This window comes from Balaenoptera acutorostrata, chromosome 9, assembly GCF_949987535.1.
Source record: "Balaenoptera acutorostrata chromosome 9, mBalAcu1.1, whole genome shotgun sequence".
NCBI classification, from domain to species: domain Eukaryota; kingdom Metazoa; phylum Chordata; class Mammalia; order Artiodactyla; family Balaenopteridae; genus Balaenoptera; species Balaenoptera acutorostrata.
Genome location: NC_080072.1, coordinates 86,926,482 through 87,070,660, shown reverse-complemented (window position 1 = coordinate 87,070,660; position 144,179 = coordinate 86,926,482). Strand labels below are relative to the sequence as shown.

General features: G+C 38.1%; 1 protein-coding gene, 1 non-coding gene and 1 pseudogene across 6 annotated transcripts; 2 read left to right on the top strand and 1 right to left on the bottom strand.

The window, feature by feature from the left end:
* Nucleotides 1–4,865: 4,865 nt before the first annotated feature.
* LOC114238209 (U6 spliceosomal RNA) lies at nt 4,866–4,971 on the top strand. Its single transcript, XR_003623616.2, has one exon. It is a non-coding gene; the product is annotated as a U6 spliceosomal RNA (small nuclear RNA).
* A 24,984-nt stretch (nt 4,972–29,955) lies between these two features.
* ELMOD1 (ELMO domain containing 1) lies at nt 29,956–134,953 on the bottom strand. Of its 5 annotated transcripts, XM_057552065.1 has the most exons (13): nt 134,557–134,953; nt 107,683–107,729; nt 94,258–94,359; nt 85,847–86,114; nt 77,152–77,297; nt 76,986–77,014; nt 76,044–76,141; nt 72,495–72,624; nt 50,821–50,954; nt 46,770–46,838; nt 43,279–43,329; nt 42,046–42,179; nt 29,956–32,370 (listed from the first exon to the last, which is right to left on the bottom strand). In XM_057552065.1, exons 5-13 carry the CDS (start codon nt 77,294–77,296, stop codon nt 32,198–32,200), a joined length of 963 nt encoding a protein of 320 aa, XP_057408048.1. In that variant the 5' UTR covers nt 77,297; nt 85,847–86,114; nt 94,258–94,359; nt 107,683–107,729; nt 134,557–134,953; the 3' UTR covers nt 29,956–32,197. The 5 variants fall into 5 exon arrangements, with proteins under 5 accessions (XP_057408048.1, XP_057408047.1, XP_057408045.1 ...); XM_057552064.1 differs by lacking the exon at nt 85,847–86,114 and having other exon boundaries at nt 77,152–77,335; XM_057552062.1 differs by lacking the exon at nt 85,847–86,114 and having other exon boundaries at nt 134,557–134,951.
* Nucleotides 125,258–125,765, top strand: LOC114238208 (rRNA N6-adenosine-methyltransferase METTL5-like; annotated as a pseudogene).
* Nucleotides 134,954–144,179: the final 9,226 nt, after the last annotated feature.

The window sequence follows — 144,179 nt, the reverse complement described above, 5'->3', positions numbered from 1 at the left end:
TTTCAGCCATGAATTTGGTACATTTCTCCAAATTTCCTAGTATATTTTTTAAAAATGTCCTTCAGTAAAATTTATACAGTTAACCCTTGAGCAACATGGTGGGGTGTAGGATTTCCTCCTTGCAAGGATTTCCTCCTTGCAGTCAGAAATCTTCGCATTCATTGCTCCTCTGTATCCACAGTTCCACATCCAAGGACTTAACCAACACTTGCATTGTGTAGTACTGTAATATTTACTATTGAAAAAAATTCATGTATAAGTGGACTCATACAGTTAAAAAAGTTAACTGTAGTTTTATTTAAAAGATCTTATATATTTCTCTTTTTAAAAGTTTCATAATTACTTTATTTTTTAAATTGAAGTATGATCAAAATAAAACATTATATTAATTTCAGATGTACAACATAATGATTCGATATTTTTAGATATTATGAATGGTCACTACAATAAGTCAACATCCTTCACCATACATACTTACAAATTTTTATCTTGCGATGAGAACTTTTAAGGTTTACTTTCTTAGCAACTTTCAAATATACAATAAAGTATTATTAACTATAGTCACCATGCTGTACATTACACCCCTATAACTCTTATTTTATAACTGGGAGTTTGTACTTTTTGACCTTCTTCACCCATTTTGCCTATCCAGTCTCTGGCAACCATTAAGCTGTTTTCTGTATCTTTTTTTTTTCTTTAGATTTCACATGTAAGTGAGATTGTACAGTATTTATTTGTCATTTTCTGTCTGACATTTCATTTACCATAATGCCCTCAAGGTCCATTCATGTTGTTATAAATGTCAAGAATAAATTCTTTTTTATGAATGAATAACATTGATATATATATATATATATATGTATATATGTATATAACATTTTCTTTTTTCATTTGTCCATTGATGTACACACCACTTAGGTTGTTTCCATATTTTAGCTATTGTAAATAATGCTGTAATGAACATAGGAGTGCATACATCTTTTCAAGTTAGTGTTTTTATTTTCTTTGAATAAATATCCAGAAGTGGAATTGCTGGATCATATGGTAGTTCTATTTTTAATGTTTTGAGGAATCTCCATACTGTTTTCCATAGTAGCTGCACTAATTTACCTCCCCACTAACAGTACACAAGCATTCCCCCAAAGGTTTTATATATCTGCTATTAGATTTATTCCTACATATTTCATAGCTTTTTGCAATTATGAATGGAATATTTTTCTATTAATTAAAAAATTAATATTGCCATGAATAGTATGTTTATTTTATTTTTAAAATAAATTTATTTATTTATTTTTATTTTTGGCTGCATTGGGTTTTTGCTGTGCACGCGGGCTTTTCTCTAGTTGCAGTGAGTGGGGCTACTCTTCACTGAGGCATGCGGGCTTCTCATTGGGTGGCTTCTCTTGTTGCAGAGCATGGGCTCTAGAGTGCAGGCTCAGTAGTTGTGGCACACGGGCTTAGTTGCTCTGCGGCATGTGGGATCTTCCCGGACCAGGGCTTCCCATGTCCCCTGCATTGGCAGATGGATTCTTAACCACTGTGCCACCATGGAAACCCAGTATGTTTATTTTATATCCAGCCACATTACTAAACTCTTGTTAGTTCCAGGAGTTTGGCAGTTGTTGCTTTGGAATTTCTAGGTGGACAATCACACATCAGGCTAGTAGTGATGTTTCATTTCTTCCACTCAAATTTGTATAGCTATGTCCTTTTTATTCATGTTGCATTGGTTAGGTTCTCCAATAATATGTTGATTAACAGTGATAATAGAGGACATCCTTTAGTTGTTTTTATACCTTAATGTGAATGCTTCTACAGGTTCCCCATTAGGTATGATATTTGATGTAAGCTTTTAGCAGATGACTTTTATCTGGTAAAGAAAGTTTCTTTTATATTCTGAATTTGTTAATTAAAAAATTCAGGGTATAGTTTTACTTTATCAAATGCTTTTCCAGCATCTATTGAGATGATCATATAGTTTTTTTCTCATTTGATCTGGTAAATAATTAAGCTACTTTTATTCCTGGGATATATCCTACTAGATCACAATATATTACACTTTCACTATACTATCAGAGTTAGCTTACTGTCTTATTTAGAATTTTTGCCTCTGTTCATAAGGGGGATTGGTTTTTCTTTTCTTTTCTTGTGTTGTCCTTGTCCACTCCAGATTTGGTAATAGTCTTATAAGACACTAGTCTTATAAAAGTTGGATAGCTTTCAATTTTCCCTTTATAACTTGTAACATTTAATGTAACATTGGAATTACCCTTTATTGAGAATTTCATTGGTAAAATTGTCTTGGTAGAATACAATTATTAGGAATAGATCTTAGACTATACAATTTCTTATATGATTACTAAGTTATCTAGATATTCTATTTCATGGGTCAATTTGTATAAATTATATTTTCTCTTAAATTTTTTATTCTTCTTGGGTTTTAAATATATAGGAAGTAAGGAACTCAGACCAATACTTGTGAAAAAATAACTAGGAAAGCTGAAAGAAAATTTTTAAAAATATGTTTGTAGATTTTAGGTAGCTAAGAACGGAGTGAAGAATTACAAGGTCAAGATCATGGAGGAAAGGGAAGCCCAAGAAGTGAACTCAATATTTGGGCGTTTCCTTTCCCTATTAGTTTCTAGATTATGAAGTGACTGAGAGGGTGAGTAGTGTTTTAAGCAGCCTCTAGGAACTAAAGGAATAAACATTTGAATTCAGAGTCCTTCAAGAAGAGGAGTAAGCTCCTAGTCTTTGGGTAAACCCTCAAAATATTACCCTAGAAGTAAGATAAACCAGAAGTAAACTGGCCTTCATAGTAACTGAAACCCAGATTTTTATTCAATCTGACAATCTCTGTTTCTTAATTTGTATGTTTGGACCATTTACATTTAATGTAATTATTGATATGGTTGGATTTAATACTATCATTTTATTATCTGTTTTCTATTGGCCCCCCTTTTTTGTTTTTCTGTTTCCATTTTCCTGTGAATGCTGTGCATTCCATTTAGATTTATCTATTGGCTTTTTGATTATATATCTTTGAATAATTATTTTAGTAGTTTCTCTGGGGATTGCAACATACAAAATTTCACGGTGTACTTAGAGTTAATATTTTACCACTTCAAATGAAATGTAAAAATCTTATAATCATATAGGTCCTTTTATCCTCCTTTATTTATATTGTAGTTCATATGTATTGCATACACTGAAAACCTCACAATGTTATCATTTTGCTTTTAATAACCATACATGTTTTAAAGAACTTAAAGAAAAAATAGCTTATTTATCTAGATATTTACCATTTCTGTTGCTCTTTCTTCATTCCACGTATCATTCTGATATCATTTCCCTTCCCCCTCAAGAACTTCCTTTAACATTTCTTTTAGGGTAATTCTGCTGCCAAAAGATTCCCTTAGTTTTCCTTCATCTTAGAATGTTTTTATTTCCTTTTATCCTTGAAGGATATTTTCACTATATATAGAATTCAGGGTTGACCATTAGTTTCTTTCAGCACCTTAAAAATATTCTACTGTCTTCTGACCGTAATGGTTTCTTATGAGAAGTCTGCAATTATTCAATTTGTTATGCTCTATACACAGTGTTTTATTTCTCTCTGGTTGCTTGTAAGAATTTTTTCATTATCTTTGGTTTTCAGTAGTTTGGTCATTATGATTGTGGTTTTCTTTGAATTTATCTTATTTGAAATTCACTGAGCTTTTTGAATCTGTAATGTCATGTCCTTCAACCAATTTGGGATGTTTTCAGCATTTATTTTTTCAAAACATTTTTTCTGCATCAATTTATTTTTCTTCTTCTTCTTGGACCTTAGTAACAAAAATATTAGACCTTCTGATATTTTACTACAGGTCTCTGAAGCTCAGTTCAATTTTTTTAAAATTGCTTTTCTATTTGTTGTTCAGATTTGATGGTTTCTATGCATCTATCTTCAACTTCACTTACTCTTTCCATTCTGATATTAAGCCCATCAGTGAATTTTTGTTTTAGTTATTTTATTTTTTAATTTTAAAAGTTTCCATTTAGTTCTTGTTTTATAGTCTCTGTTTCTTTGCTTTGAAGTGCTCAAAAGTGACTACATACACAGGTTTAAGGGATCTATTTCTCCAGCTCTCTCCTTTCTATAATTTCCTGAATATATTTTAACCCTTTTCATGGTCCTTGGAAAGCAGAAGTGTTGGCCTCTCCATGCTGTTACATACTTTCCATAACTGGGTCTGCCTTAGGAGCAAAGGGTAGAGAGAAAATAGAGAGAAAACAATTAATAGTATTACTTCCCCAATACTCTTAAGACCACAGGAATTCCTTTTCGCATTTCTTCTGTAATAAAGGACTTTCTCTGAATTTTAGGTGCCTGCAAGATCATGACTGCTGTTCTGTTGCAAGAGTGCAGCTTCATGACTTGCCACAGGGCAGGGTCAGGAGATTAGTAAAAGAGAAAAGGGGGGATTACCTGCACATTTACAATCCTGCAGTGCCCCTTACCTGGTCCTCTAACTAGAAAAAGAAAGTTTCTATTGGAGCTTTTCTGTTCATACCTGCTGTGCAGTTCTGGGATTTGGGTTGCCCTACAGTCTAAGTTAGGAGATATGGGTAGAAAAACAAAACCCAAGAAATTCACCACCGTAATGATTGTTATATGAGTTTTGAGAAAGTGATAGCAAGTTTATTCATTTTAGCCAAGACCAGAAGTCCTTGAAGTCTAGATTTGAATCATGTAATCCATGATTGGCTTAAGGTGAAACAAAATTGTAAGTGCCACAGTAGTCTGGCAGAGCAAATGAAAACTCTCACAGGAGAGACTTTCTATCATAATCCTAGGCTTCACTTTAATTAAAAATTTTTTCGTGCTTGCTTCTGTGCACATATATTAAAATTGGAATGATACAGAGAAGGTTAGCATGGCCCCTGTGCAAGAAAGAGATGCAAATTTGTGAAACGTTCCATATTTAAAAAAAAAAAATTCATATGCAATATCTGGCACGCAATAGAAAATAAGTAAATATATGAAGAGAAAAGACAAAGTAATCAAAAATAAGAGAACAATGTTCTTGGATTAGAAGATCAATATTGTCAAAATGACTATAGTACCCAAGGCAATCTACAGATTCAATGCAATCCCTATCAAATTACCAATGGCATTTTTCACAGAACTAGAACAAAAAATCTTAAAATTTGTATAGAAACACAAAAGACCCAGAATAGCCAAAGCTATCTTGAGAAAGAAAAGTGGAGTTGGAGGAATCAGGCTCCCTGACTTCAGAATATACTACAAAGCTATAGTCATCAAAACAATATGGTACTGGCACAAAAATAGAAATATAAATCAATGGAAGAGGATAGAAAACCCAGAAATAAACCCATGCATCTATGGTCAATTAATCTACAACAAAGGAGACAGGACTATACAATGGAGGAAAGACAGTCTCTTCAATAAATGGTGCTGGGAAAAATGAAATTATAACACTCTTAACACCATAGTCAAAAATAAACTCAAAATGGATTAAGGACCTAAATGTAAGACTGGACACTATAAAACTCTTAGAGGAAAACATAGACAGAACACTCTCTGACATAAATCACAGAAATATCCTTTTCATTCCATCTTCCAGAGAAATGAAAATAAAAACAAAAATAAACAAATGGGACCTAATTAAACTCAAAAGCTTTTGCACAGCAAAGGAAACCATAAACAAAATGAAAAGACAACCCGCAGAGTGGAAGAAAATATTTGCAAACAATGCAACCAACAAGGAATTAGTCTCCAAAATTTATAAACAGCTCATGAGGCTTAATATCATAAAAACAAACAACCCAATAAAAAATTGGGCAGAAGACCTAAATAGATATTTCTCCAAAGAAGACATACAGATGGCCAAGAGGCACATGAAAAGATGTTCAACAGCATTAATTATTAGAGAAATGCAAATAAAAACTACAATGACATATCACCTCACACCAGTCAGAATGGCTAGCATCAAAAAATCCACAAACAATAAATGTTGGAGAAGGTGTGGAGAGAAGGGAACCCTCTAACATTGTTGGTAAGAATATAAATTGGTACAGCCACTGTGGAGAACAGTATGGAGGTTCCATAAAAAACTAAAAATAAAGCTACCATATGACCCTGCAATCCCACTCCTAGGCATATATTCGGAGAAAACCATGGTCCAAAAGGATACATGCACCCCAATGTTCATTGCAGCACTGTTTACAATAGCCAAGACATGAAAGCAACCTAAATGCCCATCAACAGATGAATAGATAAAGAAGAAGTGGTACATATATACAATGGACTATTGCTCAACCATTAAAAAGAATGAAATGCCATTTGCAGCAACATGGATGGACCTAGAGATTGTCATACTGAATGAAGTAAGTCAGACAGAGAAAGACAAATATTGTATGGTATCACTTATATGCGGAATCCAAAAAAAAGTGATACAAATGAACATATTTACAAAATAGAAACAGACTTACTGACTTAGAGAATGAATTTATGGTTACAAGAGAGGAAGGGTGTGGGGAGGGATAGTTACACAACATTGTTAATCAACTATACTCTAATATAAAATAAAATGTTTAAAAAAATAAGAGAAACAACAGACAATAAAGAAGACCCACAGAGAGTATAGTTAATGGAGTCATTAGACGTGGACTTTAAAATAATTCTACCTAAAATGCTCAAGGAAAAATTATACATTGTTATGAAGTTGTCCCTTGTATTCTCTCATAGCTTATAATATTCTTTGTATCTGCAATTTAGTCTTCTTTTAGAAGAATTGCCAACTTCTTGTTTCCATTAAATGGGTTGAGTGGAACTTGAGTTTTTTGTATTAGAATATGAAGAAATCACTTTAGGGTTTCCCTGGTAATGCAGTGGTTAAGAATCCGCCTGCCATTGCAGGGAACATGGGTTTGATCCCTGGCCTGGGAGGATCCCACATGCCGGGGAGAAACTACTGAGACCGTGCACCACAGCTACTGAGCCTGCACTCTAGAGCCCATGAGCCACAACTACTGAGCCCGTGTGCCACAACTACTGAAGCCCAGGCACCTAGAGCCCATGCTCTGCAACAAGAGAAGCCATGACAATGTGAGGCCCACGCACCACAACAAAGAGTAGCCCCTGCTTGCCTCAACTGGAGAAAGCTCATGTGCAGCAACAAAGACCCAGCACAGCCAAAAATAAAAACAAACTAATTAATTAATTAATTAATAAAACAAAACAAAACAAAACAAAAAAAACCACAGGGCTTCTCAAAAACCAGTCTGAAAACCACCTAGTAGTTCTTAATTAAAAAAAAAAAAAAAGCTTTGCATTTGTTGAAAGTGCAATACCCCAATTGAATCATCTTGCAGTCAGATTTCAGTCCTATGGTCAGGAAGCATTAGTATAAGAACATAGGAACTAGGGCCCCTGCCGGCCACTGGTGGGGGACTCTGACACCCAAGGAGACGGAAGGAATCCCAAAGTGAACTGGTAGGATGTAGGCAGACTAAGGGGGGAGGAGAAGTGGAGGCCAGACAGGATCGGCATTCCTGAAGCTGGGGAGATCAGGAGAGACAGGTGGGAGGGGCCCTCCCAGCCCAGAGGAACAGGAGAGGAGAGGAAGGTGTTTGCCCCATCCACTCGAGCCCAGGAAGCCTGCTGTGTTCCTAGATGAGGTCCCTGGCCATCTGAGACAAGGGGTGGGGTGCACACCTGTACCCCTTCTGTTCCTTAAGCCTAAGCCCCACCCCCCACAGCCCCCAGGGTCTTTTCCAGCCCTGTGATTCCTGAGTATTGGCCTCGCCCACCACCCAAACCTCACCTTGCTTAGGCCCCGCCCTCCACAGCCAAGGCCTATCCCACCCTTTTTTTTTTCCTTCTTCCTCTTTATTACTATTGTGGTACTGTTGTACCTTCCGGTTGTTGATTCATCTATATTTTTATTTTTATATTCTTCCTAACATGGCTGTTAGTTTCCTAGTCTAATTTTATTCTTTACTTTGTTATTGTCGGGTTTTTTTCTTTTTTTCTTTTTTGCTACCCCAGGCGGCTTGCAGGATCTTGGTTCACGAGCCTGGGAACGGGCCAAAGCTCCTGCAGTGGGAGCTCTGAGTCTGAACCACTGGATTAACAGAGAACCTCAGACCCCAGGGAATTTTCATCAGAGTGAGGTCTCACAGAGTTCCTCATCAAGTTCCTCATCAGCGTCAAGACACAGCTCTACCCAATAGCATACAGACCCCAGAGCTGGAAACCTCAGGCCAAACAACCAGTAAGACAGGTATACAATCCCACTCATAAAAAAAAAAAAAATGAGAGGGCAAAAAAATATGTCACAGATGAAGGAGCAAGGTAAAAATCCACAAGACCAAGTAAATAAAGGGGAAATAGGCAATCAACCTGAAAAAGAATTCAGAGTAATCACAGTAAAGATGATCCAGAATCTTGGAAGTAGAATGTAGACACAGATTGAGAAAATACAAGAAATGTTTAACAAAGATCTAGAAGAATTAAAGAACAAACAGAGATGAACAACATAAAAACTGAAATGAAAAATACACTAGAAGCAATCAATAACAGAATAACTGAGGCAGAAGAATGAATAAGTGAGCTGGAAGACAAAATGTGGAAATAACTGCCCAGGACCAGAATAAAGAAAAACAAATGAAAAGAATTGAAGACAATCTCAGAGACCTCTGGGACAACACTAATGCACCAATGTTCAAATTATAGGGGTTCCAAAAGAAGAAGAGAAAAAGAAAGGGTCTGAGAAAATATTTGAAGAGATTATAGTTGAAAACTTCCCTAACATGGGAAAGGAAATAGTCACACAAGTCCAGCAAGCACAGAGAGTCCCATACAGGATAAACCCAAGGAAATACACAGCAAGACACATATTAATCAAACTAACAAAAATTAAATTAAAGAAAAAATATTAAAAGCAGCAAGGGAAAAACAAAAAATATCATTCAAAAGAATCCTATAAGGTTATCAGCTGAAACTCTTCAGGCCAGAAGGGAGTGGTAGGATATACTTAAAGTGATAAAACAGAAAAACGTACAGCCAAGATTACTCTACCCAGCAAGGATCTCATTCAGATTCGATGGAGAAGTCAAAAGCTTTTCAGACTAGCAAAAGCTAAGAGAATTCAGCACCACCAAACCAGCTTTACAACAAATGCTAAAGAAGCTTCTCTAAATGGGAAACACAAGAGAAGAAAAAGACCCACAAAAACAAACCCAAAACAATTAAGAAAATGGTAATAGGAACATACATATCGATAATAACCTTGAGTGTAAATGGATTAAAAGCCCCAACCAAAAGACACAGACCGGCTGAATGGATACAAAAACAAGACCCGTATATATGCTGTCTAAAAGAGACCCGATTCAGACCTAGGGACACATAGAGACTGAAAGTGAAGGGATGGAAAAAGATATTCCATGCAAATGGAAATCAAAACAAAGCTGGAGTAGCAATACTCCTATCAGGTAAAATAGACTTTAAAATAAAGACTGTTACAAGAGGTAAGGAGGGACACTACATAATGATCAATCCAAGAAGAAGATATAACAATTATAAATGATTATACACCCAACATAGGAGCACCTCAATACATAAGGCAAATGCTAACAACAAGGAAAGGAGAAATCGACAGTTCCACAGTAATAGTTGGGGATTTTAACACCCCACTTTCACCACTGGACAGATCATCCAAACAGAAAATAAATAAGGAAAAACAAGCTTTAAATTATACATTACACAAGATGGACTTAATTGATATTTATAGGACCTTCCATCCAAAAACAACAGAATACACTTTCTTCTCAAGTGCTCATGGAACATTCTCTAGGATAGATCATATCTTGGGTCACAAATCAAGCCTTGGAAAATTTAAGAATATTGACATCATATCAAGCATCTATTTTGACCACAATGCTATGAGATTGGAAATCAATTACAGGAAAAAACTGTAAAAAACACAAATACATGGAGGCTAAACAGTGCACTACTAAATAACCAAGAGATCACTGAAGAAATCAAAGAAGAAATTTAAAAATACATAGAAACCAATGACAATGAAAACACGACAATCCAAAACCTATGAGACGCAGAAAAAGCAGATCTAAGAGGCAAGTTTGTAGCAATGCAATCTCACCTCAAGAAACAAGAAAAATCTCAAATAAACTATCTAACCCTACACTTAAAACAACTAGAGAAAGAAGAACAAAGAAAACCCAAAGTCAGTAGAAGGAAAGAAATCATAAAGATCAGAGCAGAAATAAATGAAATAGAAATGAGGAAAACAATAGAAAAGATCAATAAAACTAAAAACTGGGTCTTTGAGAAGATAAACATAATTGATAAACCCTTCGTCAGACTTATCAGGAAAAAAAGGGAGAGGACACAAATCAATAAAATTAGAAATGAAAAAGGAGAAATCACAGCTGACACTGTAGAAATACAAAGGATTATAAGAGACAACTACAAACAACTATATGCCAATAAAATGGACAACCACGAAGAAATGGACAAATTCTTGGAAAGGTACAATTTTCCAAGACTGAACCAGGAAGAATTAGAAAATATAAACAGACCTATCACAAGTAATGAAATTGAAACTGTAATTAAAAATCTTCCAACAAACAAAAGTCCAGGACCAGATGGCTTCACAGGCGAATTCTAACAAACATTTAGAGAAGAGCTAACACCAATCCTTCTCAAACTCTTCCAAATAATTACAGAGGGAGAAACACTCCCAAATTCATTCTACGAAGCCACCATCACCCTGATACCAAAACCAGACAAAGATATCACACAAAAAAATAAAATTATAGACCAATATTACTGATGAACATAGATGCAAAAATCCTGAACAAAATACTAGCAAACAGAATCCAACAGCACATTAAAAGTATGATCCCCCATGATCAAGTGGGATTTATCCCAGGGATGCAAGGATTCTTCAATATACTTAAATCAATCAATGTGATACACTACATTAAAAAATTAAGGAATAAAAACCATATGATCATCTCAATAGATGCAGAAAAATCTTTTGACAAAATTCAACACCCATTATGATAAAAACTCTCCAGAAAATGGGCACAGGGTTTCCCTGGTGGTGCAGTGGTTAAGAATCCGCCTGCCTGTGCAGGGGACACTGGTTCAATCCCTGGTCCAGGAAGATCCCACATGCTGTGGAGCAACTAAGCCCATGTGCCACAACTACTGAGCCTGTGCTCTAGAGCCTGCGAGCCACAACTACTGAAACCCACATGCTTAAAACCTGTGTTCTGCAAAAAGAGAAGTCACCACAGTGAGAAACCTGCACACCACAATGAAGAGTAGCCCTTGCTCACCACAACTACAGAAAGCCCATGCACAGCATCTAAGACCCAATGCAGCCAAAAATAAATAAAATAAAATAAATACATTTATAAAAGAAAAATCTTAAAGAAAATAAAAATGGGCATAGAGAAAATAAAAATGGGCATACCTCAACACAATAAAGGCCATATATGACAAACCAACAGCAAGCATCATACTCAATGGTGTAAAACTGAAAGCATTTCCACTAAGATCAGGAACAAGACAAGGATGTCCACCCTCGCCACTCTTATTCAACATAGTTTTGGAAGTCCTAGCCACAGCAATTAGAGAAGCAAATGAAATAAAAAGAATACAAATTGGAAAAGAAGAAGTAAAACTGTTGCTGTTTGCTGATGTCATGATAATATACATAGAAAATCTGAAAGATGCCACCAGAAAACTACTAGAATTAATCAACGAATTTGGTAAGGTTGCAGGAAACAAAATTAATGCACAGAAATCTCTGGCATTCCTATACACCAACAATGAAAAATCAGAAATAGAAATTAAGGAAACACTCCCATTTACGATTGCAACAAAAAGAATAAAATACCTAGGAATAAACCTGCCTAAGGAGGTGAAAGACTTGTACTCAGAAAACTATAAAACACTGATGAAAGAAATAAAAGGTGACATGACATAAACAGATGGAGATAAATACCATGTTCTTGGATTGGAAGAATCAGTATTGTGGAAATGACTATACTACCCAAAACAATCTACAGATTCAATGCAATCCCTATCAAACTACCAATGGCATTCTTTACAGAATTAGAATAAAAAATTTTACAGTTAGTATGGAAACACAAAAGACCTCGAATAGCCAAAGCAATCTTGACAAAGAAAAACAGAGTTGGAGGAATCAGGCGCCCCGACTTCAGACTATACCACAAAGCTATAGTAATCAAGACAGTGTGGTAATGGCACAAAAACAGAAATATAGATCAATGGTACAAGATAGAATGCCCAGAGATAAACCCATGCACATATAGTCAACTGATTTATGACAAAGGAGGCAAGAACATACAATGGAGAAAAGACAGTCTCTTTAATAAGTGATGCTGGGAAAACTGGACAGCTACATGTAAAGGAATGAAATTAGAACAATCCCTAACACCATACACAAAAATAAACTCCAAATGGATTAAAAACCTAAATGTAAGACCAGACACTATAAAACTCTTAGAGGAAAACATAGGCAAAACAGTCTTTGACATAAACCACAGCAAGATCTTTTTTGACCCACCTCCTAGAGTAATGAAAATAAAAACAAAAATAAACAAATGGGACCTAATAAACTTAAAAGCTTTTGCACAACAAAGGAAACTTTAAACAAGATGAAAAGACAACCCTCAGAATGGGAGAAAATATTTGCAAATGAAACAACAGACAAAGGATTAATCTCCAAAATATACAAACAGCTCATGGAGCTCCATATCAAAAAAACAAACAGCCAAATCAAAAATGGGCAGAAGATCTAAATAGACATTTCACCAAAGAAGACATACAGATGGCCAAGAGGCACATGAAAAAATACTCAACATCACTAATTATTATAGAAATGCAAATCAAAACTACAATGAGGTATCACCTCCCACTGGACAGAATGGCCATTATCAAAAAATCTAGAAACAATAAATGCTGGAAAGTGTGTGGTGAAAAGGGAACCCTCCTGCACTGTTGGTGGGAATGTAAATTGATACAACCACTGTGGACAACAGTATGGAGGTTCCTTAAAAAACTAAAAATAGAACTACCATATGACCCAGCAATCCCACTACTGGGCATATACCCTGAGAAAACCATAATTCAAAAAGAGACATGTACCACAATATTCATTGTGGCACTATTTAGAATAGCCAGGACATGGAACCAACCTATATGTCCATTGACAGATGAACAGATAAAGAAGATGTAGCACATATATACAATGGAACATTACTCAGCCATAAAAAGAAACAAAATTGAGTTATTTGTAGTGAGGTGGGTGGACCTAGAGTCTGTCATACAGAGTGAAGTAAGTCAGAATGAGAAAAACAAATACCATATGCTAATGTATATATATGGAATCTAACAACAACAACAAAAGGATACTGATGAACCTAGTGGCAGGGCAGGAATAAAGAGATAGACATAGAAAATGAACTTGAAGACATGGGGTGGGAGGGCGAAGCTGGGGTGAAGGGAGAGTAGCATCAACATACATACACCTCCGAATGTAAAATAGCTGGCTGATGGGAAGCAGCAACATAGCACAGGGAGATTGGCTCTGTGCTTTGCGATGACCTAGAGGGGTGGAATAGGGAGGATGGGAGGGAGGGTATATGGGGAAATGTGTATGCATATGGCTGATTTGCTTTCTTGTGCAACAGAAACTAACACAGTATTGTGAAGTAATTATACTCCAATAAAGGTCTATTAAAAAAAAAAGAACATAGCATTGCCATTTCACTGAAGTTTGCTTATAATAGTGATAACTAAAACAAGCACTTTACATTAAGTTATTCAGTGCAACTTTCTTAAAATACATTCTTTTATGTAAAAAAATTCAGTACAAAAATGAAAATGTATTTCCCCTCTCACTTCTCCTTTCTCTCTCAATGTCCAGTAATAATTGTCCTTTGCTATTCACGGGGGATTAGTTCCAGGACCCCTGTGGATAGTAAAATCCAAGGATGCTCAAGTTCTTTATATAATGTGGCGCCTCTGTATCTGCAGGATCCACATCTGTGGAGTCAACCAACAGTAGATCGAGTGCATTTTTATCCCTTCTGTTTAAACATTTTATTTACAGTTATGTGATTAAATAATCACAACAACACATACTCTGATTTTTTTTAAATGTGATTTGGAATCCCCATAAGACTATGAACAGATTTTGCAACAGGAATTTTGTAGGCCAGTTGTGAGTGGCACCATATATTCAAAATGCTTAAAGAAAAACTTCCAACCAAGAATACTCTACCCAACAAATTATGAAGGAAATAAAGAGTTTTCCAGACAAGCAACAGCTTAAGGAGTTCATCACCTCTAAATCAGCATTACAAGAAATGTTAAAGGGACTTCTTTAAGCTGAAAAGAAAGGCCGCTAATTAGTAACAAGAAAACATATGAAAGTATAAATCTCACTGGTAAAGGTAAATATATAGTAAAAGCAATAGATTAATCACTTATATAGCTAGTGTGAAGGTTAAAAGGCAAAAGTAGTAAAAATAACTATAACTACAACAATTAGCTAAGGGATACACAAGGTAAAAAGGTGTAAAATGTGACATAAAAAACATAAAACATGAAGGGGGAGAGTAAAAAATGTGATTACATGGGTATGAGGTACATCTACATTTAGGTGTCTTTAGCTAAAATCTCAAGAGATAAGTATGTTCCATGCACATAGTTGCTTTTTCTCTTTCTTCTCAAAGGGATTTCAAATCTGGTAGAGCATGAAGTCCTATGATATATCCTTTCATCAATCCTACCATCTCTCTTTATTTTACATTCTATCATTACTTCTGAAAGACTTAATTGTGATCTAAACAAGATATAAAATCTGAACCAAAACATTTTGTTTCTCAAAAAACAAATAATATAATTGGTTGCAGCTATAGAATGAATGACCCCATGTATAGCACTGTTGGGGAGTGGTGGGGAGAGCAGTATCCTGCAGTTAAGGAGATGGACTCTTTAATTGGCATGAGCCTTTCTGGAAATTTTCTAGCTTTATTTGGGCTCCCTCAGGAGATTCATTTCATACCTGAATGTGTGAACAGACCCATGCATGGCAGAGGGTGCCCTAGTATAACACAAGAGCCCCAAGGCTGCTGATTCTTGGTTGCCCTGTGGATATCTGTTCAGTGGACATCTGGTGAGTGCCAGGTACCTATACACTTTAAGTACTTTGGACACAAAGATGAATTTGGCTAACTTCCTGATCTCAAACTTATATTCAGTCAAGTAGGGGAGATGAGAGTATGTGTCAACTAAAAATAACAAAAGTTAACATTTATTTTCTACTTACTATGTTTCACACACTATGCTAAGGGTTTTGCCTTCAATCTCATCTATTCTTTGTAAGATTTCTTCAGGCTAGGTACAGTTATTATAGCTGGCATCACACTGTGAGAAGTGCTATAATTGAGGAATGAGAGTGATTGGGAAGAAATAAGAAAGATTTAAGTCTACCTGAGGGAGTTAGAGAAAGAAGAAAGTGACATTAGCTATTTACTTCTTTGCTTTTTCCTCAACTCTGAGCTGGCTGAGTGCACAGACTGCATCTTGTTCAGTTTCAAAACCTCAAAACCTACCCTCAATAAATATCTCAGGAACAAATGAATGATGTTTGAGCTGGATCTTGAATGTTGAGTAGATTTTCACAAAATAGGAAAGAAAAAGGGGCCTTTTAGTCAGAAGGTGAAGCATAAAAAAGGCAGTGAGACATGACTGTGAGATACTTAGGGAATGTCAAGTAATTTGGGGTGAGGGAATATCAGGATACAAGGTAGAGAGTGGGAGAAGCTGGAAAGTAGATTGGTGTCTCAGTTAGCTATTGCTGTGTAACAAACCACCAAAAATGGAGTGGCTTAAACAATCAGTATTCATTATTGCTTATGAGTATGCAGGCCAATTTGGGGGTTCTGCTGATCTGGACCAGATTTGGCTGATTTCAGTTGAGCTTGGTCATAAATCTATGGTGTTCTGATGGGTAGGCTGGAGGCTGGCTTGCCTAGATGGGCCTCATCCACACGTGTGGTTGCCTGGATGTTGGATGGATGGTAGAAGTGATTGGGCCACGTGTCTCTCATCATTTTGTAGCCTAGCCTAGGTTTGTTCACATGGCAGTGGCAGAGCTCCAGAAAATGAGCGGAAGTAGATAAAGTCTCTTGAGACCTGAGCTTGGTATTGGTATTCTGTCATTTCTGCCACAATCTATTGGCCAAAGAAAGTCACAAGGCTAACTTAAATTCTAAGAGTGGGGAAATTGACTCCACCTGTTGATTGGACGAGCTGCAAAGTCAAATTGCAAAAAGGATAGTGATAAAAGGGGTGAAGAATTGGAGATATGTTTGCTCTCAATCTCTTACAGCTGAGGTTAGGTACCATCTGAATACCAAGTATGAACTTTATTTTGTAAAAACAGGAAGCTCTCAAAGTCATGACATAGATTTGGGTTTTAAAAAGATATCTCTGGTAGTAGTATGATACAAAGTTTGAAGGGAGGAGCGATTAAAGGCAAGGTGCCTATGAGGTGCATAATGCAATAGTCCAAGATATTATGGGTTTAAACAGAATCCTATGACTTTAGTTCATTCCAACTAATCTGACAAGTTAGATCAAGACCACCTCTTCATTTGTTTTTTTTTTAATTTTTATTTATTTATTTATGGCTGTGTTGGGTCTTCGTTTCTGTGCGAGGGCTTTCTCTAGTTGCGGCAAGCGGGGGCCACTCTTCATCGCGGTGTGCGGGCCTCTCACTATCGCGGCCTCTCTTGTTGCGGAGCACAGGCTCCAGATGTGCAGGCTCAGTAATTGTGGCTCACGGGCATAGTTGCTCCGCGGCATGTGGGATCTTCCCAGACCAGGGCTCGAACCCATGTCCCCGGCATTAGCAGGCAGATTCTCAACTACTGCACCACCAGGGAAGCCCAAGACCACCTGTTCTATTCACTGTCCCACCAATTAATTTTGTGTAATTAATCCTTAATTAATTAAAGATTTAGTTTAAACATGTGAGCATATAAATTAACTTAGATGGCCTCTAAGTTTCTTCCCTATATTGTTTCTATTATTCCAAAATAAGAGCCTTGTCTATGGATATCCCAAATGGCTTGCAGACAAAATACTGTCTGAAAGTTTTTTTCTTATGAAAAGAAATATGGGTTGTGGGAATCAAGGAAGATCTTTGAGCAAGAGAAAAATGTGATCATAGATTCCACTGGGAAGTTAAATTTCACAATGAAGAGTAGGATAGATTGATGGGTGAAGGTTATGTTGAGGGAACCATTTGGAGCCCATAGAAATAGTTCATATGTGAATCATAAGGCCTGATTTAGACAGTGGGTGGGCCCTGGGAGTGGATAGGGGGGAATATATCTACAGAGTAATTCTAAGATTAGAGAGAACTTGGAGCCTGACTAGATGTGGGGATGGGACAAGGGAGAGGAAGAATTGAAGGTAATTTCACTGATTCATGTCCACCTTAAATCTGATTCACTATATCACCAAGATCATATTTTATAAAAATTAAACTTTATTGCTTATAAAAGTAATACCTAGTCATCATGGAAAATACATTTGCTCTTTAATTTATTTATTGAACAAATATTTAAGTGCCTCCTATGTGCCAGTCACTGTTCTAGGCACTAGGGATAGAGTAGAAAACAAAATGAAAGCGAAATCCCTGACCTCATGGATATTACATAGAGAAAAGGAAGGCGGAAAAGTGAGGAAAATTGCCCAGATCCTTTCTTCTGCCCTAACTTAACATTTTGGAATATCTCCTCTATGTCTCTCTGTCTCGTTCTCTCCTGAGCTTCCCTTCTATCTCTCCCTCTCTCTCTTTTTCTCTCTTTCTGTGTATATGTGTCTGTATATCTTTTGTTTGTTTAGCAGCATTTTGATCTCTTAAATATATGACTTTTCTACCTTAAATTATGGTATAAGATTTCTCCTCCCCATGTTAGTACCTATTCTTCATTACTGTCTCTTAGTAGCTGTGTGAACCTAGGCAATCTCTGTGCCTCAGTTTCCTTATGGGTTAAAATGGTAGTACTTCCTTTTAAACACTGTTGTGAGGGCTGACTTGATACATTTAAAGTGCCTAGAATACTGTATTACGGTGTTACGGTGTAAGCACTCAATAAATTTAGCTGTAAGTATTATTACTTTTATTATTAATATTTTAAAGCATCATTAGTTACCACTATATTACTTCTTTTTTTTAAATGTGGCCCTCTCTTTTTAATCGTCTTTTTTAAAAAATTTATGTATTTTATTTTTTTATTTTTGGCTGTGTTGGGTCTTCCTTTCTGTGCGAGGGCTTTCTCTAGTTGTGGCAAGCGGGGGCCACTCTTCATCGCGGTGCACGGGCCTTTCACTGTTGCGGCCTCTCTTATTGTGGAGCACAGGCTCCAGATGCGTAGGCTCAGTAGTTGTGGCGCATGGGCCTAGTTGTTCTGCGGCACGTGGGATCTTCCCAGACCAGGGCTTGAACCCGTGTCCCCTGCATTGGCAGGCAGATTCTCAACCACTGCACCACCAGGGAAGCCCTATATTACTGTTTTTAATTATTTAGATTGCTTTCATTTTAATAACACTAAATGGCTTTTTCTTTTATACATCTTTATTGGAGTATAATTACTTCACAATGTGGTGTTAGTTCCTGTTGTACAACAAAGTGAATCAGCCATATGCATACATATATCCCCTTATCCCCTCTCTCTTGAGCCTCCCTCCCACCCTCCTGATCCCACCCCTCTATGTCATCGCAAAACACTGAGCTTATATCCCTGTGCTATGCTGCTGCTTCCCACTAGCTATCTATTTTACATTTGGTAGTGTATATATGTCGATGCTACTCTCACTTCACCCCAGCTGCCCCCTCCCACCCTGTGTCCTCAAGTCCATTCTCTATGTCTACGTCTTTATTCCTGCCTTGCCACTAGGTTCATCAGTACCCTTTTTTTGTTGTTAGATTCCATGTATATGCGTTAGCATATGGTATTTGTTTTTCTCTTTCTGACTTACTTCACTCTGTATGACAGACTCTAGGTCCATCCACCTCACTACAAATAACTCAATTTCGTCTCTTTTTATGGCTGAGTAATATTCCATTGTATATATGTGACACATGTTCTTTATCCAGTTATCTGTTGTTGGACATTTAGGTTGGTTCCATGTCCTGGCTATTCTAAATAGTGCTGCAGTGAACATTGGGGTACATGTCTCTTTTTGAATTATGGTTTTCTCAGAGTATATGCCCAGTAGTGGGATTGCTGGGTCATATGATAGTTCTATTTTTAGTTTTTTAAAGAACCTCCATACTGTTGTCCATAGCGGTTGTATCAATTTACATTCCCACCAACAGTGCAGGAGGGTTCCCTTTTCACCACACCCTTTCCAGCATGTATTTTTTCTAGATTTTTTGATGATGGCCATTCTGTCCAGTGGGAGGTGATACCTCATTGTAGTTTTGATTTGCATTTCTCTAATAATTAGTAACGTTGAGCATCTTTTCTTGTGCCTCTTGGCCATCTGTATGTCTCCTTGGTGAAATGTCTGTTTAGGTCTTTTGCCCATTTTTTAACTGGATTATTTGTTTTTTTGATATTGAGCTCCATGAGCTGTTTGTATATTTTGGAGATTAATCCTTTGTCTGTTGTTTCATTTGTAAATATTTTCTCCCATTCTGAGGGTTGTCTTTTCATCTTGTTTACAGTTTCCTTTGTTGTGCAAAAGCTTTTAAGTGTCATTAGGTCCCATTTGTTTATTTTAATTTTTATTTCTATTACTCTAGGAGGTGGGTCAAAAAAGATCTTGCTGCGATTTATGTCATAGAGTGTTCTGTCTATGTTTTCGTCTAAGAGTTTTATAGTGTCTGACTTTACATTTAAGTCTTTAATCCATTTGGAGTTTATTTTTGTGTATGGTGTTAGGGAGTGTTCTAATTTCATTCTTTTACATGTAGTGGTCCAGTTTTCCTAGCACCACTTATTGAAGAGACTGTCTTTTCTCCACTGTATGTTCTTGCCCCCTTTGTCATAAATTAGGTGTCCACATGTGCATGGGTTTATCTCTGGGCATTCTATCCTGTACCATTGATCTATATTTCTGTTTTTGTGCCAGTACCATACTGTCTTGATTACTATAGCTTTGTGGTATAGTTTGAAGTCAGGGAGCCTGATTCCTCCAACTACATTTTTCTTTCTCAAGATTGCTTTAGCTATTCGGGGTCTTTTGTGTTTCGATATGAATTGTAAAATTTTTTGTTCTAATTCTGTGAAGAATGCCATTGGTAGTTTGATAGGGATTGCATTGAATCTGTAGATTGCTTTGGGTAGTATAATCATTTTCCAAATATTGATTCTTCTAATCCAAGAACATGGCCTATTTCTTTATCTGTTTATGTCATGTTTGATTTCTTTCATCAGTGTTTTATAGTTTTCTGAGTACAAGTCTTTCACCTCCTTAGGCAGGTTTATTCCTAGGTATTTTATTCTTTTTGTTGCAATGGTAAGTGGGTGTGTTTCCTTAATTTCTTTTTCTGTTTTTTCATTGTTGGTGTATAGGAATGCCAGAGATTTCTGTGCATTAATTTTGTTTCCTGCAACCTTACCAAATTAATTGATTAGTTTTAGTAGTTTTCTGGTGGTATGTTTAGGATTTTCCATGTATAGTATTATGTCATCAGCAAACAGCGACAGTTTTACTTCTTTTCCAATTTGTATTCCTTTTACTTCATTTTCTTCTCTGATTGCTGTGGATAGGACTTCCAAAACTATGTTGAATAAGAGTGGTGAGAGTGGACATTCTTGTCTTGTCCTGATCTTAGTGGAAATGCTTTCAGTTTTTTCCCACTGAGTATCATGCTTGCTCTGGGTTTGTCATATATGGTGTTTATTATGTTGAGGTAGGTTCCCTCTATGCCCATTTTTGGAGAGTTCTTATCATAAATCAGTGTTGAATTTGTCAAAAGCTTTTTCTGCATCTATTGAGATGATCATATGGTTTTTATTCCTTAATTTTTTAATGTGGTGTATCACATTAATTGATTTGCATATATTGAAGAACCTTGCATCCATGGGATAAATCCCACTTGATCATGGTGTATGATCCTTTTAATGTGCTGTTGGATTCTGTTTGCTAGTATTTTGTTCAGGATTTTTGCATCTATGTTCACCAGTGATATTCGTCTATAATTTTCTTTTTTGTGATATCTTTGTCTGGTTTTTGTATAAGGGTGATAGTGGCTTGGTAGAATGAATTTGAGAGTGTTTCTCCCTCTGCAAATTTTTGGAAGAGTTTGAGAATAATCAGTGTTAGCTATTCTCTAAATGTTTGATAGAATTTGCCTGCGAAGCCACCTGGTCCTGGCCTTTTGTTTGTTGGAAGATTTTTAATTATGGTTTCAATTTCATTACTTGTGATAGGTCTGTTTATATTTTCTAATACTTCCTGGTTCAGTCTTGGAAAATTGTACCTTTCCAAGAATTTGCCCATTTCTTCGTAGTTGTCCATTTTATTGGCATATAGTTGTTTGTAATAATGTCTTATAATCCTTTGTATTTCTACAGTGTCAGTTGTGATTTCTCCTTTTTCATTTCTAATTTTATTGATTTTCATCCTCTCCCTTTCTTTCTTGATGAGTCTGGCTAAGGGTTTAGCAATTTTGTTTATCTTCTCAAAGAAACAGATTTTAGTTTTATTGATCTTTGCTATTGTTTCTTCATTTCTACTTCATTTATTTGTGCTCTGATCTTTATGATTTCTTTCCTTCTACTGACTTTGAGTTTTCTTTGTTCTTCTTTAGGTGTTTTAAGTGTAGGGTTAGATAGTTTATTTGAGATTTTTCTTGTTCCTTGAGGTGAGATTGAATTGCTATAAACTTCCCTCTTAGAACTGCTTTTGCTGTGTCCCATAGGTTTTGGGTTGTCATGTTTTCATTGTCATTGGTTTCTATGTATTTTTAAATTTCTTCTTTGATTTCTTCAGTGATCTCTTGGTTATTTAGTAGCACAGTGTTTAGCCTCCATGTATTGGTTTTTTTATAGTTTTTTTTCCTGTAATTGATTTCCAGTCTCATAGCATTGTGGTCAGAATAGATGCTTGATACGATTTCAATTTTCTTAAATTTTCCAAGGCTTGATTTGTGACCCAAGATATGATCTATCCTAGAGAATGTTCCATGAGCACTTGAGAAGAAAGTGTATTCTGTTGTTTTTGGATGGAAGGTCCTATAAATATCAATTAAGTCCATCTTGTGTAATGTATAATTTAAAGCTTGTTTTTCCTTATTTATTTTCTGTTTGGATGATCTGTCCAGTGGTGAAAGTGGGGTGTTAAAATCCCCAACTATTATTGTGTAACTGTCGATTTCTCCTTTCCTTGTTGTTAACATTTGCCTTATGTATTGAGGTGCTCCTATGTTGGGTGTATAAGCATTTATAAATGCTATATCTTCTTCTTGGATTGATCCTTTGATCATTATGTAGTGTCCCTCCTTATCTCTTGTAACAGTCTTTATTTTAAAGTCTATTTTATCTGATAGGAGTATTGCTACTCCAGCTTTCTTTTGATTTCCATTTGCATGGAATATCTTTTTCCATCCCTTCACTTTCAGTCTCTATGTGTCCCTAGGTCTGAATTGGGTCTCTTTTAGACAGCATATATATGGGTCTTGTTTTTGTATCCATTCAGCCAGTCTGCGTCTTTTGGTTGGGGCCTTTAATCCATTTACATTCAAGATTATTATCGATATGTATGTTCCTATTACCATTTTCTTAATTGTTTTGGGTTTGTTTTTGTGGGTCTTTTTCTTCTCTTGTGTTTCCCATTTAGAGAAGCTTCTTTAGCATTTGTTGTAAAGCTGGTTTGGTGGTGCTGAATTCTCTTAGCTTTTGCTAGTTTGAAAAGCTTTTGACTTCTCCATCGAATCTGAATGAGATCCTTGCTGGGTAGAGTAATCTTGGTTGTAGGTTTTTCTCTTTCATAATTTTAAGTATATCCTGACACTCGCTTATGGCCTGCAGAGTTTCTGCTGAAACACCAGCTGATAATCTTATTGCGATTCCTTTGTATTTTATTTTTTGTTTTTCCCTTTTTGCTTTTAATATTTTTTCTTTGAATTTAATTTTTGTTAGTTTGATTAATATATGTCTTGTTGTGTATCTCCTAGGGTTTATCCTGTATGGGACTTTGTGCTTCCTGGACTTGGGTGACTCCTTTCCCATATTAGGGAAGTTTTCAACTATAATTCTCTTCAAATATTTTCTCAGACTCTTTTTCTCTTCTCTTTCTGGGACCCTATAATTCAAATGTTGGTGTGTGTAGTGTTGTCCCAGAGGTCTCTGAGATTGTCTTCAATTCTTTTCATTTTTTTCTTTATTCTGCTCCTCGGCAGTTATTTCCACCATTTTGTCTTCCACCTCACTTATTCATTCTTCTGCCTAAATTATTCTGTTATTGATTGCTTCTAGTGTATTTTTCATTTCATTTATTGTGTTGTTCACCTTTCTGTTTGTTTTTTACTTCTTCTAGATCTTTGTTAAACATTTCTTATATTTTCTCAGTCCATGCCTCCATTCTGTTTCTGAGATTCTAGATCATGTTTAGTATCATTACTCTGAATTCTGTTTCATGTAGATTGCCTCTTTCCTCTTCGTTTATTTGGTCTTGTAGGTTTTTACCTTGTTCCTTCATCTGTGACATATTTTTTTGCCGTCTCATTTCTTTTTTTTTTTTATGAGTGGGATTGTATTCCTGCCTTACTGGTTGTTTGGTCTGAGGCTTCCAACACTGGAGTTTGTAGGCTATTGGGTAGAGTTGGGTGTTGGTGCTGAGATGATGAACTCCATGAGACCTCACTCTGATGACTATTCCCTGGGGTCTGAGGTTCTCTGTTAGTCCAGTGGTTCGGATTCGTATCTCCCACTGCAGGAGCTTCTGCCTGACCCTGGGCTCATGAACCAAGATCCCACAAGCCACCTGAAGTGGCAAAAAAAAAAAAAGAAAAGAAAAGAAAAGAAAAGAAAAATAACAAAGTAAATAATAAAATTAGACTAGGAAACTAACAGACATGTTAGAAAGAATAGACCCCATGCCCATAGGTGGGGAGGGCCTATGCTTAGGACCCACAGGGCTAGAAAAGGCCCTGGGGACTGTGTGGGTGGGGGTGGGGCTTAGGCTCAAGGAACAGAAGGGACCCAGGCGTCCCCCCACCTCTGGTCTCATAGGGCAGGGGACCTCACCTGGGAGCCCAGCAGGCTTCCTGGGCTTGAGTGGGCAGGGCAATTGCACTCCTCTCCTCTCCTGCTCCTCCTGGATGACTCGTCCTGCCTGCCTCTCCTGATCTCCCCAGCCTCCCTCCTATGCCCCCAGCACCCACACGGCCTGGATGGGACTTTGGAAGGGGGGTACCGGCTTAGGAGCTCAGCGGGCTCCCTGGCTCAAGTGGGCCAGGCAATCGCCCTCTGCTCCTCTACTGCTCTTCCCAGAGAGTCCCTCCCACCTGCCTCTCCTGATCTCCCTGGCCTCAGGGGTGCCGATCTTGTCTGGCCTCCAATTCTCTTCCCCCCTCAGTCCCCCTACATTCTACCGGTTCACTTTGGGGTTCCTCCCATCTCCTTGGGCATCAGAGTCTCCCACCAGTGGCTGACAAGTGCTCTAGTTGTGGGGAGACACTGACTCCACATCTTCCCACACTGCCATCTTGACTCCACTTCCCCTGCATTATTTTGATTGTCATCCTCTTGGTGCTTTCAAGCTCCTGGGTTCGTTGTAGGCTCAGACTTCAAATAACTTCTCTGATAGTTGCCAAATTGCAACTAGGTGGTTTCTATTCAGGTAAGAAGTTTGGTTAGTAAGTGAAGACTTTATTTGTTTTCTCCATCATGTAGGAGGTTGGCCACCCTGACTGACACCTTGAGAGAAGGAAACTCTTTGAGAATGGCCATCAGTGGGAGTGTGCTTCTGGGGCAGCACCAGCTGTGGCTACTGTAGGAAGCTTCTCAAGAAGCATTTGGGGTGGGAGGGCAGGCCATCCACCTGGGACCTGTGTCCATATTGATGTCAATTTTGGGGGGCTGCTATAACAAAAATACTATGGAATGAGTGGCTTAAACAACAAACATTTGTTTTTCACACCTCTGGAGGTTGAAAAGTCCAAGATCAAGGTGCATCTTTGGTGTCTGGAGAAGACACTCTTCTAGCTTTGTAGATGGCCATCTTCTCACTGTATCCTCACAGGGCAGAGAATGAGAGAGAAAGGGAGAGGGTATGGAGACAGAGACAGAGAGAGAGAGAGAGAGAAAGCTCTATCCTGTCTTTCCTTATAAGGATAAGAATGGGCTCTAAGGGCTTCCCTGGTGGTGCAGTGGTTGAGAATCTGCCTGCCAATGCAGGGGACATGGGTTCAAGCCCTGGTCTGGGAGGATCCCACATGCCACGGAGCAACTGGACCCGTGAGCCACAGTTACTGAGCCTGCGCGTCTGGAGCCTGTGCTCCACAACAAGAGAGGCCGCGATAGTGAGAGGCCCGCACACCGCGATGAAGAGTGGCCCCCGCTTGCCGCAACTAGAGAAAGCTCTCGCACAGAAACGAAGACCCAACACAGCCATGAATAAATAAAAAATAAATAAATTTAAATTACTTAAAAAAAAAAAAGAAGAATGGGCTCTAATAAGGGCTTTCTTATAAGGGCTCTAATCCCACTCATGACGGTTTTACCCCCAAAGGCCCCACCTCCTAATTCCATCACATTGGGGGTTAGGATTTCAACACATGAATTTGGGGGGACACAAACATCCAGTCCATAACAGCCCTCCACCTTCTCCATACTAACTCCTGTTTGTTCCTCTGGGTGGATGACAACAAAACATGTAGTCCTTTGTTAGAGGTGGGCACAGGGTCAAGTTATATTGACAAAGTAAGTTGAGGGAAAACAAAGGAAGTGTTTGATTTACTTCTAAACTATTAAAAATTGAGACTAAACCTCAATATCCTCTAGAGCAGTGCTTCTCATTCAGTAGGTCTGGGAGGGGGCTTCAATGATTCATTTCTAACAGTGCTCATGCTGGTGGTCTAAAGACCAGGCTTCAAGAAGCAAGACAGTAGATTTTGATTCTGAGGTCCATGAGACCAAGGGCACCATATTCTTTTCCATTTTTTCCCCAGACTTGCCATGGTGCCTGGCACAAAAGTAAGTTCTCAATAAATGCTTGCTGAATCAAATTAATGGGGGACACGAGCTACAGGGATAAATTTTATAGCTTAATTTTCTGTTAGAATAAGCTCACAGCCAAAAACCAAATAGATAAAAGCCAACCATAATTAGACATGTGTTTAACTAGTACTTTGGAGTTTCCCAAGCACTTTAATTAATGATAGCTTATTTGATTTTTACTCTTACAATAATCTTCTGAAAGTGAGCTGTCATTATTATTTTTCCATTGCAGATGGTAAAAGCTAAGTCGGAGAGGGTAAGTAATTGGCCTTAAGGAAGCTAGCAGCACATACACTGGGATATGGGTCTTCTGCTTGCTAGTTTTTTCCTGCTGTACTCTGCATAAATAGTAAAAACCCTTGTTATCATACTGTTTGAGGCTGTTGATGTTCCTGTTCCACAGTAATTCCTACACATTTGACACAGAAGAGCTAATACATCTAGAATTAAGTGTATGTGTGTGATATGAGATTTGGCAAAAAATAACTCACAAACTCTCTCTGGGCTTCTGGGACAAACCAGATGCTCCTGAAGGCTCTTCTCTCTCCCAGCAAAAGGGGTTACATCCAAGCTCAGCTTCCCTGAGGACCAGAGATTTCCTTCTTCAAGGTAGCATCCCATAGACCCCAAAGTCTACAGGACAGGGCAGCTGGCAACCAGATCCAGACTGTGTGGCTACAGAGTGTACCGATCAGATCATTCCCTCTGCCAAGGTTGCTTTCAGGTTTGCCCCCAAAGAAATGAGAACAGTAAGGGGCAGGAGCTCTCCACCTGAACCCAGACAAGCAGTGTGTCACAGCACACTGGCCCTGGTGGCCTTGGGACAATGGGAAGCATTCACACCTTTTTTTCTCTTACTAATCCTTGCTTTAGAAACTTCCCTAGTAAAATCTATTCCAAACCCATGTCTTGGGATGATGTGGAATTTACTCGAGCCCTTGTATGGTAGGTGGCAATCATGAAGGGACTCCCCCCGCCCTCAAACCCGCCTTAACTCACCTTGCATGACAGAGGGGGTTTAACTGTTGTTTTACAAATTTAATCTCACCTTTCTCATCTCTTTGCCACACTTTCCTAGTTGCCATCAACTTTCTTCTATAGCCTCTTTTGCAAGGCAGACCACAGTGCTAGGTACATAATAGATAAAATAATAGAAAAGTACCAAGTCAACATTTTATTTTTTGCTACTCTACCCTGGTTTCCGTGAAGCATCCCAGGGATGTTAACAGATGACATCACACATGTTAGTGTGCCTATGAGTAATAGCATTCTGGAGGCTAAGTCAGGTCAATGGGGCACAAGAATCTTGGCAGTGAAAGGAATGTTTTATTTACAAAGAGTTCACATGTTTGAAGTTCTATGAGTTTCTCTTTCCACAGATATGCCCTGAGTATATCGCAGCCAGGCCCTGCAAGGCCCACCTTGCTGAGGTTTCCCACAGTGGGGGCAGAAGGAGTTATGCAGGCTTCCATTGCTCTTGGGGGGAGACAAGGATCAGGAATTCAGAGCTCACAGTCTTGTCGGAATTGTTCTTTCTGTATCAAGGAAGAAATTCTGACCAAAAATGTGGGAAGTCCTGAGGGACAGTATGGCAAGTATGAATTCATCCTACAGACATCTGAGCAAGAAAAGTTATTTACATATAGAATATTATCACTTGGGGGGGTAGTTGTGTACATGTGTTTATAATCTACACTGGACAGTAGAAAATAATTCCAATTAGGTAGATAGCATAATGATTAAGTCAAGGCTTAAGGACCTGGGTTTAAGATCTTGCTATGCTATCTTATCTATCTCTATTATCTATCTATATCTATCATCTATCTATCTATATCTATAATCTATCTATCTATCTATCTATCTATCATCTATCTATCTAACATCTATCTATCTATATCTATTACCTTTTGACCACCTTCACCCATTTGGCCCACCCCACACCTCATGCCTCTGGCAACTATCAATCTGTTCTCTGTATCTAAAAGTTTTTTTTAAGATTTCACATATAAGTGAGATCATATGGTATTTGTCTTTCTCTGACTTATTTCACTGAGCATAATGCCTTCAAGATCCATCCTTGTTGTTACAAATGGCAGGATTTCCTTCTTTCTCATGGTTGAATAATATTCCACTGTGTATATAAATATATCATGTTTTATCCATTCATCCATCAGTGGACATTTAGGTTACTCCCATGCCTTGGCTATTATAAATAATGCTGCAATGAACATGGAGGTGCATGTATCTTTTTGAGTTAGTGTTTTTCTTTCCTTTGGATAAATGTCCAGAAGTGGAATTTCTGGATCTTATGGTAGTTCTTTTATTTTTTTTAGGAACCTCTGTACTGTTTTCCATAGTGGCTGCACCAATTTACATTCCCACTGACAGCGTACAAGAGCTCCCTTTTCTCCACATCCTCGCCAACGCTTGTTATTTCTTGTCTTTTTGATAATAACCATTCTAACAGGTGTGAGATAATACCTCATTGACGTTTTCTTTCTCTTGAGACCTTTGGTAATATATTTTAAATCTCTAAGCCTGTTTGTCTACAAAAGCAAGCATGCAATCTCATTTTGTATGTTGTTGAGGAGATGAAATAATGCAAGGAAATGGCTAGCACAGTCCTGGCACATGGCACGAGAACTCACTAAATGTTAGCTCTTGAAAAGGAATCCATACCAGTATCTCTTTCATCTTCTAGGACTTGATGTTATACTTTGTTCTGCTTTTCTGCCATTTTGTTTCTAGATTAGAGCAGTTACTTCTGTCAAGCTCCCTGAAGAGTCAGAGGCACTGCTTTGTTGGAGTACGTGTCACTACAGCTCAAAGTTTCCTAGATGTTGCTATGGGCCTAGCTGACACTTTCCATTTTGTCTGTCTCTTTTTTTCTTCTCTCCATCTCCCATCCCCTAGCTCCACACTCCACCAACCCTGATCCCCTCCTCATTCCTGTTCAGTTTGGATGGCCCCCTATGTTTATGGATCAAGATAATTTGTGGCCATGGAGTTTGATGGCCAGGTTTTATTTCCCCATTGCTGACTTCCTATAAGCCCAGCCTTTCAGCTGACCTTCCATCTCAGACCAAGCCCATAACTCTGATGGGTCTTTAAGATTTTGGGTAGTATACATCAAAATGTCTATGTCCCTATGATGTATTTCTCCTGCCAGAAGTTAGAAAGTGAAGAAATTAGGTTGCATTTGTCTAATTGAGTGGTGGGTGGATGATCCCTACTTATGTCTGTCTCTTTGTCTCTCAGTCACCTAACATCTCAGTTTCCTCAAACTGTCCCAGTTCACCCTATTGTCCTAAAGAAATTATTAACAACATCCTCTTTTTCTCTCAAAAGTGTCCTGGTTTGGAAGATATATCTTCCAGACCTATCTTTTAGGTCTGGTATATATTTAAGCTTCATTTCAAATAGAAAAGATGGTACGTTACCAAGCAAAAAATATTTTTTTCTGTACAATAACAAGAACTGTGAGAAGGAAAGTCAGATTGAAGTCATAATTTTCAGAAATGGTGCTTCAAAGAGTTTTCTTTCTGTAGTGCAAACTGGAATGTGTTTTTATCATAGCAAGTAGTATTTTGAAAAACTTGGTAGAAGCATGCTACATAATTTACATTTTAAGTGGTCAACTCTTGTTCAATGAAGTATAAGCAAACTAAAAATGCTCAAGGGAAAAACACAAAAACATCACACTTTTTTTAATGGCTTGAAAGCTTCTCCTCTTTTTTTTCTCACCTCACTTCATATTACAGGATATAATGCATCTTCCACAAAGAGGTGCAAACAAGAAATCTAATAATACTCAGAACTAGAAGGAGCTGGCAGAGTTTGTTCATCCTAAAATTGTGCAGCCATGTTAAGATACAATAGAAAGAAATCATTCAAGGAGCTGGGAGGGAAAGCTCCTAGCTTTGTTACCATCAACTATCTCTACTTGAACAGAAGAGACATGAGCTGGTATAGATGCCACATATTATCAAGCCATGTCAGTGACACAGGACCATAGTGGATAGGAAGAGGCAATGCATACATGCGGCTTCAAAGGCTGTACTGAACATGGAAGAACACCTTCATATATAGCAGCTACAGCAAATTCAGGGCTCCCAAGACAGGCCATTTACTGGGTTCACAAATTCTCACTTACTCTGGAGAGGAATATATATTCTTGTCACTACTCATGGTATATATCATGCTTTAACCAACTCCTTCCTTTCCCCATTCTAAGAAAGGACACAGGGCTATAAAAGATGCAATGCAAAATCCTGCCACCTGGCATACACCTGAAAGGGAAAGAACAGCAAAATCCCAGAGGAGCTAGAATGGACCAGGAAACAACAGGCACCTTAATGTTTTCTACATCAGCTGTCTAGCAGTAGACAAATCAGGCTTCAGAGGAAGCTGCCAAGAAAAAGCTTGATCTTATTCTTTCATTAAAGCAACACCAGGCCTCAAGATTAGTTAAATAAAAGCAGTCTCTCAGACATGACATACTGTAATTCACACCTGATTACTCTGAATGATTGCATGATTTATATACAGCTTCAGGTTGTCTGTCTTTGACATTCTACCCACTCACATATCTGCATATTCAGAAGCTGTACAAGCACAAAAATATTAAAATGAAATCCACTATACATTATAGTAGAATGACATGTAATTTATTCATAACTGAGTTAGGCAGTACTCAAAATTCACTTAAATAAGCAAGTGAGTACACAAACATCTAATAATACTAAAACTGATAGTCTGAAGGTATAAAACACCATGGGTATGAAATACCATGGTAAATACTATTCAACAGACTACAATCATAATTAATTCCAAACTAAATCATGGTTTTTAAAATGATTTTAAGCAGTTTTGAAATGACTTGATTTTGTTCTCCTTCCAAGCAATTTATTTCTTCCACTGATAAAAGACAAGGTCATTAGTTTCAAGAAATATTACAGAATGACATAGCTCAGGTTCTTCTCTTGCAACATATTTTCTTGCAAATTGTTTTTTAATATTACCTCTTGACATAGACAACAAACCAGACAGCACTCAGTGCCCCAGGCAAAGATGCCTGGATCAGAACAGTGCCAGGGTGTAACTCTGAGTTCAGCAAGAGGCAGACAGTGAAAAAGCTTTTGGAGCTTTTGCAGTGTGCATACTTCTTTTCTGAGGCACCAAGCATCATAAACATATTTAGGCATCCAAGCCAGTAAAATTATGGGAATAAAATAATTTGATGTCCAGATGACTATGCCACAATTACAACTGGGGGTAAATTACAATATAATTCTGTGGTACTTCAAAAAAAACAGCACCTACCTAAATTTGCTTCTTGTTAGCCTCGTTACATTTTCATGAAGTGCAGCAGTATTTGCAAGAATGATTTGTCTTATCATGTGTCTGTTTGTATTATTTTCAAGTCATACTTTATTGGAATGAGGTCCAAGCATGAACCTGGCTTGAAGAGCTAGCAGCTATAGTCATGAAACATATCAATAAATTAAAAGGCTTTCATAGAACAAAATTCAGCTAAATCTTTTACATATAAAATACAGCTAGAGAAATACAATTCTTCAACACTAAATTATGAGGGAGAGGAAGCCAATTTAAAAAAATAGAAAACTCTCTCCATACCAGGTGTCAAGGCAAGATGTAACACTGCCTGATGCCACAATATGAGCAGTCACTGGATGACAGATACTGCAGAAATTGTGGTATTTGGGGATCTGGTAATTATGAAGAAGATATGAAAACACTGTACCAACAGGCATGCATACAATCACTGTGTGCATTCAGTGTGTGAGCTGGGACCTAAGCAGAGATCTAACACAATAATGAGGCACTGTCCTGGGGTATCCATTAAAACCAGTGTGGGTGATTATATGTTGATTAAACCTTCTGAGGCAGCAAAGTGTGGGCACAATGCCATGTCTGGATTCTGCAGCTGTTTCATGATCCTCTTGCGGAATTTCTCCCTCACACGATTAAATTCCATTATGTCCATGGGGTCTTCTTCAATCCAAAACTTATGAAACTCGTGCATCAAATAGCCTGTTAGAGATAAGACAGTGACAAGAATGCAAGGGAAAAAATCTTTAATCATATTCAAAATCACCCTGAATGCTGAAAAAGATGTCAGACCAACTAACAGCAACCATGTTACTTAAAGACAAGATCAAAATACAGCAAATACTACTGTTAAAATTATTTTTTAAAACCAGTGCAGTAGAAGTAACCAACCTGCAAGATTTTTGCAATTGGTCCTAGAATTATTCTCACTCTGGTCAAGCAGGAAGAAAAATCAATTCTGCCATTTCTAGAATATGAATAACAACTGGAACATATTTTGAAAGGTTGACAGTAACTACTTCATTCTTCACCTCCTGATTAAATTAACTCAATGGTGTGATTTTTCAAAAGTACTCCACTCAGCCTTTTTTCTCTTGATATTTGATTTGAGTAAAGTTTTAAATTACCCTGACAAATCAAAAGAATGCATTCTGACAATCTATTCTGAGACAATAAAAACTGTAAATCAACTCTGAACAATAGAGTGGTCATTAAACTATATGCAATTGTTAATAAGACATCTTTGCTCTGAAGCATAATTTCATATTCAAATACTTTTTTGTCTCAAAAATGTTATGTGGATTGGGAACATTTTTGGAATAAATGTTAAATATTTGATACGAGAACCTACTTATCGTATTGTTTCCCCACTGTACCCCTCCCACCTCATTTAGAATTGAAATGTGAATAGCTTTTTAAAAGACAATAATAGGTATTTGCATGTAGTAAAGCAAAAGCAAGCTCAAGTGTCTCTATAATAAGAAAAAAAGTATTTAAGGAAATAATACTAGTTAGAAAAATGGAAACCAAACATTACATAAGCTTTACTTTGTCTTAACATTAGAAGGCAGTAGAAGATAGTTCAGAGGAAGGATTCTGGAGCCAGAAACCTGGTTTAAATCTTAGCCCTTCACCTTCATGGGAAGGGGTAAGCAGCAGAGATGACAGAGGGCAGGGGAAGAAAACTTTGGAACAAATATACTCAATTCTAATAGTAAAAAGAAATTCAATAGCTGTTGTTTTTCTGTTAACTAGCTACTTATGGGATAACCTTTAACATAGTTCCATAAGCAGATTTTTTAAAGCCTGTATTCATATCTCACTGTAATACAAAATTAGAAATGAACTTCCTTCCTACCCCCAACACACACTGCCAGATGTGAGTCTAATTCCACAGACTTACCTGGTTACTCATTCATTACATTGTTAAGTATGCTTGTACATCTTTAAGTATACGGTCTTTCTCTTCAACTATAGGAGGAAGGGTAGTAAGGAGAGAGAGAATTTATTTTATTTTTTCTTTGGGTTGACTCATTTCCTCTAGGCTTGGACTGCCTCTGGGCTCTCTACACACATTAACACATTTTGTTAATCTGTGTTAACACAAGTTAACATATTGACTGCTTTTAACATCTCAGATGGGAACACATACCAACCCTCACCCAAATGCCTCTGGGCTACACCAGCCAGGGCCCACTGCCACTGTAGTGAGAACGTGACCATATCAGAGAAGCCCCAGATCAGAGGTATCAGCAATCCCAGGAGCCATCCATCTGTCTCTGATCCATCTGATGCTTGGATTCCCTGTGGCAGCACGCAGTCTTGAACTTTTCTGATGACAACACTGACATTAGCCTGGTCCATGAATGAAGAACCTGATTCTTTAAAGGTGCTTTCTCACACTGGGCCAAAATTTCTTGCCCCATATTTCTTGGAACAAATTCAATCTTCTCCAACTCAAGTATCTGAAGTGCCCTTTATGCCATGAGGTTAAGCATCCTCCTTTCTTCTTACCATTTCTCATATGCCATGACTTGGAGTCTGTTTATCATCCTGGTTGCTTCAGCACACACCAACAGAAATTCTTTCCTCTCATCTCAGTATATTATTCAACCAAAAGAATTCAATCATCTATCTATCCTAAAGTATCCCAAGAATGTCATGAGGTACTTGTAAAAAATGAAGACCCTCCCAGATTCAACCAGACATCGCAGTTCAGTAAGATGAATCTCATGTCACTGAAGTTTGAGATCCATTGGTTTAGAAGATGCTCTCTTTTTAAGTTCCCTTGGTTTCTTTCTAAATGTTATAATTTTTACGGTTCTAAATAAAATCTATGATCATTTATAATTTCTTCTTCCTTGCTATATAAAATACACACATAATTTTCCTGACTTTGCTTCTGAGCTCAAATAAACATACCTGACCTCTTTTGTATATAGAGTCAGGTTTCCAATACTGATGAATTAAAAGCATCTCATTGGTATCTCATGATTAATAAGTTATTTACCCCTATTGACAATAATATGTAGGCACTGTGAAAAATACTTTAATGAGAAATTCACTTTCCACAATGTACATACTCACTCTAGAGGTGATCTAGGGTAGCATAGGGTTTTAGAAGAATACAGATCCCTTTGGTTTCACCATTTTTCTACCTTACATGCAACTACAGGAAAACATTTTAAAGGTTTAAAAGACAGGCTAGGAGAAGAGTAGAAGGGAGAGGCGTGGTTAATAATCTAACACCATTCTCCTTCCTCTCAAGACTACAAAAGTCAAGGTGTAAATCTTGCAAACTGATTCCCTAGGACTCTCTCTATCCCATCAGAAAAATAATTAGACACTGTATAACATGATTTTAATCAAAATGTAGAAGTGATGGCTTGGTTTCCAGGGTACATATCATAATCATAAAACTCCACTCATTTATATAACATTACAGAGTGTTCATAAATTCATTTGGCCAATTGATCAGTTGGCCCATCTGCCAATTAACAAATATGTAACAGATACAAGAAAAAGGTAGAGTTCTTATGCCCCCCCAATTCTCAGTTTCTTGGAGAGGGACCAAGGTAGACAATTTCAGATGATGATTTGCTAGCTAAGGAAGCTAACAAAATGGCATGAAGAGCAGAGGGAGGAAAGAGGGGTCAGGGTATTGCTTATAGTCTCTTATTTAATTCTTACAGCAGCTTTATGGAATAGGTAATGCAGATGAGGACATTGGGTTTAGAAGAGATACTTGAATGGTGTACAATCACACAATTATAGCTGGAAGCTGGAAGCCAGTACCTGAAATCAGCTGCCTTTTCCAGTGTACTCTCTTTTTCTGGTTCTTATTCCTACTGAATAGTTCCTTCTTTTGAAGGTCAAAGAAAAACTAATTCTTTTTTCTCTTCTTGCTATTGTACTTCCTTCTGCTCACTACACCTAACCTTACTTTATTTCAGTGCAGCTGCCTGTTCAGTGGAGCTTTAGATTGAATGTGATTTTCATTGCATACTGACTTGGCAGGGCAGTGCTCGCTGAATAATACTGTAAAGTCAAAATGATAGACCTATTATATTCTTATATTCTTTCACCTAGATGAAATACCTGTTTGGAATAATAATTTGGCTTTCCAACCCAAGACTGCAGCATATTTGTTGTTGCTTGAATGTGTCTTGGTTTTGCTTCACTGCATTCGGTTAGTAGACTGCAGAGACACAAGGACACAGGTAATTGCAAGAATATTACAGAGAAGAGGTGCAAAACTGATCATGTCTGATAGATGAAAAACGAATTCAGGGCACAGTTTCCTTCTTCTAGAGAGGCCTGAGTCCCTCTGCCTCACCCCAATCCACAGCGGGATTGCTGCTGTTTCTAAAACCTGGTGAGGGCCTTAAAAAAAAGTAATCCCACTGCTCGCTTACTCACCCAGGCTAAGATTCTCTTGGAAGCCTATCAATTCAGGTCAATGCCAAATTTTTCCAGAGTAACTAGACTTCCTTTCTCCTGAAAAGGACACCAGCCAATATTTTTGCCTCCCATCCATCCATCCAACAAATATTTACTGAGCACCTATTCTGTACCAGGTTCTGTGCTGTGGATATAGTCGTGAACAAAACAAACATTCCTGTTCTTATATGTCAATTCCTATGATTCTAACTTTGATTCTCTCCTGCAAGAGCTCCCCACTGTAGGCTCTGATTTTCTCCTTAATGCTAATGAATCCCAAATCTGCCCTTGTAATTCTTCAGAGCTCCACAACCTTATATTATAATGCCCACTATTCATTAGAATGCCCACTATTTCCAAAAAGGAACCCACCCTTGGTATACCTAAAACTAAACTCATTGTATTTTCCCTCAGAATTGCTTCCCTGGCTTCCCTAAGGAGCATGGTAACTATAGAATAGGCTAAGTACGAGGGGTAGAGATACAAAGCAAGGGATCCTATTTATCTACGTTTATGCTCTTTCAAATGGCTTACAAAACTCTTTCAAGATATCCCCCTTCCCCATTCCTGCTCTTACTACTGTCATCTCTAGACACCCCTCTTCCCACCCCAAATCCTATGCTCTATTCCTTGAATCCACCACACTGTTTGTCTTGTGGCCTTTGCCTGTGCCACTCCCTCTCGCTGGACCACTAGGCCACCACTGCTATATTTCCTGCTACCTATTTTTCAGTTCTCATGGAAAGTGGAATTTGCTTTAGGAAGCTTTCCCTGACCCCCAAACTGAGTGAGATTTTACTTCTTCAATAACAAAATTCTCCCCACCGTGTTTTAATTATTTGTTTAGATGTCTGTCTTCCTCAACACAGCATCTGATCTGTAGTAAAACCTCAATATTATTTGCTGGAAATGGTCAGAATTGTTACAGGAGTAAATATAATCATCTAGTTGTCAAAGTAGGAGCTGTAATCACAAATGTAGGGGACTTACATTTTCCATTAACAAGTCATAAAGATGTATATATTTTAAAATTTGCTTTTTCATTCAACTTAAACATAATTTATTTTATTTAATTTTTATTGACATATAGTTGATTTACAATGTTAATTTCAGGTGTACAGCATGATTCAGTTATACATATGTATGTCTATTCTTTTTCATATTCTTTTCCCTTATAGGTTATTACAAAATACTGATTATATTTCTCTGTGCTATACAGTAGGTCCTTCTTGGTTATCTATTTTATTTATAGTAATGTGTATATGTTAATCCCAACCTCCTTATTTATCCCTCCCCACCTTTCCCCTTTGGTAACCATAAGTGTGTTTTCCATGTCTGTCATCAGTCTATCTCTGTTTTGTAAAAAATTCGTTTGTATTTTTTTGTTGTTGTTAGATTCCACATATAAGCAATATCATATGATATTTGTCTTTCTCTGGCTTACTTCATTTAGTATGATAATATCTAGGTCCATCCATGTTGCTGCAAATGGCATTATTTCCTTCTCTTTTTATGACTGAGTAATATTCCATTGTGTGTGTGTGTGCGTGTGTACATATATACATATATATCACATCTTCTTTATCCATTCATCTGCTGATGGACATTTAGGTTGCTTCCATGTCTTGGCTATTGTAAATAGTGCTGCAATGAACATTGGGGTGCATGTATCTTTTCAAATTATAGTTTTATCCGGATATATACCCAGGAGTGGGATTGCTGGGTCATATGGCAGCCCTATTTTTAGTTTCTTAAGCAACCTCCATACTATTCTCCACAGTGGCTGTACCAACTTACATTCCCACCAGCAGTGAAGGAGGGTTCCCTTTTCTTCACACCCTCTCCAACATTTATTATTTGTAGAGTTTTTGATGATGGCCATTCTGACCAGAGTGAGGTGATACCTCATTGTAGTTTGATTTGTATTTCTCTAATAGTTATGTTGAGCATCAAATTATACATAGAGTCAATAGTTTAATAAGTCTTGTTACAAAGAGCAAACGAAAACCCAGCAACACTTCCTGTCCCAATTCCTGCTTCCTTAAAACAGCATTTCAACTCTTCCAGCTGATTCTTTGATTATTGACCTCCATAGCTCTAAATAACATATTTTCCATTGCTTGATTTTTTGACTTCCCTCATCTTGAAGATTCTCTTCTCTTTCCTCTCCTATCCTCTCCCCTCCCCTCTTCTCCTCTCCCCTCCCCTCCCCTCCCTTCCCCTCTTCTCTTCTCTTCTCTTTTTTCTCTGATAGATTTCCTGCTTTCTGTACCTCACTTATTCCTCTTAGGATTACTCTCTTATTTTATGGAAAAATATATTTCAGGAGCTTCCTTATAAAGGTACAAGAAGGTAAAATGTTTAAGACCTTGCACTCAAAAAAATGTGTTTATTCTACTCCACACTTAATTGGTAAGTTGGACTGGGTATAGAATTCAAAATTGGAAATCATATTCCCTTAGATTTTAAATAATATTTGCTTAAATTTTTGAAGACATTATTCCAGTCTCTTCTAGAATAGAGTGTTGTTGTTGAGAAATCCAATGTCATCTTGACTCCCAATTCTTTATGTGACAGATTTGGACATTTTTAGAATCATCTCTTTCCTATGTATTAAAATTTCACAATGATATGGACCTGAGTGTGAATCCATTTTAATCTATTATCCTGGTGCTTACTAGTTTAAATATGAAAAGTCATCTTTCAGTTCTGAAAATTTTTCTTCATTTATTTGTTTGATTCCCTCCCCTTAGTTTCAGTGTTCTTTTTTCTGGCACTCCTTTTATAAGACTTCCAAGAATGGTCCTTTAATTTCTCAACCTTTATTTTCTATTTTTCATCTATACTTACTGGAAGTTTTCAACTTTATCTTCTAATCCTTCTTGGAGGTTTCATTTCTGTTATCTGATTTTTAATTTCTAAGAACACTCTTTTATTCTCTGAATGCTCTTTCTATGGCACCTTGTTCTTGCTTCATAGTAGCAATTTCTTCTCTTATCTCTTGGGGATATTAATGATACGTATTTTTGAAGTTTTCTTCTCTCTGCATGGTTTCTGTTTCTTTATAGTGACTTTATTTCTGCCTGTTTTAGACTCTTTCATGTCTGAGGCTTTCTTTACTGTCAGTCAGATTACCTACATATGATTGCTCTGTATGTCCTGGACTTTTTCACAACACAGAGGAATCAGATACCTTACATGGTAGGTCATGCTTCCAAAGGCAGTTCAATCCCTGATCTCTAGATTAAAGCCTTTTCTTTAAAAAAAACTTTTTTATTGATGTATAATTGTTTTACAATGTTGTGTTAATTTCTGTTGTACAGCGAAGTGATTCAGTTATACATATATATATATACACACATTTTTAAAAAATATTCTTTTCCATTATGGTTTATCATAAGATATTGAATATAGTTCCCCATGCTATACAGTAGGACCTTGTTGTTTACCATTCTATATATAATAGCTAACATCTGCTAACCCCAACCTCCCACTCTATTCCTCCCCCAACCCCCTCTTCCTTGGCAACCACAAGTCTGTTCTCTATGTCCATGAGTTTGTTTCTGTTTCATAAGTAGGTTCATTTGTGTCATATTTTAGATTCCACATATAAGTGATATCATATGGTATTTGTCTTTCTCTTTCTGACTTCACTTAGTATGATAATCTCTAGTTGCATACATGTTGCTGCAAATGGCATTATTTCATTCTTTTTTATGGCTGAGTAGTATTTCATTGTATACATGTACCACATCTTCATTATCCACAGATGAAAGACTTTTCTAATGTAGCCCTAAAAGTCACATAGTGTCAAATCTGCTTATTCTCTTGGTCAACCAACTGGTCAGCCCAGTTGGGCTGGGTGAGAGGAACAAAAAACCTACCTTTTAATGGGAGGAGTATCAAAGAATTTGAGGACATGTTTTTAACCATCACACTCAAACATCTGGTAATACTTGGCTACCTGTAAATATTTTTTACTAAATAAAAAGCCAACTGGATTAAAAGCTGATTGGAAGCTCTGAGCACGTAGGTAGGGTTTGTTGATGGTGAGCATGACTGTAGAGTGATATGACTGGGCTGCTTCACTGGGGAGACCCAGAGGTCAGCATCTTCAGCTATTTTCTCTTGGGATGTTCAGATTTCAGAGAAGGCCCTTGTCAGTCTCTTGCCAAAGTGATAGGAATTGGGTAGGAGAAGGAGCCTGGGTCTCAGTCTTCATCATCACTTTCAGTATGGTTTGCCATCAGCTGTACCTGATTCTCATCAGACCAGAGACTCTTTATTTTTCTCTCCCTGTAAAGTACACCAGCCTCTGCTGAGGAGGGGGAAGGACAGAAGCTGTCTCCTGGGGAATGAGATTTAAACCTCTAAGAGCTTCTTAACGTATTTTCAAGCAATCTTGCTATTTTTGGTCTTATTATGTTAACCCTCATTTCTGAAATATCTAATGCTGCCAATTCTTGAACCTTTTGGGGAGTCCTGTGGAATAAATCAGGTTGCTTCTTACCTTTCCATGCCACCTGTTAGGGATTTGCTCTCTCAAGACTACTAAATCATTTACCACTTAATCTGTTTTCCAGCTTTCAAAATGAGATTTTCTTGCTTTGTTTCTGATTTTTATCCTTGTGGGTTTATGCTTTCTTAGGAAAATCCCTTTCTATTAACTTTAGTGGAATTTCAGAAGGGAGCATAATGCATACACTAATTATGTCATCTTTAACTGGAAGTCCTGCTTAAGCAGATGTAAAAGAAGACAGAATCCTAGATAACATAATCACTATTAATTTAGGAATTTATATAAAGTAAATGGCTGTTAACTTGTGACTTTATCACATTTTAAAATTGAACTGGGGAACAACACTCTCCTGTGGTAGATTTGGGGTGGAATGATTGTGTTTTAACCATACTTAGAAAGAGTGGCAGACCTGTTTAGCAACATAACAGCAGAAAAAAGGCTGAAAGAAACATAAGGAGAAGAATTTTGAAATTTTCTTGCTAAGGAAGCTCAGGTACGAGGCCCTCAGTGCAGTAAGCATGGTTTAAATGGTTTAAAATACATTTCTCCTTTAAATTGCTTAGATTGCTTGAAGACTTGGTAGACTATCATTCTATGTTCCTCCAAACCAGTTTGTGTCTGACCAGCAAGGATCATAATGACACACAGCTACATTTTAGGATTCTGCCTCTAAAATTAGAGAATAGCATCTGAGGGCTCTACTAAACTGTCTTGGTCTTTATCTTCTGAAACCTCAGCACAACTGCAACCCCAAAGGATACCCCTCAGGCAAGGACAACATAAGGCTCTGGTTCAGGGTCAACAATACTTCCCTCTACTAGCACCTACACTTAGAAAGGGCTACAAACACTACCTTCTGTAGCACTAGTAGTGGTAGCAGTAAAAGTAATACCAATGACAACTCTACCACCATCTATATCACCCATTAAACCACCACCTTCTCTTTCTAATGTTCACTGAGCAATAACTATGGGACTAGCTAATAAAAAACTTTTTATCCTCATCTCATTTTACCTCCATAGCAGCTCTATGAGGAAAGGACTCCTTTTATAGATGAGATAGCTGAGGCTTAGAGATGGTAGTTAACGTAGATCTGGGAGTCAACTCAGGCTGTCTTCAGAGCCTGCACTCTTAAGTGTTATGCCATGTTGGATCAGAGGAAGAAAGACATCTCTGATGTCTTTAAGTTAGATGGGAAGTTGATACATTGAATATTTATTAGGCAAGAGCTGGGAACGAGGAAAGATTCATGATGCCTGAAAATATGTGTAGGTTGTGAATGAGGAAACAAAATCAAAACCAAAGGAGGAAGTTCAAAGGCTCCAATGCAGCCAAATCACAAAGATCTCTCAGCTTCAACCCTTGTCTAGAGTGTTCTATAGAAACCTATATAAATAATTAAGCAACAGGACACTTACAGAATGTTTGCTGGAAGTGAGATAATGTTGGAGCTTCTGGAGCGATGTTGTAGAAATGAGTTTTTAGAGCTCCACTCACCAGTAGATTATATGCCAGATCAGTTATATTGATGCCCACAATTGCAAACGAGTACCTGTAAAGTGCAAGCCACACCACTTGTTTATCACATATGAGAAGTCAAGCATTTCAAAAAATGATAATTTGATATTTAAATTGCTATTATCAGAGTGTTAGATTTCCCTTCTCTCCCCAACTTATCAAAACCCTGAATCTTATAAATTACCAGAAAATTTTAATAATGTATGCCAAAAGAATTGAGAGTTCATATGCTTTGACTTGGTAATGCCATTCCCAAATATATGAGAGAAAAAAACAGAAAATGACAAAGCTTTATATGCAATGATAGTCATTACAGCATTATTTATATGGCAAAGACATGTAAACTATTCATATATCCTAAAGAAGATGATTGGTGAAATAAATTATGGTAATCTCATATAACATATTACAACTAGTAAAAACCATACTCCTAAAGATTATTTAAGCAGGATATAAAACATTATGTATAGAACAAGCTAAGTTTTATTTTACACACAAATGTGCAGAAAAACTAGAGTGAAATTCCACAAAATATTAATATGGGTATATTAGAGTAATATGATTAGGGTGATTGGTTTACTTTCCTATATTATTGAAATTTTCTATAATAAACCTTATATTACCTTTAAAATGAGGAAAAATTTAACTAGTATCTTAACACTCAGGGTATATTTTCTAGTCCATTTTCTACATGTCTATCTAAAATTAAGTGAAACTGAGTTCTTAAGTCCTCTCTGGTATTATAAATCCAGCACATAAAAAAAAAAAGGAGTTCTCTGCTCAGAACTATTTTTGGATGAAAAGGGGCATTATAAACAAAGACCTTCTAAAGTAAACTTTTAACTAATAGCCTGATACTTGATAGAAATCCTTAAAAGAAGACTAGCAAATACAATTCCAAATTATGATTTTTGAAAATCATTTCCATACAGTTATAACTTTCTAAACTTCATCACTTGGTCACAGGCAAAGTAGTATCATATAATCATACAAGTTAATACAAAAACATATAAACAGGTCCTTTCCAAAATTCAACTGGATTATGTATTTCCATCAGGACAAGTGCATTTTCATCCTTGTCATTTTTTGCAGTGCTCTTCTGACAACGTTTATATATGAAGTCCCACACTCACCCAATTGCTTTATCCATCCTTTTCTTCTCCCATTCTGCTTTGCTGAATTTGCTGAATAAATGAATGAATGAATGAATGAGTAAATAAATAAATAAGACTTCTCTAATTGATACCTGTTCTCTTTTAATGTTTTTGTTAAAACTGTTGACTAGATGTGGGGATGTCTGTAACTCAGTTATCAAACACTAATCAATTGAAATGTTATTAACTAAAAAGCCACAATACAATTTATATGGAGCTCAGAAATGGAATTATTTAAAGCCATGCTACTTATCCTTTATTCACTATAGTACAGCAGTGAGAGACAGACCTAAAGGCCAAACATACTCTTTCATATTATCCATTAATTATCAAATAATACTTCCTCCTCTAGCAAGATGCTACCTCAGTCATGATTCCCCACTGCATTTCGTTTGGTTTTCCCTCATGGCAATTATCCTACTCAGCCTTATTTGTGATGTCTGGCACACAGCAGATGCCAAATAAATGTTTACTGTTAAATAATTGAGTTAGTGAAAAAAGAAAGAAGGAAAGAATAAAAGGGAGAGAGGGAGGGAGGGAAGAAGGGAAGGAGGAACTTATAGGTTTTAAAAATTCTGTTCCAACAGGTGCTGTGGCATTTCCTCTGGCTCAGCTAAGACAGCTAAATCATAGTAGCTCCATTTTAATCCATTTTTATAATTTGAGTTTCTGAATAAGACTGAAGAAAGGGTTCTATAATAAAAGCATTCTGAAAATACTGACTTGCATTCTATTACTTCGTGCACTTTCTTATTCCCCCTATTCTCACCTACTTCCATACTGCCAATATCTTGTAGGCAGGAACCATGTTGCACTCTTCTTTGTGGCCAATGTGAACTTTCATTCAGTGTTCTACACTAAAAATTGTGGTTAGCCTTGGAATTAAATAAAATTTTAAAACTAGAGTTATTATGAACATTTAGCTTCCATCTAAGTAGTAGAAAGGAGAGTTCTTTATAAAACAATGCAAACACTACATTAAAAGACACACATGTAACACACACACAGCACAGGCCCACAAAAACATGATGCAAAACTGTTATTTTACTATACTTACTTTCTACTCTGTAAATGACTGGCTCTAATTCAAAGTAACTGTCTTTAATTCATGTTAAAATAAGCCACTTCTTTTTAAAGTGCAACTGCCAATTAACAAACCAACAAGTCAGCCAAAGAGGCATCAGGAGATTTTTACCTTAAAAGACTCATTCCAAACTAAAATGAGTTAGGTGTGAAATTTAAGAAATTTTATATAAACAAATTTATAAGCACCTATTTTCTCTTCAACAAAGCTTTGTAAATACATAGTATCTCTGTATTTTGTTAAATTAAATCTATCTGCATTGGAAATATAAGAAAAGGCCAAATGACCTCCACTCATTTGATTACTTATAGGATATCCTGGTCCAAACAGAAGGAATTCCTCTCTTCAGGAAACACACACACAACAAACAAACAAAAATACAAACTCTCAAAATTCTTCTCTTAAACTTAAACCTACTTTTATCTCTCAAGTTACTTCAGAATTCAATAGATTGATCTTCACAAGAGCAATAACGTATAATGCTTGCTGAAGGGTAGATAGGAAAGAACTTTCCTTAGTATGTATGGCTTCTCCCTATTCAACACCTGAAATATTCAGGGCCTGAAAGAACCTATGTTGATATCACTATGGGTTAATATATATTTCTTTCAGACATTTGTGAAGGACAGTACCGTTTTCAAAACATTCTGATTTGTATTCAATGACATTTACCATCAATTTGAAGTGATTAATACTTGAACTTCATCTAGTCAATTTTATTGTAGCTTGAGGGACAAAGTGTGTGCGTGCCCACACAGACACACACATACACACACACACACAAATACCAGTCTCTTCTTAAATAAGAGTAATCACACCCTCAAATAATTCCTCTCTGGTGGCCAACACAGGATATAAAATTATAAAGCCTTTCTTTGAGAATGGCTCATAGACAAAATCAATCCCTCTCCAATGGTTAATAAAAAAAAATATATTTTAAGCTTATTGTCACTTCCTAAGGACCATGGAGGATTCATGTCTTTTAACTGATGCTTCTCCAAGGAATGTCAGTGCACACAGACTCCCCAGCCAATTTTAATCAGAGAGGTTTCAGAGTTTCTACATTACAGAAACATGTAATTCAGACAATGTAGTTAAAAAATTAAAACAGTTTGATTTTAACCATGTGATATATGAAGAAAGAGTTATGATTTTAGTGCTTTTCTCAAAGTAAATAAAACGTAAAGAAAATGAAAATTTAAACTTATAAAAAGATTATAATTATAAATTTGGGAAGTATAGGATAATTTAATGAAACTTAGCCAATTGAAGCTAGAATAAGTATAATAGTAAGATGGGAGGGGAGCCACAAAGTCAACCTGTTTATAGATTTTGAGAGTGGTATGATGAAATTTGGGACTTATTTAGCAAACATGAACACTAACAAGATAACCTGTCATGCTGAGGAGAAAAAAGTGATACAAAACAGAAGAACTCCTTATAATAAGAGTAACTAAAGCATGTATACACTCTTTATAGTAATACAATTAGAAATATATTAATAGAAGAGGAGATTTGCTCTGTGCAGCATAATTCCCAGATGAAATGTCCCTCTCTTGGAGTAGATGGGGGCAGAAATGTGTGGTAATGTGTTCAGCCTTTAGGTGAAGTTTCAAAATGTTTCTCCAACAGACATGGCTGTAGAAAGGCTCTTTGACATTTTCTATCAGGTCAGTCTAATCTGGTTTTTCCTTCATCAAAACACAGCCCAAACGTAACGAACTATATATTACATAAAAAGTTGGGAAATGTTTGCTTTTTGAAAAGTTTTCATGAATTTATATTACTTTAAATATTCTTACCCATACTTATTCTAAAATAACATAAAAGCAAGAAAAAACAAAAGCAAAGAAAAATACCTTATTTCCTCTTTAGTGATATCCCTAATGTAATCAGTTAAAGACAAAAATTTAGAAAGGTAAATGAAAATGCAAACAATTTAGAATCTAGAATTTTATTAAGAAAAACAAAAAAGAGCCTCAGCAATTTTAGACTTTGTCACTTGGTCCCTGACTTCAAGACTTCCATTCTTCCCTCTATTCTCCCACTGTGGTCCCTTGTCTCTGAACTCTTTCTTCCATACTCTGCTTTCTCCTTCTTCTATGCCCACCTCCTCAATCTTCCTAGACACCAGAGATGTTATCAACCCCTCAAGTGCACATCTCACTTGAACAGTGCCACTTTACATCCTAAACCCTGTAACAAGTACCTGACATTATAACCTTCCTATTCAGCATTTGTCAAAAGGGCTTGTTTGAAAGAGCTTTAAGCCTCACTTCTGGTGGGTTGACTCTCTTGAGAATCTCATCAATAGAGCCATATAGGAGATGAAATTAATTCTACCTAATCCACAAAGCCTAATCCACCTTTCATTTTCAACAATTACCTGCATTTTGGATGAAGAGAATCAGATAGGACCTGCTGAGCTGCTGCAGCATCCCTTTCTGCAAAATACCTGCAGTTGGAGGGAAAGAAAACCATAACCATACCTTTTGAATACATTCATTTCAATCCAATTTGAGGCCATTTTGGATTCAGAGATGGACACCAGCATAAGCATACAACCTGTGCCAGCTCCTCCAGAGAATGAACAGCTTTTCATAATAGAGTTTTCCAAATATAATGACAGTATATAGGGTAGTTGTAAAACCCACAAAGATTTAGGAATGTTTCTAGTAGGTTTGAAAATTTAATTATGAACTTTACCATTCCCTAGCGAGCCAAAGATATTCTTATTAATGAGGGTTATAGATTCTTATTAGGAAGGCTGGATGAGGCCCCTCAGAAGGCAGAAAAAACTTGGATGAAGGGACATGGTAAGAGGCTGTGACAGCCAAAGGGCAGAGAAAGGATGAGACTAGAGGAGGTGATAAAAGTTCAAATGTACTTTCTTGGAGAATATTCACGGGGTGTTGTTAGAATTATGAAGGAAAATATCTTATGGAGCTTAGAGATGTTTAAAAAATTCTGTTCTGGGATGAAAGGGGCAATGAAGTTTCCCTTCCCACATACAAAAAGCTTACATACCCTCAAAAATATATCATAAAAAATACTTCATAGAGACAATTATAAAATACAACTACATATAGCATGTATTATTTAATTTGATGTGGATTTCCTGCATATATCTAAAGGGTAAAACAACCTCTTAAATTTTCTCTCAGAAAAGTTCAAAGCTAGTCAGCAAATTTAGTAAACATGTTTATGATTATTAATGAAATTGAGTCTCTTCATACTTTTGTTGGTCATTTAGGTTTCTTCTTTTATAGCTTTTCTGTTCACATTTCTTGGTCCAGTATATCTAAAAATGTCCTCAAATAAATAAGATAAATAAGCCTACAGATAATAATATACTGGATACGGATCCTTTACCAATTATGTGAGTGTCAGTCTTGATTTTCTTTTCATTTTATTTATGGTGGCTTATAGAAGGTTTTGATGTTAATGTGTGAGATTTATTGATTTTTTTTTTACAGTTTGTGCTTTTTTGGTTTTTATCTTTAAGACATCCCTCCTTACTCACATATCTTAAAGATGTTCTCCTAAAAGTTGTAAATATTTGTTTCTGACATTCAATTTGTAAACTGAGGCAAGGTAGAGATTTAATTTAATTTAATTTTCAAATGGAAGGTCAATTGCCCCAGCTCTACTTATTTAAAAGCTCATCCTTTACCCACTTACTTGTAACACCACCTTTGTCATCAAAATTTACCTTTTTATTCATTCACATTACATAATAGTGTAACATTTAAAACATTTACCAGTGGGGAGGGGGAGCAGGGAAAAAATAAGAGTAGGGGAATGGGAGGTACAAACTATAGGTATAAGATAGGCTACAAGGATGTATTGTACAACACGGGGAATATAGCTAATATTTTGTAATAACTGTAAATGGAGTGTAACATTTAAAAATTGTATAAAAAATTTACCATCTTAAAAAAAAAGCATGGGCGATTATTAAACTTTCTAAATTTAAAATAAAAGATCTTAGGGGGAAATGGGTGCCATTAAAAATGCCATTTTTTCTTTTAAAAATATATCACTATCCTCACTAGTAGGGTAGTGTCAAAGGACACAACAACCAACCTAAAAGGACTCCTTTTTTCTTGAAAAATAATGGCTACAAATGACCCAATTTAAGCATGAAAAAAATAATGAGCACAATTATTAAATCACATAAACATACAAAAACCAGGAGTTAAAGTGATAATTTAAAAATATAAAGCAAAAAAAAAAAGTTTGATCACTAACAAGGGGACTAGGGCATCAATTCCTCACTCTGAAAATTGGCAACTTATTTACTTGAGCAGCTGTCCTGCCTATATTTTAATTTATTTATTTTATTTATTAAAAAAAAATTTTTTTTTGGCTCTGCTGTGCCTTTGTTGCTGCGTGTGGGCTTCCTCTAGTTGGCAGTGAGCGCAGGGCTATTCTTCATTGCAGTGCGCAGGCTTCTCATTGCGGTGGCTTCTCTTGTTCAGGAGCATGGGCTCTAGGCATGCGGGCTTCAGTAGTTATGGCACCCGGGCTCAGTAGCTGTGACTCGCGGGCCCTAGAGCACAGGCTCAGTAGTTGTGGCACATGGGCTTAGTTGCTCTGCAGCATGTGGGATCTCCCTGAAACAGGGTTTGAACCCATGTCCCCTGCATTGTCAGGTGGATTCTTTTTTTTTTTAAAGATTGATTGATTGATTGATTGCTATGTTGGGTCTTCGTTTCTGTGCTAGGGCTTTCTCTAGTTGTGGCAAGTGGGGGCCACTCTTCATCACGGTGTGCAGGCCTCTCACTATCGTGGCCTCTCTTGTTGCGGAGCACAGGCTCCAGACGCGCAGGCTCAGTAGTTGTGGCTCACGGGCCTAGTTGCTCCACAGCATGTGGGATCCTCCCAGACCAGGGCTCGAACCCGTGTCCCCTGCATAGCAAGCAGACTCTCAACCACTGCGCCACCAGGGAAGCCCTGGCAGGCGGATTCTTAACCACTGTGCCACCAAGGAAGCCCCCTGCCTATATTTTAGAGAAACCAAATAACCGTATTTAATAAAGGAAACTGTCTTTACAGAATTTTAGGCAACAACTGTGGGAAGAATAACAGAATTAGAAAAGCACTCTTTGCACAATTAATTGGTTCAGTGAAGATAACTGGAGGAAATGGTTAGATAAAGGGCTGATGGGGACTTTATAACAGAGCCGTCAGGCTGTGATTCCTCTGATCCATCTCAGCATAAGACTGAGAGTGGGGATGCTGCAGGCCTCCCACCAAGATGTTAGCATGAACCTATTCAAGCCTTTCCGAGTACCTCTGATTTTCAGGGCATACCGGGGATGGGTACAAATGAAAACAGACAAATACAGATTGTGGGATATTTTATAGGACAGTTGACCTAGAATCTTGCATGAATTAATGACATGATGGAGGGGCAAAAGGAGAGGACAGAGGGGGAGAGACTGACTTAATTAAAAAGGACCAGAGAGCAAAGTAGAAATAGAGACTCAGAGGTAGAGAACAAACATATGTCTACCAAGAGGGCAAGGTGGGGGGTGAATTGGGAGATTGGGATTGACATATATACTCTATTGATACTATGTATAAAATAGATAACAAACGAGAACCTACTGTATAGCTCAGGGAACTCTACTCTATGCTCTGTGGTAACCTAAATGGGGAGGAAATCCAAAAACGAGGGGATATATGTATACATATAGCTGATTCACTTTGCTGTACAACAGAAACTAACAGAACATTGTAAAGCAACTATACTCCAATATAAATTAATTAAAGAAAAATAAGATGACAAAAAAAAAAAAAACGAGAGAGATATAATCACTAAGTGCAATGCATAGATCTTACATGGAACTGGATCAGATCAAACCAGCTGTAACAAGACATAGTTGAGAGAATTGGGAAATTTGAATATGGTCAGGATATAGATGATACCAAAGAATCATTGTTAATTTTGTTAGGTGTAATAATGTCATTGGGGTTAATGTAAGGTAATATTGATGTCTTTTAGAGCTATAATATTGAAATATTAGGGTGAAACAACAAACAGTATAGGATTTTCATTAACACACTTCTACCAAAAAAACAAGTGTTGCAAGTATTTCAAAATCGCAATAGTTACTGAATCTGGGTGATCAGTGTAAAGGGAGTTCTTTATAATCGTTCCTCTGTTTTTGAATATAATTGAAATTTTTCATAATAAAAAATTAAAAATAAATTTGAGATTTGTTTAAAAGAATCCATGAAGATTGCCAGATAAAAGGAAGATGGTAGTAGCTTTTTAAATTTTATGAACCTGAGTTCAAGTCAGAGGACTTGAATGTTTTCCTGGAGTCTCCTGGTAAGTGGCTTTTGGGACTAATAAATCAACTTTGACATTTCAGTATGAGGAGATCAGGACATCACTTTAAAACTCAACCATTCTTCATTTTACTTACTGCAAATTGTACAGTCCCAAAAGTCCCATTCCTCGAAAATCTGTTTTAGGATCATCACCTTGGAAACCAATTTCACACCACTGCTTAGAAATCCGGGATTCCAGCGGAGTATTGGGCTTCAAGAATTTCCATAACTGAAGAAAAGAAAAAAATTAGCCTGTTGATATACACAAATATAATACTCTTCCTTATTGACTGAAATTTAGTAAACTACATTATTAAGAGGAACGTTGGAAATCAGAATATATGCAAATACATTACAATTGAAGATTTGATCATCTTTCAATTATCTATGACAGCAGCTCTCAAAGTATGATCAAAAGACTCCTAGGAGGGACCCTAAGACCTTTTCAGAGAGCCTGGGAGGTTAAAAACTATTTTGCAATAAAACTAAGAGGTTACTTGTCTTTCACTCTCATCTTCTCATAAGAATACAGTGGAATTTTCCAGAGGCTGAATGATATGTGATGATCTCATTGCTCTGAAGGCAATGGAATGTACATGTGTATATTTTGGTGTTTTAAATCTTTCTGTTTTAGCTCGTAAACAGAAATGTGTGTGTGTGTGTATGTATATATGTGTGTGTGTGTGTGTGTGTGTGTGTATATATATATATATATATACACACACACATACATATGTATGTATGTATAAATATATACACATACACACAATCTTCTACAAAAGTTCTTTGGAGTCTTCAAAAATATTTAAGAGAATAAAGGGAAGGGGAGAAGAGGAAAAAATTTGAGGGTATGCATTATTCAAATCCTCAGATGATTATCTCACTTTATAAACAAAACTTTTAGCAGCATTGTTAATAAAAAGAAAAGTGAACTGATGAGTTTCATTTCTCATCTATAACAAGGGTAAGAGTAAACAAGCATCATATAGCTGAATAAAGAAAGATCAGTAGGGAGACCTTCAAGAGGGCAGAAGAGTAAGACGCGGAGATCACCTTCCTCCCCACAAATACATCAGAAATACATCTACATGTGGAACAACTCCTACAGAACACCTACTGAACGCTGGCAGAAGACCTCAGACCTCCCCAAAAGCAAAAAACTCCCCACGTACCTGGGTAGGGCAAAAGAAAAAAGAAAAAACAGAAACAAAAGAATAGGGACGGAACCTGCACCAGTGGGAGGGAGCTGGGAAAGTGGGAAAGGTTCCACACACTAGGAAGCCGCTTCACTGGCAGAGACGGTGGGTGGTGGGGCGGGGGGTGGAGCTTTGGAGCCATGGAGGAGAGCACAGCAACAGGGGTGCAGAGGGCAAAGCGGAGAGATTCCCGCACAGAGGATCAGTGCCAACCAGCACTCACCAGCCTGAGAGGCTTGGCTGCTCACCTGCAGGGGGCGGTGGGGGCTGGGAGCTGAGGCTCCAGCTTCTGAGGTCAGATCACAGTGAGAGGACAGGGGTTGGCTGTGTGAACACAGCCTGAAGGGGGCTAGTGTGCTACAGGTAGCCAGGAGTGTGTCCGGGATAAAGTCTGGAACTGCTGAAGAGGCAAGAGACTTTTTCTTGCCTCTTTGTTTCCTGGTGCGCGAGGAGAGGGGATTAAGAGCACAGCCTAAACGAGCTCCAGAGATGGGTGTGAGCCGCGGCTAGAAGCGCAGACCCCAGAGACGGGCATGAGATGCTAAGGCTGCTGCTGCAGCCACCAAGAAGCCTGTGTGCAAGCACAGGTCACTATCCACACCTCCACTCCCAGGAGCCTGTGCAGCCCGCCACTGCCAGAGTCCTGTGATCCAGGGACAACTTCCCCGGGAAAACACATGGCGCAGCTCAGGCTCTTGCAACGTTATGCTGGCCTCTGCCGCTGCCGCAGGCTCGCCCCACATTCCATACCCCTCCCTTTCCCCTGCACCCCCCCGCCTGAGTGAGCCAGAACCCCCTAATCAGCTGCTACTTTAACCCTGTCCTGCCTGAGTGAAGAACAGACGCCCTCAGGTGTCCTACATGCAAAGGCGGAGCCAAATCCAAAGCCGAACCTCAGGAGCTGGGCGAACAAAGAAGAGAAAGGGAAATCTCTCTCAGCAGCCTCAGGATCAGCAGATTAAATCTCTACAATCAACTTGATGTACCCTGCATCTGTGGGATGCCTGAATAGACAATGAATCATCCCAAATTGAGGTGGTGGACTTTGGGAGCAATGATATATATATTTTTTTCCTTTTTCTCTTTTTGTGAGTGTGTATGTGTATACTTCTATGTGTGATTTTGTCTGTATAGCTTTGCTTCTACCATTTGTCCTAGGGTTATGACTGTCCTTTTTTCTTTTAGTATAGTTTTTAGCACTTGATATCATTGGTGGGTTTGTTTTTTGGTTTGATTGCTCACTTCTTTCCTTCTTTTTTTATTTTTAATAATTATTTTTTATTTTAATAACTTTATTTTATTTTATTTATTTATTTTTCCTTTCTTTCTTTCTTTTTTTCTCCCTTTTATTCTGAGCCGTGAGGCTGACAGGGTCTTGGTGCTCTGGCTGGGTGTCAGCCCTATGCCTCTGATGTGGGAGAGCTGAGTTCAGGACATTGGTACACCAGAGACCCCCCCAGCTCCACATAATATCAAATGTCAAAAATCTCCCAGAGATCTCCATCTCAACGCCAAGACCCAGCTCCACTCAATGACCAGCAAGCTGCAATGCTGAACACCCTATGCCAAACAACTAGCAAGACAGGAACACAACCCTACCCACTAGCACAAAGGCTGCCTAAAATCATAATAAGGTCACAGACACCCCAAAACACACCATCAGATGCAGTCTTGCCCACCAGAAAGAAAAGATCCAGCCTCATCCACCAGAACACAGGCACTAGTCCCCTCCACCAGGAAGCTGACACAACCCATTGAACCAACCTTAGCCCCTGGGGGAACTACAAACCTGCAGCCTGTGAAAAGGACACCCCAGACACAGTACGTTAAGCAAAATGAGAAGATAGAGAAACACACAGCAAGTGAAGGAAAAAGGTAAAAACCCACCAGAGCAAAAAAATGAAGAGGAAATAAGCAGTCTACCTGAAAAAGATTTCAGAGTAATGATAGTAAAGATGATCCCAAATCCTGGAAATAGAATGGAGAAAGTACAAGAAACGATTAACAAGGACCTAGAAGAACTAAAGAGCAAACAAACAATGCTGAACAACACAGTAAATGAAATTAAAAATGATCTACAAGGAATCAATATCAGAAAAACTGAGGCAGAAGAACAGATAAGTGACCTGGAAGATAAAATAGTGGAAATAACTACTGCAAAACAGAATAAAGAAAAAAGAATGAAAAGAATTGAGGACAGTCTCAGAGACCTCTGGGACAACATTAAACACACCAACATTTGAATTGTAGGGGTCACAGAAGAAGAAGTGAAAAAGAAAGGGACTGAGAAGATATTTGAAGAGATTATAGTTGAAAACTTCCCTAATACGGGGAAGGAAATAGTTAATCAAGTCAAGGAAGTGCACAGAGTCCCATACAGGATAAATCCAAGGAGAAACACGTCAAGACACATATTAATCAAACTATCAAAAATTCAATACCATGAAAAAATATTAAAAGCAGCAAGGGAAAACAACAAATAACATACAAGGGAATCCCCATAAGGTTAACAGCTGAACTTTCAGCAGAAACTCTGCAAGCCAGAAGGGAGTGGCAGGACACATTTAAAGTGATGAAAGGGAAAAACCTACAACCAAGATTACTCTACCCAGCAAGGATCTCATTCAGATTTGACAGAGAAATTAAAACCTTTACAGACAAGCAAAAGCTAAGAGAATTCAGCACCACAAAACCAGCTTTACAACAAATGTTAAGGGAACTTCTCTAGGCAGGAAACATGACAGAAGGAAAAGACCTACAATAAGAAACCTAAAACAATTAAGAAAATGGTCATAGAAACATACATATAAATAATTACCTTAAATGTAAATGGATTAAATGTTCGAACCAAAAGACATAGACTGGCTGAATGGATACAAAAACAAGATCCATATATATGCTGTCTACAAGAGACCCACTTCAGACCTAGGGACACATACAGACTGAAAGTGATGGGATGGAAAAAGATATTCCATGCAAATGGAAATCAAAACAAAGCTGGAGTAGCAATTTTCATATCAGACAAAATAGACTTTAAAACAAAGACTATTACAAGAGACAAAGAAGGACGTGACATAATGATCAAGGGATCAATCCAAGAAGAAGATATAACAATTGTAAATATTTATGCACCCAACATAGGAGCACCTCAATACATAAGGAAAATGTTAACAGCCATAAAAAGGGAAATCGACAGTAACACAATCATACTAGGGGACTTTAACAACCCATTTTCACCAATGGACAGATCATCCAAAATGAAAATAAATAAGGAAACACAGGCTTTAAATGATACATTAAACAAGATGGACTTAATCGATATTTATAGGACCTTCCATCCAAAAACAACAGAATACACTTTCTTCTCAAGTGCTCATGGAACATTCTCCAGGATAGATCATATCTTGGGTCACAAATCAAGCCTTGGTAAATTTAAGAAAATTGAAATCATATCAAGTATCTTTTCTGACCACAATGCTATGAGACTAGATATCAATTACAGGAAAAGATCTGTAAAAAATACAAACACATGGAGGCTAAACAATACACTACTTAATAACCAAGAGATCACTGAAGAAATCAAAGAGGAAATCAAAAAATACCTAGAAACAAATGACAATGAAAATACGACGACCCAAAACCTATGTGAAGCAGCAAAAGCAGTTCTAAGGGGGAAGTTTAGAGCAATACAATTCTACCTCTAGAAACAAGAAACATCTGAAATAAACAACCTAACCTTACACCTAAAGCAATTAGAGAAAGAAGAATAACAAAACTCCAAAGTTAGCCGAAGGAAAGAAATCATAAAGATCAGACCAGAAATAAATGAAAAAGAAATGAAGGAAACAATAGCAAAGATCAATAAAACTAAAAGCTGGTTCTTTGAGAAGATAAACAAAATTGATAAACCATTAGCCAGACTCATCAAGCAAAAAAGGGAGAAGACTCAAATCAACAGAATTAGAAATGAAAAAGGAGAACTAACATCTGACACTATAGAGATACAAAGGATCATGAGAGATTACTACAAGCAACTATATGCCGATAAAATGGACAACCTGGAAGAAATGGACAAATTCTTAAAAAAGCACAACATTCCAAGACTGAACCAGGAAGAAACAGAAAATATAAACAGAACAATCACAATCACTGAAATTGAAACTGTGATTAAAAATCTTCCAAGAAACAAAAGCCCAGGACCAGATGGCTTCACAGGTGAATTGTACCAAACATTTAGAGCAGAGCTAACACCTATCCTTCTCAAACTCTTCCAAAATATAGCAGACTGAGAGCACTCCCAAACTCATTCTACGAGGCCACCATCACCCTGATACCAAAACCAGACAAAGATGTCACAAAGAAAGAAAACTACAGGCCAATATCACTGATGAACATAGATGCAAAAATCCTCAACAAAATACTAGCAAACAAAATCCAACAGCACATTAAAAGGATCATACACCATGATCAAGCGGGGTTTATCCCAGGAATGCAAGGATTCTTCAATATATGCAAATCAATCAATGTGATACACCATATTAACAAATTGAAGAATAAAAACCATATCATCCTCTCAGTAGATGCTGAAAAACTTTTGACAAAATTCAACACCCATTTATGATAAAAACCCTCCAGAAAGTAGCCATAGAAGGAACTTACTTCAACATAGCAAAGGTCATATATGACAAACCCACAGCCAACATCTTCCCCAATAGTGAAAAACTGAAACCATTTCCACTAAGATCAGGAACAAGACAAGGCTGCCCACTCTCACCACTATTATTCAACATTGTTTTGGAAGATTTAGCCACAGAAATCAGAGAAGAAAAAGAAATAAAAGGAATCCAAATTGGAAAAGAAGAAGTAAAATTGTCACTGTTTGCAGATGACATGATACTATACATAGAGAATCCTAAAGATGCTACCAGGAAACTACTAGAGCTCATCAATGAATTTGGTAAAGTAGCAGGATACAAAATTAGTGCACAGAAATCTCTTGCATTCCTATACACCAATGATGAAAAATCTGATAAGGAAATTAAGGAAACACTCCCATTTACCATTGCAACAAAAAGAATAAAATACCTAGGAATAAACCTATCTAAGGAGACTAAAGGCCTGTATGCAGAAAACTATAAGACACTGATGAATAAAATCAAAGATGATACAAACAGATGGAGAGATATACCATGTTCTTGGATAGGAAGAATCAACATTGTGAAAATGACTGTATTACCCAATGCAATCTACAGATTCAGTGCAATCCCTACCAAACTACCAATGGCATTTTTCACAGAACTAGAACAAAAAATTTCACAAGTTGTATGGAAACACAAAAGACCACAAAGAGCCAAAGCAATCTTGAGAGAGGAAAATGGAGCTGGAGGAATCAGGTTCCCTGACTTCAGACTATACTACAAAGCTACAGTAATCAAGACAATATGGTACTGGCACAAAAACAGAAATATCCTGTTCAATGGAACAGGATAGAAAGCCCAGAGATAAACCCACGCATATACGGTCACCTTATTTTTGATAAAGGAGGCAAGAATATTCAATAGAGAAAAGACAGCCTCTTCCATAAATGGTGCTGGGAAAACTGGACAGCTACATGTAAAAGAATGAAATTAGAACACTCCCTGACACCATACACAAAAATAAACTCAAAATGGATTAAAGACCTAAATGTAAGGTGTATAAAGGTATAAAACTCTTAGAGGAAAACATAGGCAGAACACTCTATGACATAAATCACAGCAAGATCGTTTTTGACCCACCTCCTAGAGAAATGGAAATAAAAACAAAAGTAGACAAATGGGACCTAATGAAACTTAAAAGCTTTTGCACAGCAAAGGAAAACATAAACAAGAAGAAAAGACAACCCTCAGAATGGGAGAAAATATTTGCAAATGGAGCAATTGACAAAGAATTAATCTCCAAAATTTACAAGCAGCTCATGCAGCTCAATACCAAAAAAACAAACAACCCAATCCAAAAATGGGCAGAAGACCTAAATAGACATTTCTCCAAAGAAGATATACAGATTGCCAACAAACACATGAAAGAATGCTCAACATCATTAATCCTTAGAGAAATGCAAATGAAAACTATAATGAGGTACCACCTCACACCAGTCAGAATGGCCATCATCAAAAAATCTACAAACAATAAATGCTGGAGAGGGTGTGGAGAAAAGGGAACCCTCTTGCACTGTTGGTGGGAATATAAATTGATACAGCCACTATGGAGAACAGTATGGAGGTTCCTTAAAAAACTAAAAATAGAACTACCATATGACCCAGCAATCCCACTACTGGGCATATACCCTGAGAAAACCATAGTTCAAAAAGAGTCATGTACCACAATGTTCATTGCAGCACTATTTACAATAGCCAGGGCATGGAAGCACCTAAGTGTCCATCAACAGATGAATGGATAAAGAAGATGTGGCACATATATACAATGGAATATTACTCAGCCATAAAAAGAAACAAAACTGAGTTATGTGTAGTGAGGGGGATGGGCCTAGAGTCTGTCATACAGAATGAAGTAAGTCAGAAAGTGAAAAACAAATACCGTATGCTAACACATATATATGGAATCTAAAAAAAAAAAAAAAGGTCATGAAGAACTTAGGGGCAGGACGGGAATAAAGATGCAGACCTACTAGAGAATGGACTTGAGGATACGGGGAGGGGGAAGGGTAAGCTGGGACAAACTGAGAGAGTGGCATGGACATATATACACTACCAAACGTAAAATCGATATCTAGTGGGAAGCAGCTGCATAGCACAGGGAGATCAGCTCGGTGCTTTGTGACCACCTAGACGGGTGGGATAGGGAGGGTGGGAGGGAGGGAGACACAAGAGGGAGGAGATATGGGGACATATGTATAGTATAGCTGATTCACTTTGTTATAAAGCAGAAACTAATACACCATTGTAAAGCAATTATACTCCAATAAAGATGTTAAAAAATAAATAAATAAGTAAATAAACTAAAAAAGTAGAAAAAAAAGAAAAATCAGTCATGTTCATGAATAAACCTCAAAAGTTATTATCATCTTTAAGAGTTACGTAAAATAATTTTAATGATGATCAATTATATTTTAATGGACAAATAGAAATTCTAAATACTATGCTCTTCACTGCTTAAGAAACTGGTTGTACTTTTTAAACTTTGTATAGAAAGATAGACTCAGCACATATCATTACTTGAGAGAGGGAGAAAGTCTGAGACCCACAACTGTATAAACATGTAATTTCAAAACATAAGTTCTTTCTAGTAAATAAAGACAGGCATGTAAACAAATTTACTTTTTAGACTATTAATAATATTTTATATTATATCTTCATTATCAACAGGGACATATATAAAATTTCCTATTACTACTTAAGACATAATTCATCTTTTTTTTGAATTTTATTCTTTTTTTTATACAGCAGGTTCTTATTAGTTATCTATTTTATACATATTAGTGTATATATGTCAATCCCAATCTCCCAATTCATACCACCACCACCACCCTCTCCCCCCACCGCTTTCCCCCCTTGGTGTCCATACGTTTGTTGTCTACATCTGTGTCTCTATTTCTGTCTTGCAAAATGGTTCATCTGTATCATTTTTCTAGATTCCACGTATATGCGTTAATATACGATATTTATTTTTCTCTTTCTGGCTTACTTCACTCTGTATGACAGTCTCTAGGTCCATCCATGTCTCTACAAATGACCCAATTTTGTTCCTTTTTAGGGCTGAGTAATATTCCATTGTATACATGTACCACATCTTCTTTATCCATTTGTCTGTTGATGGGCATTTAACTTGTTTCCATGCCCTGGCTATTGTAAATAGTGCTGCAATGAACATTGGGGTGCATGTCTCTTTTTGAATTATGGTTTTCTCAGGGTATATGCCCAGTAGTGGGGTTGCTGGGTCATATGGTAGTTCTATTTTTAGTTTTTTAAGGAACCTCCATACTGTTCTCCATAGTGGCTGTATCAATTTACGTTCCCACCAATAGTGAAATAGGGTTCTTTTTTCTCCACACCCTCTCCAGCATTTGTTGTTTGTAGACTTTCTGATGATGCCCATTCTAACTGGTGTGCGGTGATACCTCTTTGCAGTTTTGATTTGCATTTTTCTAATAATTAGTGATGTTGAGCAGCTTTTCATGTGCCTCTTGGCCATCTGTATGTCTTCTTTGGAGAAATGTCTATTTAGGTCTTCTGCCCATTTTTTTTTTTTTTTAATTTTTTTTTTTATTTCTTTCGTGTGAGGGCTTTCTCTAGTTGCGGCAAGTGGGGGCCACTCTTCATCGCGGTGCGGGGGCCGCTCTTCATCGCGGTGCGCGGGCCTTTCACTATCTTCTGCCCATTTTTTGATTGGGTTGTTTGTTTTTTTAATATTGAGCTGCATGACATAATTCATCTTTTAAATTGCTAATTCTACGTTATATGGATTTTAAAGCTTAAACAGAACAGTAATACACAAACATCTTGCTTTATAGTGAACTGTCACATTTGACATAGTATAAAGCAATGTCCAAGACAGGAAATACTAACCAAAAAAAAGTTGTAATTCATCAGAACAGTAATACACAAACATCTTGCTTTATAGTGAACTGTCACATTTGACATAGTATAAAGCAATGTCCAAGACAGGAAATACTAACCAAAAAAAAGTTGTAATTCATCAAAGTTATTTTAGGCAGTAATCCAAAATTACTTATTATTCAAATGATACAATATTTTATGTTTTAGCACAATAGGTAAATTCAATCTAAAGGGTGAGAGAAAAATTTCAGAGGAAAGAAAGTAAATCTATCATGCTTGAAAGCAAAACATTGGTATAAGAAATCTCTTTTTATATTGTACATATAAGAATTTGCCAGTGCTCTGTATTCTTCAAAACAGAAAAAGTTTTAATTCATCAGAAGAGTACTAAAAACTGAGAAAAAACGTCTCCTTTAAAAAATCCTTTGGGAACTGATTTGGTTACTGCCACAATGAAAACAAAACAAAACAAAAGGAAACAGATTGCAAAGCTCGTCACATTCACCTGAACAATGATTGGAAGTAATCTCAGGGCCCTACACAGTTTAAAAATATCTGGTCTCATCAAGTGAGTGGAGTAAAATGGCAACAGCAAGCATTTCATGTCTACAACTAAGTTATAAACCTCCTTCATTCAGGGAATACTTTGGGAGAGTAAAAGGTTTGAATAATAAAATACTTCAAAAATAAATTACAAAAAAGAAATTCTATTTTAATAATTTCATGTACCACAACAAACTAGATTAATGGCTAAAAGTGTCCTTAATAAGTTCTTAATACTGTCTGCTTTAACACAGGTCACTTTCATGGAAAATGAAAGTCGATTATGCTAAACCACTTATATGAAATACTACCAAGTATTACATTTCCTGTAAGAATTCTTGAGTTACTGGATTCTCTTCTGATAGATAAGTTCTTCCTTGAAAAATAAAGGGAGGAGAGAGGGTAGCTCTGAAAGGTAAGGTCATTTCTTGTACCTAGGAAGCTGACTGGAAATCTGAACTAAGGTGGTGGGCCTCTGGTGGGGGGATCTGAGGAGTCTAGCCATCTAAAGCTGTACTACTGGGAGTAGAGTTATTACAAAGCCACCTGCCAAGTGCAGGAGATGAGAGCTAGGAAGGGTGATTCCCATGGCAGGTGACAAGCTACAGATGTGGAGGCTGCACGCTGAGTCAGCCCATCATCCGTCATGGCCTGTGCTCTGTTTAATTCTCTTCTCTTTTCATTCAGTGTTTATCTCAAGCTTATTTGAACACTTCTGCCCTGTCTCAGGTCTGCTGCAGAACAGAAAGAGCAAGGGCATTTGTCCTTCCATTCATTCTAGGAGAAGCAGCTCTACCCATCAGGAGATCTTTTAATTCTGGATTATATTTTTTTCTATTAAGTACTTGAATCCACCTAAATTTTTTACCTTTACTATTAATTTAGTTAGAAAACATTTAATAGAAATGTCCATTTGAATAAATCATATGGACAGTGCTACATGAATATAAAGTGATGTAATCAGTTTTATCCCAGCCTATGTTTAAACGACCATAAAATCCAGGTTTCTTTTTCATAGTTTGTAATTAGAAACACTGATAATGGTCTCCTATGTTTATATAAATGAAAGCAAATAAACAATATGGCAATATATCACCCAAGCCTCTAAACCAGGGGTCAGCAAACTTTGCCTATAAAGAGCTAGATAGTAAATATTTTAGGCTTTGTTGGCCATAAGGTCACTGCCACAACTACTTAATTTTGCCAATGGAGTACAAAAACAGCCAAAGACAACATATAACTGAATGAGCGTGGATGTGTTCCTATAAAACCTTACTTAGAAAAATGGATGGCAGGTCAGATTTGACCTACAGGCCTTAATTTGCTTACCCTAGCTCTAAACAATTTTATGAAGTAGATAACAAGGGTATAATTACCCATTTTAAAGATGAAGAAGCCTAAGCTCAAGAAGTTAAATACAAACCATGGGCCAGCCTCTGGAAATACAAATGTGAACAAGACATGGTTTTTCCCTCAAGAGATAGTGTAGTGCAGGAATTAAGAGCCCTTTCTAACTATGTGAAAAATGAGGATAATACCAATATCTCACTGCAAGGTTATTGTGACAATTAAATGAAATAATGCTATAAAACACTTACTTTAACAATTGGCACATACTAAACACTCAATGAATGTGTTATTATTATTGATTTTATTATCAGATGTGGAATTTGAATTAACAGAAGAGAATAAAGATCCCACTCCTGAATTTGCTAGAGAAGATTTCAAAACTCAATGAGTAACAATTTTTTAAAAAGAGCCAGATTCTACTGTGAGAATAATGGGTAACAGGGAACCGCATGAGCAAATACCTGGGTATATAGGATGGCATGGGTCATGGTGAATGACAGAGCATGGAAGAAACAGACTGTACATAATGGGATAGAGGAGAAATAGCTTAAAGAAATAAACTGGAAAGGGTCCAAAATGCATGCTAAGATGCATGGGTTTTCTACGATCAGACATAGAGAACCTGAAGTTTGTAACCTAGAGAATAACATGACTAGATAATCCCTCCGGTGGTACTTTAGAAGATGGAAGGGAGGAGGCTAATGGTTAGTGGCAGAATTAAAAGGCTATTTTAATAGTTCAGGTTGGAGATTATGGCTAGAATAAGGCAGTGGGAACAGAAAACATTTGAGAGGTATTTTGGAGAAGCTCTATGGATAAGATTTAGTGATTTTTGTAGATGCAGAGTACCTCCCCAATTAGACTGCAAGCCACTTGAGGGTAGAAAAGATGCCTTCCCTCAAAGTGCCTATTGTAGGGGTGAAGAGTCCTGGCTTTATAATATACTAGCTGTGTGACTCAGAGCCTGGACTGAAATGCTTGTAATTTGCTTATCTCTAAAGTAAACATACCCAAGGTTGGCCAAGATGGCAGAGTAGAAAGACCTTGATCTCACTTCCTCTTACAGGCACACCAAAATCACAACTATCAGCATAACAACCATTGATGAAAAGGATCAAAACCTACCAGAAAAGATCTTCTACAACTAAAGATAAACAGAAGGAACAACAAAAAGATGGTAGGAGTGGGTGGAGTTGCAATATAGTCAAGTCCCATACCCCAGGTGGGTGATCCACAAATGGGAGAATAATTACAAATGCAGAGGTTCTCTCAAAGGAGTGAGAGGCCCAAGCCCCACATCAGACTCCCTAGCCTGGGGGTCTTGCACTGGGAAGATGAGCCCCCAGAGCATTGACTTTGAAGGCCAGCGGGTCTTTCTTTCTGAAGTCCCAAGGGGCTGGGGGAAATAGAGACTTCACTCTTAAAGGGCACACACAAAATCTCACATGCTGCAGGACCCAGGGAAGAAACAGTAATTTGATAGGTGCCTGCTGATCTTGGAGAGTCTTCCAGAGAGGAAGAGGCAACTGCAGCTCACCCTGAGAACATAGACACTTATGTTGATCTTGGAGAGTCTCCCAGAGAGGCAGGAGACAACTGCAGCTCACCCTGAGAACATAGACATTTATGGCTGCTATTTTGGGGAGTTCATTCTACCACATGGACAATGGTGCTGGCAAGCACCATTGTAGAATCCTCCCTCGAGCTAATTAGACCCAGGAACAAGCCTTGCCTTGGCCCAACAGTCTGTAGGCACCAGCACTGGGGTACCTCAGGCCAAGGAACTGACTGGATGGAGACACAGCCCCACCCACCAGCAGATAGGCTGCCTTAAGACATCCTAAACCAGCAGCTGCTTCTGGATATGGTCATGCCCACCAGAGAGCCAAGGATCCAGCTCCACCAACCACTGGGCAGGCACCAGTCCAAAAATCACCTGGACCCTGGCCCTGCTCTCCAGGGTACCTGCTCTAGCTTCCAGAGAAGCCTCACCCACCAGGGGAGCAGACAACAGCCACAAGAAAACCAAAGTTCCTCAGCCTGCGTACCTGGCCTGCCTACCAGTAGGCCAGGCCCCACACTGGGGTCAGCTATGAGCAGGCCAATACAAGCTTCAGGATGCCCCCGACCCTGCACCCAACTGTATCAGGAACTGGCCCCATCCACCAGCAATCTGACACCAGCTCTAGGACCCCTGGGCCCTGCAACCAGACTCTTGGACCTTGACTCCACTCAGCAGTGTGCCAGCACGAGCCTCAGGGTCACCCAGGATTCTGCAGCCAGCTGCCTTCTGACCTAGTCCCACCAACCAGCAGCCAACAGCCCCCACACAAGGCAGAGTCTGGCAACCAACCAGATCAGTGGCCAACCAAGCCTACCAGATTGCCCACATAGTCAGCTCACCACAACAGAAAGACCCATGCAGTCCTCAAAGGGGGAACCCCTAGAGCATATATAGCTCAGGTAAAGAGAGGGAAGTTTGCTGCTGGGATACATAGGACATCTCCTACAAAAAGCCATGACTCCAAGGTTGGGAAATGTAACTAACCTATCAGATTCATAAAAATAAAAACAGCAACCAAGTCACAATGAGGTGACAAAGGAACATGTTCCTAATGAAGGAACAAGACATAGCTCCAGAAGAAGAAATAAGTGAAGTGGAAATAGCCAATCTACTTGAGAAGATATGCAGGCTAGTGATTGTAAAGATGATCAAAGAACTTGGGAGAAGAATGGCTGCACACAGCAAGAAGTTAGAAGTTTTTAACAGAGAGTTAGGAAATATAAAGAAAAACTAGAGGTGAAGAATATAGTAGCTGAAATGAAAAATACACTAGAAGAAATAAACAGCAGAGTAAATGATACAGAGGAATGGATCAACGAGCTGGAATACAGAGTGTGTAAATCACTGATGTTGAAAAGACAAAAAAAAAGCATGAAAAGAAATGACGACAGTTTAATGAGGACCTCTGGGACCTCATCAGGCACACTAATATTTGCTTTATAGGGGTCCCAGAAGGAGAACAGAGAGAGAAAGGGGTTGGCTGAGGATATATTTGAAGACATAATAGATGAAAACTTCCCTAACCTGGGAAAGGAAACAGTTACCCAAGTTCAGGAAGCACAGAGAGTTCCATACAGGATTAAATATTAAAAGCAGCAGGGGAAAAGCAACACATTACATACAAGGGAACTCCCATAAGTCTGTCAGCTGACGTTTCAGCAGTAACTCTGCAGGCCAGAAGGGACTGGCATGATATATTTAAAGTGATGAAAGGGAAGAACCTGTAACCAAGAATACTGTATCTGGCAAGGCTCTCATTCAGATTTGATGGAGAAATCAAAAGCTTTATAGACAAGGAAAAGCTAAAAGAGTTCAGCAGCATCAAACCAGCTTTGCAAGAAATGTTAAAAGGACTTCTGTAAGTGAAAAAGAAAGGGCTACAACTAGAAACATGAAAATTACAAGAGGAAAAAGCTCATTGGTAAAGGCAAATGTACAGTAAAGATGGCAAATCTACACACAAAGACAGTGGGAAGGTTAAAAGGCAAAAGTAGTAAAATCATCTACATCCACAATAAGCAGTTAAGGGATACAAAAACAATTAGATGTAAAATATGATTTCAAAAACGGTAATCATGAGGGGAGGAGAGTACAAATGCAGGGTTGTTAAAATGCATTTGAAATTAAGAGATCAGCAACTTAAAACAATCAAGTGCATATATATAATACATAAAATATAAAAACCTCATGGGGACTTCCTTGGTGGTGCAGTGGTTAAGAATCCACCTGCCAGTGCAGGGAACACGGGTTCAATCCCTGGTCCGGGAAGATCCCACATGCCACGGAGCAACTAAGCCCATGTGCCATAACTACTGAGCCGGCACTCTAGAGCCTGCGAGCCACAACTACTGCGCCCATGTGCCACAACTACTGAAGCCCGCATGTCTAGAGCCCGTGCTCTGCAACAGGAGAAGCAACCACAATGAGAAGCCCACGCACAGCAATGAAGAGTAGCTCCCCCTCACTGCAACTAGAGAAAGCCTGCACACAGCAACGAAGACCCAACGCAGCCAAAATAAAATTTAAAAAAAAACCAACAACTAAACAACAAACAAAAAAAACCTCATGGTAACCACAAACCAAAACTCTATAATAGATACACACAAAAAAGAAAAAGGAATCCAAACATAACACTAAAAATAGTCATCAAATCACAAAAGAAGAGATCAAAGAAGAAAGGAACAAAAAAGAACTACAAAACAACCGTCAAACAATTAACAAAATGGCAAAAAGAACACACTTATCAACAATTACTTTAAATGTAAATGGAGTAAGTGCTCTAATCAAAAGATATAGAATGGCTTGGGCTTTCCTGGTGGCGCAGTGGTTGGGAATCTGCCTGTCAGTGCAGGGGACATGGGTTCGAGCCCTGGTCTGGGAAGATCCCACATGCCGCAGAGCAACTAAGCCCGTGAGCCACAACTACTGAGCCTGCGCGTCTGGAGCCTGTGCTCCGCAACAAGAAAGGCTGCGATAGTGAGAGGCCCGTGCACCACGATGAAGAGTGGCCCCCACTTGCCACAACTAGAGAAAGCCCTTGCACAGAAACGAAGACTCAACACAGCCAAAAATAAATAAATTAATTAATTAATTTAAAAAAAAGAAATTAACAAAACCAGTCACAAAATAAAATTAAAACTCCATTATAAATTGTAACAATTGTGGCAGTATTTACCATAATTCAAAATATGCATACTTAAAAAAAAAGATATAGAATGGCTGAATAGGTACAAAAACAAGACCTGTATATATATTGCCTACAAGAGACTCACTTCAGATCTAAAGACACACACAGACTGAATGTGAGGGGTGGAAAAAGGTATTCCATGCAAATGGAAATCAAAAGAAAGCTGGGGTAGCAATACTTATATCAGACAAAATAGGCTTTAAAATACTGGTATAGGATACAAGGAAGGACATTACATAATGATAAAGAGATCAATCCAAGAATAAGATATAACAACTGTAAATATATTTGCACCCAACATAAGAGCACCTAGATACATAAAGTAAATATTAACAATGTAAAGGGAGAAATTGACAGAAACACAATAATAGTAGGGGACTTTAACACCCCATTTACATCAATGGACAGATCCCAGACAGAAAATCAATAAGGAAACACTGGCCTTAAAAGACACATTAGACACATGGACTTTATATATATGCATATATATATATATATATATATATATATATATATATATACATATGTATGTATATATACATCCACATATGTGTATGTATGTGTATACACACACACACACACAATGCATTCCATCTAAAAGTAGCAGAATACACATTCCTTTTGAGCGTACATGGAACATTCTCTAGGATAGATCACATGCTGAGCATAAAACAAGCCCCAGTAAATTTCAGAAAATTGAAATCATATCAAGCATCTTTTCCGACCACAATGCTATGAGACTAGAAATCAACTACAAGAAAAAAACTGCAAAAAACACAAACACAGGGAGACTAAACAATATGCTACTGAACAACCAATGGATCACTGAAGAAACAGAGGAGGAAATTAAAAAGTACCTGGAGACAAATGAAAATGAAAACCCAATGAACTAAAATCTACAGGATGCAGCAAAAGCAGTTCTAAGAGGAAAGTTTATAGCAATACAAGTTTACCTCAGGAAACAAGAAAAATCTCAAATAAACAACCTTATACCAAAAGAACTAGAGAAAGAACAAATAAAATCCAAATTTAGTAGGAGGGAAAAAAATTATAATGATCAGAGCAGAAATAAATGAAATAGAGTCTAAAGAAACAATAGAAAAGATCAATTAAACTAAGAGCTGGATTTTTGAAAAGATAAACAAATAGATAAACCTTTAGCCAGATTCACCAAGAAAAAAAGAGAAGGAGCCCAAATCAATAAAATCAGAAATGAAGTAGGAGTAATTAAAACTGACACCACAGAAATATAAAGAATCATAAGAGACTACTATGAATAACTGTATGCCAATAAAATGAACAACCTAGAAGAAATGGACAAATTCCTAGAAATGTACAATCTCCCAGGACTGAATGAGGAAGAAATAGAAAATGTGAACAGATCAATTGCCAGTAATGAAATTGAATCAGTAATAAAAAAACTCTCAACAAACATAAGTCCAGCACCAGCAGTCTCCCAAGGCAATAGAAGTAAAAGCAAAAATAAATAAATGGGGATAATCAAACTTATAAGCTTTGCCCAAAAAAGGAAACCATAAACAAAATGAAAAGACAACCTATGTACTGGGAGAAAATATTTTCAAACAATGTGACTGACAAGGGCTTAATTTCCAAAATATACAAACAGCTCATACAACTCAATGACAAAACAACAAACATCCCAACCAAAAAATGAGCAGAAGATCTAAACAGACATTTCTCCAAGGAAGACATACAGATGGGCAATAGGCACATGAAAAGATGCTCAACATCGCTAATTACTAGAGAAATGCAAATCAAAACTACAATGAGGTATCACCTTACACCAGTCAGAATGGCCATCATTAAAACCTTTACAAATAACAAATGCTGGAGAGGGTGTGGAGGAAAGGGAACCCTCCTACACTGTTGCCGGGAACGTAAACTGGTGCAGCCACCTTGGAAAACAGTGTGGAGGTTCCTCAAAAAACTAAAAATAGAGTTGCCATATGATCCAGTAATCCCACTCCTGGGCATATATCTGGACAAAACTATAATTCAAAAAGATACATGAACTCCAATGTTCATAGCAATATTTACAACAGCCAAGCAATAGCAATAGAAATAGCAATAGCAATATTTACAACAGCCAAGATACAGAAGCAACCTAAATGTCCATTGACAGATGAGTGGATAAAGACAGAATACAACTCAGTCATAAAAAAGAATGAAATAATGCTATTTGCAGCAACATGGATGCACCTAGAGATTATCATACTAAGTGAAGTAAGTCAGACAGAGAAAGACAAATACCATATGATATCACTTATATGTGGAATCTAAAATATGACACAAATGAACTTATTTATAAAACAGAAACAGATTCACAGACATAGAGAACAGATTGTGGTAGGGGAGGGATTGATTGGGAGTTTGGGATTAGCAGATGCAAACTATCATATATGGAATGGATAAACAAGTTCTTACTGCTATATTCAATACCCTGTAATAAACCACAATTGAAAAGAATATATATATACATATGTGTGTATACATATATATATGAAACTGAATCACTTTGCTGTACACCAGAAACTAACACAACACTGTAAATCAACTATACTTCAATAAAAATAAAACTTTTAAAAAAATCCAATTAAAAAATAGGCAGAAGACCTGAATAGACATTTTTCCTAAGAGGACATAAATTTGGCCAACAGGCACCGAAGAGATGCTCAACATCATTAATCATCAGAGAAATGCAAGTCAAAACCACAATGAGATATCACCTCATGCCTGTCAAAATGGCTATCATCAGAAAGACCACAAATAACAAATGTTGATGAGGATGTGGAGAAAAGGAAGCCTTTGTACACTGTTGGTGGTAATATAAATTGGTGCAGTCACTGTGGAGAATAGTATGGCAGCTTCAGAAAACTAAAAATAAAGCTACTATATGGCCCAGCAATTCCACTCCTGGGTATATATTTGAAAAACTTGAAAACACTATTTTGAAAGGATACATGCACCCCAATGTTCATAGCAGCATTATTTACAGTTGCCAGGATATGGAAGCAACCTAAGTGTCCATCAGCAGATAAATGGATAAAGAATATGTGGTTATAGGGACATCCCTGGTGGTGCAGTAGTTAAGAATCTGCCTGCCAATGCAGGGGACAAGGGTTCGAGCCCTGGTCGGGGAAGATCCCACATGCTGCGGAGCACCTAAGCCCATGTGCCACAGCTACTGAGCCTGTGCTCTAGAGCCCATGAGCCACAACTACTGACCCCGTGTGCCACAACTACTGAAGCCCATGCACCTAGAGCCCATGCCCCACAACAAGAGAAGCCACCGCAATGAGACACCCATGCACCACAATGAAGAGTAGCCCCTGCTCACCGCAACTAGAGAAAGCCCGCACGCAGCAACGAAGACCCAATGCAGCCAAAAATAAATAAATAAATAAATTTATTTTTATAAAAAAGAATATGTGGTGTATATATATAATGGTGGTATATATATTCAGCCCTAAAAAGAATAAAATTTTGCCATTTGCAGCAACATGGATGGACTTGGAGGTATTATGCTAAGTGAAATAAGTCAGACAGATAAAGACAAATACTGCATGATATCACTTATAATATATGGAACCTAAAAAAATAAAACAAACTAGTAAATAAAACAAAAACGAAATAGACTCACAGATATAGAGAACAAACTAGTGGTTAGCAATTGGGAGATGGAAGCATGGAGGATCAAGACAGGGGTAGGGGATTAAGAGGTACAAACAACTATGTATAAAATAAGCTACAAGGATATTTTGTATAGCACAGGAAATATATCCAATATTTTATAAGTATAAATGAAGTATAACCTTTAAAAATTATGAATCACTATGTTGTATAACCTGAAACATATAATATTGTACACCAACTGTACCTCAATAAAAAATGTTTTTTAAATAAAGTTAATGATGAAAAAAATAAAGATAACTGTCACCTTGCCTACCTCTTATAGCTGTGACTATAAAAAATAATACCTACATACTCAAATTGTGACCACAGGTAAAAGTCATATCATAAAAGTTCTTGACCTGTATCTAATGACTTCAATAATTCATGCATTCAATCATATTTGTTGAAAACCTACGTACCAGCACACATACAACAGATCAACTAAGATGACATATAGCAAGTACCCAAATGTCATTGATTCAGAGGGCATATCAGCCATTTTAATGAATTGTTCAGGAGCTGTGGCCAGTCTGTTAATTATAACACCTCTTTTCTCTTTCATCACCTCTTATTTCCCACCTTGAGTTCGTTTTATTAAACTTGACTATCTCTATCAGAACATAAAGAAAAAAGCAACCAAAGAGATGAAGGTCAGCCAGTAGGTTGGCTAAAATTAAGCAGAGGAGAAAGGGAAGAAGAAACCATTTGTAAGAATGAGGCCTCTTTAATTTTAATGGTTGACATCAGGTCTAGCACTAATTAGTAGAGACAAATGAATCATCTGCTTAACTACCTACATACACAAAAATACACACTCCACACAAAAACACAACAGGATACATTTTTTAAATGGCAGCTTCTATTTACATCTTTCAATAAAATAAAATTAAGGCAGCTAAACAAATGTATTACTCCAATTTCATTACTGCCTTTTTGAATTCTAGGAAAGGACAAAGAAGCATTCCATCCTAAGAAGCATCTATTTTCAGAAATGAATTTATAAAACATTTCAGATGAGTAGTTCTAAAGGTTTGTCTTAATATTTTTTGTCTTAATTTTTTAAAGTTTTATTGATGTGTCATAATACACTATCAGATCAGATCAGATTTTTAAGGTTTTGTTTGACAGCCAAGAAGGAGTATTTATAACTGCATATTATTCTTCAAACAGCTTTAATACACCATATGTAAACCCTTACTTACTCTTCTAATACTCAAGTTACATGAATAAATAATCAGCATTAAGATCTTGGGTAATTTCCCCAGGGAGCTATTGTGGAAGCAAAAACCAACTTCATCTTCTTTGATGTCTATTAAAAGTCGTAAATGGAAATCCTAGGTCACTCTTTGACAAATTCTATTTCTCCTATTGGCTTTCAACACAGTTAAACAATCTAAACTTGAGCCAAATGTGAGAGGCCATAGAAATCACCTCTGATGCTTTCTCAGATTCCAAATGAAAATTGGCTTTATATTTAACTTCTCACATGAATTTTCTATTGAACAATTTACCTCCAACATCTGAACCAGCAAGAAAATGTAGGCTTTACCAATCAGTTCAGTGTCCATGTCGTATTCACCTTTGTGCCCCGCCATGTCCAGAGCAGTGCCTAGCACATAGCAGGAGCTTGGCAAACATTAGCTGACCTAAGCGAAGAACTGAAATGTGTTCAAGGACTAACCTTCAAAAGCATTTCTTCATGTTGGGGATTATCAGAGTCATAGGGTTCTCTGCGCAGTTTTTCCACATCTGCAATAAGGTTTCTGTACCCAACAATTTGCAGAAGGCAAGCTTGAAGAGAGATTCCCAACCTAACGTGTTAAAAAATAGAAGAAACACACATGAGGGAAAAAAACCACATTCTCTGGCATTTGTTCACTTGATGTATGCACAATAGGACTTTTCATATTTATATAATATTTGGAAATTGCTCATATAGGATCTAATAGAAGCACAATTTTTAACTGAAGCTCCACATGGACAGTTGTGGAACTTGGCTAAAATTTACCTCTCATTCCAGCCTTTTCTTAAGCCAAATTGCAATAATATGGCTTAAAAACAAGGGAGCTGTTTATGCAAGTGACTTGAAAGATGTAGAAAATATAGGTGATCATGGTTTCTTAGGGATCATTTAGCTCCCTTAGGTAGATATAGCAGAAACACTTCAGAAGGGTGTGTGGGGGTAGGTGTCAGTGAGAGAGAGATAAATAGCCCTCAGGGGCTTAGGGGTAAGAAAAATTTTGAAACAAATAAAAACAACAATAAAAATACCTCTGCTTGCAGAGAACCCCTGACAGATAAGGCAATGGTAAGAGAAAGAACTCAGTACTTTACAAAATTTCCCATTCCATTCTGACTGCTCTACTTGTCTGAATGCCTATTCTTATGCTGAAACAGAATCTGCTTTCTTTATTACCAAGTGGTTCAAACACTGTTCTCAGAGCAAATTCATTTCCACTTTTCCCTGCCATGCCTATTCATTTTAAGACAGGAAGAATTCTTTCTTCTAGTCTCATCTCCAGGGTTAAAAAAAAAACAACCAAAAAAAAAAAAAAAAAAAAAAACTCCCCTCTTCCTTCAATTCCTTCTCATGGGACATGGTTTTCAGATGTTTTACTATCTTGCTCAGTCTTCTTGAATGCACAGTTTGTATGATTAACAGTCCCCTTAAAACGTATCACTGGAACAAAAAAGAATCTGGCAAGCATGACATAGAGAGGATCATTACTTCCTGTGATCTGAATGCTGTTTTTCTCTCCCACAACGCAGAAAGTAAAATAGGGTCTCTTTAAGCAATCACATAACATTACAAGTTTATTAAACAGGTGGCTAAATAATCACCAAGATCCTTTTTTCCTATAAACTACTGTTACATAAATTATCTTCCTGTACTCATTTGATGGCATTTTTAAATCTAAAGGTAGTATTTCATGTTTATTTTTTCCTGCTAATTTCTTTATAGTTATTCACTTTTGTGATTCAACAATAGCAATTTCATATGATTCAGCCTAAGAGTTACTGTTCAATATACTCCAACTTCTAATTCACTCACTAAATTTAAGCATTTTTTGTTGGAGTTGGGGGATCACCATAATCACAATGACAGTGTCATAATCATCTTTTTTTGGGGGGGATGAGATGTATAGAGGTTAAGTCTAAAATTGGGGACAATAGAAAAATTTAAGTTTTAGGATTGTATGCTTACTCCAAACATAGAAGGCAGTGTCAGATAACCCAGAATACTAAACTTAAATAAAATTGAATGTTCAATTAAAAAAAACTAAATCAGATATTTAGGAAAAAGGCACAGGGGTACTCGTCACCCAAAAATTCAACACAGGACTGAGAAGAGAGTTAATTTTGAGGGAAAGAAGGGAGTGGGAGAAATAAAAAAGAAGAAAACAAAAGACCCAATTCAATTTGACTGTAGTAATTCTTAGCACCACTGTAAGTGGCACCTGAAAAATATGTATAAAACAAAGTAAGGTTAATAGTGGTAATGGCTTGATAAATTACAAGGTATTTCCCCCAGCCCTCTCTATCTCTTGATTTTTTTCCAGAAAATTATTCAATTAAAAAAAAAATCACATTTTGTCAATGTCAACCTGGAAAAAAACCTCACTAAAATCCATATTGAGCTTTAAAAAACATAATCTACTACCTATAAGTGTTTTTTTCTCCCTAAAAGAAATCAAAAGAATAGATGGTAAGGAAACACTTTTTTTTTTTTTTAAATAACTGGCTTTTTTTTTTAAATTAATTTATTTATTTATGGCTGTGTTGGGTCTTCGTTTGTGTGCGAGGGCTTTCTCTAGTTGTGGCAAGTGGGGGCCACTCTTCATCGCGGTGCGCGGGCCTCTCACTGTCGCGGCCTCTCTCGATGCGGAGCACAGGCTCCAGACGCGCAGGCTCAGTAATTGTGGCTCACGGGCCCAGTTGCTCCGCGTCATGTGGGATCTTCCCAGGCCAGGGCTCGAACCCGTGTCCCCTGCATTGGCAGGCAGACTCTCAACCACTGCGCCACCAGGGAAGCTCAGGAAACACTTTTGAATGAAATATATAACTTTCATAAAAGAGACAGAAAAGATTTGCTATTAAATCTAACCCAATCTCTAAATATGATTATAGGTCTAATATATCTCTCATGCCTAATTGTAATCATAAAATTTTGGTTCAACTTAATTTAAAATGAATTTCATTCTTACCAGCTTCCCAGAGAAATAAAATATGTCAGAAGATTTCAAAAAGACATTTACTGTATAATTAAATCACATTTAATGGCTGAATAAAGAAAAGGCAGCTAATTAGCTGAAGCTTCTACAGAAGAATACTATGGAGACTACATGGAAATGGAGTTTTGTGATGAGCCTCAATCAGCTAGTACTAGAATCCCTTCAAGATACAGACCTATGCAAAGTGCACTCTGAAATTCCCTTTGACTACAGCTTCTCATCTTTGGCAATTAAAAGCTTTCTTTAGTGATAACATCTGAAGTTCTTAAGTATGCACATCTAAAAGACAGTTTGTTACTTACCTAAACTTTATCTGAATATATCTGCAAACAGAATTTATTCTACCCAATATCCTTAGCCTAAAATTTTACAGAAAAATTCCTGTACACAATGGAAAATATAAAGCTAATTTTAAATGTCATGTACATCACCAAATGCATTTTAATACTTCCAAGATGAGATGACTAAATTACAAAGTTCTAAAGTCTTCATATAAAAACCATTTCTCTCTCCCACACATGCCTGTCTTCTTCACAAGCAGGTAGAAACTGTCTCCAAGATTATCAGCCTGTCATGAACTGAAGAAATATTCTTCATGGAGCAGAATCAGCTCAGGCACATTTACAATTTGAACATTTACTGTTAATGTAAAACACAGGCATCATATGGAGCGACTGTTGATGAATGGGCTCCCTTTATTTCACCTTCTGATATCAGAGGCATCCACCAGATTTCTTACATTCGTTGCATCTCAGAAGCATAAGCATAAATCACAACAGAAGTACAAAGCTGCTGCTATTTACAAATATGAAAAAGGTATCTTTTTTCTTTATTTTTCATCTGAAAGTCACAACATGCAGATGATTATTTGGGTCAGGGAAGAGAGAGAGAGAGAAAGAGCGTGTGAGACCATAGTTAGAGAGAGAGTATTTAGAAATACTAAATATGTGGCATGTGACTTCTGTTTTATATTTACAACATAATAAACATATTCTTACTGTGGATTTATGTCAGCATTAATTTTTTTCAGTTCCATAATGTCTTCTATAGTTTTTTCAATAGCATCAGGATGAACACTCACTGAAGTCTGCAGTAGCTGGAAAACATGTTTTAATCAGTTGTTTTGTCATGAACACTGGTGTCTTAAGTGGGGTATATTTAAATAGGGGCCTCAAATATTTGTTTAAAGCTTCTATATGAAGATAAGAAACTAAACTAAAGGCAAAAATTGATGTAGTATTTGAATTCTAGTAAGTTTGATATTTTCACAGTGGGGGTAGTACAATTTTTCTGATTAAGGTAATTAACATAAAACAAAAATACGTAAGTTTTTTTTACCATCTTCATCTGTTTTAAACTACTTACCTAGAAATAGTATATTTTCATTTTCTCACTCACCACACATGGCTTCCATTGTTAATGGGCATTATGTCTATGACTGTGTGAAGTACATGGGGGATATAGTCCTAAGGATGCCAAAATTAAATTAAATATTAAAGAATCTTGAGAAGCAGATTTTTCTTTCTTATGTGGATGCTTAACTATGTGCTATAAATGCTAGCATAGTGGCTTCTTTGATTTTCTTGGAAAATCTTGAGTATAAAGTTAAATGATTTGGATATTGATGAAATACCAGAGAGTTACCACTGATCTTATTTTCAAGGAATATTTATTTTATGATTTGGAAAGAGGTATAAAAAAGGATTAATTCATCAATGAAATAATATGTGCATCATAAATCTGCCTAGAAATTCTTGAGTGGCTGCTCTCATGTAAAAAGCACAGTGGTCTGTGATGGGAAAATAATTCATTCTTCTCAGTTTGCATTAGTATTCGTAGCCAAAAGTATATTTTTGTTTCTTAAAATTTTTACTTTTTGATGATGGAGGTAAGTCTTCAATTGAAAAGTTGCTGAAAAATATAGGAACAATTTTACTTACCTTACTTTTTGAATCCCTCAGTGATGTTTCTGGAAAAGAGATGATTTAAAAAGCCATTCAAAAATTATCTTTTACAAGTGGTTTACAATTACTATACTGAAAAATAACAGTGTATCCTCAATCCCAGAAAGCCTACATTTTGCTTACTGCTTTGTTTCGTGCTTACCGATTTTCATAGTTCTAGAAGCTCCAGGCTTGGTATTGTAACAGATCCGTTGCAGTTCACATCTTCCAGTCAGCTTTCTCATTACAAATTTCAGGCAACGCCACAAAAATTTACAGTAAAAATACAGGCACACCTGGATCAGCATTCTGTCAAAAACAAAAGATAGCACTCTTCCAATAGAACTCTGTAAGAGAATAGAAAGCAGACACCACCAGCAAGCAAACAAGCCCAGAAGAAAATCAACCATTAGACTTCTGGGTTTACAAGCATATTTCATTATTCTAACCCCATGTTATTTTATTTGAGGTAGCTACAAAGCCCATCATTGGGAGGGAAGCCCAAGGTCTGTAAGCACACACTTACTATGACTGCAAGCTCCAGAATGCCCTATTCTAGTAAATTTGACACACCAACAAATTGAGAGTGAAGCACAGGGATCCTTTCTTTTTCAAAGCAAATCAGTACCTCGAAAACAGAACCCTTGTGTTTTAGAAGCTGTCCCCCATAGACACAGGGAAAGGGCATGCTGTGGCATCTCCCATCTTCTGCCCCCACGAACAGCCTCTCAGCCAGCCCCAATTCACTTCCAGCTTCTTCTTAGTGTCTTATTTTTGGCTTCTGTGTTATTTCTTCCCCTGCTCCCATTTTTTTCCCCCTTCCCTCTGCTTTCCTTTCGGTACTGTTGTCCTCTTTGAGGACTTTGTTTTGTGGCCACCTATCTTCTCTGCTGACCAATCCCAGTACTTCTTGGATGTGCCAGAATGTCTCCACAACAGTTCGCTGAACAAGCATGTTGACCTTTGGTTCTTCAACATTCTCTGATTTAAACCTTCCAAAAACTCCACCTCTTGACAAGTTTGTTCTTGACTCCTGCTAAACAAAGTTTTCTTCATTGCACACCCTATCTCACTCCAATAATACCTTAACAAACTATAAAGTATATGGTCACCAATCATGCACTTATTTACAATGCCTCTGGCACATGTGAATTTGTGTTTTATGCCAACTTTTAGTTTTTAATATGTGAGTGTCTACTACTTCGTGGGATTGCTCAGCATCTCAAAATGACTCAAGCTATAGAAGTAAAGAGGACTTATCATCCAGGAACTTATATTCAACCCATCTTCTCTGAATACTAGAGTTTTCCTAGAAGGCAGAATTATTTTCCTAGAAGGCAGAATTATTTATATTACTTCCTATTGGTGTCATTTCTAAAAGATATTTCTTTTTCTCATATGTTCACTAATTCCCCCCAGCTCTAACATAAGGTGATCCAGGGCCATTAAGATGAATTTGTGTAGTTAACTAATATCCTCAATGATGTGATTAATCCCTGAATTTGAACCAAAACCTTGATTGTGTTCCTTTGTTCAATTGCTCTGGCTCCAATATCTTGAACAGCCTGTGTTAAAAATAACAATTCCAACTGACTTATACAAAAGTATGGTCTATATCATATAAATGCACTGGGACAGAGACCTTCAAGATGGCAGAGGAGTAAGACATGGAGATCACCTTCCTCCCCACAAATACAGCAGGAAAACATCTACATGTAGAACAACTCCTACAGAACACCTACTGAATGCTGGCAGAAGATCTCAAACTTCCCAAAAGGCAAGAAACTCCCAACATACCTGGGTAGGGCAAAAGAAAAAAGGAAAAACAGAGACAAAGAATAGGGATGGGACCTGCACCTCTGGGAGGGAGCTATGAAGGAGGAAAAGATTCCACACAGTAGGAAGACCCTTCACTTGTGGAGATGGGGAGGGGGGGAAGCTTCAGAGCCACAGAGGAGAGCACAGCAACAGGGGTGCAGAGGGCAAAGCAGAGAGATTCCTGCACAGAGGATCAGTGCTGACCAGCACTCACCAGCCTGAGAGGCTTGTCTGCTCAGCTGCCAGGGCGGGTGGGGGCTGGGAGCTGAGGCTCCAGCTTCGGAGGTCAGATCCCAGGGAGAGGACTGGGATTGGCTGTGTGAACACAGCCTGAAGAGGCCTAGTGCACCACACCTAGCCGGGAGGGAGTCTGGGAAAAAGTCTGGAACTGCCTAAGAGGCAAGAGACCATTGTTTCGGGTTGCATGAGGAGAAGGGATTCAGAGCACCACCTAAACAAGCTCCAGAAATGGGTGTGTGCCGTGGCTATCAGTGAGGACACAAGAGATGGGCATGAAACACTAAGGCTGCTGCTGCAGCCACCAAGAAGCCTGTGTGCAAGCACAGGTCACTATCCACATCTCCCCTCCTGAGAGCCAGTGCAGCCCACCACTGCCAGAGTCCTGTGATCCAGGAACAACTTCCCTGGGAGAACACACGGCGTGTCTCAGGCTGGTGCAACGTCACGCCGGCCACTGCCGCCACAGGCTCACCCCACATTGTATACCCTTCCCTCCTCCCCGGCCTGAGTGAGCCAGAGCACCTTAATCAGCTGCTACTTTAACCCTGTCCTGCCTGAGCGAAGAACAGACGCCCTCAGGTGTCCTACACACAAAGGTCAAGCCAAATCCAAAGCTGAACCCCAGGAGTTGTGTGAACAAAGAAGAGAAAGGGAAATCTCTCCCAGCAGCCTCAGGAGCAGCAGATTAAATCTCCACAATCAATTTGATGTACCCTGTGTCTCTGGAATACCTGAGTAGACAATGAATCATCCCAAAATTGAGGTGGTGGACGTTGGGAGCAACTGTAGACTTGGAGTTTGCTTTCTGTATCTAATTTGTTTCTGGTTTTATGTTTATCTTAGTTTAGTATTTAGAGTTTATTATTATTGGTAGATCTGTTTATTGATTTGGTTGCTCTCTTCCCTTTTTCTTTTTAATATACATATATATTTTTTTTTCCTTTTTCTCTTTTTGTGTGTATGTGTATGCTTCTTTGTGTGATTTTGTCTGTACAGCTTTGCTTTTACCATTTGTTCTAGGGTTCTGTCTGTCCGTTTATTTTTTGTTTTTTAAAAATTTTTTTTTAGTATACTTTTTAGTGCTTGTTATCATTGGTGGATTTGTTTATTCGTTTGGTTGCTCTCTTCTTTCTTTTATTACTTTTTAATTTTTTTAATTTTTAGTTTTTATTTTAATAACTTTATTTTATTTCTTTCTTTCTTTTTTTTTTCTCCCTTTTCTTCTGAGCCGTGTGGCTGACAGGTTCTTGGTGCTCCAGCCAGGTGTCAGGTCTGTGCCTCTGAGGTGGGAGACCCGAGTTCAGGACACTGGTCCACCAGAGACCTACCAGCTCCACGTAATATCAAACACTGAAAGCTCTCCCAGAGATGTCCATCTCAACGCTAAGACCCAGCTCCACTCAACAACCAACAAACTACAGTGCTGGACACCCTATGCCTAACAATGAGCAGGACAGAAACACACCCCCACCCATTAACAGAGAGGCTGCCTAAAATATAATAAGGTCACAGGCACCCCAAAACACACCATCAGATGCAGTCTTGCCCACCAGAAAGAAAAGATCCAGCCTCATCCACCAGAACACAGGCACCAGTCCCCTCCACCAGGAAGCCTACACAAGCCACTAAACCAACTTTAGCCACTGGGGGCAGACACCAAAATCAATGGGAACTATGAACCTGCAGCCTGTGAAAAGGAGACCCCAAACACAGTAAGTTAAGCAAAATGAGAAGACAGAGAGACACACAGCAGATGAAAGAAAAAGGTAAAAACCCACCAGACCAAAAAAATGAAGAAGAAATAAGCAGTCTACCTGAAAAAGATTTCAGAGTAATGATAGTAAAGATATCCAAAATCTTGGAAATAGGATGGAGAAAATACAAGAAATGTTTAACAAAGACCTAGAAGAACTAAAGAGCAAACAAACAATGATGAACAACACAATAAATGGAATTAAACATTCTCTAGAAGGAATCAATAGCAGAATAACTGAGGAGGAAGAACAGGTAAGTGATCTGGAAGATAAAATAGTGGAAATAACTACCACAGAGCAGAATAAAGAAAAAAGAATGAAAAGAATTGAGGACAGTCTCAGAGACCTCTGGGGCAACATTAAACGCACCAACATTAGAATTATAGGGGTCCCAGAAGAAGAAGAGATAAAGAAAGGGACTGAGAAAGTATTTGAAGAGATTATAGTTGAAAACTTCCCTAATATGGGGAAGGAAATAGTCAGTCAAGTCCAGGAAGCATGGAGAGTCCCATACAGGATGAATCCAAGGAGAAACATGCTAAGACAGATATTAATCAAACTATCAAAAGTTAAATACAAAGAAAAAATATTAAAAGCAGCAAAGGAAAAACGACAAATAAATGGATTAAAGACCTAAATGTAAGACCAGACACTGTAAAACTCTTAGAGGAAAACATAGGCAGAACACTCTATGACATAAATCACAGCAAAATCCTTTTTGACCCACCTCCTACAGAAATGGAAATAAAAACAAATGGGACCTAATGAAACTTAAAAGCTTTTGCACAACAAAGGAAAACATAAACAAGAAGAAAAGACAACCCTCAGAATGGGAGAAAATATTTGCAAATGAAGCAACTGACAAGGGATTAATCTCCAAAATTTACAAGCAGCTCATGCAGCTCAATACCAAAAAAACAAACAACCCAATCCAAAAATGGGCAGAAGACCTAAATAGACATTTCTCCAAAGAAGATATACAGATTGCCAACAAATACATGAAAGGATGCTCAACATCACTAATCATTAGAGAAATGCAAATCAAAACTACAATGAGGTATCACCTCACACCAGTCAGAATGGCCATCACCAAAAAATCTACAAACAATAAATGCTAGAGAGGGTGTGGAGAAAATTTACATTGTACTGTTGGTGGGAATATAAATTGATACAGCCACTATGGAGAACACTATGGAGGTTCCTTAAAAAAACTAGAAATAGAAATACCATATGACCCAGCAATCCCACTACTGGGCATACACCCTGAGAAAACCATAATTCAAAAAGAGTCATGTACCACAGTGTTCACTACAGCTCTATTTACAATAGCCAGGACATGGAAGCAACCTAAGTGTCCATGTGGCACATATATACAATGGAATATTACTCAGCCATAAAAAGAAACAAAATTGTGTTACTTGTAGTGAGGTGGATGGACGTAGAGTCTGTCATACAGAGTGAAGTAAGTCAGAAAGAGAAAAAAAACACTGTATGCTAACACATATATATGGAATCTTAAAAAAATGGTTCTGAAGAACCTAGGGGCAGGACAGGAATAAAGATGCAGATGTAGAGAATGGACTTGGAGACATGGGAGGAGGAAGGGTAAGCTGGGATGAAGTGAGAGAGTGGCATGGACTTATATACACTACCAAATGTAAAACAGATAGCTAGTGGGAAGTAGCCACATAGTGCAGAGAGATCAGCTTGGTGCTTTGTGTCCACCTAGAGGAGTGGGATAGGGAGGGTGGGAGGGAGATGCAAGAGGGAGGAGGTATGGGGATATATGTGTACGTATAGCTGATTCACTTTGTTATAAAGCAGCAACTAACACACTACTGTAAAGCAATTATACTCCAATAAAGATGTTAAAAAAAAAAAGATGTTTAAAAAAATTTTTTTAAATATACAGGGAATGGAGGAAACATATAAGTAACTAAATTTCTACACTAAAATGTGGTAGAATCCTTTGTAGGCATTAGAATTGTATTCTGGAGTAATAACATAAAATGCCCATAATATGCTTATCAAATAGAAAAATGTTCAAAAAGAACATGTGTGGAATAATAAATTTTTTTCTTTAGTAAATAAAACAAAAAATTTAATGATGATATATAAACAAGGAGAAAAAGACTGGCAGGATATACAACAAAAAGATTAACAGTGGTTTTTCTGGGTAATGGAATTGTGAGTAATTTTAATTTTCTTTTCTGGTTAAGTATATTTTCTTTTTTTAATATGTATATATTATTTTATTTAAGAAGAAAGTTATAACTACAATTAAAATGTATAAAATGATCACCAAAAATCATTACAAAAGTACATATGAAGTTTCTATGTGAAGTCATATTCTGCTGAAAGACAAAAAATGGATTTACTGTGTTGTGAAGTCTGAAATTCAACTATTTTAGTCAAATATGTTCTAAGATCTGTTAGGATTTAGATTATCAGCTTCCAAAAAAAAGTAACCCAGAAAATAATTAATGGAACATTTTAATTAGATGAGTGAGAAATTTTACAAAACCACAACATAGTCTCTTGGAAAAAGTTTTCCGTTCTTCCAGCTATTGGATAGCTATGACAGAAGAAAAGATTGAGCAATATCCTTGTTAACTTGTTATCAGCCAAATGGTAATGATATTAATAACTGGTTGGCATTAATCCTATTACAAGTCAGGGGTAAATCTTTCCATGATATCTGCCCTTATGGTACCCATGTGCAAATTCCAGTAAAGTTTGCCCAGTATGTGGGCCAGCTTCTCAAATGAAGCCTCTTTTAAGTCTATGCATTAGGACTCCATAATAATCAGGTTCTTGTAGTACTAAATCGTCCTAGAGAAAAAGGTTCTAATTACTGTTTAAGGAGTATTTTTGTATTCAGCCTACTTAGGGTACAAGCCAATTAAATTAAACTACAGGAAGTTTCCCCTATGCAACTTCTTCATCAGATCTATACAAAGATGTGGCTTGAGACCTAGAGGTGTCATCCTAGGTGTCAGGAAGCATCCAGATGTAGAGTGACTTATAGCCCATCTAAAATTTCTCCCACTGGCCTCCTTGCATATGAGAAGAAAATGCTTGGGGAATTGTTTTGCATCAAGACAGTCTTATATAAAAGGAGAGAAAAGACATCATGTTCTATGCTTTTCTTTTTTCTTTTCTTCAGTTCCCCTGAGGGTATTCACACTGTCAAAGACAGGGAAACCCAGTGGAAATCCACAGTGAGGGGTTAGAGATGATGCATCATTTCTTAGGGCTCACTGCTCTGTGAGGTGTATCACAACCCTCTCACATAATCATAGAAACAATAACACAAATCATGAAAGAGAGATGCTCATTTCAATTGTGAACTGACATTTATACACTGCTTCCTTACCCTTTCACAATTTCTGGGCGAGTGTCCTGATAATGTTATTTATTATCCAGGATATATTTTGATTTTTTCCTTGTTTTTGTAATGGGCCAAAATGCCCACAAATATTTCATTAAAAACCAGCTTGTTATGCTAGGCACTGTACTTTCTTTCTATGCTATGTATTATATTTTTTCAAGCCAGATCATCAGATCAAACAATGCTTTGACAGATACAATTTATTTTGCACTTAGATCGTAAATGTAAGGCATGGTCAGAGATGGAAATACCAGCACTACCCCTTACTTTGGAAGCCTGATTTTGATGAGAGAACAAGTACCCAAGTTGCTTTCTCATGAAAGGACCAGATCAGCAAAACCTCCATATGAGCATCTCAGGATGGCTGTTCTTCACCATCAAGTGCTACCAAGAGATCACTTCTTAAATGTTTGGACCTATTTAAGTGCCTCAATTTGTAGGAAAACTGCTTAAGGTCCAGAGAACAATCAAAATGATTAAATATTTGGGGAGAATGTTAAATTGGTTTGGCATGTTTACCCTTAAAGGAAGAAATTAAGAAATGAATCTTTAAAGCTTTAAAGCTAATCAGTAGTTGGTTTAGGAAAAAAGAAAGAAAGGAAAGAAGAAAGGGAGGGAGGGAGAAAGGGAGGAAAAGTGTGTCCCTTTCCAATCTGAGTTTAGGAATAGGAACTTTTGGATTTATAGTACTTTTCCTCCTTTTAATTTCCTTTATCTCCTTATGTTTCTGACCACATGCCTGGAGTGAAGGCATCTCAGATGTATCTGCGTAGCAGATCCCATTTGCTTTCTTTAATCCTATCCTTCTGTTCCTATTCTTAGAAGAAGAATTACTGCCACACTCTCTCCACCATCTGAACCCTATGTTCAGAGGGTTTATAGCTGTGCTTGTTTTGTTTTTATCTCCTAGCCTGAATCATCAAACCCATAATCTTAGTTTTATTTAGAGGAATATTTTGCTTTTATTCATCATAACACTAGACTTAGTTTTCTTATTTCTGATGGAAGATTCGCAAATCACTATTGAAAAGATCTGCTACATTTTGTAGGAACAACAATCAAATTCTCAAGACTACAAGGAGAAAATACTGATCACCATCTCTTATTTTTTTTTACATGTGTGTTTTTTGTTCATTTGGTTGGTTTTGGGGTTTTTTTTTTTTTCTTTTTTTTTGCTGTGCTGCGTGGCTTGCTGGATCTTAGTTCCCCAAATCAGGGATTGAACCAGGGCCCTCCACAGTGAAAGTGTGGAGTCCTAACCACTGGACCACCAAGGAATCCCCACCATCTCCTTTTTTTAATAACTATATGCATAGACGGCAGTTTTTTTGTGTTTGTTTCTGTTTTTTCAATCATAGCTTTTTGATTGTGTTCCAAAAGGAGCCACCATAGTTTCCAAAGATGAATGCCTTGCTTAAGCACTGGAAGAATCTGATTTAATAAAAAGAGCTACTTACACACGTTCTATTTCCAACATTTTCTGTTACTGCCATTTACTGATATGCTGCAGAGTGAAGTTTATGCTGAGTTCACAGCAGTGTCCTTCCATAAGGCAATTATGATCACTTTTATCATTTAACATTCATCCTCTAGCTGGCGCAAGAATAGCCACCCAATATAAATAAATTATTCAAAATGAATCATATTTCTGCTACCAAATAAAAGTGAGCTCCTGTCTTGTGCTTCTTTGTTAGAGGAATCCATTCAGCAGGGATGAGGCCTCTGAAACAGGAGATGCACCTAGGACCATGTAGTCTCCTGCCTCTGGGGTGAGGGGGTGTGGGTACCTGTAGTACAACACTACTCCATCATCTTAAATTTGTGACTCTGACATCTTCTTTTGGAATAGTAAGAGAAAACTGGCTTATTTTGAACAGTTTCAATGAATTTGCTAATGAAAGTTAATTCTTGCTTGAAGAAATCCTGTAATAAACAAGAAGTACACTATTGGTGAGGAAGGATACATACAAAATAATCACAATTCTTGGATCAAATCAACTTTCCTAAACAGAACACTTTTCATCTAAACGGCCATAAAGAACAGCAGACTGCTCAATGTTTCCAGCATTTCATGTACTTTCTAAAATGACATTTTAAAAAATTTTAGCTGCTCTATTGAAGTTCCTAATTAGGGGCACTGGCAGTCAATTGGAAATTAACTTGTCAACAGGTATTTGGCCTAGTAAATGGGCCCCTCTAAATAATGAACATCCTACTAGGAAAAGAGGCCACAGAGGACTCGATACATGAACTGGAAATGTGAAATCATACAAAGAAACCATTTGTGGGCCTCTAGAAAAACAAGATTATTTCCCCACATTGAGCAGTGATGAGGCAGTGTGGAGCCCCTGGTCTTTTCCATCATTCTTTTTTTTTTGGTCGCGTGGCATGTGGGATCTTAGTTCCCCGACCAGGGATCGAATCCACACCTCCTGCAGTGGAAGCACGGAGTCCCAACAGCTGGATCACTTAGGAAGTCCCCCCTTTTCCATCATTCTTTATCTGAAGAGATCATGCTGCTTTTCAAAGGTAGTGCGTATAAATCTATCATGGATAGATATTATTCCAAATTCTATTGCTATAGTAAAGGGCACTATTTTTAATTCCAGGGAAATTTCATATGAGGGATTAGAGAGCAATAGCTGACTGTGGTACAACTAAAATAATAAATAAATTAATGGTTTATCCTTTTCCTTTCAAAGAACAGGAGACAAGTTTCTCTTAAATTACTAATGACATCACTATTCAAATAAAAATTTAATGATTAAATACATACACTTTCCAAGATTTATTTTTAAAATTCAGGTTTTTTCTACTTGGATAACACATTAACTTATTTATAAGGGAAGCAGCAAACACATTATGCTTTGACATTTAAGAAGCATTTAGACAGGGGCAATGACCAAGATGGTAGAGTAGGAAGGCCCTGAGCTCACCTCCTCCCACAGCACACCAAAATTACAACTCTTTACAGAGCAACAACTGATAAGAAAGACCAGATGACTAGCAGAAAAAATCTTCTACAACTAAAGATATAAAGAAGGAACCACAGCAAGACGGGTAGGAGGGGCGGAGATGAGGTACAGTCAAGACTCCTGGGCAGGCAACCCACAAATGACAGAATAATCACAATTGCAGAGGTTCTCCCCAAGGAGCAAAGGGTCCAAGCACAGCATCAGGCTCCCCAGTCCAGGGGACCTGCACTGGGAAGATGAGCCTCCAGAAGGTTTAGCTTTGAAGACCAGTCGGGAGACTCAGAGTGTTGTGGGAAATAGAGACTTCACTCTTAAAGGGTGCACACAAAATCTCACACACTCTGGGAACCAGGGCAGAAACAGTTATTTGAAAGGAGCCTAGGTCAGACCCACCTGCCGGTCTTGGAGAGCCTCCTGGATAGGCAGGAGGCAACTAGAACTCAACCTGGGGACACAGACACTGGCAGCAACAATTTTGGGGAGCGTGTTCTACCACAGGGACATTTGTGCTGACAAGTGCCATTTTGGAATCCTCCCTGGAGCTTATTAGCTCTGAGACCTGGCCCCACCCACAGGCCTGTCAGCACCAGTACTGGGACACCTCAGGCCAAGCAACTAGCTGGGCAGGAACACAGTCCCACCTACCAACAGGACTACTGCCTTAAGACCCCCTAAGCCCACAGGCACCCTGAGATATGGCCCTGTACACCAGAGGGCCCAGGACCTGGTCTCATACACCAAGGCACCGGCACGAGCCCTGGGACCCCAGGGTCTCAGCTCTACCCACCAGCAGGCTGACACCAGCTCTAGGACCCCGGGTCCTGCAGCCTGAGACCCCAGGACCTGGCCTCAGCCACCCGAGGGCAGGCACCAGCCCTGGGATCCCCTGGGCCCTGGCCCCACCCACCAGTGGGTGGATACCACTCTCAGGACCACCACAGTCCCCCCACAGCCTGCCATGTCAGAACCCAGCTGACCCACAAACAGGCCAACAACAGTTCTGGGACACCTTGGGCTCCTTAGCCAGCCACTCCAGGATCTAGCCCCACTCACCAGTGGGCCTATAATAGCTTTGGGATACCCCAGATCCTATAGCCAGCTGTGTCAGGAACCAGCCTCACCCAGTAGCATGGAGATATCACCCCAGGACCACCCCAGGCCCCAGATTTCCCCACCAGCGGGTCAACGCCAGCTCCAGGACCCCCAGGGCTGTGCAGCCAGAGAACCCAGGACCTGGCTCTGTCTACCTCAGGCTGACACCAGTTCTGAGACACCTTGGACCCCTCAGCCAGCTATCCTGGGATCCAGCCCCACTCACCAATGGGCTGAAAGCATTTTGGGACACTCCAGGACATTCAGTGAGATGCATCATGAACTGGCTCTGCCCACCAGCAAGCCAACACTCGATCCAAGACCCCCAGCCCCACAAACACTGGATCCCAGGTCCACCCACCAGTGGGCCAGCACTAGCCCCTGGACCCCCCAAGGCACTACACCCAGCTGCCTTGTGACCCAACCCTGTCCACCAGCTGCCAGCAGTTTCTGCACAAAGCAGGCCTGGCAACCAAATGACTGAGGCAGGGGAGGGGGTGGGAACAGCCATGCCTACCAGGCCATCCACAGTATTCAGCCCACCACAGTAGAAGGACCCACACAGTCCACATAGGGGGCACCCCAAGAGCATATAGCACTGGTGACGAGAGGTGAGTGTGCTGCTGGGACACATAAGACATTTTCTACAAAAGGCCACTTCTCCAAGGTTGGAAAACATAACCAACCTACCAAATATATAGAAATAAAAACAGCAAATTAGGCAAAATGAGGTGACAGAGAAATATCTTCCAAACAAAGGAACAAGATAAAACCCAAGAACTAAGTGAAGCAGAGATAAACAATCTACCTGATAAAGAGTTCAAGATAACGACTGTAAAGATGTTCAAAGAATGTGGTAGAAGATTGGATGAACAGATTGAGAAATTAGAAGTTTTTAACAAAGATTTAGAAAATACTAAGAAGGACCAAACAGATATGAAGAATACAATAACTAAAATAAGAAATACACTAGAAGGAATCAATAGTAGCTTAGTTGATACACAGGAACAGATCAGCTAGCTGGAAACAGAGTAGTGGAAATCACTGAAGCTGAACAGAAAAAAAAGAAAAAAGAATAAAAAAATGAGGACAGTTTGAGACCTGTGTGACAACATCAAGCATACTAACATTCACATTATAGTGGTCCCAGAAGGAGAAAAGAGAGAGAAAGTGACAGAGAATATATTTGAAGATATAAGAGCTCAAAACTTCCCTAACCCAGGAAAGGAAATAGACATTCAGGTCAGAGGCAGGAGAGCTGGGAAGCCAATACTCAAGTTCCCCAAAAAATCTCTCATGGCAGGCTCTGGTGAGGTCACCTACAGGAAATTGCCTAGAAAACTATTCAGGTTAACATATTTCAACAAGAGTGTGGAAAAAATTTTTGTTTGTTTTTATGCAGGAAACAAAATAATTTAAAATACATGTATGTGTAAACATACATGTACATGTGTATGTGTGTATATATAGCGTGTATACATACACACACATATATGTATGTATACATATGTATATTTATCTATGTATATACATACGTGGTGTGTATGTGTGTGTCCTAAAAAAGAGAAAACTATGGCTAAAAGTACCAGTCTACAGTGAGAGAGGTATTCAAATGTACCATAAATCTATCCCTTTTCAGGACTTCACTTCTACATCTTATAAATAAGCTCAGTCAATGTCTCAAGCAATGATAGTCAAATTCTGGAATAACTACATGACCCTGCACCTTCAGCCCTTCAAATGCAGTGGAAATTAGTTGGTGGTGAATGGAAATACTACTTGATTAAATAAGAAAGTGTCTGAAGTCTGACTTCAGGTCTAGCCTCAATTTGCCATTATGAGCTCTGTGACTGTGGACAAGCTACTTTGTTTCTCTGCGGCTCTGCCCTCTCATTTGTAAGCTGAAGGGAATGGACTAGATATCTGGCTCTAAGATAAGGCTAGACACACGTTGTAAGGGAAAAAGATTTTTTGTCTGACTCACCCTTCTCTTTAAGGTCTACATTAGGTCTGGGTGAAAGTGTTACCATGCTTCTGGGCTGTTTTATGCCATGCTTGCAAACGTGTCCAAGAGCTGCCCCCAACTTTATCTTTGCAACTTATCTTCTACTCTCCCTAAACGGGGTCTACAGCCAACAAACCTGGACCACCTGCTGCTTGTGGCAGCTGGTCACACTTTCTCAGGCTTTGTTCTTAGGACCTTCTCCACCTGTTACATCCTCCGTCTCTTTCCTTCAACATCACCTCAGTGAAGCCTTCCCTGAATAGTCCCATCACAAAACAGCTGTAGCATGTCACCAATCACATTTCTTCTTACAACTTAATTTTGTATGCATGACTTCATCTCATTGCCAAGTGGTATGTTACTTTGGAGCAAAGGCCACCTCATATTCACTTCTGTATCACCCAGAACACCTCACAACAGGTACACAGTACCATGATGCAGAAATTATGAGAAAAAAACTTTGAAGTCAGATAGGCCTGCATTCAAATATCTGTGTGCCCTTAGATGAGTTTCTTAACTTTGCTAAGCTTTCTTGCCCTGTGCTGTAAACGGGGTATTAATTCTTATTTTATTACAATTGTTATGAAGAGAAAATAAAAATTAAAATGTGGCATAGTACTGGAATTATCACTAGTACTAAATGCTTTCTAAATGAATCAGTGGACCAAGATATTAATCAAGTGTGAATGACTTATAAAACCCCATTTACATATTTTTTTGCTAATTGGAAGCCTTTATTTACCTAATCACAGTAGTAAAACATTGTTTTCCCCTTTACTGTTTCACAGCCAGGACTTGGGTACAAGTCTGCGTTATATCTCAGTTTCTCCCATGGAGGCTTGAGTTTGGCAGATGGTTTCATTTCCTGTCTTCTGCCTAAGTAAGGAAAGTATGCAGTGAAGTCCATGGCCAAGAAACTGAGATCTTGTGGCTGAAATAGTTGGAAGGAATTATTTATATGGGGTGACTTATCCCCTTTATTAGAAAAATTCAAAATTAATAATGTTTTGATGACCTTAAAAGCATTTAATTTCAATAACTAAATCCTAGCAAAGGAAAAGATCTTAATACAACTGTTAGGTCCTCTCTGTTATAAACAATAATTGAGTTGAAATTAATGAAATATATTAAACAAGCTAAACTCTAAGCCTCAGTTATATTTAGGGCTCAAAAAGTGTCCCCTCTTTTTCTGATCACACATAGACACTTTCTTCTCAATTTTATCCCTGTATTCTTTTAATGCAGATCATGGCTAAAGTCATATTGGGTGACTGTGGGGTACTTATCCAATATCCCATATCTACTGTCAATTTAAAACACACCCTTCAGCTGGGTGTACTAATCCTGTAGCATTTATTTCTAATATCTTATGTAATGTTTTTTCTACTCACTTAAGCTCTGAGTAGTTACACCATTAATATATGTGATGGTAGCAGGGAGTTAGAGAGAGAAGAGTATGGGTTCCATGTATCTTAAATGTGGATTAAAATCCATTTTTCCCCACACCTGGTTTCTTTAAGATTAACTTCACTTCTTCTGAGGCTGTACATGGCCTCAGAAGTTGCTCATTCTAGAGCAACTCAGAAGTTGACAGATTAATCACTCTGTGGGCTTTTTAAATGATGCTGATTCTTCTCAGTGAAAGTCAACTCCTTATTCTACATAATGTATTTGCTGAGCTCAGGAATTAACACCTGATTTGTTCAAGTTATATTTATATAACCTCCTCTTTGGTTCGAATGAAAAGATTGCCAAATTGTGGGAATGGACTACAGAGAATAGAAAGCAACCTAAATTATCTGATAGTGCCTGTAATGCAGAATTATTACTCCTTGCCCTCCTATCCCTCCAATTACCACAAACATTAACATATAATGAATACACACAAGTTATAACAATAAAAAGCATTAAAAACAAAAATTAAAGCCAAAAGCAATAACCAACTAAGGAGAAACAATGATTGAATTTTGGGACTTCTCTGGTGGTCCAGTGGTAGAGAATTCGCCTTCCAATGCAGGGGACGCGGGTTCAATCCCTGGTTGGGGAACTAAGATCCCACATGCTGCTGGGCAACTAAGCCACGCACCACAACTACTGAGCTCACGCACCACAACGGAATGCCGCAACTAAGACCCGATGCAGCCAAAAACAAAAATAATAATAATAATAAATAAATGTTTTTTAAAAATGATTGAGTTTCCTGTTATTATTTCAAAACCAATGGTCAATGAAAATCCTCAAGTTTCTCTCTTGATGTGTAATTTATTATGCTAGCTTCAGTTTCACACAAATTATCAATGTTAAGTAATATTTATAAAACAAATGTGCCAAGTTAAAAGAGAAAAATTTGTATCAGAACATATAACTGATAGGGATATGCCAGTTCCATTACCCTTGGTGCTGCTCTGTGTGAAATTAGAGTGGTAGATTTTTCACTATATCAGTTTTAAATCATCAAATACAAATTCAATTAAAAATATAATCTCTATTAAACATAGTGTTGCATCTATTCAATTTAACAAAAACTAACAGAAACAAATGCTACTATTTCTCCCCAAATGGCTGGTTTTGAGCTCACTCAAGTTTTTCTAAAACAAAAACACTGAAGAAGAAATTCAGTAGTACAAGTCTTGGCACAAACTTCACCACTACCACCTCCCCTTTTACAAAAGGAGCTCCTGACTTCTAAGCTTCAGCTAACACTAAAGCTCTCTGTTAACACGATTCTACAGATAAAAAACACCACGTTTACACTCAAGGGGGATTTATAGATACCAATTTTTCATGAGTGTGTAAACAGATAGGTTAATGTCATGGCAACCAAAAGTGTATCGAGTTAAATACTTTGCTGGTAAATGACCTAGTGATTTTTCAAATACTATGTTTTTACCCATCTGAGATAAACAGGCTGAGGAGTATTCTGTATAATAAAACAAATGTTAATGCCTGTAAATGGTTTAATAGTGACCTTCTGAGAGGTTTTCACAATTCTAAGATTGAATTGTAAAACACCAGTAGCTACACCAAAACATAGTGAATCCCACCCAAAATGACCTAGATGCTCCAGAAATAACAATGCAATGAAAACCAGTGGGAAAAAGAAAATCTTAAATTGCAGCCACTGAAAGAATTAAATCACTTCCTAAAAGAAGTAAACCCACTAATTATTTTCTTAGAGAAAATAGCCAGAACAAGGGACAAGAATATGCAATATAGGTAGGCCACCATCTTGCAGGAAAGAAACTCAATATTCTAGAAAGTGTGTCTTATTTTCTAACTTTCAGGACCAAATTAACTTTTTTTTGTCATGTTTTAATATAATGTAAAATTTCTCTGAGAATTTTATTTATAGAATTGTGAATGACAGTCAATACTCTTGAAAATAATTATAACTATAGGTCCAGCTAAATGGCTTTCAAAACAAAAAATGATCACTCTAAAACACACAAACATATATGGTACCCTATACAGCACAATCTTCAGGGAACCAAAAATTAATGCAGATTTAAGAGGCATCACTGAGGCAGGAAAAGCAAAAGCTGAGAACATATATTTTCCACCAAAAACGAACATTTGAAAATGCCTGTATGGGTTGGCCAGCCAACCAAAATCTATATTTAAAATTACTTTTTTTAGGAAAATGATTCTACACAAATTATATTGATTCCTTGACTACTAACGCCTCAAACCTGAACCTTAGGGCTTTAGAAACACAAGGTATCAAAGTGTGTCTGCCCCATGGTTTTGTGCCTATATTCTTTTATAATCTCTTGTAATCTCCTACTTGTAAGTGCTCTCTCTTAGCATCAGTATGGGTATAGAGTTGGCAGAGGAACCTTATGGCCAAATTGTTCATAGCCAAAATACAATGCTATTTTATGCAGTCCTAGAGAACTGGTTATAGGATCACAAATGGTGAACAGAAATATTATACTAATTGTTAAGGAAGTTTCTCCATTTCAGAGTGCTAATCCAGGAAACCATAAATACTTACCTCAGGAAGTGCTTCATTGTGCCTGTTTTGATTATCCAGGTGTTATACAAATGGTTCTCAAGTAATTGCTTCCAAATTTGCCTTTGTCAAAGTAAATGTAAGCTGTGGAAGAAATTAGATATATTTACTGTTAATGGGGCTGGAAACCCCAACCTCCAAATTTCTGCTTACCTTAGTAAGCAGATAAGGTGCTATGCACCCAGAACTTTACCAGCTGAACTGTCCACACAGCAATACAATTCAATGGATGGCAATTATTGCTAAAGCCTTTCACTTTATAATTACACAATTAGTCTCTCATTTTAAGTCACTTGCTGGAGAAATTGTTAGTTTCACGAGCAATCCCTTCAATAGTAAACTTTTCCTCTATTTTGGATACTGTTCCTATATTTTGAAGAACAGTATTTGTATGAAAGATAAAAATGAAGAACCATTAAATTAACTATTCTGATTTCCAGATAGCAAATTTTCTTAAATCTGGCAGCCTCAACCTTCCAGAAGTACAACTCAAAAAATAACTAAAAGCAACTGGTAATGTCTTTAAGTTAAAAAATAGCTGATAAAGAGCAAGTACTCCAAACAAATGAATGATATGCCCCCGGCCCCATTTTGGGGGGCTCCGTGAATAAAACAGTGAAATTATATAATTGTTTAGCACATTTCAGTTTACAATATACTTTCACAAAATCCACTATATCAAGTTATTGATCTTCCAACAAGGAAGGACACCAGAAGCTGCCTACAAAGCAGCAAATTGGTATGAGATGTGAAGAAACAGACAAGAGAAGAGAGAGTGGCTGGAAGCAATAGCAGAATGAAGTTACCTCATGAGAGAGAGACAAACGTATTGCTAGCTGCAACAACAAGGTAAGGTACTAAATGTGTGGACAAATGGCTTACAGCAGAGACACAATTACCCACTAGAACAGCCCAGGGAATATGGAAACTCGGCCTAAACAAAAGCCAGTCTTTTTGCTTTTTTAAAAAATTGAGGTATAGATGATTTACAATATTACATAAGTTTCAGATGTACAACATAGTGATTCACAATTTTTAAAGGTTATACTCCATTTATACTTATTGTAAAATATTGGATATATTCCCTGTTCTATACAATATATCCTTGTAGCTTATTTATTATATATATAGTAGTTTGTATCTCTTAATCCCCTACTTGTCTCTTGCCCCTCCCCCATCCCTCACCCCACTGGTAACCACTAGCTTGTTCTCTATATCTGTGAGTCTGTTTCTTTTTGCTATACTTACTAGATTTCTTTTTTAGCTTCCATATATAAGTGATATCATGCATTATGTTATTCTCTGACTTATTTCACTTAGCATAATACCCTTCAAGTCCATCCATGTTGTTGCAAATAGCAAAATCTTGTTCTTTTTTTATGGCTGAGTAGTATTCCATTGTGTATATATACCACATCCTTTTTACCCACTCATCTGTTGATGGACACTTTAGTTGCTTCCATATCTTGGCAACTGTAAATAATGCTGCTATGATATTGGAGTGCATGTATCTTTTAGTGTTTTCATTTTTTTTGGAAACATATCCAGGAGTGGAATTGCTGGCTCATATGGTAGTAATATTTTTATTTTTTTGAGAAAGTGCTATACTGTTTTCCACACTGGATACACCAATTTACATTCCCAACAGTGGACAAGATTTACCTTTTTTCCACACTCTCACCAGCATTTATTGTTTGTCAACTTTTTGATGATGGCCATTCTGACCAGTCTGAGGTGATACCTCATTGTAGTTTTGTATTTCATTAATAATTAGTGATGTTGAGCATCTCTTCATGTGCCTTTTGGACATCTGTGTGTCTTCTACAGAGAAATGTCTATTTAGATCTTCTGCCCATTTTTGATTGGGCTGTTTGTTTTTTTGATATTGAGCTGCATGAGCATATTTTGGAGATTAATCCCTTGTCAGTCGCTTCATTTGCAAATATTTTCTCCAATTCTGTGGGATGTCTTTTGATTTTGTTTTTGCTTTCCTTTGCTGTGCAAAATTAGTTCCCCATTTGTTTATTTTTGTTTTTATTTTCATTATTCTAGGAGGTGGATACAAAAAGATATTGCTGCAATTTGTGTCGTAAAGTGTTTTGCCTATGTTTTCCTCTAAGAGTTTTATAGTATCTGGCCTTACATTTAGGTCTTTAATCCATTTTGAGTTTATTTTTGTGTATGGTGTTAGAGAATGTCCTAACATTCTTTTTCATTCTTTTGCATGTAGCTGTCCAGTTTTCCCAACACCACTTATTGAAGAGGCTGCCTTTTCTCCACTATATATTCTTACCTCCTTTGTCAATAGATTAATTGACCATAGGTGAGTGGGTTTATTTCTGGGCTTTCTATCCTGTTCCATTGATCTACATTTCTGTTTTTCTGCCAGTACCATACTGTCTTGATGACTGTAGCTTTGTAGTATAGTCTGAAGTCAGGGAGCCTGATTCTCCAGCTCTGTTTTTCTTCCTCAAGATTACTTTGGCTATTTGGGGTCTTTTGTGTTTCCCTATAAATTAAAAAATCTTTTGTTCCAGTCCTGTGAAAAATGCCATTGGTAATTGAATAGGGATTGCATTAAATCTGTAGATTGCCTTGGGTAGTATAGTCATTTTGACAATATTCATTCTTCTAATCCAAGAACATGGTATGTCTTTCCATCTGTTTGTGTCATTTTTGATTTCTTTTTTTTTTAATTAATTTATTTATTTTTGACTGTGTTAGGTCTTTGTTGCTGTGCACAGGCTTTCCCTAGTTGCAGCGAGCGGGGGCTACTCTTCGTTGTGGTGCACGGGTTTCTCATTGTGGTGGCTTTTCTTGCTGCAGACCAAGGACTCTAGGCATGCAGGCTTCAGTAGTTGTGGCACACAAGCTCAGTAGTTGTGGCTTGTAGGCTTAGTTTCTCTGTGGACTGTGGGATCTTCCCAGACCAGGGATCGAACCCATGTTCCCTGCATTGGCCACTGCACCACCAGGGATGTCCTCATCTTCAATTTCTTTCATCAGCATCTTATAGTTTTCAGAGTACAGGCCTTTTGCCTCCTTGGGTAGATTTATATCTAGGTATTTTATTCTTTTTGATGTGATGGTAAATGGGATTATTTCCTTAATTTCTCTTTCTTATCTTTCATTGTTAGTGTATAGAAATGCAACAGATTTCTGTGTATTAAGTTTGTATTCTGCAAATTTACTGAATTCATTCATGAGCTCTAGTAGTTTTCTGGTAGCATCTTTAGGATTTTCTATGTATAATATCATGTCATCTGCAAACCAAGTTGGTTTTATTTCTTCTTTTCCAATTTGGATTCCTTTAAGTTTTTTTCTTCTCTGATTGCCCTGGCTCGGACTTCCAAAACTATGTTGAATAAAAGTGGTGAGAGTGGACATCCTTGTCTTGTTCCTGATCTTAGAGGAAATACTTTCAGCTTTTCACTGTTGAGTATGATGTTAGCTGTGGGTTTGTCATATACAGCCTTTATTATGTTGAGGTATGTTCCCTATATGCCCACTTTCTGGAGAGTTTTTATCATAAATGGGTGTTGAATATATACTGTTCATCTCTGTTTGTTTGTTCTTTAAAGCTTTTAGCTCTTTATTAAACATTTCCTGTATCCTTTCAGTCTGTGCCTCCATTCCTTTTCCGAGATCTTGGATCATCTTACTATCATTACTCTGAATTCTTTTTCAGGTAGATTGCATATCTCTACTTAAATTAGCTGTTCTTCTGAGGTTTTTTTATCTTGTTCCTTCATCTGGAACATCTTTCTCTGCCATCTCATTTTGTCTAACTTTCTCTGTTTGTGGTCTCTGTTCCTCAGGCTGCAGGACTGTAGTTCCTTTTTCTTTTGGTGTCTGCCCCCTGGTGAGTGACACTGGTCTAGAAGGTGTGCAGGCTTCCTGGTGGGAGGAACTGGTGCCTGCCCACTGGTGGGTGGAGCTGGGTCTTATCCCTTTGGTGGGAAGGGCTGTGTCAAGGGGTGTGTTGAGAGCTGGCAGTGGGCTCAGAATGACTTTAGGCAACCTGTCTGCTGATGGATGGGGCTGTGTTCCCACCCTGTTGGTTGTTTGGCCTGAGCATGGTTGTTTCATACTGGAGCCTGCAGGCTGTTGCATGGGGCCAGATCTCGTGCCAAAATGGTGTCCTCCAGGAGAGCCCACACCAATGAATATTCCCTGGGGCCTCTACCACTAGTGCCCTTGCCCCCACAGTGAGCCATGACCACTCCTCATATGTCAGAAGACCCTCCAAGAAATGCAGATAGGTCTGGCCCAGGCTTCTATGGAGTCACTGCTTTGCTCTGGGTCCCAATGCATGTAAAGCCTTGTGTGTGACCTCCAAGAGTGGAGTCTCTGTTTCCCCCAGTTCTGTGGAGCTCCTGCATTCAAGCTCCACTGGCCTTCAACAGCAGATGTTTTGGAGGCTCCTCCACCTGATGCCAGACCCCCAGGGTGAGGAGCATAATGTGGGGCTCACAACTCTCACTCCTGTGGGAGAACCTCTGCAATATAATTATTTTCTAGTTTGTGGGTCACCCATCTGGCAGGTATGGAATTTGATTATATTGCAAAAGCACCCCTCCTGTCATCTCATTGTGGCTTCTTCTTTGTCTTTGGGTGTAGAATATCTTTTTCAGTAGGTTCAAGTCTTTTTTGTTGATGGTTGTTCAGTAGTTAGTTGTGATTTTGTTTTTTTCATGAGAGGAGATGAACTCAATTTCTTCTGCTCTGCCATCTTGTCTCTTGCCCCTCTCAATCATATGGTTTTTATTCTTCAACTTGTTAATGTGGTATATCGCACTGATTGGTTTGTGGATACTGAACCATCCTTGCATCCCTGGGATAAATTCCACTTGAGTATGGTAAATGATCCTTTTAGTGTACTGTTGGCTTCAATTTGCTAATATTTCGTTGAGGTTTTTGCATCTATGTTCATCAGTGATATTGGCCTGTAATTTTCTTTTTGTGTGATATCTTTGTCTAGTTTTGGTATCAGAGTGATGCTGGCCTCATCGAATGAGTGCAGAAGCATTTTTTCCTCTGCAATTTTTTGGAATAGTTTGAGAAGGATAGGTGTCAACTCTTCTCTAAATGTTTGGTAGAATTCACCTCTAAAGCCATCTGGTGGCTGGACTTTTGTTTCTTGGGAGTTTTGCCAGTATTTTCTTTAATACATAGCTATTTCTGTAAATATTTCATGCATGCTTGAAAAAATTTTCTACATGTCAACTTAAGATTGTGGTTGTTTCTGGGAAAAGAGGGAGTGTTTTAGGATCGGGGAGTGGGAAAATGGCCTTCACTTTTATGAATGTTTTATTTATTAAAAAGCAAAATAAAGAGGAAAAGTGTGTTCATTTTGAGTGGTGGGAATGTATATTATTCTTTGTACATTTGGGTCTTTTAAAAACGAACCCAAATTTCAATTAAAAACTGTTAGTGCCCACCCAGAGCCCAGATCATGGTTTCAAATACATTCTCCAGTTAAAGGAACCAGTGCTCCTTGGAAAAATGGCTGATTCTAGTGTTTGGGCAGGAAATATACAAGGTAAGCCTGCTCTGTCTTCTTGTGCCAGATACTTTCTGCTCAAAAGACAAACAACTGGGGATATATCAAATAAACACAGGAGCTCCTGATGGTCAAAGCAGAACAATTTGAGTAACAAAATAAATAAAGTATTATTGGATAATAACTCAAAGTATAAAATAAATATCCATGACTCCATACTGATATAAATAAATGACTGAATACATAAATAAGTGTACATAAATCTTTCACACAAAAGAATTCCAAATAATTTCTGTAGATACTCTGCCCTCAAGGAGGTGGAGCATAACTCTTTACCCCTTAAATACAGGCTGGACATACAAGCATACCTTGTTTTATTGTGCTTCACTTTATTGTGAAGGTAGGAAAAGTTTCCACATGCTGGGAAGCCTCCTCACTGGTGGGGACAGGGGGAGCTTTGGAGCCTCAGAGGAAAGTGCAGCAACAGGGGTACAGAGGGCAAAGCAGAGAGAATCCTGTCCAGAGGATCAGTGTCGACCAGCACTCCCCGGCCTGAGATTCTTGTTTGCACACCAGGGTGGGTGGGTGCTGGGTGCTGAGGCTCAGGCTTCGGAAGTCAGACCCCAGGGAGAGGACTGGGATTGGCTGCATGAAGACAGCCTGAGGCGGCTAGTGTGCCACAGCTGAGGGAGTCCGGGAAGAAGTCTGGGCCTACCAGAGAGTAAGTGACCATTGTTGTGGGGTGCTCAAATAGAAGGATGGGCCCGCCATAGGAATTTCTTTCTCTGTGTGCTCACAGACAGCAGGGCACTGCCTAAATGAGCTCCAGGTGGGTGCGAGCCACGGCTGCTACCTCAGACCCCAGAGGTGGGCGCGATGGCTACCACTGCCACCACTGCAACCAAGCATCCTGAGACCAAGCACAGGTCACTGCCCACACCTTCCTGGGAGCCTCTGCAGCCCTCCATTGCCAAGAGTCCTGTAATCTGGGACCAACTTCCCTAGGAGAGTGCACAGCATGCCTCAGGCTGTTATAACTTCCTGCTGGCCTCTGCCACTGCAGGCACTCCCTGCAGAACCCAGTTGTGACTGCAATCCCTCCTTCTCCCCAGCCTGAGTGAGCCAGTGAACCCAAATCAGCTGCTGCTTTCTCACCCTCTTGCCTGGGGGGAGAACAGACGCCTGAGGGTGGCCCACATACCAAAACCACATGCTTTGGTTTTGGTGGGGCCAGAACAAAAGCTGAACTCCAGGGGTGGTGTGACCAAAGAAGAGGAAGGGAAATCTCTCTATGCAGCCGCAGGGGGTGCTGATTAAATCCCCACAATCGGCTTGGTAAACCCTGCATCTGTGGAATATCTGAAAAGATGAGCTTTCCCACAATTGAGGCTGTGGACGTTGGGGGCAAGTACACACAGGAGTTGGGCCAGGTCAGAGTCTGAGCTGGCCCCACAGTGCCCACAGCAGGTCCAGAGACCTACCTAGAGTTTGCTTTCTGCTTTTGATTTGTTTTTGTTTTTTATTTTTGTTAGTTTAGCTTTTAGTGTTTGTTTTCATTTTTGGGTTCGTTTATTTGTTCAGTTGCTCTCTTCTTTTTTGTTTTCTTTGTGTGTGTGTGTGTGTGTGTGTGTGTGTCTGTGTTTGGTTTTGCTTTTACCATTAGTCTGGGGGTTTTGTTTGTTCAGGTTTTTTTTTCCTTTCCTTCTGTGCCACGTGGCTTGCAGGGTCTTCGTGCTCTGGACAAGGTTTGGGCCTGAGTCTCTGAGGTGGGAGAGCTGAGTCCAGGATGTTGGACCAACAGAGAACTACCAGTCCCAGGGAATATTAATCAGAAAGAGCTCTCCTAGAGGTCCCCATCTCAACATCAAGACCCAGCTCCACCCAACACCCAGCAAACTCCAGTGCTGGAGGCCTCACAGCAAACAAATAGCAAGACAGGAACACAACTCCACCCATTAGCAGAAAGGCTGCCTAAAGTCATACTAAGCTCACAAACACCACAAAACACACCACCAGACATGGCCCTGCCCATCAGAGGGACAAGATCCAGCTCCACCCACCAGAACACAGGTACCAGTCCCCCGCTCCAGGAAGCCTACACAAGCTACTGGACCAAGCTCACCCACTGGGGGCAGACACCAGAAGAGGAACTACGATCCTGCAGCCTGCAGAAAGGAGACCCCAAACACAGTAAGTTAAACAAAATGACAATACAGAGAAATATGCTGCAGATGATGGAGCAAAGTAAAAAACCATAAGCCCAAACAAATGACGAGGAAATAAGCAGTCTACCTGAGTAATGATAGTAAAGGTGATCTAAAATCTCAGAAACAGAAGGGAGAAAATACAAGAAACGTTTAACAAAGACCTAGAAGAACTAAAGAACAAACAGTGATGAACACAATAACTGAAAATAAAAATACTCTAGAAGGAATCATTAGCAGAATAACTGAGGCAGAAGAATGGATAAGTGAGCTGCAAGATAGAATGGTTGAAATAACTGCTGCAGAGCAGAATAAAGAACGAAAAGAATTGAGAACACTCTCAGAGACCTCTGGGACAACATTAAACGCACCAACATTCGGATTATAGGGGTCCCAGAAGAAGAAGAGAAAGAGAAAGGGTCTGAGAAAATATTTGAAGAGATTATAGTTGAAAACTTCCCTAACATGGGAAAGGAAATAGTCAATCAAGTTCAGGAAGTGCAGAGAGTCCCATACAGGATAAAACCGAGGAGAAACATGCTGAAACACATGTTAATCAAACAATCAAAAACTAAATACAAAGACAAAATATTAAAAGCAGCAAGGGAAAGCAACAAATAACATACAAGGGAATCCCCATAAGGTTATCAGCTGATTTTTCAGCAGAAATCCTGCAGGCCAGAAGGGAGTGGCAGGACACATTTAAAGTGATGAAAGGGAAAAACCTACAACTAAGATTACTCTACCCAGCAAGGATCTCATTCAGATTCAACAGAGAAATCAAAAGTTTTACAGACAAGCAAAAGCTAAGAGAATTCAGCACCACCAAACCAGCTCTACAACAAATGCTAAAGGAACTTCTCTAAGTGGAAAACACAAAAGAAGAAAAAGACCTACAAAAACAAATCCAAAAAAAGTAAGAAAATGGTAATAGGAACATACATATTGATAATTACCTTAAATGTAAATGGGTTAAATGCTCCAACCAAAAGGCACAGAATGGCTGAATGGATACAAAAACAAGAACCATATATATGCTGTCTACAAGAGACCCATTTCAGACCTAGGGACACAAACAGACTGAAAGTGAGGGGATGGAAAAGGATATTCCATGCAAACATAAATCAAAAGAAAGCTGGAGTAGCAATATTCATATCAGATAAAATAGACTTTAAGATAAAGGCTGTTACAAAAGACAATGAAGGACACTACATAATGATTAAGGGGTCAATCCAAGAAGATATAACAATTATAAACATATGTGCACCCAACATAGGAGCACCTCAATACATAAGGCAAATGTTAACAGTTATAAAAGGAGATATCGACAGTAACACAATAATAGTGGGGGACTTTAACACCTCATTTACACCAATGGACAGATCATCCAGACAGAAAATCAATAAGGAAACACAAGCTTTAAATGACACAATAAACCAGATAGATTTAAATGATATTTATAAGACATTCCATCTGAAAACAGAAGAATACACTTTCTTCTCAAGTGCACATGTCATATTCTTCAGGGTAGATCACACCTTGGGTCACAAATCAAGCCTTGGTAAATTTAAGAAATAGGAAATTGTACCAAGCATCTTTTCCGACCACAATGCTATGAGATTAGAAATCAATTACAGGAAAAAAACTGTAAAAAACACAAACACATGGAGGCTAAACAATGTGCAACTAAATAACCAAGAGATCACTGAAGAAATCAAAGAGGAAATCAAAAACTACCTAGAGACAAATGACAACTAAAACACAACAACACAAAACCTATGGGATGCAGCAAAAGCAGTCCTAAGAGGGAAGTTTAAAGCAATACAATCCTACCTCAAGAAACAAGAAAAATCTCAAATAAACAATCTAACCCTACACTTAAAACAACTAGAGAAAGAAGAAGAAGAACAACAAAACCCCCAAATTTAGTAGAAGGAAAGAAATCATAAAGATTAGAGCAGAAATAAATGAAATAGAAAAAAAGAAAACAACAGCAAAGATCAATAAAACTAAAATCTTGTTCTTTGAGAAGATAAACAAAATTGATAAACCTTTAGCCAGACTTATTAAGAAAAAGAGGGAGAGGACTCAAATCAATAAAGTTACAAATGAAAACAGAGAACTTACAATGGACACCACAGAAATACATAGCATCATAAGAGACTACTACAAGCAACTATATGCCAATAAAATGGACAACCTGGAAGAAATGGACAAATTCTTAGAAAGGTATAATCTTCCAAGACTGAACCAGGAAGAAATAGTAAATATGAACAGACCAATCACAAGTAAGGAAATTGAAACAGTGCTTAAAAATCTTCCCACAAACAAAAGTCCAGGACCACATGGCTTCACAGGTGAATTCTATCAAACATTTAGAGAGGAGCTGACACCCATCCTTCTCAAACTATTCCAAAAAATTGCAGAGGAAAAAATGATTCTGCACTCATTCGATGAGGTCAGCATCACCCTGAAACCAAAAGATATCAAAGATATCACAAAAAACGAAAATTACAGAGCAGTATCACTGATGAATATAGACACAAAAATTCTCAACAAAATAGTAGCAAACAGAATCCAACAGCACATTAAAACGATCATACACCATGATCAAGTGGGATTTATCCCAGGGATGCAAGGATTCTTCAATATATGCAAATCAATCAATGTGATACACCACATTAACAAACTGAAGAATAAAAACCATGTGATCATCTCAATAGATGCATAAAAAGCTTTTGACAAAATTCAACACCAATTTATGATAAAAACTCTCCAGAAAGTGGGCATAGAGGGACACTACCTCAACATAATAAAGGCCATATACGAGAGACCCACAGCAAACATCATTCTCAATGGTGAAAATCTGACAGCATTTCCTCTAAGATCAGGAACAAGACAAGGATGACCATTCTTTTTTTTCTTTTTTTTTTTTTATAAATTTATTTATTTATTTATTTATGGCTGTGTTGGGTCTTTGCTTCTGTGCGAGGGCTTTCTCTAGTTGTGGCAAGCGGGGGCCACTCTTCATCGCTGTGCGTGGGCCTCTCACTGTCATGGCCTCTCTTGCTGTGGAGCACAGGCTCCAGACACGCAGGCTCAGTAGTTGTGGCTCACGGGCCCAGTTGCTCCGCGGCATGTGGGATCCTCCCAGACCAGAGCTCGAACCCGTGTCCCCTGCATTGGCAGGCGGATTCTCAACCACTGCGCCACCAGGGAAGCCCAAGGATGACCATTCTTGCCACCATTACTCAACACAGTTTTGGAAGTCTTAGCCATGGCAATCAGGGGAGAAAAAGTAAGAAAAGGAAAACAAATTGGAAAAGAAGAAGTGAAACTGTCACTGTTTGCAGATGATCTGATACTATACATAGAAAATCTTAAAGATGACACCAGAAAACTACCAGAACTAATCAATGAATTTGGTAAAGTTGCAGGATGCAAAATTAATGCACAGAAATCTCTTGCATTCCTATAAACTAACAACGAAAGATCAGAAAGAGAAATTAAGGAAATATTCCCATTTACCATTGCAACAAAAAGAATGAAATACCTAGGAATAAACCTACCCAAGGAGGTAAAAGACCTGTACTCAGAAAACTATAAAACACTGATGAAAGAAATCAAAGATGACATAAACAGATGGAGAGATATACCATGTTCTTGGATTGGAAGAATCAATACTGTGAAAATAACTATACTACCTAAAGCAATCTATAGATTCAGTGCAATTCCTATCAAATTACCAATGGCATTTTTCACAGAACTAGAACAAAAATTCTTAAAATGTGTATGGAGACACAAAAGACCCCGAATAGCCAAAGCAATCTTGAGAAAAAAAGCAGAGTTGGAGGAATCAGGCTCCCTGACTTCAGACTATACTACAAAGCTACTGTAATCAAGACAATATGGTACTGGCACCAAAACAGAAATATAGATCAATGGAACAGGATAGAAAGCCCAGAGATAAACCCATGCACCTATGGTCATCTAATCTATGACAAAGGAGGCAAGAATATACAATGGAGAAAAGACGGTCTCTTCAATAAATTGTGTGGGGAAAACTGGAGAGCTACAGGTAAAAGAATGAAATTAGAACACTCCCTAACACCACACACAGAAATAAACTCAAAATGGATTAAAGACCTAGATGTAAGACTGGACACTATAAAACTCTTAGAGGAAAACAGGCAAAATAGTCTTTGACATAAATCACAGCAAGATCTTTTTTGACCCACCTTCTAGAGTAATGTAAATAAAAGCAAAAATAAATGGGACCTAATGAAACTTGAAAGCTTTTGTACAGCAAAGGAAACCATAAACAAGATGAAAAGACAACCCACAGAATGGGAGAAAATATTTGCAAATGAATCAATGGACAAAGGATTAATCTCCAAAATATATAAACAGCTCATGCAGCTCAATATCAAAAAACAAACAACCCAATCCAAAAATGGGTGAAGACCTAAATAGGCATTTCTCCAAAGAAGACATACAGATGACCAAGAGGCACATGAAAAAATGCTCAACATCACTAAGTTTTAGAGAAATGAATATCAAAACTACACTACGGTATCACCTTCCACTGGTCAGAATGGCGTCATCAAAAAATCTACAAACAATAAATGCTGGAGCAGGTGTAGAGAAAAGGGAACCCTCTTGCACTGTTGGTGGGAATGTAAATTGATACAACCACTATGGAGAACAGTATGGAGGTTCCTTAAAAAAATAAAAATAGAACTACCATATGACACAGCAATCCCACTACTGGGCATATACCCAGAGAAAACCATAATTCAAAAAGACACATACACCCCAATGTTCATTGAAGCACTATTTACAGCAGCCAAGTAATGGAAGCTACCTCAATGCCCATTGACAGATGAATGGATAAAGAACATGTGGTACATATATACAATGGAATATTAGCCCTAAAAAGGAACGAAATTGGGTCATTTGTAGAGATGTGGATGGACCTAGAGACTGTCATACAGAGTGAAATAAGTCAGAAAGGGAAAAACAAATATCATATATTAATGCATATATGTGGAATCTAGAAAAATGGTACCTGTCTGCAAGGCAGAAATAGAGACACAAACGTAGAGAACAAATGTATGGACACCAAGGGGTAATGGGGAGTGGGATGAATTGGGAGATTGGGATTGACATATATACACTAAAACGTATAAAATAGATAACTAATGAGAACTTGCTGTATACCACAGGGAACTCCATTTCGCTGTACAGTAGAAACTAACACAACATTGTAAAACAATTATACCCCAATTTAAAAAGATAGGGAAATCTGAATAAGCATAGATTTTAGTTAAAAATTTGGTATCAATATCAGTCCATTAATTGTGACAAATGTATCATATTAATGTAAGATGTTAACAATAGAGGAGACTGTGTGCTAGTATAAGGAAACTTTCTGTAGTATCTTTGTAATGTTTCTGTAAACCTAAAACTATTCTAAAATTTAAAAAAATTATTACAATGTGTTAGTGCCTACTATGCTCTAGACACAGAGTTAGGCACTAGGGATACAGGGTGAACAAGAGGGGCATGAATTCCATCCTCCAGACCCAACAGTCTTGAGGAAGACAGAGGAGAAGATGACACACAAAAACAAATAGGTACTTAACCACAATATTACAAGTGGAAATAGGTGCTGTGACAGTGAATGTGAGAGATGCTTACCTTAGATGTAGGGTTCTGGGGGTTCCCCAAGTAGCACATGCAAATTCCTAGAAGCAAGAAAATACATGATGTATAGAGGGGGAAACATTCAATATGACCTAGTGTGGTGCTCAATGAGAGGAACAGGTAAAAACAGGGATGGCAAAATACAGAAGGGCAAGAAGGGGTCAGATCATCAAAGGCTTTATGCAATATTAAAGACCTTTGAACCTTATCCCATGAGCAGTGAAGAACTATTGAAAATTATAGACCGGGATGTGACATAATCAGAGTTCTAGTTTTAAAAATGTAATCTCACTCTAGTATAGAGAATAAATTAGATTGTGGTGAAATTATAGGTAGGGGCATCATTTATAAGGTTACAATCATCTAGGCAAACATAATAATGGCAGGATAAAGCAAAAGACAGAGACAGAATGTTTTGGATTGGCGAGATATATAGAAGACAAAATCAATAGGACTTTTGTTGATTGATTGATTGGGGGGGTAGTTAAGGAAGGAAAAGGAAGAGTCAAACATTATGCCCATGTTTATGGCTAGCAACTAGGTAGACAGTGTAATCTTTCACTAAGATATGGAATTCTGGAGATACAGATTTGGGGGTCTAGGTGTATTTGGGGATCTTTGGTTCATTATGAATTTTCAGGGTAAGTGGGAGTGTGGATATATAATACATGGATCTGAAGATCAGTAGAGAAATCCCAGTTAGAGACAAAGATTTGGGCTTCCTCAGCATATAGATGGTAATTAAAACCATAGCCCAGATGAAATACTAAATAAACAGCATATGCAACATTTGTTGGTCAAAACAATATTTTTTGTCATTAGGATAATATTAAATTAGAACTGTCATACTACTGAGGCAAAAAAGTAATGGAATACATTTCAGAAAGATTTTATCAAAATTTAAAAAAATTATCCTTAAATAGTTTAATTTCAATTAGCTAGAAAACTGGTTTACCTAAAAAAAACTCTTTCATAATGATGTGGAATAAATGAAGTATTATAATACTCCAGCTTCCAGTCCTGTACATAGGGGTTCCTGAGTCTGTCCATTAAAACAAAACAAAACAAAAAATTTCTTGAATGTTTATGTGCCCAGCACTGTTCTGGTAATGCAACATAGTTTAATATGGCAAAGGATCTTGATTATTTAAGGGAAATTTGGGCAAATATGGCAGAGAGTGTGCACGGTAGTTAAGAGCACAAGTTTTGGAGACAGAGGATTCATGTCTGAGGCTCTACCAATAGACAAATGGCTTTAGACAAATTGCTTAATCTCTCTGGGGTTAAGTTTTCTTCTCCTTAGATGGGGAGAGAAATCACAACTGCCTTGTACGACTGTTCTAAGGATTGAATGAACCAAAGCATGTAAGGTGCTTAGCATAGTTAGATGTATATAATATGCAATCAATGAGTTGCTACTCATTTCTGGTATTATTATTTTCTCATTCTTATTATATCCTCCTCTAAAGTAAAAGATCATTTTGTCAAGTCAAGAATCACTTAGGAGACTGTTTAGATAAATTCTGGCAAATTGTGACCTGAACTGGGACATCAACAGTGGTGATGAAGAAGGTAGAATCAATTGGACTTGCTGGTTGGGTGGGACAGGCGAAGGGAACTAATAATTAGTTCTAATTATCTGTCCCCCAAACAGGAAACAAAGACAACAATTAGTTCTAATTATTTGCCCCCAAAGAGGAAACACCAAAAATGGCTTTGGGTGGTAGAAGAAAGCCTTTTGCAAATGCTATTTAACTCACTGCTCGATGGGTGCTCATTAAATAACTTCTCTAAATGTTTTCCATAGGAAAGCAAAAAGAATTACTGCTTACTTTATTTTTAAATCTAGCTTTGTTTTAAAGGAGGCACACTTGTTAATGTCCTAATTACAGTTAACTAGAAAATCTATGTAAAAGACAGGAACAAATCATAATTGGTGTGCCATGTACGATACTCTGAGCCACTATTGATAAGCAAAGTCCTTTGAACTGTTTTTCCACGAGTGGTGCTGAGTTAATCTACTCCTTTGTAGCCAAAACAGCATTTCTCAAGTGGCTGGGCAAGGCCTAAACTCAGGAAGCATTTGAGTTTACTTTTTGTTTGCTCAGCCCTCTAATAAAATGGTAGCCCTGATAGACTTCTCAAGTATTTTACACACCAGCCTGTTTTATGCACCAGACTTTAACTTGATGAAATATGTTACTTGTCTTGTTTATATCTGTCTCACTAATTGAAAAACACTTATATTAACTTTTTGTTTAATTCAGACTTATTGAGGTATTATTTACATATGTAAATTTCAGCCTTTTTTGGTCAGACATTAGCCCCAAAGCCACCTGTTTCACAGCACACAAGGAGAACACGGAAACAGCTCTGGGTGCTATCCCTTCCCTGTAACATCGTTTCTAAAGAGGTTTTTAACCCAGGGTGGATATCAGAATTACCTGCTATATTTTAAATATCTCCTATTGTTCTGAAATGATCTATTTCATGTTTCTTTTCCCTCTGGACTACATGCTCCTCCAGGGCATGAGGGAAGCCCCAGGGCCTCATACAGTGCCTGGTACATTCAGTGCTCAATACAAATTTATTGAAATGAACTCTGCATCTTTCTTGAGAAATTCACTTCTTTAACAGCACTGTTCAATAACAGCACTAATAAAACAAACAAAAAATCTCCCCATTGGAAGAAAAAAAACCCTGTATTTTTTTTTAAACCAAAGTAAAGAATATAATCATAATCCTGGTTTCCTGACCCTTTCCCCTTATCTGCAGTAATTTCTCTCCATGTGTACAGGGATATTGTCCTGCCCTATTCTGAAGGGAAGGATCAAATGATTGTGCTCTGGACATCGACTGACACTTCAGTGCTGTGTGCGGGGTTACATGACCCTTGGGGCACAAGGAATGGTCTGTTGCTTCTGAAAATTCATCCTCTTACCTGGCATCAGGAACTTGCCTTGCTTCTTATGAGCAAGAAGCTACCAAGGCTCTTTGTAAAGTACCACAGGCTGACCCTACCTCTTAGAAGCCAATCCATCTATTGAGTATTGCAGGGAATGAGAGACTCAACTACAGGGAAAAGAATTCCTTTCTTTAAATCTGAATCCCTACATGAGATGGAAAAGGCTATTTGGTGGGCCAGAAAGTTCGCTCGGGATTTTCTGAACGAACGTTTTGCCCAATACAATACTGTCTATGTAGTCCTTCAGATTCTAACTACTGTATGCCCTGTAACAACCAAAATGCTTGTGGACTCATAATGTTTATACATAAATAAAAGACAATCCACAAAACAAATACTGTTCCATTGTTATAATTTGCCTAATTTGAAATGATAATGTTTTTATAAATTTTGTATACAGTACATTTAAAAATAAAATTTAATTTAAAAAATTTAGTCTCAGCTTAAGATTTTGTGAATAACAGCCAATATTTTCAAACTGCTTACCATATGCCAGGCAATATTCTTTTTTTTTCTTTAAGTTTATTTCCAGTTTACCATCATAGGCTGATGCTTTTTTTTTTTTAACATCTTTATTGGAGTATAATTGCTTTACAATGGTGTGTTAGTTTCTGCTTTATAAAAAAGTGAATCAGCTATACATATACATATATCCCCATAACTCCTCCCTCTTGCATCTGCCTCCCACCCTCTCTATCCCACCCCTCTAGGTGGAGACAAAGCACCAAGCTGATCTTCCTGTGCCATGTGGCTGCGTCCCACTAGCTATCTATTTTACATTTGTAAAATGTAAATATCTATTTTACATTTTACATATAATCATTTTCACAATGTTGATTCTTCCAATCCAAGAACATGATATACCTTTCCATCTGTTTGTAACGTCTTTGATTTCTTTCATCAGTGTCTATAGTTTTCTGCATACAGGTCTTTTGTCTCCTGAGGTAGGTTTATTCCTAGGTATTTTATTCTTGTTGTTGCAATGGTAAATGGGAGTGTTTCCTTAATTTCCTTTCCAGATTTTTCATCATTAGTGTATAGGAATGCAAGAGATTTCTGTGCATTAATTTTGTATCCTGCTACTTTACCAAATTCATTGATTAGCTCTAGTAGTTTTCTGGTAGCATCTTTAGGATTCTCTATGTATAGTATCATATCATCTGCAAACAGTGACAGTTTTACTTCTTCTTTTCTGAATTGGATTCCTTTTATTTCTTTTTCTTCTCTGATTGCTGTGGCTAAAACTTTCAAAACTATGTTGAATAACAGTGGTGAGAGTGGACAACCTTGTCTTGTTCCTGATCTTAGAGGAAATGGTTTCAGTTTCTCACCATTGAGAATGATGTTGGCTGTGGGTTTGTCATATATGACCTTTATTATGTTGAGGTAACTTCCCTCTATGCCTACTTTCTGGAGGGTTTTTATCACAAATGGGTGTTGAATTTTGTTGAAAGCTTTTTCTGTGTCTATTGACATGATCATATGGTTTTTCTCCTTCAATTTGTTAATATGGTGTATCACATTGATTGATTTGCGTATATTGAAGAATCCTTGCAATCTGGGATAAACCCCACTTGAACATGGTGTATGATCCTTTTAATGTGCTGTTGGATTCTGTTTGCTAGTATTTTGTTGAGGATTTTTGCATCTATGTTCATCAGTGATATTGGCCTGTAGTTTTCCCTCTTTGTGACATCTTTGTCTGGCTCTGGTATCAGGGTGATGGTGGCCTCATAGAATGAGTTTGGGAGTGTTCCCCCCTCTGCTATATTTTGGAAGAGTTTGAGAAGGATGGGTGTTAGCTCCTCTCTAAATGTTTGATAGAATTCACCTGTGAAGCCATCTGGTCCTCAGCTTTTGTTTGTTGGAAGATTTGTAGTCACAGTTTCAATTTCAGTGTTTGTGATTGGTCTGTTTATATTTTCTATTTCTTCCTGGTTCAGTCTCAGAAGGTTGTGCTTTTCTAAGAATTTGTCCGTTTCTTCCAGGTTGTCCATTTTATTGGCATATAGTTGCTTGTAGTAATCTCTCATGATCCTTTGTATTTCTGCAGTGTCAGTTGTTACTTCTCCTCTTTCATTTCTAATTCTATTGATTTGAGTCTTCTCCTTTTCTTGATGAGTCTGGCTAATGGGTTATCAATTTTGTTTATCTTCTCAAAGAACCAGCATTTAGTTTCCTTGATCTTTGCGATTATTTCCTTCATTTCTTTTTCATTTATTTCTGATCTGAACTTTATGATTTCTTTCCTTTTGCTAACTTTGGGGGTTTTTTTGTTCTTCTTAGTCTAATTGCTTTAGGTGTAAGGTTAGGTTGTTTTATTTAAGATGTTTCTTGTTCTTGAGGTAGGATTGTATTGCTATAAACTTCCCTCTTAGAACTGCTTTTGCTGCATCCCATAGGTTTTGGGTCGTCGTGTTTTCATTGTCATTTGTTTCTAGGTATTTTTTGATTTCCTCTTTGATTTCTTCAGTGATCTCTTGGTTATTCAGTAATGTATTGTTTAGCCTCCATGTGTTTCTACTTTTTACACATTTTTTCCTGTAATTGATATCTAGTCTCATAGTGTTGTGGTTGGAAAAGATACTTGATATGATTTCAATTTTCTTAAATTTACCAAGGCTTGATTTGTGACCCAAGATATGATCTATCCTGGAGAATGTTCCATGAGCACTTGAGAAGAAAGTGTATTGTGTTGTTTTTGGATGGAAGGTCCTATAAATATCGATTAAGTCCATCTTGTTTAATGTATCATTTAAAGCTTGTGTTCCCTTATTTATTTTCATTTTGGATGATCTGTCCAGTGGTGAAAATGGGGTGTTACAGGCCCCTAGTATGATTGTGTTACTGTCAATTTCCCCTTTTATGGCTGTTAGCATTTGCCTTATGTATGGAGCTGCTCCTATGTTGGGTGCATAAATATTTACAATTGTTATATCTTCTTCTTGGTTTGATCCTTTGATCATTATGTAGTGTCCTTCTTTGTCTCTTGTAATAGTCTTTATTTTGAAGTATATTTTGTGTGAAATGAAAATTGCTACTTCAGCTTTCTTTTGATTTCCATTTGCATGGAATATCTTTTTCCATCCCCTCACTTTCAGTCTGTATGTGTCCCTAGGTCTGAAGTGGGTCTCTTGTAAACTGCATATATACGGGTCTTAATATAGGTATGCATATGAGGAGAGAGGAGCAATATAAAAAATTACTATCACAGAGAAATAAAAAAATCTTTCATATTATGCATTTACATTTCACACGTTATGCAGCATGTCATATTAGAGGTATAATGCTCATGCATAATAATCTGCCTAAGGCCACATTCCAGAACTCTCCTTTCCTCCTTCTCTGGTGATTCACTTGAAAAAATGTTCTGCTGATACTCACTAAAATGACAAGTAAGAAGTTTTTTTCCTTGTTCAGGAATTAAACACTCACCCAAAGTTAATTTTTGTGATTTATAACAATGGAGGCCATGCCAGTCACAGAATTCAGGATTGTCTGCAAATATGTTTATGATTTACTTTAAAAGTATAGTGATTTTCTGGCTTTCACTGTGATCACCTACATCCATCTATTGTTTTCAGGGAGGGAGCAAAGAGAGGGAGAGCAGGATTGATGAAATTTGTCTTTAATCTATAAAAGAATAAGGAAATTTCTAAATCTAAATATTAATCCATTTTCTATAAAAATACTCAATCTAGATTTTGTACGTTCTCAACTATATAATAGTTTTAGTTTTAAAAACTTTTTAGCTTTAAAAGTTAAATTTCTAAGTTAAACCACAATAAATGGTAAACTTATGTTTGCATAAAAATTAAATGAATATGATTTTGCCAATCTAGACTGATGCTTTTTGCAAAATTTTCACTTTCATATAATGAGAACATAGAGAGGGCATCTACCTATAAACATCTGACAGAAAAGTCCCAACAAATTCGGATATTTCCAGGGGCCTGGAGGCAAACAGGGTATCTTGCTCTTAAGGCAACTGCTGACTCTGATCACACAGATGAGATAATAACATTCTTCTGAGAATGTTTCTGAGAAGTAGACCATTTAGATTGGGCTTCTGCAACAATTTGTGCTGTAAAACAAATTTTAAAAATAGTTTTAACCTCACTTTAGAGCTATGATTTGATATGTATGACTTGATAAATGTATGCTGAATGAGTATTGTTTGATTCTTTCCAGTGGAATTTCATCAGCACCATCAATGGTAAAGTGTACCATTATGTCATGTGCCTTTAAGGAAAAACAAAATGTTGCTAATTAAATTATGATGCACCCCAATTTCAGTGATGGGGGTGGGGGGAAGAATTGATGAAATACAGTAAGATTGAAGCCCATTTATTTCCAAATTCCAGGCTACAGTGTTTCTTCGAAGAATCCATTGGTTGATGAAAAAGAATACAAATGGCCTGCAGCAAATCACACAAGAAGCTTACTCTCTGACTCAAACATTTTTATTCAGGTTAAACCAGGTTAATTAAGTAATTCTACAATATGTTATACGTTGATCACACATGACTAACTCATGTCCTTCTTAGCCTCATAAAGAGCCTCCCAACTCCTTCCTGCATAGTCTTTCTGAGCTCTTGTTTCCTTCCCCTATCACAATCCCTCCATTCACATTCACACACATATGCATCCTCACACATACACAGGGCTCAAGACAACTTCCTTATACTACAAAGATCGCTCTGACCATAAACATCTCAGGAGTGATAAACATTTATCTACACAAAGAGTGAGTGAGTAGATAAATGTTTGGTTGAAGGCAGAGCATGGTCTAGTCCAAGCTCCATTTTCTTATCTTTATCTTAATTTGATGTGATTTCATGTGATGTTACTTCTTGAAAGGCCTGCTTTTGGCTTCCATGTTTCTATGTTCTCCTGGTTTTCCATCTATCTCACACTCTTCCTCTGCCTGCCTTTTAAGTGTAAGTATTCCCCAATGTTCCATTCTCGACCTTTCTGCCACCATACCTTTCCTAAGTGACCTCTTGGAGCCTCAAACAAATCCAACAAATGACTTATCCAAGGACAGACAGCCAATTGGTAGGAAAAGACCTCAGCTCTTAATTCTAGTCAGTAAGCGTCACTGTGCACTTATTATGTTCAGTTCTTTCTAAGCACTAGAAACACAAAATAAGTAAGACAGTCTTTGCCCACAGGGAATGGGAAATCTAGCAGTTCTCACACATGGAATCTAGTGTCCTTTCTTTTTTTTTTTTTTTTTTTAATCTCTAAATATTTCAGTGTGTATTTCTTAAGAATAAGTACATTCTCTTATATAACCACAGTATAGACATCAACTTCAGGAAATTTAACATTAATAAATACACTTATTTATCTACAATCTATACCCCAATTTTTTTCAGTTGACTCAATCATGTCCAGTGGTGATCTGTTCTAGAATTACATATTGCATTTAGTTATCTTGTCTCTTTAGTCTCCTATAATCTGGAACAACTCCTTGGTTCTTCTTTGTCTTTTGTGACACTGACATTTTTGAAGGGCAGAAGTTCTTTTTTTGTGTGTGTGTGTTAGTTTCTGCTTTATTAGAAAGTGAATCAGCTACAGATACACACACGCTCCCATATCTCCTCCCTCCCGCATCTCCCTCCCTCCCACCCTCCCCATCCCACCTCCTCAGGCGGTCACAAAGCACCATGCTGATCTCCCTGTGCTATATGGATGCTTCCCACAAGCTATCTATTTTACATTTGGTAGTGTATATATGTCCATGACACTCTCTCATCCTGTCACATCTCACACCTCCCCCTCCCCATATCCTCAAGTCCATTCTTTAGTAGGTCTGTGTCTTTATTCCCATCTTGCCACTAGGTTCTTCATTACCTTTTTTTTTTCCCTTAGATTCCATATATATGTGTTAGCATACTGTATTTGTTTTTCTCTTTCTGACTTACTTCACTCTGTATGACAGACTCTAACTCCATCCACCTCATTACAAACACCTCCATTTCATTTCTTTTTATGGCTGAGTAATATTCCATTGTATATATGTGCCACATCTTCTTTATCCATTCATCCGATGATGGACACTTTGGTTGCTTCCACGTCCTGGCTATTGTAAATAGAGCTGCAATGAACACTGTGGTACATGACTCTTTTTGAATTATGGTTTTCTCAGGGTATATGCCCAGTAGTGGGATGGCTGGGTCATATGGTAGTTCTATTTTTAGGTTTTTAAAGGAACGTCCATACTGTTCTCCATAGTGGCTGTATCCATTTACATTCCCACCAACAGTGCAAGAGTGTTCCCTTTTCTCCACACCGTCTCCTGCATTTATTGTTTCTAGATTTTTTGATGATGGCCACTCTGACCAGTGTGAGATAATATCTCATTGTAGTTTTGATTTGCATTTCTCTAATGATTAATGATGTTGAGCATTCTTTCATGTGTCTGTTGGCAATCTGTATATCTTCTTTGGAGAAATGTCTATTTAGGTCTTCTGCCCATTTTTGGATTGGGTTTTTTTTTTTTTTTTTTTGTAATTGAGCTGCATGAGCTGCTTGTAAATCTTGGAGATTAATCCTTTGTCAGTTGCTTCATTTGCAAATAATATCTCCCATTCTGAGGGTTGTCTTTTGGTCTTGTTTATGTTTCCTTTGCTGTGCAAAAGCTTTGAAGTTTCATTAGGTCCCATTTGTTTATTTTTGTTTTTATTTCCATTTCTCTAGGAGCTGGGTCAAAAAGGATCTTGCTGTGATTTATGTCATAGAGTGTTCTGCCCATGTTTTCCTCTAAGAGTTTGATAGTGTCTGGCCTTACACTTAGGTCTTTAATCCATTTTGAGTTTATTTTTGTGGATGGTGTCAGGGAGTGTTCTAATTTCATACTTTTACATGTACCTGTCCAGTTTTTCCAGCACCAATTATTGAAGAGGCTGTCTTTTCTCCACTGTATATGCTTGCCTCCTTTATCAAAGATAAGGTGACCTTATGTGCGTGGGTTTATCTCTGGGCTTTCTATCCTGTTCCATTGATCTATATTTCTGTTTTTGTGCCAGTACCAAACTGTCTTGATTACTGTAGCTTTGTAGTATAGTCTGAAATCAGGGAGCCTGATTCCTCCAGCTCCATTTTTCGTTCTCAAGGTTGCTTTGGCTATTCGGGGTCTTTTGTGTCTCCATACAAATTGTGAAATTTTTTGTTCTAGTTCTGTGAAAAATGCCAGTGGTAGTTTGATAGGGATTGCATTGAATCTGTAGATTGCTTTGGGTAGTACAGTCATTTTCACAATGTTGATTCTTCCAATCCAAGAACATGGTATATCTCTCCATCTATTTGTATCATCTTTAATTTCTTTCATCAGTGTCCTATAATTTTCTGCATACAGGTCCTTTGTCTCCTTAGGTAGGTTTATTCCTAGATATTTTATTCTTTTTGTTGCAATGGTAAATGGGAGTGTTTTCTTACTTTCACTTTCAGATTTTTCATCATTAGTATATAGGAATGCAAGAGATTTCTGTGCATTAATTTTGTATCCTGCTACTTTACCAAATTCATTGATTAGCTCTAGGAGTTTTCTGGTAGCAGTTTTAGGATTCTCTATGTATAGTATCATGTCATCTGCAAACAGTGACAGCTTTACTTCTTCTTTTCCAATTTGGATTCCTTTTATTTCTTTTTCTTCTCTGATTGCTGTGGCTGACACTTCCAAAACTATGTTGAATAATAGTGGTGAGAGTGGGCAACCTTGTCTTCTTCCTGATCTTAGAGGAAATGGTTTCAGTTTTTCACCATTGAGGACAATGTTGGCTGTGGGTTTGTCATATATGGCCTTTATTATGTTGAGGAAAGTTCCCTCTATGCCTACTTTCTGCAGGTCTTTTATCATAAATGGGTGTTGAATTTTGTCAAAAGCTTTCTCTGCATCTATTGAGATGATCATATGGTTTTTCTCCTTCAATTTGTTAATATGATGTATCACGTTGATTGATTTGCGTATATTGAAGAATCCTTGCATTCCTGGAATAAACCCCACTTGATCATGGTGTATAATCGTTTTAATGTGCTGTTGGATTCTGTTTGCTAGTATTTTGTTGAGGATTTTTGCATCTATGTTCATCAGTGATATTGGCCTGTAGTTTTCCCTCTTTGTGACATCTTTGTCTGGTTTTGGTATCAGGGTGATGGTGGCCTCGTAGAATGAGTTGGGGAGTGTTCCTCCCTCTGCAATATTTTGGAAGAGTTTGAGAAGGATAGGTGTTAGCTCTTCTCTAAATGTTTGATAGAATTCGCCTGTGAAGCCATCTGGTCCTGGGCTTTTGTTTGTTGGAAGGTTTTTAATCACAGTTTCAATTTCAGGGCTTGTGATTGGTCTGTTCATATTTTCTATTTCTTCCTGGTTCAGTCTCGGTAGGTTGTGCATTTCTAAGAATCTGTCCATTTCTTCCAGGTTGTCCATTTTATTGGCATAGAGTTGCTTGTAGTAATCTCTCATGATCGTTTGTATTTCTGCAGTGTCAGTGGTTACTTCTCCTTTTTCATTTCTAATTCTATTGATCTGAGTCTTCTCTCTTTTTCTCTTGATGAGTCTGGCTAATGGTTTATCAATTTTGTTTATCTTCTCAAAGAACCAGCTTTTAGTTTCATTGATTTTTGCTATTGTTTCCTTCATTTATTTCTGATCTGATCTTTATGATTTCTTTCCTTTTGCTAGCTTTGGGGTTTTTTTTGCTCTTCTTTCTCTAATTGCTTTAGGTGCAAGGTTACGTTGTTTATTCGAGATGTTTCCTGTTTCTTGAGGTAGGCTTGTATTGCTATAAACTTCCCTCTTAGCACTGCTTTTGCTGGGTCCCATAGGTTTTGGGTCGTCGTATCTCCATTGTCATTTGTTTCTAGGTATTTTTTGATTTCCCCTTTGATTTCTTCAGTGATCACTTCGTTATTAAGTAGTGTATTGTGTAGCCTCCATGTGTTTGTATTTTTTACAGATCTTTTCCTGTAATTGATATCTAGTCTCATAGCGTTGTGGTCGGAAAAGATACTTGATATGATTTCAATTTTCTTAAATTTACCAAGGCTTGATTTGTGACCCAAGATATGATCTATCCTGGAGAATGTTCCATGAGCACTTGAGAAAAATGTGTATTCTGTTGTTTTTCGGTGGAATGTCCTATAAATATCTATTAAGTCCATCTTGTTTAATGTATCATTTAAAGCTTGTGTGTCCTTATTTATTTTAATTTTGGATGATCTGTCCATTGGTGAAAGTGGGATGTTAAAGTCCCCTACTATGATTGTGTTATTGTCGATTTCCCCTTTTACGGCTGTTAGTATTTCCCTTATGTACTGAGGTGTTCCTATGTTGGGTGCATAAATATTTACAATTGTTATATCTTCTTCTTGGATCAACCCTTGATCATTATATAGTGTCCTTCTTTGTCTCTTGTAATAATCTTTATTTTAAAGTCTATTTTGTCTGATATGAGAATTGCTACTCCAGCTTTCTTTTCATTTCCATTTGCATGGAATATCTTTTTCCATCCCCTCACTTTCAGTCTGTATGTGTCTCTAGGTCTGAAGTGGGTCTCTTGTAGACAGCATATATATGGGTCTTGCTTTTGTATCCATTCAGCCAGTCTGTGTCTTTTGGTGGGAGCATTTAATCCATTTACATTTAAGGTAATTATCGATATGTATGTTCCTATTCCCATTTTCTTAAATATTTTATGTTTGTTATTGTAGGTGTTTTCCTTCTCTTGTGTTTCTTGCCTAGAGAAGTTCCTTTAGCATTTGTTGTAAAGCTGGTTTGGTGGTGCTGAACTCTCTCAGCTTTTGCTTGTCTGTAAAGGTTTTAATTTCTCCATCAAATCTGAATGAGATCCTTGCTGGGAAGAGTAACCTTGGTTGTAGGTTTTTCTCCTTCATGACTTTAAGTATATCCTGCCACTCCCTTCTGGCTTGCAGAGTTTCTGCTGAAAGATCAGCTGTTAACCTTATGGGGATTCCCTTCTGTGTTATTTGTTGTTTTTCCCTTGCTGCTTTTAATGTTTTCTTTATATTTAATTTTTGATAGTTTGATTAATATGTGTCTTGGCGTGTTTCTCCTTGGATTTATCCTGTATGGGACTCTCTGTGCTTCCAGGACTTGATTAACTGTTTCCTCTCCCATATTAGGGAAGTTTTCAACTATAATCTCTTCAAATATTTTCTCAGTCCCTTTCTTTTTCTCTTCTTCTTCTGGGACCCCTATAATTCGAATGTTGGTGCATTTAATGTTGTCCCAGAGGTCTCTGAGACTGTCCTCAGTTATTTTCATTCTTTTTTCTTTATCCTGCTCTGCAGTAGTTATTTCCACTATTTTATCTTCCAGGTCACTTATCCGTTCTTCTGCCTCAGTTATTCTGCTATTGATCCCAACTAGAGTATTTTTAATTTCATTTATTGTGTTTTTCATCATTGCTTGGTTCCTCTTTAGTTCTTCTACGTCCTTGTTAAATGTTTCTTGCATTTTGTCTATTCTATTTCCAAGATTTTGGATCATCTTTACTATCATTATTCTGAATTCTTTTTCAGGTAGACTGCCTATTTCCTCTTCATTTGTTAGGTCTGGTGTGTTTTGACCGTGCTCCTTCAGCTGCTGTGTGGTTTTTTGTCTTCTCATTTTGCTTATCTTACTGTGTTTAGGGTCTCCTTTTCACAGGCTGCAGGTTCGTATTTCCCGTTGTTTTTGGTATCTGTCCCCAGTGGCTAAGGTTGGTTCAGTGGGTTGTGTAGGCTTCCTGGTGGAGGGGACTAGTGCCTGTGTTCTGGTGGATGAGGTTGGATCTTGTCTTTCTGGTGGGCACGTCCACGTCTGGTGGTGTGTTTTGGGGTGTCTGTGGCCTTATTATGATTTTAGGCAGCCTCTCTGCTAATGGATGGGGCTGTGTTCCTGTCTTGTTAGTTGTTTGGCATAGGGTGTCCAGCGCTGTAGCTTGCTGGTCGTTGAGTGAAGCTGGGTCTTGATGTTGAGATGGAGACCTCTGAGAGATTTTCACCATTTGGTATTACGTGGAGCTGGGAGGTCTCTTGTGGACCAGTGTCCTAAAGTTGGCTCTCCCACCTCAGAGGCACAGCCCTGATGCCTGGCTGGAGCACCAAGAGCCTTTCGTCCACACGGCTCAGAATAAAAGTGAGAAAAAAATAGAAAGAAAGAAAGAAAGAGGATAAAATAAAATAGAATAAAGCTATTATAATAAAAAATAAGAAAAAAATTATTAAGAATAAATGTATTCAGAAAAAATATTTTTTTAATTTTTAAAAATAGATGTATTAATTTTTTATAGTAAAAAAATAAAGTATTAAGAAAAAAATTTATTAAGAAAAAAATTTTTAATTTTTTAAAATAAAAAATATGAAAACTTATTAATTTTTTTTTAATTTCTAAAAATAGAAAATAAGGAAAAAAATATTAAGAAAACATTTATTAGGGAAAAAATTTTTTTTGAGTTAAAAAAAAAAAAAAGAAAAAAAAAAACACGGACGGACCTAACCCTAGGACTAATGGTGAAAGCAAAGCTATACAGACAAAATCTCACCCAGAAGCATACACATATACACTCACAAAAAAAGGAAAAGGGGAAATATTATTATATCCTGCTCCCAAAGTCCACCCCTTGAATTTGGGATGATTCGTTGTCTATTCAGGTATTCAACAGATGCAGGCACATCAAGTTGTTTGTGGAGCTTTAATCCGCTGCTTCTGAGGCTGCTGGGAGAGATTTCCCTTTCTCTTCTTTGTTCGCACAGCTCCTGGGGTTCAGCTTTGGATTTGGACCCGCCTCTGCATGTAGGTCACCTGAGGGCATCTGTTCCCCGCCCAGACAGAATGGGGTTAAAGGAGCAGCTGCTTCAGGGGCTCTGGCTCACTCAGGCGGGGGGGAGCGAGGGGCACGGATGTGGGATGAGCCTGTGGCGGCAGAGGCTGGCATGACGTTGCAGCAGCCCGAGGCACGCCATGTATTCTCCCGACGAAGTTGTCCCTGGATCATGGGACCCTGGCAGTGGCGAGCTGCACAGGCTCCCAGGAGGTGCAGTGTGGAGAGTGACCTGTGCTCGCACACAGGCTTCTTGGTGGCGGCAGCAGCAGCCCTAGCATCTCCTGCCCATCTCTGGGGTCCGCGCTGATAACTGCGGCTCGCGCCCGCCTCTGGGGTCCTCGCTGATACCCGCGGCTCGCACCCGCCTCTGGAGTTCGTTTAGGCGGCGCTCTGAATCCCCTCTCCTTGCGTGCCGCGAAACAAAGAGGCAAGAAAAAGTCTCTTGCCTCTTTGTTCGGCAGCTGCAGACTTTTTCCCGGACTCCCTCCCGGCTAGCACCGAAGCCCGAGCCTCAGCTCCCAGCCCCCGCCCGCCCCAGCGGGTGAGCAGACAAGCCTTTCGGGCTGGTGAGTGCTGCTCGGCACCGAGCCTCTGTGCGGGAATCTCTCCGTTTTTCCCTCTGCACCCCTGTTGCTGTGGGATCCGTGCTGATAGCCACAGCTCGCACCTGCCTCTGGGGTCTGCGATGATAGCCGCGGCTCGCGCCCGTCTCTGGAGTTTGTTTAGGCGGCGCTCTGAATCCCCTCTCCTTGCGCGCCACGAAACAAAGAGGCAAGAAAAAGTCTCTTGCCTCTTTGGCAGCTGCAGACTTTTTCCTGGACTCCCTCCCGGCTAGCACTGAAGCCTGAGCCTCAGCTCCCAGCCCCCGCCCGCCCCGGCGTCTGAGCAGACAAGCCTCTCGGGCTGGTGAGTGCTGGTCAGCACCGCTCCTCTGTGCAGGAGTCTCTCCACTTTGCCCTCCGCACTCCTGTGGCTGCGCTCTCCTCCATGGCCCCAAAGCTTCCCCCCTCTGCCACCCACAGTCTCTGCCCACAAAGGGGCTTCCTAGTGTGTGGAAACCTTTCCTCCTTCACAGCTCCCTCCCACTGGTGCAGGTCCTGTCCCTATTCTTTTGTCTCTGTTATTTCTTTTTTCTTTTGCCCTACCCAAGTACGTGGGGATTTTCTTGCCTTTTGGGAGGTCTGACGTCTTCTGCCAGCGTCCAGTGGGTGTTCTGTAGGAGCAGTTCCACGTGTAGATGTATTTCTACTGTATCTGTGGGAAGGAAGGTGATCTCCGCATCTTACTCTACGGCCATCTTGCCCCTCCCCCCTCTAGTGTCCTTTCTGAAGTCAATATAGAAGCTCTGAGCTGTCGCCAATGAAAATTCATTTCAGTCATGTCAGACTAAACTGGACTATACTCTAAGACAAGGGTACCTAACCAACATGTCACAGTTCTATGGACTCTTCACAGATGTGTGACAAAATTCTGATCACTAATTTTATGAAATTCTTCTTCTTTACAACTGGGGATACATATTATTTACAGTAGTATGTGTTAAGTAGGATATTTTGCTAAGAAGGTGGTATGACTAGGTTAAGAGGGTATTAAAATTTACTATGGGTAAGGAGAAAAGAGGAGTAAGCAAAACAAGTATGGTAATTGTAGAAGTTTACATAGGCAATGTGAGACACTTACTGAGCAGTAATTAATTCACTATAATTATTGCTGATTCATTTACATTATTTCACATCTTTAATTCCTTTTAAGTGTGCCCTTAAAACTTGTGTCATGGACTTCCATCTAAACATGACAAATGAAACACATGTAATCCCACCAACGTAAGAGTAAAGAAATCAAAAAGCATAAATCCATAAGGCTAAGGGTAACAGGAGTGCACATGAGATGTCAGCAGAATTTTGGAAGCTGAAAGAAGATGGGAAAATGGTAATTTACTTAGCTTAATTGACTAAACCTGCAGTGAGGGTAGTGACCCAAAGGCAATACAAGTTAGAGTACGTAATCTCAGTCATGTTCAGGAGTTAGGGATGCCTAGGTCTTCTGAAAGTGGAGTGTAAAATGAAGTCAACACAGCTTGGCTGAAAGTTTTCATAAGAATTAGTTAGGGCTTAGATCTCCTCTCCACCTTATGAAAGTAGGCATAACCCCTCTCCATTCTAGAGGTTGAGCTAGAGAGGCTCTGAACTTTTGGAAACAAGAAAATGAGATTGAGCTGTCATACTGAACACTAGGAGGTTAAATGAAAGTCTACATGATAAACATGAGATTTATCCAGCCTCCTTCTCCCACTCAACTCCCAGAACAGAGGCAGCCAGAATACTAGTCCTCAGGAGATTTATCCCTCAGAAAACCATCCAAACCAAGACACATGTGAATCTCTCCTAGGCAAAAACAGTGATAATGGGAGAACTGTGGAAAGAGAAGTGAATGCATATAAGGGAGAGAAGTTAGGTATGAAAGTTAAATCTTCACTCCATTCACTTCATTTTTTAGTAGAAAATCAGTAGATCTGATACTTTTAAATATTGAGGAATAGCAATATTAGTAGATTATAAGGTGGAACACATCAGAAGAATCAGCTAAAAGAATTAAAGTGAGTATACCTGAGAAACAAAGCCAGGCAACAGGTCTATTTTTCATTATAATGTTGTATAATTGTATGATGTTTTTAACAATATGTAAGTATTACTTTGATTAAAAACAAAAACTTAAATTTGAAAAAGGTGACACACATATGGTGGTGCTTCCAGCCTCCTGAGGTCCATCAATGTCCTTTAACCCTGTGAACCCACACTTTACAAAAACAAAAAAGAAGAAACTAAGGTTCAAGGAACTAGAAAGTCACCTGCATCAAGTAGATGGTTTCAGAAGCCCAAGTTACTTTAGAACAGTATCCCACCAGGCCACGGACTGAAGGTTGTTTGTTGAATTTGACACAGATGAAAATATTTAATAGAAAAGTGGAAGAGTTTGAGCTGACAAATGTTGACATGGTTCAAGTCATTTGATACAGTAATTATGAATCTTCCTTTTGGGACCAAAAATAATAAAGAGATAGATATGACTTTTCTGAAGATTGCTTTGGAAATGGCAAGAACAGCAGTATAGTCCTTAAACAAATCCTCAACTAGAGAACATATTCAAAAGAAAGTTCAGAGTGAAAAATCAAGATAGATATTATTGCAGGATTGTGATATGACCTACTAGCATCACATAAATTTCTTAAAAAGAAATCAGTGGACATTGAAGTATTCCTCATTTGGTTTTCTTTTTAAAAACCTCCCCCCAAAAGGTAGCTTAAAACCTAATTAAAATAAATACAAAATTTGTCTATTAAAAAAGGTGCTACAAACTATAGATTTTATTTCTAGGAATGTAGTAACAATATTTTGAGTATGTGTTTTAGAGATATATACTGAAGTATTTACAAATTGTATGGTATGGCATCTGAGATTTGCTTCAAAATAAAATTTTATGAATAGAGAGTAGGGCTAGAAATCAAACAGCATTGATCATGAGTTGAAAATTATTGAATACTAGGATCCATCATGTTATTATTCTGTCTACTTTTGTATGTATTTGAAAATTTCCAAATAAAAAAGTTATCAAAAATAAATGTGCCATCCACAAAACTGAGAATCACTCTACCGGGCATAGTTTATAGCCAAGCAAGACTATGATGATTAGTACCTGAATTTGTTCACAACAGAAGTTAGAGGTGAATCTATTAGTCTTTAACAGCTTTGGGAGACTACTAGAACAATGAAAAGGAATTTGGTGTTTAACTCACAACATTTCCATGACTGACCTAATTCTCCTAGGTTCTCTTTAAATCTTCTACTCCAGAGCCCCCAGGATGATGTTAAGTATCATCATTTTTTAGTAATTACTTACTGAGCTTTTTTTCTTAATGGTAAAAAGTGTAATAGTATATATATCAATTACATCTTAGATTCAGTAAAATACGTTAGATGGACTAAGGAGAAAAAGTGGCAATTAAAACATAGTACACTCTAATTTCATAAATGTTCCTAATTTTATAAATGTTAAGATGAAGAAAACAATTTGAGTCTTGGAATTGATGAAACACAATATTTCCCCCCAAGAGCATCCCTTCTTATCCCAAGCCCTTCATCCCCACACTAAATCAATCTTGAGAATCAGTAGATCCACATAATATCTGCCTCCATCGTAGTTTGACAGTGGTATCCCTACCTTCTCCTACTTGTCCTCATAGCACTAATTTGAAAATACCAATTTTGTTTGCCTCTCCTTCTATCAAATGCCAAGCAAGGTGCCTTGTTTCAGAAATACTCAGAGAATGAATAAATATTTCCCTTTGCACCTTTCAGAGTGCTTTGTACTCAGTAGGTCCCACTGACTAACTAATATGCCAATGTAAGCATGGACTTGTGCCCTGTACCAGCAGGGATTATTATTACAAGGAACAGAAACTAGCTCTGCCTGTTTAAGCAGAAAAGGAATTTGTTCTGAAGGTAATTCCACAGAATCTCCAGGAGGGCTAGAGAACTGGGTTTAGAGGTTATGTAGTCAAAAATAATGCTTAAAATGATGACACAAAGACAGTCCAGTAAAGACATCTCTACTGCCACTACCAGGTCCAGACTCAGTAGCTGGCTCCACCGACCCCTCCCCAGAACTGGTCAAGGGTATTGCCAACCGAAACACCTGCCACTGGGGCAGCGTCTGAGTCCATGTCTATGATGCAAGGATGTCTGGGAGAGGAAGCATCTGGCACCTTTATCTCCTGTAGTGAGAAGTGGCCTCTGTCTCATAATGTGGGAGAGCCCCCCCAACATGGGAAAGGGGTTCAGATAGCAGTGTTCAAGAGGAATGACAGGTGTCCACTCTACACTATAAACAAACACCTTTGAAAGCCAAAACACAGTGCAGACTAATAGAGTACACACCGAATACAGAGTGAATACGTTTGCCTTTCATTTTGTTTAATTTGTGTACTTTTATTTTAGAACCTGGACACGTGCCTACTTCGTGGCTATTCAAAGTACATATCATTTCATCTAAGAATTTCAAGTATGATCTTAGCTAAGTAAACCCAGTGGTGGTCACAAAGTAGATGCATTTATTTTAAGTGATGATTAATTATGTATGGAATAATCTTTAAGTAGAAAAGAATAAGGATATTCATTATTAATCAAGAAAAGGATGTACAATAGTTATATGCTACATAAATGTTACTAAGCTGAATTAGACATTGGCAGATTCATGTATAAGTGCCTGGGAACTCAATTTAAACTGCATAATCTGATTTAGGAGGTGCTTTTAAGGTCATGTGAGCCAACATCCTACCCAGGTTCACATGAGCCAGTCCCCCTTATTACATCCCTGACAGGTGGCCCAAAATGCATCACTTTCAGTACAGTGTGTTATAGTGTCTGTTTCTGATCTTTTCATATGGACTCTATGAATCCAACCAAAGAAAGTATTAATTTCTTCTGTACTGTTAGTTAATACTCAAGTGAACTAAAACTAATTTTTACAACTCAAACTGTTGTTAAAGTAGGACTTCCACTCCCTATCCTTAGGCTACTAATTTTAGAAACTAAATGAAGCCAACATTTATTCTTTCTGAATATAATCTTAGTTTCAGCCCTTGCTCTGGGCTAAGGGATATTAAGTTTAATCCTGATTGTCATTCAAATTCACTAGTTCTTGGAGCTTTGCATTATCAACAAACCTGATATTTGTATGGTCTAAGTGTATCTGAGTCACTGATAAAATTGTAGAAATGTCAGGGTCAAGGGAAGAGCTCTGAAGGAGGCCAGCAGAAACCACCTCCTATGTGGCTTTCACACCTGTAAACATTCTTTGGTTACAGCTGATGAATCCAGCTATTAGATCATATCCCAGACCTCATTTCTGCATCTCACCTACAAAGATTACTCGTCTAATTGATAGATGTGTCCCAGAAGGATAGAGTAGATGTAAAAATTTGATGAGTCTGGCTCTATTTTAAATATTGTAGGTTATCTATAATTTAAAGGAATAATAGAAGAAATATTTGATACAGCACAGAACTCTTTAGTGAAGCAAAAACTATAACCCAAACTTTTTATTTTATGTCTTGATTTTCATGTACTGGTTCACATATTGGGCTACATACACATTACACATGTATTTAGGTGGTCCTATGTTCGGTGAATATATATTTATAATTGTTTTGACTAATGATGTGCATAATATATATTTTAATTGAAACAGCTTTGATAAATGTTTACCATTTTAAAGAATGTATGATAAAACTTCTCAATTAAAAATAACTGTTTTAAGATTTTTGCTAATTTAAATGGATTCTAAGACCAAAGAAAATCTGAAATTAAAATGTAAGTGTTCTACTGGAATATAGACTCTTCAGAAAATCTGGCTTCCAAATACTGAAGGGTAGAGCATTCTGATTCTTCTTCTGAAGGAAAAGGAAGAAATGTACTTGTATAGTAAATTCATTCCAGAGACTGATTCATACTTAAAATATTTATAATGCCAAATGGTAATGTAAAAAACAATTAGGGAACAGAGATTATGATATCATTGATGATATCTGCTAAACCAAAAAGCAGCTGTGGGATAAATAAATTGTTAGTTTCATCATGAATGAAAGCTTCAAAACATATGGCGATCTACTTATACAAGGGATAGGACTGAGAGTTATAGCAGCTGAAATAAGCTCTTATACCACGCATTCTAATTAACGAAGTCCCAATCCCAATAATTAAAATGGAAACTATGTTTAAAAGCTATGTAAAGACCTTTGAATCTGCAGTCATTAGCTTGTTTGAAACTGATTTTTTAAAGAGGCTTAATGAGCTCTCCTTAAGCATTTACCACAATCATCTTGCTTTGTAACAAAAAAGCAAAAAATCAAACACAGCAAATTGTGAATTATTTTGATGGCATCTGAAACATTATAGAGAGTACATAGACAATACAGAAATTGTCTAATTACATTGAGAATGGAGTTATTTATCCTTTAGAACACAATGTTTATTTTATAGACATAGATGATTGGAGTCAACACAATATTCTCTTTTTAAATGTGCATATCTTCCATTTTATAGCACAGAAATTGATGTAAAATAAGACTTGCTCGTGGTCAGCATAAGTGAGCTGGAGGGTTAAAAGTTCCTGGGATGCAAAAACATGCTGTCTTCAGATTCTTTAAATTCAAAGTATTTACTGAAGACTTAGAATGTGAATTGAGCACACAATTTCAGTTAAAGCTCTCTCTGGGTGACAGTCCACGTAAGTTGTCATTAGAGATCACTGAAGTAAGGCTTTTTTCAATAAGTCATATCCATATGAAACTTCGCTGAAAATAAAAACTATAGTCTAATTGCCTTGAGATTTTAGCAACTTCAATATGTCCTTGATCACTCTTTTTCTCATGTACTATCAGAATTATAAGGCAGGACATATTTGGCAGACACTACAAAAAGGAAAAATACAAATACCTGAAATAGAAGTGTTTTCTGTTCTATTTTAAGGAATAATCATTTGATAAGAAAGTCGCAAATTAACTGCTTCACTATACATTTTAGCAGAGAGTTATTTTTATGATTTTAAAAACTTATTGTAAAATATGAAGTAGAAATTTAACCACACATATGATAAACATATGGGGCTCGTCTGAAGATGGTCCCTAGAGATAACTAGATTTGTTGACAGAAGTGCAATCTAGAATGGCACTCTATCATCATTTGCTTGAGATTGGCAAAGTGGAATCTTCAGAAAATGAAGATTTTCTGTAGTGGTTTGATCTTCCACTTCCCTGGAAAATTCCTATAATGATCAATAGTGAAAATACCCACTGGGTCTTCAGAGACACAAATGTAAGTGGTGTGCTATTTTTTGGAATTAATTGCATTTGGAACATTCTCAGTAGGTACTCTCTGGTACTACAAGCATATGGTCATTTTCACATAGTGCTATTTCTGTAAAATCTACATTCTTTCCATCATCAGAATCTGCTTCCTTAAAGACAGCTGGACTAAATCAGAAAATGATTGCAATTTAGTATCTTTTCCTATTTGAAGCAACAGATTTGCTAAAGCCAAAACATCTGCTTATCTTATTTCAGAAATCTGTGCCAAAGCAACAGAATATTGATCAGCATCTCAAATATTACATTTAAATACCGTCTTTTATATAAAAGTAATAAAACTATTTGTTTGATGATGCTTTTTTCCTGAGGAAACCAGGATGGTAGCAGAATAGTGAAGGAGCCCTTTGGGTATTAGTCAAAGGGCAGACCAACTGTTTTTTTTAAATGCAATGAGATGCATTCACCCAAGTACCAGTTACCAATCCTTGCACTTGTCCCTTTTCACCTCCCTCTTCCATTCCCATCAGCAACTATGTAACGTCCTTTAGAATCCCCTTCTCTCTTCCCTCATCCTCAGCAGGCTTCTCTGTCCTCTAACTGAGGCCATCAACTTCCAGCTCCACTCCATTAGGTATAAAGCCATGGGTTTCTATCTTCCTTGCCTCCCAGGATAAGATCTTACTCTCTCATTCAAAGCCAGACCTGTCAAAACTGCCGGTCATCTCACTCCCTGACTGGAGCTGCTCAGCAGAATTCAGTGTCCTTCCCAGGCTCCTAGAGTGGACCCTGCAAGTCTTGTATCTTATGATGTAGATCCCTTCCTCCACCCCCACTTCCCCTACACATCTTTGTATGTTTTGGCACTTCTCACTAAATCTAGCAAGCTGAGGTGTGTTGAACTGAAAGTACTCACTTTTTTTTTTTTTTTTAAGGATTTTCTTATTTATTTATTTATTTATTTGTTTTTATTTTTGGCTGTGTTGGGTCTTCGGTTCGTGCGAGGGCTTTCTCCAGTTGCGGCAAGCGGGGGCCACTCTTCATCGCGGTGCGCGGGCCTTTCTCTATCGCGGCCCCTCCCGTCACGGGGCACAGGCTCCAGACGCGCAGGCTCAGCAATTGTGGCTCACGGGCCCAGCTGCTCCGCGGCACGTGGGATCCTCCCAGACCAGGGCTCGAACCCGTGTCCCCTGCATTAGCAGGCAGACTCTCAACCACTGCGCCACCAGGGAAGCCCGAAAGTACTCACTTTTAAGCATGAGTTGTTTTCAATAGCTAGAACCAGAACTGGGCTTGTCCCAGACTGCCTGCAGAAGAGCATATGATCTCTGCCCCACTTTATTTTTTCAAACCATAGTGACCCCAAAAAGAGGAATGAGAAATTTCCAGTGACTATAGAGTTGCCAGATAAAATACAGGCTGCTCAGTCAAAACTGAATTTCAGATGAACAACAAATTTAAAAGTTTTTAGTGTAAGTATACCCCAAACAGTGCATGGGATATAGTTATACTAAAAACAATTATTGGGCTTCCCTGGTGGCACAGTGGTTGAAAATCTGCCTGCCAATGCAGGGGACATGGGTTCGAGCCCTGGTCTGGGAAGATCCCACGTGCCGCGGAGCAGCTGGGCCCGTGAGCCACAATTACTGAGCCTGCGTGTCTGGAGCCTGTGCTCCACAACAAGAGAGGCCGCGATAGTGAGAGGCCCGCGCACCGCGATGAAGAGTGGTCCCCGCTTGCCACAACTAGAGAAAGCCCTCGCACAGAAACGAAGACCCAACACAGCCATAAATAAATAAATAAACAAATACTTAAAAAAAAAGTCTATTAATTAAAAAAAAAAAAAAAGCAAAATTTGAAAACCATTGGTTTAAAGCACAATTGGGGAGGAGGTAAATTTGGCTTTAAAAAAAAAAAGACTTTAAAAACAATTATTCATTGCTTATCTGAAATTCGAATTTAACTGATGAACAGCCTGTATTTTTATTTGCTGAATCTGGCAGCTCTACCAATGACTCTTTAAAAATTCTCAGAGGACTCAAGGAATGCTTCTTTGGAGCACCTGGAGGTTTGTATCCAAGCTCTGCAAACTTCTCAATTGGCCATATTGTATGTCTGTTAATGCAGCTGGGTTACTTTCTGAGCATCTCAGTAACATACTTTAGGAAATGCTGTTTATTATATAAAATTTTTACTTATCTTGTTAATTTCATAGAATTCCCTTCTAATACCATCTATCAATAATTTCAGCACAAAGAATACTGTAATGTTGCCCCAAATCTCTTGGAAAGCTGATATTCATAGAGTCATTACTATGCCTGAATTAAGTCCTTGTCTTTATGTATTAATAATTAAAATTTTTTGAAAATTTAATTTTGAAACACAATATGGGAAATAAATGTCTTTCATTTTGGGATTCCTTTTCTTCATTAATCAAGCACAGTGAGACATACTGTCCTCACTAACAGGCTGGGGAGAAGCAGCCTGGCAGGTGGAGGTGGAGCCTGTGGTGTAACTGTAGTGGGTCTTTTTTGGAAGAGTCTTCTCTAAATGTGGAACATCTGTAAACTGAATTGCTTCAGCTTCACTGTGTATGGGCTGGCAAGAGAAGAGAGATGCCTTTTTCAGCATCATGTAAATCCTGAAGGCTTGAAATCTTGGTTAACAGAGGAATTCCTCACAGGTCATTTAGAGACATACCTTGTCTCATTAAGGGAGGAAAAAGCAGGTTTCTTCTGCAAAGGAGCACCATTTTAGAGTATTAACTGTTGTGTGTGTCGGTTTACTGATTAATGGTGATGGTGCAATGGAAGTTATAACCTAAAGTGTAAGGAAAGATGCCCTACAGCTTGCTCCAATCCTGAAAGTTCCTTACATTAATGTGTTCTTTCAGTGTTCTTGACAGTGATTACAGAAAAGACGTTCATTTCTTATTTCCATGAAAGAATTTAGGAAAGATAGATGCCCCCCAGTATAGAGGGATACAAATTTTGCCTTCTTCAAAATTTCAACTAGATCTCAGATTCAACTTTAAGGGAGAGAATGACTAAGCCTGTGTAACTACCTGGTGTCGTAAGATGATAATGAATTAAGACGTTTATTCCAACATAAGCACATTACCTGCTTTCCACCATATTGGCAGCTCCGGTTTGTCAAGCTCCAGGCACAACACGCACACTGCAGAGATGCAGAACAATGCCTGGATATCTGCCCAAGACTCTTCTCTCCAAAGGACAGACTTAATTTATGGTACCCATCTAAAGCTCACTGGGGTTATTAGCGTCTTTTTCCTAGTTGGTACAGGGAAGGGATGAGATTTGGAAAGCTGAGGCACGGGGCTTCCACCTGCCTGTGCAAGCAGAAAAGCTGACAAACATATTCATTAAACTTGATCTGAAGCAACCGAGCCTGCGAGGTCGTTCCTGAAATATTCATAAGGTGTGTTACCGGACTCGCTACTTAGAGGTGGAGTAGAAACACGGTGAATAGGGGCACTCTGTACTCACACTTGGGGAAAAAAAGGCACTCACAACAGCACGCCTCACCACCACACTTCACTGTTTTGCTTTTAATAGCTCTGTCAGCCGTGGCGCCCCACTCGCCTGTTCAATTCTACCTGCCTGGGAAAGAAGGTGCCCCAATAAGTGAGGGGAACCTGGCAGTAGGAGGAGGCACCGCGCGCCAGCCCCTCAGTTCCTCCCGGTTCGCAGCGCTGATGACCCCCCAGCTCTGCGGTCCGCCAATCCGAAGTCCTGCACTGCCCCAGAGGCCTAAGGCCGTGGGGCAGGGGACCCTAGGACCTGGACAGGCCACTCGCCCGGGCCAGGCCTACCTTCGTCCCCACCTCCCATTTTGGCCTCTGCCAGGCATGCCTCCTCCAGAGCCCTCGGCGTTCAGTTACTACGTGACCCGCGCCCCGGCCAAGATGCAGCCTCTCGCGCAGACCTGTATCCCCCGGGTGTTCATTTTGGGGGTCAAGATGGGAGAACAGATGACGGTCTTGAGTGACCACGAAGCCCCTGAACCGAAGTAGTATGCACGTTCATTCCTGCCCCCTCTGCCCACAATCTTGGCATTTCTGCTGCGCCCCATACACAGCGCAGCTCTCACGGTGCCAAAAGTCCTCGCCGCCACCTCTCTCCTGTTCAAGGGCATTCGCCCCTCTCCCCTCCGCTCCTGTTGGGTCGCCCCTGGACGCAGCTACTCACATGGACTCAGCGGCGGCAGAAGCTCAGCAGGTCCTGGCGTGCGGCAGTCGGGTCTCCATCTCCGCGTTCCGCAAGGGCTCCAGCTGCAAGTTCCACCGCGGCGATCGACGAGGTCGGTCCCCGGCGCAGAGCCTGGACCAGGGTGGCCGCGGCTGCAGCACCGGCTGCGGGCGCGGGAGGGGCGGAGGCGGGGCAGGAATCTGGGTCGCTAGGAGCAGAGCAAGCTGGGATGGACCCCAGGAGGCCGGCGGCAAGGAGGCAACAGAGAGCAGCCCGGGTAGGGAGTGCGGAGGTTTCCCTGGAAGCACACCGCGGGCGGCGACTGAGCATGCCCAGTCGCCAAGCCGCCCACACGGTGCGGGGGAGGGAGCGCGGGAGTCTGGAGGGAAAGGGTTAAATCTGCGGACCCTGCTTCTTAGGCAGAGAGCGGGGAATAGGCTGCACAGGCAGAGTTTAATTGCTCCTGGGTCTACCCCCGGGGGGAGCCGTGGGCTAGAAGATGGTGAACCTCGGAAGACTGTCTATGGGATTCCCAAAGAGTCCTGGAATAAGAAGGTAAGGTGTATTCCTCGCTCCCTCCCCAGAGAATTGTTCAGAGGGCCAAGTTTGTTTTTTAGCTTAGCTCCAACCTCTGCGATCTCACCGAGTGACTCCCCCAATCCAGACATCCACCCCTCACCTGCTTTCCTGTGCCTGGGGACCTCTCCTGCAGGGATGCCCGGGCAATCCCCGCCTTTCCCGACTACTGGACTAGTCGGGTCAAGTTCTCAAAGAGCCAGCTCCTAGGTTTGTAATTGAGAGATGGCGTCAGTCCTCTCAGGTTACATATTTGCATTTTAATCAGGTTTTAGAAACAATACCTTAACCCTGGGGTTAATTATAATGGATGGATTATAGACACCAAAGCCTGGGGCTATTTGGGGAACATTGCTTCACAGTGCAATAGGACTTGGACCAGAACTCACTTCACATACACACACACACACACACACACACACACACACACACACACGGAGACCTATGCCTTTCTTTCGTATTATGTTTCATATTAATAACGAACGTTTCTCTCTAATTAAAAAGTTTCTTAAGTTAGAGGCAGCATAGGGTAGGGGAAAGACAATGACCTTCACGGTCGGCCTTGATTTCAGTTTCATTTACCACCACAGTAGTTTACCCAGCTATTCTGCCCCTCTCTTACCTCATCTATAAAAGGGAGAGTGGTAATCCCTGTCTCTCTGGACTGTTGCGAGGATTAAGTAAGGCAATGAATGCAAAGCACCTGTTCCATAGTAGATGTTCACTAAAAGTCTGCAGGTTCCACCTCCACTATACTGTTTTTATGAAAGGTTAGATTAGTGATAGTCCTTAAATGCTGAACATTTATTGTGTTCCTTCCTCGCGTTAAATGATAATAAACCTTTGATCCTTCTAGTATTTTATTGTTTTTAGAAGCATTAGCCTCTATTACCTTTTCTTTCAACTCTCCAGTTTCTTCATACTTCCTGAATAAACCTCTTGGAAAAAGTTACACCAAGGCCATATATGAGTCCTCTTTGGAAGGAAAAGCTTTTCAGGAGCGATTCACTGTGGGCAGGTTTATCCACATGACAGAAGAATTTCACTCCAAATTCTTTTTAAAGTAATTTAATTTTCTTACATTTCCCTGTGGTCCTTCTTTCATAACTATTCCATAAAGTAAGGTATACTTGTAGGGAAGGAAATTCACTTTCCACTGACACTAAGTACATTTTAAAGTATCTGTGTTCAAAAAATAAACTTTTCAATATCTCCCAAACATACCATGTGTTTCATAATGCTTTGCCTTTATTTATGGTGTTCCAACCTTTCTGGAAGACTCTTCTCTTTCCATTCCACTTCACAAAGTCCTACCCATTCTTCAAGCTCAAATGCCACCTTCTTTCTGAAAGCTTCCCCAACCCCCAAAGCAGAGTTAATGCTCTGCTGCCAAAGCACCAGTGCATACTGGTATCACAGCAATTATCACAGTCTACTGCTATTGTTTAATCAATGTAAAACAATTTACTGATCAACTATTATGTACAGGCACAGTTCTGGGTGCTGGGAAAACAACAATGAACAAGACTGACAAGGTCCCTGCCCTCATGGAACTTAGAATCTAGTTTGAAGAAAATAGGCAATAAACACCTAAAAAGTGAATAATCTCCAAGGACACAAGTCAAGTATTTTTCATCTTTGTGTTGTTCATCAAATTAATCTATAGGCCTTGATTCATTCTCTCAAAAACATCAATAAAAATATTAATATTGGCCCTAGGTCGACCAAACTACATGGACATGGATCCCTGCCATTGATTTTTACTCCTTTCATTTGACTCCCTCAGCTAATTTCTCTAGGTAGGTACCTGCAATTCATATGATGAATGAAAGGGGATGGAGGAAGCCCAGAGAGTTTAATCCCCATACCAAATTATATCTTTTTTCTAACCTCAAGGAATGGCATTTCTCCAATGGCCAGATTCAGCCTGGACTCCCATATCTCCTACATCTCAAACATCTCCTTCAGGATCATATACCACTCACAAACCCTCACCTTGTCACCACCTTTGTCCTCTATTTATGTCAATAGTTATTCTCTGTTGTATATCATTTGACTGTTTGGATCTACCTACTGTCTGAATAACTTAAGCTTTTCTCTCTGTTTCTCTTATTGTCTGAATGTGAGACAGACTTGGCACCACTTAGAACCAACTTTTCCAAAGTATATTTGTATACATGTATTCCATAGCAGTTAGTGACAGCCTTGCCACCTGTTAACATTTAACTCAGGGCAGGATCTTATTCATCCTTGTATTAAAGAAGTTAACAGACAATTAATATGTGACAGATCCTCAATAAAAGATTGTAAAATGAATGAATGAATGTATACAGGTTCTCAACCCTTCTTGATTCCTCAGACCGTAGGTCTTTTCTAATTGATCTTCCTAATAAACCTAGTATTTGGGTCAGTTTTTCCCTTTCCTAGTCTACTAATTTCCCTCCAGTCACAAATTCACAGATTTCTACAATTCAGGGTCCACATAGCATTGTGAAAGAAAATCCTAGCCATAATTCATTACAAATTTGTGTGTTTTAGCTAAAGCCACAACCTATCATCTATAAATCAGTATCACTATTGCTTCCTCCAATCCACAGCAACTATCTTTAAATTTTTTCTCTTTCCACCTCCTCAACCCACCATGTTTTTAACAATGTACATCCAGCTCTCCCCACTGCACCAGAGAAGAGAGACCATTGAGTACCATCACCCTAGGAATTACCTTATTTTTGTAAGTATTTCCTCCATACCCTTTCTTTCCTCTTCCTAATCAATCTCAGCAGAGTAGGTATTCTCTTCATTCTTGAGCTAGTCTGTACCAATAGGCTATCCTCTTCTATCTTTATTCCCTTTCTTCTGGCTATCACCAACTTTTCTCTTTCTCTCGTCTCTCTCAACTATCTTCCATCTTCTAATAAACATATCCAGAGTTTGTTAAGAAAACTGACTTGACCATAGTGCCCTTTTAAGATATCTAAAAATAAACTATCTATTATAAAGCTCCCAGGGTTTTAAAGAATGAGTTTTAAAGAAAACTCCTTGGCCCATTCCCATTTCTAGGCATTTCTTTTCTGCTTCATCATGGCTACAGTTACACCTGCCAAGCCTATAAGTACACAAAGATGCAAGACCTTGTGCTCTGCTAACTGAAGCAGCTTTCCTAAATATCCCCATCATCAAACATCTTTTAGTTGACTACTAGGTACTGTTCAAGGTAAACTACTGTGATATGCAGCTTTGTCACAGGCAAACAAATAAAGCATTTCTCATCAGTTAATAAACATTGGAAAAATACAGCTAATAGATAATCTAGTAGGACGTCATACAGAGAGGTTTATAGAATTTCAGGTAATAGACTTGTTGGAGACTAATATATCTTTGAATTAATCCAGGAAGTTCTCATGGGCTGCCAAACTGGCAGGGACCCATGCCCAGGTAATTTGAAGGAAATTGATATCAACCAGGGTTCTTGGCCTTCCCCCAGTGAATAGAAATTGACTAAATGCCAGACCAGAAATTCAGGGAAGGCTTTACTGGGGCTCCTGCAGCTGCAGGAGGGAGTGAAAACAAGTAATGGTTTCCCTTGCTTGCTCCCCGAGGTGGGGGCAAGCTGGTTCCTTATATGGAGTGAGGGTAGGTACTGGTGAGTCTATGGGTCGAGCTGAAGGGGTAGCTTAGGAGTTTTGTCCACCCCTTTGGTGGTGTTGAGTGCAGGGGGCATTCCCAGTACCCTGCTTTTGCTACTGACACCCTGTTTTTGCTCCCAGCTCTTCAGAAGTGGCAGTTGGGTTTTTTGGTCTTTTTATATCTTCTTGTCCTTAATTTGCCCCAACTGCACATGCATACAATTATTTTTAGTCTCTTATAGTTTCTTTGGATTTTGTTGCTCAAGGAGACATTTGTCCAAGTGCAAGTATTGCAGCACTGTATCAAAGGGTCCCAGGTCCCAGCCTGTCTCACGATTAATTGTTTGAATGAAGGCTGTAAAGTGTTTGGTGACATTTGCTACAACAGTGTTACATAATGTTCAAGCACCAGCCTGGAAGTTAAGGGACCTTAACTTCTTTCAGCTTTATCTCTAAAGTGAGGATGATAATAATAAAGAATATTTACCTCGTATTGTTGCTGGCAGGATTAAATTAGTAAATGATTTGTAAAGTGCTTAGCATAGTGGCTGGCCCATAGTGGTCCATAAATAATAGCCATGAATCCAGCTGCATTATTTCTGGATAAAAAGCGTATTTGACAGAGTACCATGAGATCAACAGATAGGTAGTTGAAGAAACTGAGATCACCTGATGTAGTATTTAGAACTGATGAGTAGAGAATCCATGGAGGAGGAAGTTGTGCCTCTAAAGTCTGCACAAATTACAGCAGTGGGGCTGAGGAGGAAGGGAAGACCTAGGAGATGCTGTGCTCTGTCATCTATTTGGATTCCACATTGGTCCATTATGAGTGACACAGAGTTTGGGTCTTTTCTAGACAGGTGGATCTCTTACTGAGCACCATCCTTAGGAATTCATTTGAATAAGAACTTACCCACCCAAAGGTCTCTTTCTTTAGCAAGGTTAGATTGAGCAATGGGCAAGTAGGAATTTCCTGCCTGGATTATTTTGTGGGTGGAGTGGGAGTCCTGGCCCATTTATTTATTTTTAATCTAGCTCTGGTCTTAAGTGTTGTGACTTGAAGAACTGGTAGTAGAAGATGTATGTATTGTATGTATTGTCTTCACAATGAAAGTAGAAATGAAACCTCTGAGCTTAAAACGTATTAGGCCTTGTCTCAATTTTACTTAATTGTGTAAAATTTAAAAATTAATTTAAGATCACTCTGTTTTCCAATAGAATAAATTGTATAGACCTATGGAGTTCTATGTACAAAACTGAAGTAACAGTTGGACCCAGTATGGTTGTTAATATCTATATTGATAAAATTGTGACTGAGATTATGTGAGTTATTTATTCTGCCAGAGAATGCTTTAAACAAAATAAACTAAGATTCTTAGACATGCTACTATGGCAGTAGTTCTCAAAACATGATCTAGAGAAGGCTTTCCAGTGGCCTAAAGACTGGTCCAAAATGATTTTTTTTAATTAATTAATTAATTTTTATTTTTGACTGCATTGGGTCTTCATTGCTGCGAGTAGGTTTTCTTTAGTTGTGGCGAGCAGGGGCTACTCTTCATTGCGGTGGCTTCTTTTGTTGCAGAGCACGGGCTCTAGATGTGCAGGCTTCAGTAGGTGTGACATGCAGGCTCAGTAGTTGTGGCTCGTGGGCTCTAGAGCTCAGGTTCAGTAGTTGTGGTGCACAGGCTCAGTTGTTTCACAGCATGTGGGATCTTCCAGGACCAGGGATCGAACCTATGTCCCCTGAATTGCCAGGCGGATCCTTAACCACTGTGCCACCAGGGAAGTCCCCAAAATGATTATTAATTCACTTAATAATTCATTTAATAGTCAGTTATTGAGTACCTAGTATATATAATACACTATCTTAGATACTGGGGATACAAAGATGAATAAAACACTGTCCATGATCTTGAAGAACTCATAAGCAAGAGAGAGCCACAACCATTTCTTCAAGGTCAGGAAACATAACCAACCTACCAAATACATAGAAATAAAAATAACAAATTAAGCAAAATGAGGTGACAGAGAAACATGTTCCAAATGAAGGAATAAGATGGAACAAAACCTCAGAAGAAGAACTAAATAAAGTGAAGATTAGATAATCTACCTGATAAAGAGTTCAAGGTAATGATCATAAAAATGATCAAAGGACTTTTGGGAGAAGAATGGATGAACAGAGTGAGAAGTCAGAATTTTAATAAGGAGTTGGAAATATAAAGATGAACCAAACAGATGAAGAACACAATAACTGAAATGAAAAACATGCTAGAAGGAATCACTAGCAGATTAAATGACACAGAGGAACCAATCAGTGAGCTGGATGACAGAGTAGTGGAAATCACTGAAGCTGAACAGAAAAAAGAAAAAAAAGAGATGAAGACAGTCTAAGAGACCTCTGAGACAACATCAAGCACACTAGCATTCACATTATAGTGGTCCTTGAAGGAGAAGAGAGAGAGAAAAAAAGGACAGAGAACATATTTGAAAATATAAGAGCTAAAAACTTCCCTAACCTGGGAAAGGAAACAGACATTCAGGTGCAGGAAGCACAGAGTCCCAGACAGGATCAACACAAAGAGGACACATTGTAATTAAAATGGCAAAAATTAAAGATAGAGAATATTAAAAGCAGCAAGGGAAAAGCAACAAGTTATGTACAAGGGAACTCCCATAAGGCTATCAGCTGACTTTTCAGCAGAAACTCTGCAGGCCAGAAGGGAGTGGCATGATATGTTTAAAGTGATGAAAGGGGAAAACCTGCAACCAAGAATACCTGGCAAGGCTTTCATTCAGATTTGAAGGAGAGATCAAAATTTTATGGACAATTTGTCTGCTGATGGACATTTAGGTTGCTTCCATGACCTGGCTATTGTAAACAGTGCTGCAATGAGCATTGCGGTGCATGTGTCTTTTTGATTTATGGTTTTCTCTGGGTATATGCCCAGGAGTGGGATTGCTGGGTCATATGGTAATTCTATTTTTAGTTTTTTAAGGACCCTCTATGCTGTTCTCCATAGTGGTTGTATCAATTTACATTCCCACCAACAGTGCAAGAGGGTTCCCTTTCCTCCACACCCTCTCCAGCATTTATTGTTTGTAGATTTTCTGATGATGCCCATTGTAACTGGTGTGAGGTGATAACTCACTGTAGTTTTGATTTGCATTTCTCTAATACTTAGTGATGTTGAGCAGCTTTTCATGTGCTTCTTGGCCATCTGTATGTCTTCTTTGGTGAAATGTCTATTTAGGTCTTCCACCCATTTTTGAATTGGGCTCTTTGTTTTTTTGATATTGAGCTGCATGAGCCATTTATATATTTTGGAGAGTAATCCTTTGTCCATTGATTCGTTTGCAAATATTTTCTCCCATTCTGAGGGTTGTTTTTTCATCTTTTTTATAGTTTCCTTTGCTGTGCAAAAGCTTTTAAGTTTCATTAGGTCCCATTTGTTTATTTTTGTTTTTATTTCCATTACTCTAGGAGATGAGTCAAAAAAGATCTTTCTTGTCAAAGAGTGTTCTTCCTATGTTTTCCTCTAAGAGTTTTATAGTGTCAGGTCTTACATTTAGGTCTTTAATCCATTTTGAGTTTATTTTTGTGTATGGTGTTAGGGAGTGTTCTACTTTTATTCTTTTACATGTAGCTGTCTAGTTTTCCCAGCACCACTTATTGAAGAGAATACATTTTCTCCATTGTATATCCTTGACTCCTTTGTCATAGATTAGTTGACCATAGGTGCATGGGTTTATCTCTGGGCTCTCTACCCTGTTCCATTGATCTATATTTCTGTTTTTGTGCCAGTACCATATTGTCTTGATTACTGTAGCTTTGTTGTATAGTCAGGGGGTCTGATTCCTGCAGCTCCATTTTTTTTTTTTTTCTCAAGATTGCTTTGGCTATTCAGGGTCTTTTGTGTCTCCATACAAATTTTAAGATTTTTTTGTTTTAGTTCTGTAAAAAATGCCATTGGTAATTTGATAGGGATTGCAGTAATCTGTAGATTGCTTTGGGTAGTATAGTCATTTCACAGTTTTGATTCTTCCTGTCCAAGAACATGGTATATCTCTCCATCTGTTTGTGTCATCTTTGATTTCTTTCGTCAGTGTCTTATAGTTTTCTGAGTACAGGTCTTTCTTTTACCTCCTTGAGTAGGTTTATTCCTAGGTATTTTATTTTTTTGTTTCAATGGTGAATGGGATTGTTTCTTTAATTTCTCTTTCTGATCTTTCGTTTTCAGTGTATAGGAATGCAAGAGATTTCTGTGCATTAATTTTGTATCCTGCAACTTTACCAAATGCATCAATTAGCTCTAGTAGTTTTCTGGTGGCATCTTTAGGATTTTGTATATATAGTATCATGTCATCTGCAAACAGTGACAGTTTGAATGGTTAAAGAAGATGTGGTACATATATACAGTGGAATATTAGCTATAAAATGGAATGAAATTGGGTCATTTGCAGAGACGTAGATGGACCTAGAGCCTGTGATACAGAGTGAAGTAAGTCAGAAGGAGAAAAACAAATATCGTATATTAATACATATATGTGGAATCTAGAAAAATGGTACAGATGAACCGGTTTGCAAGGCAGAAATAGAGACACAGATGTAGAGAACAAACATGGACACCAAGGGGGTAAAGCATGGGAGGGATGAATTGGGAGATTGGGATTGACATATATACACTAATATGTATAAAATAGATAACTAATGAGAACCTGATGTATAGCATGGGGAACTCTACTTCACTTCACTGTACAGTAGAAACTATCACAACATTGTAAAATAACTATACCCCAATAAAAAATTTTTTTAATGTTTTACGGACAAGCAGAGCTAACAGAGTTCAGTCCCATGAAACCAGCTTTACAAGAAATGTTAAAGAAACTTCTCTAAGTGAACAAGAAAAGGCCACAACTAGAAATATGAAAATTATGAAAGGAGAAAGCTCATTGCTAAAGGCAAATATACAGTAAAGGTAGTAAATCAACCACGTGCAAAGATAGAAGGAAGGTTAAAAGACAAAAGTGGTAAAATCATCTATATCCTCAATAAGCAGCTAAGGAATACACAAAACAAAAAGATGTAAATATGATGTCAAAAGCAGTAAATGTGGTGGGTGGAGTAAAAACGCAGGGTTGTTAAACTGCATTTGAAATTAAGAGATCAGCAACTTAAATTAATTATGTATATATTTAGATTGCTATATATAAACCTTATAATAACCACAAATTAAAAATCTATATTAGATACAGACACAAAGAGAAAGGAATCCAAACATAACACTAAAGAGTCATCAAGTCACAAGGGAAGAGAACAAAAGAAGAAAGGAACAAAAAGAACTACAAAAACAACCCCAAAACAATGAACAAAATGGCAGTAAGTACATACCTATCAATAATTACTTTAAGTGTAAATGGACA

Excerpts from the sequence above, each read along its gene's own strand:
- ELMOD1 (XM_057552061.1), bottom strand. The coding sequence starts at position 85,668 with ATGTTGGAAATAGAACGTGT. Across the intron at positions 46,839-50,820 it reads TTGGGACTGTACAATTTGCA|GTATTTTGCAGAAAGGGATG; the intron begins GTAAGTAAAATG and ends CTCCAACTGCAG. Across the intron at positions 43,330-46,769 it reads TCTCTTCATCCAAAATGCAG|CAAATTCAGCAAAGCAGAAT; the intron begins GTAATTGTTGAA and ends TCATTTATTCAG.